The following is a 144179-nucleotide window of genomic DNA, read 5'->3' as shown; positions in this document are numbered from 1 at the left end:
CCCTTTAGAACCCAAGGTTTCAGCAGCAAAACAAACCAAATTCAGGTTTGGGGTTGAAAAAATGACCCACCATTGGGTGAAAAACACACTGTTCACACATTCGGACAACCATGAACTCAAACCTCTGGCACATTTGTCTCCAGTTTGGCGTTACATCCAAAAGGTGGCCAGAGAAAAAATAAATGAAGTTTGAGACTCCTTTAACTTAACCATTCCAGCAGCCTCAGCAGGGGTGTAGCTTTGATTGAATGCATGGGTTCCAAGAATGCAGGCCCCCCGAACTCCTGAGGCAGCCCCCAGCTCCACCCCTCCCTCTTTTCTTCATTATCTCCCTCACTCTGAGGGGCTGCCAGAGAGAGGGGTGAACATGGGCCCCCTCTCCATTAGCTACGCCCCTGAGCTTCAGCAACTTATCTCAAGTGCATTCCAAACAATGAGGACTTGAGACAATTAAAAATTACCAAGACGTGGCTGAGTGATCAAGTTGTGAGGGGAGATGTTAGTTAAAATAGTTATATGAAGGTTTTTCCCTCAGGATGAGAGAAATAGCAGAAGCTAAAAAAAATTTCCAGCCAGAGGAAAGGCAAATCCAGAATGAGATCATGTCTCATTCCTGGCTGCTGGGATTATGTGCTTGTCAGGCTGCTTGCTGGGATTATGTGCTTGTCAGGCTGCAAACCTGACAAGGCTTGCAGCCTGACAGAGACAGGTGCCTAGAGCACCTGTCTGACGAGGGAAATCCCCAATGCACCGTGCTCATCACAGGGTGTCATCACAGGGTGCATTGTGGAATTCCCAGAAGCTGGGATGGCCTCTGTCAAGCTATGCAGTAAGGAGGAAATAGTCTGGAGATCAGTGCAGCCTTCCTCCCTCCCACCGCCAGTCCAGCGTCCAGTCATGTAAATAGGCTCATAGATTGTCACATGTATATTTTGTCTCCTTGTTGCTTGTATACATGAGTAGCTACAAATAGTGACTTCCCATCACATGTAGAGCCAATAAAATGAGAATGTGCGTGTGCACGCTTGCATGCACATCCAGTCAGGTTTAATTCACACCTGTGTGAATTACCGGTGGTTCCCAAGATATTCCAACATGAGATTGCTATCCAAGCAGGAAGTTCAACACATCTGAAGTGACCGTTACCCTATGTGGGAAAGGCGAATAGACAAGGCAGCAAAAGGAAAGCTATAGGAATGAAAGCCCTACAGAACACCGAATGACAAACATATTGGCCAGGATACCAAAGCCATGCAACTGGTTCCATGAATCTAGGGGACCTTTAGACTTCCTTTCCTCCAACAGCAGTCCTTGCATGCCACACGGCACATTGCTTTTGAAACAGAGAAATTTCAAAATACCTTCAATCTTGGTGACACTATGGAGGGGGAAGGTCTCCTATTCAAAGCAGGGCAAAGTTAAATACACCACTGGACACACACAGGCTCTTGGCAGGCTAAAATAGCTTACTGGATATTGGCCATTCATTTTAAAAATTCTCTAGACATTGACTTTTCTTTGTCCACTGCAGTCTAGCATTTCCTACTTCTTTCTTTGACTGTGTTCTTTTGTTAGCATGTTCTCTTTCCTGACTTTGGCTCCCCCATCTCTCCCCTCATTCCCCATTACCAGACCCTAGGGGGATTCCCCCCCAAAGCAAAATCAATCTTCAACAAAGATTTTGAAGCTGAAGCTATAATTTTATTCACTACATTAACATTCAGAACTATTAAAGATGATGAAACAGAAAACTGTGCTTGTTTGATTTTCCTACTTCAAAACTAATTAAAATTGTAACCCAGCATCAGTTTAATTAATTTTAACATACCTAACACACTGTGTAAGAAACACTGCAGTAGCCTGAAGCGAGGAGAGGGGGTGAATTTCAGAACATACCTTTTGGCCTAAACTGAGCTAACAAATGACCCAAACAAAAAAAGCCCCTTCAGTCCAATAATTGTAGCTTCATTACCGATATCTCAGTCCAAATATCAATGGAACTGGCTTTCAAATAAGTACCAGAATGCTTAGAATCCTAATAGTAGTGAATAAAAACAATAGTGAAGCTGAACTCCAAAATGGTTTCCTTTGGAATAATGAGACTACTTCATAATTGTTTTGATAGATGCCAACAGGAAAACAGTACCTACATTAGTAAGAACTAGTAAACAGACTAGAAGATCATTTAATCCAAGTAGGGGAGCATCCGTTTGTGCTCCAGTGTTTATCTTAAGTGTTTATTGTGCTCCAGTGTTTATTTAGGAGTTTGTGCTCCTAAATTTATCAAAGGTAAAGTTATCAAACAAAAACAAAACAAAGAAATCCCATTTCTTGTAATGCTTACAAAAACATTCAGTGGTCTCCAATCGCAAAGCAAAGCATAAGTCCAGACCATGCATGAATCACCAGTTCCAAGGTAGGGTTCCAACTACAACAGGAACAACAACAACAAGGAAATCTGTCAATGTATAATATTAGAATCCCACTCTTCCTCCAACAGCCTCAGGGTGATGGCCATGCAATTTGCCTATTTGGATAATCCTAAGATTACTACCCTATGATTGTTGGAATACAAAAATGGAATACATACAACACACTTCCTTATCATTAATGCTGTACTTGCATAAACAGCCTACTTCATACCCATTGACTTTTGTGTTTCTTTTCTCATCACGGTACTTTAGTCCCATTCTCACTCTTTGAATCTTTCATATGGTAAGAACAGGTAGTGACATGGGTAATAGAAGCTGGTTTCCTGTGCTGTGCAACTTTGCCACATTGAGTCACTTGCAGTGTAAACTTGCAACAGTACATTAGGGATGTGCACAAAACAGATTTTGTATTTTGTTTTGAGCTCAAAACAAAAAATGCAGATGGCTGAAACGTTTTGTCAAACATCAGTCAACCCACATGTTTCGACCGAACAAACCTCAAAATGTTTCGAGTGTTTCAGCCATAGGGAACAAACTCAAAACAACCCATTGTTCCCCATGGGTAACTCCTAGGGACACTAAAATGGATTGGGTAGTAGTGCATGTGGAAGAAAACTTCCACATGTATGATGTGTGCTACCTACCACCCAACCCACAAAAGAAATGGGCAAGCAGGCAATTTTAAGCAAATGTTTAACCTTTTCCTCAAAACCCCATAGAATCGCAAGCCAATTGGAAACCAGTGCCAGAAAATCAATCGGCAAGGGAAAAACAGGCCTACAAAATGGCGCTCTAAACATTTCAAATCGAAACAGGGTTGTTTTGTTCCAAGCTCGAAACAGGCTCTTTACTTAAAGGGTTTTTTGTTTTGAGCTCAGACACTCAAAACGGCCCATTTTCGAGTCAAAACATTTCGGCGTTAAAACATTTTGCACATACAAAACATAGAATAGGAAGCTGTCTCATACAGAGTCAGACCATTGGTCCACAGTCTACACTGACTGACAGTGGGCTCTCCAAAATTTCAGGCAGGAGTCTTTCCCAGCTCTACCTGGAGATGCCAGGGATTGAACCTGGGACCTTCAGCATGCAGCGCAGATGCTCTTCCACTGAGCTATGGCTCCATCTCCAGGCTATGATCCCATCCTAGTACAGTATGTGCAGCTGGAACTGGCTACAGTGTTATGTGTCCAGAATTTTTAGCATAGAAGAAGAGCTATCTGGTTTAAACTATTGCAGCTCATATCTTTGTGTTAGGTACACTATCAAACTGGCCTCATGCCTCTGCTTCTACAGCATAGCAACATGCATAACTGCTGAGCAGGACTCTAGCGAAAAATGACTGATTGAGAGCTTGTCTCAGATAGCTTGCTAACTACTCAATAATACTGTACTTGTCTTGATGAATCCATTGGTAACTTGAAGATGATGTTCTTCAAATACAGTTACTAAGAACATAGAAAGCATTTTGTCAGGGCAACGCCAGGCACATGCAATTTTTTTTTTCTGGAGAGAGTTAGCCAAATAAACGATCTCAGCAACTATTGCAACTTGGTGCAAATTCTGCCTTGAGACAAGTTATATTGGGGAGAATTCTGAAACTTTCCAAATAGGATGATAGAAAGCCAGGGGTGAAATGAAAGAAGGGACGCTCCCTTCTAGTTAAGCGAGAGAGGGTGAAGTCTGATATAGGAGAAACCCAAAGTTTCATGGAGTGGTGGCCAAAGATAAGCCACCTTCTACCCCAGTCTCCAAACCTTTTTATCAGGCCAGTTGCTTTGGGGGAGTCAGATATTACAGGAAAGTCTTTTTCTGCAACTGGGTTCAAGCTGGGAGCATTCCTTGCAGACTGCCCTTTACCATGCTAGTTCTTTTCAAACAGCATTCCATTTCTTCCACTCTTTCCCCAACCTTAGGACCCTCTTTGCTTCAAAAGGAGTCATCTTAGCACTCACTCAAAAGAGAATACAAACAAACAATGGTCATAAACATGTAAATGGGACCCATATTGGAGCCTGCATACCCTATATATTTACTGTAATTTCTGCACCACAGGAATTTGCTACTTGTATGCAGGGTAACTCCATGACTTGCATGATCCAAATGTTCATGTAAAATAGGATAGAATTTACCCCCTCTTTGACATTCATTCTGATACATTTTGGGGGTGGAAGTTGCTCTCTTGGAAAATGTTATAAAGATTTCTATCAAGGCTAGTTTTATTCACTTTTTGTGTCAGTGGTCTGGAAAAAAAATATGTAGCAAGGTGATAAAGGAAGGATAATGGCACAAACTGGAGGGGCGAATCATTGTCAATTTAAGAGGCAATGGTAATAAACTTGAAAATGATATGGGCCATGCAGGAGTGGGTTGGTAAATGATTTATGTGGTTCACCAGAGAGAAATGGAAGGTGATGATTTAGGGCTGTAGTGTTTGTCACAAGATTGGTTTAGCAAAAGTCTACTGGTGAAAAGGACAAAAGTTATTACATGTAGTTTTCAAAATGCAGAGATGTAGTCATTTCTTTGCAATCAAATAAATGTGTCTCTCTTGCTTTTTAGTGCAGGCAATAAGTCATAAAAGAGTGTGATCCATAAAGCAGTAGAGCCTCAATGTTTAAGCTTAAGCACGTATACAGCATAAGGTATATGTTCCCTACTGAATGCAGGGATTGTCTGCAGGGCAAGCTTTTCTATCATGCATACATGGAATGAACAGCCACTAACCATGTTGATTGTCCAGTCTATATACCCACAGCAGAATATTCATGCATTGTAATAAACACACAATTTTCCTAAATGGGGAGGCTAACCATGTGGAGAAACTATAAAGTATAAGACAACTCTTAATTCCTGGCTGTAAGCCAGTTTAATTATAAATATATATATATACCAACTCAAGTGGATAACAGCATAATGTTCGGTGTTTATCTGATAAACCATACACAAGGACAAAGGGTCCAATGCAGAACCTTATAAAACCAGTTAAATCAATTGGCATCAGAGTGGATTAAAACACAAAAGTGACCTCAAATACAATAGCATTCAGGTGCCATGCTGGCAGAAGCACTAACACGCACATATAAAGACCCTGTTGAACTTATAAACTCATATTTGTATAAATTTGTTAAGAATGGACTCAAAGTAACAAAAGGTTTTGTTGAAAATTGTGTTTTTTATATTGCTTGGGGAGTTTAGTGAGGTAAGCATAGTAACTGTTGCTAGGTACTGGGATTGCCAACGAGAGTTTCATGGATGTCACAGCCTAGGAAGCAGGGGCAGTTAGAAGTTAACTGCCAAGGAAAACGCTGGGAGAAAAGGACACAGGCTGAATGACCTCAAACTGTAAGTGGTTGTGCTATGAACTCTGTATTCCTTTGAAATGATCAACTTATTTTTATTTAGTGAAACTATACATCCTCTCTATAGTATTTGGATTTTCTATTGAACCAATACCCCATGTCTATAGTGTTCACTGGCTATCAAGGGAAGTTTTATCTGCATTCGTAGAAGTGGCCAGGTAGGACTGTTGAAAGCAAATGGTGGCAGTGGATACAGGAATCATCACAGTGTTGGTGCTCAATACCATTGTAAAAGATAAGCAATACTTTTCAGGAAAACAGTTTCTGCATTATACCTGGACACTTCTACAAATGCAGATAAAATTGAAGGTTTCTGGGGGGGAAACTGCTGAGGAGTCTCAGACAATATAACCGCTCTAGCTGACAGAAGAAGCAAACAGATTTGTTTGAGGTGGTGGTGCTTTTTGTTAGGCCAGCTATAGCAGCATGCTAAGCTTGAGAAGTGGTGCAGAGTCATTCAGCACAAGTCCATTTGTTAGACCATGTACTTCATGCCCAAATACTGCCCCACAGCCATGTCCTAATAATTCATTCAACTCTGAAGAAAATCCTAGATTAGATTGCCTTTCTCATGACAGATGCAAGATTCAAACTGGAAAGTCCCACTTTTCATTGTTCATTATCTTAGCCACTATACTGTGCCAGTTTTTGATATGATAAAGGTATCTTGAAAAAGCCGTGCATGGTGAAGTCACAGAAGTAAGTATGGCCAAGAAGAGGGCCTTCAGTGCCCTGAGAATTCCTTGCTCCTTCTCTTAACAAGCAGTATAAATTATTTAAAATGTGTTAATTTGAATAATATATACATATCACAACTTTTCTTAGAACAGAATTTGAATTATTGCGGAGCAGAATAGTTAAATCTTTTTCCAGTGCAATATATACAGTCTTGATCATATGGCCTGTGAATCAAATTTCATTGCAAAACCTTGCTGGCATTACAAATTCAAAATGTTGTTTTGAATCTAAACAGCAAGGGGTAATAGGGTCAAAATACACTGCAACCACTGGTAATGATAGCTTGAGGCCCCCTCTCCATTGTAAAATACCATCAGGAGGACGTGATCCCTTGCAGACGAGAATAAAAAGGGAAGAAGCAAGTGTTCAACCCGTTTATGAAAAAGTTGCAACAAAAGAAATCATATTATTCATACTAAAACAGTCTATTAAGGAAACTGATGTCAGAATGCTTAATATTTAAAGATATACAGATTAAGAGTGCTATAAGACACTAGAATATCGTACAAGCGATTAGTCAAGTATTATCACCCTAACCCTTATTATGCCAGCAATTTTTATCTGAAACTTCCACCTTTGCTTTTTAATTAATATATTTATATCCAAGTTTTTAAAGAAAAGTTCACAAAGTGATTTATGAAACAACAAACAATACACAAATGATAAAACGCCCAAACTGCAAAATCTAAATAAGATAAGCAATTTAAATTTGTCAGTACAGCAGTAAGAAAGTCTTCTGGAACAAGAATGTCTTAGTCTATAAAGAGGAGTCTATATCTGACAAAGATATAGTCTATATCTGACAAAGTCTATATAGTCTATATCTGACAAAGAGGAAGCCAGCCTGGTCTCCCTGGGGAGGGAGTTCTATGGTGCCACTACCAAAGGGCCCTGTCCATGGTACCCACCAACCATCTACTACAGGCAGGTCACAAGCTAGGCCTCAGCAATTTGTCTCAAGGCTTCGGCAGGCGTCCTGAGATGCAAAGGTAAATGTATGGTCAGCACTTCAAACTGAATGCAGACGCAAACTGATAACACACACAACTTGAGGAAAATGGGTACAATATGCTCTGACCAACAGGCTCCTGCTAATGTTTTAGAAGCCATGATGTTTTGTACTAGCTGAAGCTATCAAGCTATCTTTAAAGACAGCCCACACAGAGAGAACACTGCACAATTCCAACCTGGAAGTTCAACCTTTAGCCCTGCAAGTGTTCCAGACCCACATTTACTTCACACAAACCAGTCTGGACTCTGGAGCCCCACTGGGAGTAGAGGCAGCTGGAGGGGGTTTCAGAAAGAAAGCAGCTGGCAAATATTAAGCACCCCTTCTCCTCCATCCTTCCTCTTGAGAGTACTCTGCAATCAAGAGGGGGCCTGGACTATCATGATTTGTGTCTGCAGTATTCTGTAACTCAGGTAGTATATTGCATCTTGCAGTATTTATTTATATTTATTTTATTTATTGTTAAATGTATATATTGCCTTTCATTAAAACAATCCCAAGGTGGTTTACAGCAAAATTTAAAAATGAGATTGTAAAAAAAAAAAAAAAAGATGATTACAATATTAAGCTAAAAATATAAAACAAACCTGATTAAAAATTTAAAACACAAGCCTAAAAACAGTACTAACGAATGGCGATGGTTCCCACTCCTCTTCTCTCCCTGCTGCATGCACAGCGGCAGCCCTGGCCGAGTAGCCGGGGGAGTAGACAGCCCAGCCCCCATTGCTCATCTGGCCACCACACACGTGTGACAGCCAGCTGAGTGACTGGCACGGCAGTTTGCTGTCATGCCAACCACTCAAATTTTTGGAAGCCGTACCCAGTATGCTGCAACTCAGAGCTGGGGGCAGGGGTTGGCATTTAGGGGCAGCTGTCAGGGCTCACTACTGATCCCCAGGGCCACCTGTGTGCTCATAACCTTTATGCAGTGGCAGCAGCATGTTGACTCTCTCAGGGCCCACTGAGATATGAAGAGGCCTCTGGAGGTAGTTTGCCTAGGTTCCTCTGAAGCTAGCCCTGCTGTAGCTTCCAGTTTACTATTGAACAAGTTTACTATTGCCAGAGGGGATGAGGTATCCTAGAACTGAACACACAAGGCCTACACAAAGCACAATGTTCAAGATGCAGCACAGATCCAGCTTTGTTTTGACCCATGAAGTAGGCACCACATGCTCATAAAAAGTAGCTTCTTTCCATGATCCACATACATTTATGAATAAACATTTTCATTCTTGGCAGGGACACAATTAGTCCAGCCCAATCCAGTCCAGTCCAGCTCACAGTCCAACTACTCAGAACCAGGATGGGGAAAATAAAAAAGGGGGAAGAGGGATAAGGACAGAGTAGAACAATCTGTTTTGCATATCACCAGGGGCAAACCACTGGGCTAATCCTAACCCTCCTCCACCCACCCACCCACACACACCAGAGAGTAAGAAGAGGGCTTCAGTCCCTCCTTTCCTGCTTCGTGGCAGTTTAACTTTCAGTCTCTTCTCTCTCCACCACACACAGAAGTTGCACCCACTGGACAGATGCAAGTGAAAGCCCATTTCTGGGGCAGTGGCAGTGGGGGGTGGGAATGGCCCACTTACCATACAAGTTTCCTTCTGTCCCTCAGTCACATTGTTTTTACTACACATGTTTCAATTGAGAGCTTAAACAAATGTGTGATAACCAATGGCAATACCAGTTGTATGAAATCGTGTCCCAATAGCATTGTGCAATATGTTCTGCACCAGGACCGCTCCTGAAATTATTACAGTTCTATAAGGCAGGGGTTCTCAAACCTCAGTCCCCAGATGATGTTGGACTACAACTCCCATTTTCCCCAGATCCAATGGCCATTGGGGCTGGGGATGATGGGAGTTGTAGTCCAACAACATCTGGGGACCCAGGTTTGAGAACCCCTGCATTACAGAATTGTAAGTGCATTGTAAGTGCGGGGTGGGGGAAACAGACAGAGGCTACAATTTTTAAAAAAATTACTTTGAAACAGTTCAATTCTAAACTGTAGTTCTTTTGGAAATGTTAGTACAAAGTAACAGTAGCCAAATAAGCATAGGGAACAAATAAAATATGAGGAAAAATGCATCCAAACTAACCTGCACCTAATACTGTGCAGGAGTCTTCCTGTACCCAATACTTCCCAGAAATCTTCACTTCTGTTCAGCTTCTACAGTGAACCTGGCTTTCTAAACTTAAGGTGTTGCTCTTTTTATCCAATTCTGGTGGTTCAATTCCAGACTGATCCCTCAGCTGCTTTGAGAGTGATTCAGTTCTTCAGAGAGTTTCAGCTCAACCCACTTGAACTGACTTCAACTCTCCAGCTCCCCCATTTTTCAACAAACTCTCTGCTGCAGGCAAGGCTCCTTTTATTCTCTCCCCCCCCCACTCCAAATTTCTCTAAATCAGCCAATCAGGACAACTCTTCTCTCCATTATTTTAAAACATACCCAATCAAATCAAACCCTCTCTTTCCTCCAAAGGTTAACCAGTAAAAGTCTTTTCTTTCAAAAAAAAAAAAAAAGTGCTAGTTATAACTTACAAAGCCCTAAACGGCTTAGGCCCTGGATACCTAAAAGAGAGTCTTCTTCGTTATGAGCCCTACCACCCATTGAGGTCATCTGAGGAGGTCCATCTCCAGTTACCGCCAACTCATTTGGTGGCGACACAGAGACAGGCCTTTTCGGTCGCCGCCCTGAGATTGTGAAATGCGCTCCCTGCTGAGATACGATCTTCCCCATCTCTGGCAATTTTCAAAAAACACCTGTAAACCCTTTTCACCCAAGCTTTCTCAGCTTCCTAAATTGTAGGGGTTTAAATTTCTGGTTTATTTTAAAATTCAAAATCTGATTTGGGTTTTTTTAAGTCACTGTAATTGTTTAATTGTTGTTTTAAAATGTTTTTAAATTGTTAATTGTTATATTATTTTTAATTTGTTTTAGCTCTTTACTGTTTTAGTGGTGTGTTTTAATTGTAAACCGCCCTGAGCCATTTTGGAGGGGCGGTATACAAATCAAAATCAATCAATCAATAATAAAGTATTTTGCTTCATTTACTTTGGCCTGTTGTACTAGTTGGGTTTAGGGTTTTTTTGTTTTTTTAAGGAAATGGTTAGTCACCTTGGATATTCACAGAACAGCAGTATATAAGGTTTTTGTATAAATAATTTTCTCTCTTGAGAGATATTGCTGCATCTTAAATCTAGGCCCTTAGCCTCCAAACAGCAGCAACATAGCATAGATTGCACATAAAAGAGGAAGATTTTTTTTTCATTAAGCAAACAATTTCAACTAATGACATGTGACAGTATTACCCTCCACGCCCTATTCCAGTAAGGCCCATTTATGAACTGCAACCAAAGAGCAGGTGCCTACACGGTCACTGACAGTGCTGTGCTTGGGTGCCCTCCACTTGAGTCCAATTTCTGACTCACTGTCAATGGAAATCTTTCCAATGTGGCTCACATCTGTACATTACTAGTGAAGCAGAACCACTAGCAACATGGGGTGTCCTGCCTTTTGCATCTCCATGGCAGCTACTGCAACAGAGAAGACATGACAATGATAAATGTGGAAAACTCACCCACTGTAGCACCAGTCTTTCCTTCTCATCTCTCCTCCAGATGCCTTTTTATAGCAATTCAGAGCAAGGAAAGGGTCAGCTTTATATATAATGCCTTGTAGAAAGAGGTTAGTTATTCCTAGTTTTATTTTTAATTTTTAAAAAAGGGTTACATTTTCTTCACAAGGATTTAAATTGGCAGTGTTTTTTATTAATTGCTTGTGGATACCTTTTATTGCATATACATTTTAAAATGCTACTGTGGGAATCTCAGTCTTCCGACAGAGTAGCTATATTCGCACTTGAAATTCTTGATGATCAGCCTGCAGGCATACCACTCATTTTGCTACTTATACCTTCATTATCGGCTGACTCATTAATCATACCCTTCGCTTCTAATGCAATGTGAACGGCCAAAGGCAGCACGGAAGAATAAGGCTAGAAATCTTATTTTGTTTCAATACGGACCACCACTATTTAGGATTTTAGAAAGAAAGAAAGAAAGATTAACAATTCTAAAAACCCGTTGATCTACTAATTTTATGGGCATCATTAAGCCCAATTTTATGTGTACAGGTCTTACAAGTAGGAGGTATCATTAGTAAGCTATTCAAATGGGAGGAAAGGAGGCTTATAAATGATATATTCTGAATTCAAAATAAATGCTGTGAGGAAGTATATGCAGTAGTATCACTCACCCACAAACCTGACAGGCCTATACTGAAGCAGATCCAAAATAATAGCAATTGCCAGTCAATATGAATAAGCACCTTAGAGCTAAAGCAAGCACCTAGATTCTACACCTGTCAACCTAACTTTATTCACATTAATGCAGTGCAAAGCCCTAAAACTTGAATAGTGATGGCACACAGATTGCTGGCTTGCTACAGAAAACTTCTAATAGTCTAGCTCTATGCACATGCACCCCAAAGTAAGTTCCACTGACTTCAATTTACCTCCCAAGTAAGTCTGCATAGGACTGAAGCCTACGATGTATGGGGTTCTAGTAAACAATGTATGTGTGGACTATTTTTAGCCCCAAAAAGCCTTCCATATAATTAAAGAAAAGCTTTAGAATGCCTGAGAATCATGCCCTTACACCTGAAATTATTAATCCGGGGGGGGGGCTTGCAAAAAGAGAACATATTTGCACATGCTCACAGTAGTTCTCTTTCTTAATATTATTCCCCAGCTTCCACTGCTGAACTCTTAATGGATCAAGATTCCAGGAGGAAGCCCCGACTGAAATCAAGATCTGTTTCATAGGCTTTTCCTGAGCTTTCTCAAGACAAACAATGGACAGCTGTTACAGACATAAAAAATAAAATTGAGGTACGGCCATTCACTTTATAGGTTGATCATCAAGTATTTTATTTTATTTTTTTAAATTTCTTTTTACATATTACATGTTACATGTTATATCCTGCTCTTCCTCCAAGGAGCCCAGAGTTCTGTGCATACTGCAAACTTGTATATGATTGCTCAAAATCCCCCACAACGAGTCATAGCAGAGAAATGTGCATTTCGCACTTATGCATGACTACATGGTGCACATTCACAATCTTGAGAAACTCTAGCCCCTGTAGAGAAAAACCTGGACGCATGAAGGCAAGAGTGTGTGTGTGTGTGTGTGTTTAAGACACAGAACATTTTATTCCTTCAACACATGCCCCTGCTAACTGGGCAAAGAGGCACCTTTTACTGTGGTGATTCTCTTTATTTAGCAGGGGGAGAGTAACTGGCCCTATCCATCCCCAGCATAGTACCTCCAGTGACTGTTGCTGGTGTCTATCTTGTTTTTTGTTTTTAGAATGTGAGCCCTTTGGGGACAGGGAGCCATCTTATTTATTTATTATTTCTCTGTGTAAACTGCCCTGAGCCATTTTTGGAAGGGCGGTATAGAAATTGAATTATTATTATTATTATTATTATTAATCAGCCAATTACAGCCAATTACAAAAAGCAGCTTTACTGGGAACAGCCTATATTCTGCAACGATATCTATAACAATTGACAATAAAATTCAGCTATCCCAGGTCCTTGGGAAGGACTCGATGTTTGGATAAAACAAACCAGTCAATAACACCTGTCTGACTGGGTAAACAAGAAATAATAATAACAACAACAAAACAACAACAACAACACAAATGCTGCTTCCAAACTGAACCCACCAGGACATAACTTCAATCTTTAAAAGGTCTGCTAAGATTATTGATGCTGAGGTAGTACAAACATGGAGTCTGGGGAGGCAGATGTGTTACCTTTTTGGTTATACTTATCTCTCAGGATTTGTTTCACAGCTTGTGGCCAAATTCCTTGACAGAGGAATTTGGGATGGGCTGCTTCCTTCTTCTCTTTAAAAAGGTAGAGGCATAGTCTCCAGATGAACACTGGGTAACCCTATTACTCCTGACAAAGGACACATCTTTCTTGCATATGGACTAATGGAACTTTCCAGACATCTTTCCGGCATACAGATTAATGGAACTTTCCCAGACAGCAAGCTTTACCACAGGTTTACTGCAAGGCTTTACTGCGAGTTTGAAGTTGCCCAAAAATACAGACGCAAGAAGTGAATTTTTCTACCCTGGATATAAATTGGGCTACACCCTAACGCACACTGAAAAACCTGAATTGTGTGTGAAGTGCTCCCGGGACTTGGGGGTAGAACTGGCCAATAAATGAACGCATACCTCCTTTCTGGAGGAGATGTGAACTAAAAGCTGGATGTGAAAAACCTCATAGTGGTGAGAGTGGCATTTGGTGAAGTTCTGCCTGTCGGCAGCTCCTAATAGCACAAAGTATTTGTCGGGGGAAACAGTGAAAATAAACTTACCCAGTCTTCATTTGGAGACTTTGCCTCCACCTTTAAGTATTCCAAGGCAACAATAATGGAAGCAGTCACTACACTTCTCACCCCGTCAAGGCTGGCCTTAGCGGTAGATGAGCCCAGTGGTGGTTGCCTGAGGTGACTAACTGAAAGTGCATCAAGCTGATCTTACACGAGCCACACAATCTGGCAATCTTTATTAATTAAAATCATGAGCCTCAGGGAGCACCAAAGGCGTTTATTGCCCTGGGTCCTATTTATCCTAGGGCTAGCCTGGCATCTGTTTTCTCCACTGGGCACTTTGGCTTCAGCCTTGGAAACCAAAACAGAACCTTCATTGCTACAGCATAGGAGAAGCCACCAGAGTTAGAACAAGATGGAGTAGCACAGCAGCCTTTGCGGGGATCAGGATAATTAAAGAATAAGCACCATCTTTAGGGAAATATATGGCTGCCCTTTAAAAAAAGAAATCCTGCCTGAGGATTGCAACCATCAGCATGGTTCCATTCTTCAGGCACCAGAAGTTTCTCTGACTCTCTTGGGAAAGAATACAGTTCCTGTTCAGCCTCTGTCTCCACTTAAAACCTGTTGGAATATCTTCGATTACTAATGATATCTGCTATTGCTATTGATGAAGTGATGCTGCAAGAGACAAAATTAGGTAACCACACAACACTTGCAACTGATCTCAAAATGGCTGCTTCCTTAGATATCTATCAGTTTTCTGTTGGTGTCTCCCAAAGGGCTTTACTCCATGCACAGCATGATTTGGTTCCTGCTATCATTTCAACTGTTAGTAAGGGTGTAAATCCTAGCCAAACGCCAGAACCCTATTGCTTAAAGGCTCTATATGCAGTTTGCTTGATGAGCCTACTGTGGGTTTGCACTCACCTACTTTTGTTCAAACATAGAATCCTCTTCAGAAAATCAAGTTTGAGAGCAACTAGTTCTCCACGTTTCCAGAAAAAACTAGCTGTTGCTACTGCTAATTGGCTGGCTCTTCTGACAATAAGGAAGCCATTCTTCCCCCATAATTCCAGGCAGCTGTTTCAAATGCTACTGATAAACTCTTTTCAGCTCAACTTGAAAGTACTGTTATGTCAACTAATTAGAAGTGGTTAAATTTTTAGAGGGCAGGGAGACTCTGAATTGTAAAGCTGCATACACCACTTGGAGGAATATTTTAGGTTTTAAAAAAAGATAGAGATCAATTTATAGAGGAGGAGTCAAATAAACTTTTGATCAAACAAACATGCCAGGCACCTGAACATTTTTGTTAAGCCTAAAGCTTGCCCAAACCTTGATGTACATCATGTGTGAAAAATCACTGCTAGTTTCTGAACCCAGTACATGATGGCGGGGGGAGAGGAGGAAGAAGAAAGGTGTAGATAAACTTTAGTCACCCTCTAGCAGAAAAAATGCACCAGCTATGGTTTCATTATTGTCAAAAGAGTCAGCGCACTGCCAGCTATTCTTGGAAACCAACTGATTATCTGAGAAAAAATGTAAAGTAAAGTGTGTTGTCGAGTTGTTGTCGACTCTTGGTACATCTGGCTGAAAGAGTGCAGCCCTTCAGCAGGCTCACCATGCAAATTTTGTGCCTCTGTATATAGCTTTTAAGAAGAGTGGTTCTGGAGTTTAGTCAGTAGGCATCTCTGTATGCACTCAAAATGTAGACAAAAAAGAAAGTCTAGTACTCAGCAGCTATACTGACATGCAGTATTGTATATCCTCCAAAAAACTGTTTTAAATTACACCTTTTTTGTTGTTCTTTACATTAAGCTATTACCAATCGCTTTTCTGTTCATTCAAGAAGCCATGCAATGTATATTGCATGAAGGAGTCCTTCCCAAGGACCTGGGATCCCAGAATTTTGTTGTCAATATTGTTGTTGTTATAGGTATCACTGCAAAATGTATGCTGTTGCCAGTTTTTTATTATTGTTGTTTGTTTACACAGTCAGACAGGTGTTATTGACTGGTTTGTTTTATCCAGACATCGAATCCTTCCCAAGGACCTGGGATGGCTGGATTTTATTAGATATCGTCGCAGAGTATAGGCTGTTCCCACTAAAGTTGCTTTTTGTAATTGGCTGATGGTGATTTCTGTGGCCCCTATGGTGTTGAGGTGCTCTTCAAGGTCTTTTGGAACTGCACCCAGGGCGCCAATTACCACTGGGATTATTTTGGTCTTCTTCTGCCACAGCCTTTCAATTTCAATTTGTAGATCTTTGTATTTGGTGATTTTTTCTATTTTTTTTTTCTATTCTGCTATCCCCTGGTATTGCTATGTCGATTATTTTGACTTGTTTTTCTTTCTTCTCGACTACAGTTATATCTGGTGTATTGTGTGGCAGATGTTTGTCTGTTTGTAGTCGGAAGTCCCATAATATTTTTACATCTTCATTTTCTACCACTTTTTCAATTTTATAATCCCACCAATTTTTGGCTACAGGTAGCTTGTATTTTTTGCAGATGTTCCAGTGTACCATCCCTGCTACCTTGTCATGCCTTTGTTTGCAGTCAGTCTGTGCGATCTTTTTACAACAGCTGATGAGGTGGTCCACTGTTTCATCTGCTTCTTTACAAAGGCGGCACTTGCTGTTTGTTGTGGATTTTTCGACTTTTGCTCTTATTGCATTTGTTCTTAGTGCCTGTTCTTGTGCAGCCAGTATTAAACCCTCTGTTTCTTTCTTCAAGTTGCCATTCTTAAGCCATTGCCAGGTCTTGGTGATGTCTGATTTTCCACTTATATTGTGCAAATATTGACCATGTAGTGGCTTATTTTTCCATTTTCCTGCTCGGTTCTTGACTTGTTCTTTCTTGTAGGCCCGCTTTGTTTCATTGGTGTTGAATAGTTTCTCGTTATTGACCATTTGAAGTGCATCTTCTTCACTGTCCTTGATATATTCTTCAAGGCCTCTTTTCTCCTCCTCTGCTGTTTGATGGACTTACAGCATTCTTCTTCCACCTGAGCTGCGAGGGAGGTATAGCCTATCGACATCACTGCGGGGGTGCAGAGCATGATTGATGGTCATTATTTTCCTGGTCTTACAATCTAGTGTCTCTAGCTCTGCCTGGGTCCAGTCTAATATACATATATATATATTTGTTTATATTATTATTATTATTATTATTATTATTATTATTATTATTATTAATTTATCAACACTTAGACAAGGCAGGAAACAAAGCACAAATAGATAGCTTATTGTGAGTTCAAGCAGCAGTTTTTAGATTTTTTAAATCGAGCATACAGCTATAGATGATTCTGAATTAAATTTTAAATCCATTGCTCCTCGTGCATCTATCAGTAACTACACTGAACCAATGAAGTCTCCCAACAGAAACAATCTTTCAGTTTCTGAATCACTTCTCACATGCTAAAATTAATCTAGCTCCCTCCAAGCACATATAATTTTATTTCCAAATCATACCATCTTCCAAAATTATGCTTTATCGTGCCAATTTTCATCAGCCTCTCCTAAAATTACTGCCTTTCCTCTCCGCTTCCACACGTGTCACCTGCAATTTGCAAATTTAACAGTTCTGCTGGGGCAAATGTCTGGATTTAATGAAGTAGCCACCCCTCTCCCCACCATGTATTATTATAGTAGGAAATATGTCAACACATAAAAACTCATATAATGAAGAGACAGGCCACAGAGGAGCAAAGAGTTCATTCCACAAAAGCTGCATTAGTGGCACTCAGCAGGATATGCAGTTATTTAAAAGATTAATATTCACATCCGCAGACAATGAAGTTGTCATTATCATATAGTTTTTTCCAATGGCGTCTCAGTTTCTCTGTTGACTCCATTTCTCAGCTCTTATACATTTTTATTGTTCTGCAGGAAAACACGCATATGCACACACAAGCTCTCTAGTAATCACCACATAAATGGAGGCCATTAAGCTAATCTCCTGCTCATCATGAAATCTTTTCCTGTTGATGGCCATTATTATTACTCCATGATATCATCAGGCAAATTATGTATTTTAATCATATTTGTTGTGTAAATTTTCTTTTTCCAAGTTGGAAAGAAGCGAGAGCACAACACCACAAGTAACTCTGTTTTATAATTTGGTAATTCATCGGATTTTATAAGGATTTTTGGTTTTGGATATTGCATTATGACAAGAGACCCATTTGTTCATGTTGGAGAGCTTGGAGGGGAGATTTCTTTATCTACCGCAGCTACAGCAAAACTGCAAGGGGAAGAGAACACTGCTCAGTAATATTGTCTGGAGACATGGAGTTAAAGTTATAAATAAAGTAGTTTATTCAGGAAATCCATCAGGGAGATAGATAAGCCTAACATGCCTCTCTGCTAGCTACATATAGGAAGAGGGGAAGGGGGAAGTGTTCCCACTAAGGTGTGCGCACATGCATCCACTCACAGATTTTTTGATGTCCGCTCAGTTAATTTTAGATCCTGCTCAGGTTGAATCAGGAAGGCCCCACTCTGAATATACGTGCGCACACACAGCCTTGATACTGCCACCCAGAACAAAATTCGTTGTGAACACAGATGAAAAAAATTAGAGAGAACACGGGAAGGGGGAAGACGGAAGTCTCTCTCTCCAGGTGAGAGAATGAAACCTGAGACTATCAGTCTAACAAAAGGGGGAATCAGAGTAAAGGAAGCATGGTCAGAGAGGGAATGCCCTTACTGGCCATCTCTACCCCTAATGCCCCTAGTAGTCAATAGGGTTTCTGGTGCGAAGAGTTGATACCATCAGGAGCTGCATCTCCAAGAGTTCATTCATTTGAAAAATGAGGATGCAAGCCCTGTTCCCCACACTGACACGGTAACCCTGCCTGCGTGCTGTCCACGAGCACACCACTTGTCTGAAGAGACCAACACTGTGCTTGAGTAGAGATTCTCCCTGTGATGTGGAATGGTGGGAGCCCATGTGTCCAATCATCATGTTAATCTCTTTCCGAATACAGTGTGTGCCTCCTCAGATCCATGGTATAGCATGGACAGTGGGCAGCGGGGTGGGGGGTGCTTGCTGGCACACTCTCATGGATGCAGCACCTGGATATAGTGTCCATGCTTTAAAAAAAAAAAAATCCCACGCACATTGGGCAAGGCAATGAGTACATGTTATCCCTTTGTTTTACAGTGCCGAATTCCTCCCTGGTTGTCCTGACCATGTGCAATAGCCAAGGCTCCTAAGCCTTGAACAGCTGGATGGCAGGTAGAAAACCAAAAGGTGACATCTAAGGACACTTCACCTCTTCAACCTCTGGTTACCATGCAGCTATTAAAAAGTAAAGGAGCCTTAAAAGAAAGGGGAAACACTGATTTCACTAGCCATTACAAGCCTGTCTACCTAAGGTGACTGTGTTTGAAACAGAATTAATCTTTTGGCCCTTTAAGGTAAGTGACAGATGGTCCACAGCTACTGTTTTTTCTATTATGATCGGGAAAGCTGCACCTTCTTGCCAGGTCTCCATTGAAAACAGGCGGCAGGATAACTCCCTGCCGCCCCTTTGCCGGCTTGGCTGCAAATGGCTTCTAAGAAGGGGTTATCCTGCCGCCCGTTTTCAATGGAGACCTGGCAAGAAGGGGGCGGCAGGGGGATTGGGTGCAGCAGGGGGCTTGAAGGGGGCAGCCGCCAGCCAAGCGGGGTTTTTGAAGGGGGCGGCAGGGAGGTATCCTGCCGCCCGATTCTTAATTCTTAAGGAGCCAAGCGGGGATTGAAGCGGGCGGCAGGGAGGTATCCTGCTGCCCGATAGCTCAACGAAATACGGCGCCTTTGTTGGGAGGGGTAAGTAAAGCCCCCCCTTCCTTATTGGAACCCCCCCACCCGAATCTTGCCGGACCAGACCGCCCTGTGTCCGGACCGGTCCGGAGGCCTATAGAATGGCCTCCGAACCGGTCCGTGCACATCCCTAAAAAACAATAGTCCCTAAGGAATGAAGAAGTGATTCTGTCACCGTTTGTTCCAAATATTATGTGAGCTTGTGGTTTATTACATCACCTGGAATGTTTTCAATTCTGTTTGCCTTTTTTTTTTTTTAAACACCCTCCCAGCATGAGAACCATTAAGTAAGTCATTTTACACTCTTCAGCTTTATACGACATAATGATGTTCAGCATTCAGTGTGGCCAGTTGTTATACACTATAGACTCTTTGGGATAGAATATGGCACTACAGAGGCATAATCTTGTTCCCAGCAACAGAAAGCATTTCCAAGAGATTGGGGATTTATTTATTTATTTATTTATTTTATTTCTATATTGCCCACCCAAAAATGGCTCAGGGCAGTTTACATTGAGAAATAATAAATAAGATAAGGATTGCAGTGCAATATTATCACAGTCTTGCTGCTGTTGTTCTTCATGGATGAGCAGTGGATCATCAAGTTAGGTGCCCAAGAGTGCCAATTTTCAGCATCCACAGGGAGAAAAACAAGTCAGGTCTAGGTGCTCTTGAGCCACAGAATAAAACAAGATAGGATACAGAAGCTCCACCCTCAGCTGTTCTGCTGTCATTAGTTCTTTCTTCTAAGTACCAAACCACAGATGCTTACCGGAGAACAGCAGGTATCAGCTGCATTAAAGTGTGCAACACATCCAAATAATATTTGAGGATTTTCTCATGGGGTCTTTTAGGAGGTGACACACATTCAAAATAAGCTCTTTATGACACAAACCAAAAAACAAACTTTATCCTACACACTGATTTGCAGCCTCAGGAGGTCTATTGTAATGGAGTCTGAGGCGCCTTGTGACCTTTATTTTAGCAGAAACACTACTAACATCCCGATCGTTGAGGAGCTAAAAAGAAGGCCATACTACTGGAAGCATCCAGCTATACAACTTCCTGGAACCACCAAATGCTCAAGACCAGAATGTCACCATAACTTTCCTCAGACAGTTCAGTACTCAGAGTGCAGTTCTGTCAGTGGTTACTAGACAAGATGGCTGTCAGCTACCTTGAGATGAAGTGGCAGCATGAGAAGCAACACTAGGAGGCTTATTTGCTCTATTATAGCTCTGACTACAACATGGGCCAGATTTCTAATTTTTTTGCCATTCATGCTAACTGAGCAAAGTGGCGCTTTTAAAAAGTGGTGATTCTCTTTATTTAGCATGGGGAGAGCAACTGGCCCTATCCATCCCCAGCACAGCATCCCTCCAGTGGCTGTTGCTGATGTCTATCTTAAGTTTGTTTTTTTTAGATTGTGAGCTCTCAGGGGACAGGGAGCCATTTTATTTATTTATATCAATGTAAACAGCTTTGGGAACTTTTGTTGAAAAGCAGTATATAAATATTCATTGTTGTGTCATCGTGTACTTTTCTCTTCCTTTGGGGCAACTATATGCAAAGACAGACAAGGGTCTTGTATTTTATTTTAAATAGAAGAGGACATTTTGACAGATATAACTTGTAATTCAGGACTAGAGAAGTCACAACTACCAAAATCCTTCCCCCCTCTAAATAACTATTATTTTTTTAGTAGAATTTCTTTATCCCACCCATCCTCGAGAGAGAGCTCAGAGCAATATACATTGTTCCCCTGCTCAATTGATCCTCACAGCCACCCTGTGAGGAAGACTGAGATGTAGTGATTAGTCCAAGGTCACTAGAGAGCTTATGACTGAATGGGAATTTGAACACAGGTCTACCAAATCCACTCCATCCTACTGGCTTTCACTTTTGTATCTTTTTCCCCTCCCCAAAGAAAAGCTCATGACAAAAATAACCGTGGAGCCACCAGAACAGCTTACCTTAGACTGGGGCATGACCCACTGACTAAAGAATAGTTTAAAGCAAAAGCAAGCCTGGCAACCATTACTGCATGTGCAACAGAGCTGGCCTGTTGAGAGGAGCTTGTCTCTCCTTAGCGAATATTTCCCTTGAACGTGTTGTGACATCATACCCGTCTGAAGCCAAATCTGCTAATAGGTCCTTCACATGGGCCCAATTCACTTTGCTTCTTTTGACATTAAAATTTAGCTACCCAGTTTACATACATTTCAAAGACAAGGCAAAAAGAAATGAGTCACAATACACATACAAAGAGCAGCAAAAATGCCTATCAGACTTGACTCCTCAGAGTTTCTACAAGATGGCAGCTATATGCCTCTCTATATAGACAATAGTTTTCTTCTCTGCCGGTACGTGCTGGCTGTTTTCTTATCGGAGGGCCCCACACATTTAAAGCGAACTCATTTCCTTCCTACTGCAGAGGTGCTTGCTTGAAAAGACAATATGAGCATGGGCAAAAGGCACTGAAGAGAAGGTACTGGTTCATTTGTTCATTTCAGTATCCTGTGCTCTAGTTATGGGGCAGAATAGTTGGCAGCAAGGCTTTTGTCCCAGCTTAGCCAACAGAAATACTGCGAATTCTTGAGTAGCTTCTACACCTTTCTGCACAGTTCTACAAGGTGCTTCTCATGTAATGCATGCCTTAAGTTAACTAAATATCTGGCATCCTAACCAGCTGGGGGAAACATACAAAAAGGAATTAGTCTATGTGAACATGATAATTCTAGTGCACACCACTGTTATTATACTAACCCACAATTAGAAGAGAGTGTTCAGATTTCTGCAACTATGGGAAGGTATTTTGAGAAAAGCTTTTAATCACAGCAGCTGCTCTTCATTGTATTCTTCCATTGGGCTGTAGTGACATCCAGTGTCCACTTTTAGACGGCACTTCCCAAGGCTAAATCATCTCCTTATTTTAGCACCAAGCTTTCTTTTGCTGTCACTAATATTTCCAGAAAGTTAGAGGGATCATCATTGGAGTAATAATATTCTCCGAGTTTAAGATTGATTGCATTCTAATTGAGTGATGTGGAGCATTAATTCATCTGCTCTAGGTTCTAACTGCTACATCCCCTCATAACTAGAATATTCATTAGACGCAAAATACACAAATGTGACAGAGCAGACGATTTGTGGACATATGGGGAAAACCAAGATGAATTGGGGAACTGTACAGTGCCTCTTCTGTGAAGATCTGTACAAATATTAACTTCCAAACTGAAAATAATGATAGCTGTTATGGAGCAAACTTACCTGCCATTCCATACTGCATGCGATAGGATAGTCGACGTTACCACTTTTTCATCTTTTGCTTTGCGTATTTTTCAGGTTTCTGGATTAATGTATGCTATAGACAATGTAATGTAGGTTGGCCTGAAGCAGCTGGTATCTGAGTAAACATCAGATAAGTAGCATAGCTAAAGAAAATTGTGGCACAGTCCAGCCAAAGACAGGCACTTTTCAATGAGAGTGTTAGGAATACATTTACATTTCTCCCACTGAATTCAATACATCTTAACACCGCTTTACTTTGCCTGGATCACATGCATTGGATTTGTATATTTGCTTGGATCACATGCATTGGATAGGTAAAACTTGAAAAATAGAATCATGATCAGATATTGGGGGCGGGGCACTCCTTTGCATTTAGAGAAAGACAAATTAAATGCATTTTGTGATAGATAATAGGTTAGTGTTCACCTTTTCGTTGTTCACTCATTTCATCATCTAGCAGGAGAAAGAAAGGGGTTTTACACCCAAGAGTAAGAACACAACAGCCGTGCTGGATCAGGCCCAAGTCCCATTCAGTCCAGCATCCTATTTCACACTAGCCCACCAGATGGCTCTGAGAAGCCCACAGGTGGGGGTGGGGGCATGCCCTCTCTTCTACTGTTGCTCGCCCTGCAACTGGTATTTATAGGCATCTTGCTTCTGAGGCTGGAGGTGGCCTAAAGCCACCAGACTAGTAGTATATGCTCACTTCCACTGCCTGGACTTACCTTTCTCCAAGTCTGCTTTTGATCCCCTGAAATCTGGTTTCCAACCCCAGCGTGCCTCTGAAACTGCTCTCTCAAAAGTCACCCATGATCTCTTCATTGCCAAAGCACAAAATCTGTTTTTATCTTTCTAGACCTCTCTGCTGCTCAGGTGATTCCACAGGGGAATTCTTTCTCCTTCTGTCCACTGGGGTCTTTCTCTGTCCTTGGCCCCTTATTATTCTCCCTGGGTGACCTCATCAAGCCACACGGTACCTCAATACCATCTATAGGCAGAGACATAGCATTACTTCTCTCCCTAGAGCCTTTCCCCTCCATCCAATCCCATCTCTTTTGTGTGACTGGACTGCAGCTGCTTTGACCCCCTCCCCCACCCCCATTGCAGCTTCCTTGTTGAAAGTTACGAGCAAGACAATGTCAATATTCCATAATCCAGGGAGCGTCCAACTGAGGCCCTCCAGCAGCTCTTGGCCTACACCCCCCATCATTCGCAGTCACAGTGGCCAATCCAGGGATGATGGGAGTTCTAGGACAACAGCGGAAGGACTGCAGCTTGATTGACACCCCTGCGTGTTCAAAAATAGCATATTTTGCTAAGTTTTTGTGAATGTTTTAGCCAGATAGTTCTGTTCCCCCCCCTAAGCTAATATCCTGTACCAGAGGCCAGCAATTAATGTTTAGCTTGGGATATGTTTTAATAAGCAGTTATCCAATTATCTGTGACTTGCATGTGCAGTTAATATTAACTGTTCTGGATATTGTATAAATAGGACCCGACAAGGGTGGAACGACATACAATGAAACACACATGGATGCTTCCTTAGGTGGGAGAAGTCAGAGCATACCATCACCTTATTGCGCTTTACCAGGAGAGAGGATTGCTGCTTGTGATTTATTTGAAAAGGGTCCTTTATGTGAACAAAGGGGGGAAAGGGCTGGGTTTGAGTGAGGAGAAGAGAGAGAGTAACACTACAAACGAACTAAAGTTTTTAAAAGCCTTCTATCTAGGCTTCACTTCCAGTTCTATGGCCTACTCCACAAGTTCCAGATCACCATTGAGCCTGGAACATAAGAACAGTCCTGCTAGATCAGGCCCAAGGCCCATCTAGTTCAGCATCCTGTTTCACACAGTAGCTCACCAGATCCCACTGGAAGCCTACAGGCAGGAGTTGAGGGCATGCCCTCCCTCTTACTCCCCCACAACTGGTACTCAGAGACATCCTGCCTTTGAGGCTGGAGGTGGCCTATAGCCATTTGACTATTAGCTGTTGATAGACCTCTCCTCCATGAAGCCCCTCTTAAAGCCATCCAGGTTGTTGGCTGTCACCACATCTCGTGGCAGAGAATTCCACAAGTTGATTATTCGTTGTGTGAAAGAGTGCTTCCATTTATTGGTCCTAGATTTCCCAGCAATCAATTTTATGGGATGACCGCTGATTCTAGTGTTAAGGGAGAGGTCTTTTATGTCCAGGCAAACTAATTTTTTCAGTTTGATTTCCCTGCGACACAGGGAAAATCTGCTGAGCAGAGCTAAGCCAATCATTGCAAAGCTGTGCAAGGCAGCCAAGACTTTGCTTGCAACTTTCTCACTGAACACAAATGGGAGCTGCAAAGCACTAGGGATGTGCACGAATAGAGCACTGATTTGAAACACAGTTTGCGCACGTTTAAAAGTGAAAAGAGCAGGTTTGTACCTGCTTCTCCGCCACTCCATGCAGTTTTCTGTGGCAGTAGCAAGCACTGCCACCCCAGCACCTTTCATGTGGCGGCAGCAGCACGCACCCAGCCGCTGTCCATGTGCGGAGGCCATGAGTGCGCTGCCACCACGCACCACCATAGCAGGAAACTGCATGGAGTGGTGGAGGAACAGGTACAGACCTGCCCTCTTCACTTTTAAAAAGGTACCCAAACTGTGCTTCAAATCATGAATCTATTCATGCACATCCCTACAAAACATACATATGAACCAGAGCTCTACACTCTGGGAATACAAGGACTTCATTACACTGCTGGTTTGGGCAGCAAACCTGTACATTATCTATAGGAAACTCATTCAGCTGGAGTAGAGGTCTCTTTGCTTAGTTTAAGTCCTATCCACACAGGTCAGTGTAAAATTACAAAGGATTACGACCTGGAGCATCTGCTGGCTCAAGCTTGTGTTCCTTCCTTCAGGTAGCTTGTTCATCTAAAACTCACAGAAGCATTCTTCTGAATGTTACACTGCTCATTTGAGTGAAGGGGAGATGTGGAACTCTGAAGATCAACATCAGTGGGCAACTACATTAATCTGTAGTATTCCTCTACCTACCTGAAATTGCATCCATATGGCAGCACCAGGAAAAGTGGCAGTAGCTTATGTAATTGCGACTGGATGGCTGCTTGCCTACAAAGAACAGCCGTCTGTAAATAGTTTCAGGGGGTCTCCATTAAATAAGTGGGTCTTCATCATAGTAAACTATAATGAATGTTTCAACAAGTCCCCCCCCCCCGCACTTGCCCATAGTAGTATCCAGAGTGGTATGTACCATAGCCCAAACCTCAATGTTTTGTTTTTTAAATAGTCTCCCCAGGGGCCCAGCTGCTTGGAGAAACCTCCTCAATGGCAACACACAGCTTATGGATATCAGAAATAAGGACCCAATTTCATGGATAAAGGAATATAATCAGGGTTACTGATTATGTTCATAATCAAGCTGCATCATGAAAAAAAGTTTCCCATGGCACAATTTAATTTCTTGTAATTCCAAGTTTAGTGACAGGATTAGAATAACTACAACAACAGTTTTATTTGCTCAACTTTATTCAACCAGATGTGAATGTGCTGGAGAACCGATATGGCCTCTTGTTGACAAAGTAATATTTTTATGGAGTCTAATTCTAAGCTTTGCTGCTGAAAGGATAAAGAATTGAGAATTGCATCATGAGCCAGTTGGTCCCACAGAAGTAACCAGCAATTAAAAGGAGCCAACAAATGGATGTCATGTGCAGTGTGATCCAAAAATATAATTAAGGCTGCAATCCTATGCACACTTATTTGGAAGTAAGTCCCCTTGAACAAAGTGGTCCTTACTGATGAGTTAACATGCTTAGGACTGGGCTGTAAACCTACTTAAAATATTAGTACTGAATTAATTGGCATGTGGACTGCAGCTACATTTAGTCATTTCATCTTGGTCTATTTTTTTAAAAAAATCTGTCTCCAAGGTGAACTCTTACAATCTTCAGTTAGTCTTAAAACATATTTTATACAATGTATTTACAAACTGAGTTTCTTAAACTTTATTTCTGCTATACAGGAAAATAAAATAATTTATATCTCATTTAAAAAGAAGAATTACTGAATTTGTATGCCAACACTATTTCTCAACCACTATATGTTTTGAGCAACAGAATATTCTATAGACATTATAATTATTATAGGGTGACAGATCATCCTTGCACTGTTGTAATACACCTGTAAGTAGCATGACAGTGCAATAATTTAAGAATCAGAATTTAAAATAATTTCAAATTTGAACCAACTTTTAAGATTACACAGCATTAGTGTATCAATTTGTCCTATCCGTTGACAAAAAATACAGCTGGCTTTTGGAGAAATGCAACTGCTTAAATTGGTAAGCTTCCTAAATAATTGAACATCAAAAATCCTTGGTGTACAAATAGTGCAAAAATAAAAATAAAAAATACTTCAGTTTTCACTGCTTGGTTGTGCAATGCTACCCAGTGTCACAGTTATAAATAAAAAAGGATCCAGTAAAACTACTACATTAGGTTTACTCTTAACATGCAAAATTAAAATAGTCAGCAGCTAATTCAGACACCTTAAAAGATTGGGGTATAGTGAATAGCTTCATTTCAGATTTCCTGTATAATTACAGAATTACACTAACATATTTCCAAGTACACCTGTAAGTAAAGATTTTCGCTGCAGTTCAGAGGAGCATGCCCACCTGAATGCCTCTTTTCAAAAGTTAACCACACGGAACTCCTCAAACTGCCTTTGAAGTTTTGCCGTGTTCAAAAAGCAGGGTGGAGATCTGCTATAAGATCAATTTAAAAGAAAATACCACATGTACTCCAGTGGCAGCTCCCTTTATTCTTGTACCACATTATTAAAAATGTAAGATTGCATTTGTGGGGAGACCTTCTGAAGATTAAAGTCTATAAATGATTTGGGTGTACATGTAATATAATAATAATGTAGAACATTGTGAGCATATTAAAGTCCTTTGGATACAGCTTTTAGGTTTGGGGTTTACGTTCCCAACTTGTGGAAGGTCATCTTATCTTAGCCGAACAATCCACCTTTTTGGAAATCTAAGATATTGGATCTATAATTGCCCAGCAGTTTCATCAGAGTATTTGTAGAACTAGGCTACCAATTTTAGTCCTCAAAGCAGCATTCCAAGGAAACTAAAAAATTAATAGAGAAGACAACCAAACCTAGTACCATTGTTAGATGTGCTTTAACATTTGTTTCAGAATTCTGCTCAGACACACAATTTCAGTGCACTGTGAGCTGAACAAAAGGCCAAACCAACCAAGGCAAACAAAATATTTCAATTAATTTTTTTAAAATCCATCCATTTAGGGTGCTATTAGTCACAGATAAAACAGCCCACTGCCAATTAAGAATGAATTGTGCAGCATCCTTTTAATAAGTTCAAGAGAAACCAAATAAGTTTTCTTCTATTTTTTTCATGAAAAGAAACATACAAGCCACCATTCACAAATGGCTGATGAGAACTGGGCCCGTGGTGTAAAGATTAGACACTAATCATAATACCACCAAAATAGAAGTACATCCAAGAACTCTAGAATTATCTTACAAAAATAGCTACATTAAAATTTGTTGGCTCTAAAGCTATATAGTCAAGCCCTATAAAAAGGCAATCTTTTAAAGGATCTGGCTCAGAATCGGCTCTGTACAAATATTAAAAATGCACACCCAATGTAAGATATTTTGAAAGCGCTTTAAGGGGCTATTGCAGCTGGTTTGTTGTGTAGCAATTATTAATATTGCATAGCTGAAAAATGAGGTCACTTAACTTGCATTAACCCTGCAAGTTTACACACGGAAGGAGTGATATATACCATTTGCTAGAAATAAGTGGCTCTATGCTGAGAACAAAGCCATTTATAAGGGTCCTGACTGTTCATATTTTCACACACACACACACACACACACGTACGTGATTTTTCCAGATGTTATACAGAAACAGGTGCGATTTGAGAACTGCTTCAAAAATTATCACTATAGTAGTTCATAGGGCATAGACATAGCTCAAAAATATACTGCTTGTTGATGCTGAAATACAACTGGCACAACAGAATAAACAGCTCATTCATTTTCAGTGCATGTGCATCCATGACAACATCTGAATCATTAAATGAGGGAGTATGGCCTCAAGTGTTTAATCAGTCTCAAGGGTACTGATATTGGAGGCAAGTTCTTACTGGTTGACATATTGTACAGTGAGCTGTCCATTCAAGAGGGATGTGGGTTTGTTGTTTCCAAGTCAGCCAAGAGCCCATCCCCGCAACTTCTGGATATGAAGCTGTGTGACATTGCTGCTGCACTGCTACTGCCATGGGAAATAATGGCAGTAGTGGAGCGTCAGCAATGACTCACAGCTTCAAGGGCACGGAGCAGCCTCCGATTTGGGAAGCTGCATGAACAGGCTTTGGCTAGTGCGGAAGCAAACCTCTAGGTTGAGCAACTTGCTGTACAATATGTCAGCCACTGTATTTAGTGGACCTGAGCAATGGTGTACATATTGGATTATACCAAACTTGGCCAAGAGATCTTCCCTACTGCAGTCCCCTAAGCTCCCCACCACCACATACTCCAAGGCTGCTTAGGGTCAGTGGATTCTAGGTGATGGTGTGGCATGTGGTGGTGCGAGGGCTGCAGCCAGAAGTGGGAATTCCTGGAAACCAGGCAGAAGCACCTTTTGCGAATAGACTAGGAGGTACCTCTGCCTAGTTTCTACCGATTCCCCTTTTCCACGTGAGCTCCCTGCATCACATGCCATGCTGTTCCCAAGGGCCCATCAATCCTTGGGAGGGTTTTTAGAAAGGCTCAAAAAGCTGCAGCAGGGAAGAGGAAACAAGGAAGATTCCTTGAACAAACTTGGTTCCACTTAACACAAGTTTGGATTCAGCTCCTCATATTCTCCACATGGAGAACCCTGGAAGCATCTACCAAGTATTTAGTTGTCCACATCCACAACTGTGAGATCTAGAGTGGCTGACCACATGAATTATTGCCACCACAAAAGGTATCTTCATTCACACACGATTCTAGCAGCAGTGGGGTGGCTATTCTCCACATGAGGGCACTATTAAATGGCTGTAGACATAGCTTCAGTGTGGAATTCCCTACACAGAGATGGGAGGCTATTTATAGCAGCCTCTGTACTAGGAAGTATAATGCATAAACTGGACCTTAGATGAGAGATTCCTCTGATCCCAGGAAGCAAGTCTTTAGCAGCAGGCCACACTGGCAGAAAATATGAAGGGTGAACATGTAGCAATCACCATGTTTTCTCTTAGGAATACAGAAGTGATGAACAGTCTCCTGCTCACATGTGTTTTAAAGAGCAATTGTCAATTCTATAGGTGCATTCTTCAAGTATATTTTGAACTATAGTATCTGTGCCAGACTACGAGTGTCATAAGATGTAACTGCTTTTTAAAAACTAATCAATGAATGAAAGCCCTTGTTAAAAAAAATAGTCAGGTCTACAACAGACTAACTGAACTAACTATCTGATTGACTGAATGATGGACCCTGCTCCATCATTCAGTTAGAACTATATTCTGTACAGTACAGAATATAATTTGAACAGAAAAGGGGGGCACACAAAGGTTTGTTTTTAAAAAGCTCCCCTATCAATGTAAACAGTATTTTTTTAAAGGGGGTGGGGCACTTCCTATTCATTTTCCACTGGAATTTTTGTCGGCATTATATATGCCACAAGAGGAGGAAGGTAGAAGAATAAAAGCTGTTGAGGAACAAAATGATTTTCAGTTTGATAATGTTAGGAGCCGCAAGATGCTTTTTAGACACATCAAGCCATTTTGTTGAATTTGGGATTCCTTTTTTATCTGTTTACCTGAAATAATGTTTAAAACTTCAAAAAAATTTTTTTTTACAGTTAATACTATGAACATAGAAAATATTTGCAGGGGGAGCTACAAAGAATAGTTGGAAGAATTAAACATCTATATGGTGGAAGCATATCTTGGGAACGGTAGTGGTGGTTTTTACCCATTCCTATGTACTTCGCAGGCATTTGTCCCAAAGAGTGAAAAGTACGTAGGATGGTTAAATCCAGTCAGTTCCAATTTAAGCTGAGTTTAGATTTACTTCTTTCTAGATAATCTGTTGCTCATTTAATTTATTTAGTTTGCCTACACATCTCTTCTCTCTTATGCACAATGATGTGAACATCAATGCATGGTAAAAAACCTAGTGGCCCCTGTGTCTGTGGAAGCCCAAATCTGTCACTGGATTCCAGAAGTTTCTGGCATTTGGTGACAACCATAGCTGATTATCTTTAAGTGCACTCTCATGGTACCTCACACCCTTACAAGATAGGAGGGCTGGGATTTTTCTGAAGTGTTGGCAATAGCTAAGAAACACAGGATCATGCTCTAGTTCTTGAAAAGGTCAGCTTTGAGCAGAATTCATCCTGAAATGTCATTAAAGCTCTGCCAGATTTGGTGAACCAGACCCTGCATTTCAGTAGGGTTACTGGACTTTGGGCAGCTGAAGTATTCTTTCACCCCAAAGAAATGCACTTCCTGGCTCATCAAATCCTTTATACAGAATAGATTTGATGGATGCTCTTCTGTGACGAGGATGCAAGTCACACAAGGTACACCTCCAGTGTCCAAAGTAACACATATGCAGTAGTCAACTATATATATGTACACAGGTCAGAGACGATATACTGTATGAGCTAGAGCTCCCAGTCTATTTCTTCTGGCCGGTTTTCAGGCCAAGTTCTTTTGATGGATATTTTAAAAAATCCAGCCTCAGTAGTAAATTCATCTAGCAGGTGTACTAAGGAAATGGGAAACAGCTTCTAGAACATACAGTTTATATGCAACTTCATTAGTGAAGCATTCCAATAGGCCATTTCTCCCACTCGCTTGTTAGAGAATCATTTTCCTTTAACTTGCAAAACAGTTCAAACTCAGTTTGGTGCCTGGCTGTACATAAAACAGCTGATTGAGCCAAGGAAACAAGCAACATCTTATTTCTGGAACATGTTCACACCAGGGTTTTCACATTTCTGTAGTGCCCATCACCGAGTAGAGGTTGGTAGTCTTAGCATATACTTGTCATGCTAGAAGTGCAACACCAATGGGGCAGATAGAAGTCAGATATCAGCTCTCTTTCCAAACCCACCATGCTAGATTGACATTATTTCTTATCTTTGCATTCACTTGAAGGTGTGTCACAATGGTTTATGGATCACAGCTACACCTGAAAGTGAAGAGAGTAAATGCACATTCAATAAATTGGAGCAAAATGAGTTTGAAGATAACCTGTTGTCTGCACAGTGACTTATAGAATGCCTTGCTGATTCTTGGCTTGCTGATTCATTTGCTAGCAAAGCTTCCTTTACCTGTAATAGACAGGAATCTAACAGATATACCATCTGCTACTATGGACTTCAGGTGGGGGAACCGCACCTGTTGAATTTCTGCCTGTTGCAGGAATAGGATTATTTCTACAAGTACTATTTAAGCACTACTTTTTCATCCTAAGTTTAAAAATAGTTTATACAGAAAATAAGTAAGATGGTTCCCTATCCCAAGGGGACTCGTAATCCAAAGAGAAACATTCGGGAGATACCAGCAACAAACACTGGAAGAATGCAGTGCTGGGGTTCGATGGGCACCCTTGCTTCCCCCCCCCCCCCGCTTCCCTCCACCTATTTAGAAGGTGGCTCTTTTCTCAATTAGCAAGGGTAACTCATTTCATGAGTGACCTAACAGGATCTGTGCAAGCGGGAAAGAGCTGGCAAATTCATTGAGAGCCACAACAGAAATCTGAGGACAATTCTATTGTGCTGTTAATGCTGTGTTTTGTATACTCCTTTTAGTTACGATGTATTGTAGATCTAGCTGGTCAAAGACCATAATAAAGTATTGTGCCTGTTGCACAACTTTAAGTTGTCACTTGGCCCATCATTCTGTTCCCACCTGGTTCAACTTGCTACTTACCTGCATAACTTCTCCCAGTGCTCATATTGGTTGGTAATAATGTCCATTTATCAGTGACAGGATTATAGTATTCTACAGATGCCAAGTTGCAAGAACCATCATCTCCTCCAATCACATAGAGAAGCCCATTCACTGCACAAACCCCTTTGGATGAAAAAAAAAAGTGTGACATTAATATATACTGGTGCTATATGCAACTCTAAAATTCAAATTGGATGTGCATTCAAGTAGTTCTTCAGCCCACCCCCAAATGCAAAATATTTATGCAAAACACTTAAGATAATTTAAAATACATCATTTATTTATTTTCAGAAGTTTTCTTAGGGCAAGATTTGAGGTGGGATTTTTGTGTGCAGAATTTAGAATGCTTGGGCTGAAGGCTGAAGGACAGAGAGCAGGAGCCATGCATGAGTACAAATGTCTCAGCCTCATAGGAATCTGCCGGTACAAGTGTCCTCATAGGAATCTGCCAACTTTGTTCATCATTTGAGGCCCTGCTCCATGTTCCCCTACCTTCAGAAGTCCATTTGGGAGACAACACAAGACAGGATGTTTTTTGGTCACAGCACTGAGATAGTGGAATTCCCTTGAGGTCTAAATGGCCCTCTTGCTGTTGATTTTTTGGCAAAAATTTTCACAATAATTTTTGTTTCACCAAGCTTTTTAATATAGTTGATTCCCATGGTCCAGTTAAGCTTTGGTCTCTTACTTTTTTCTTAGGCTTTTAAGTCCTTTTCAGTTTTTGCTCTTTAAGTTCTCTTTATTAGGTTTCCAGTTCTTGCAAACTGCCTCGGGGATCCTTTTGAGAGCCTAAAGATGGGACAGAAATGCCCTAACTAAATAAAATAAGAACTCTGACTACAAAACAAAACCCCTTTGGTTTCTAAGCTTCCTGCAGACAGTGTCTGTCCCACATTCAGATGTTTTCCGTGCAGTCACAAGAGCTGAAATATAGGAGTGTGCATGAACACCACCAATCAGATCAGACCATGATCTGAATGCATTGGTTCACCAAAGCACACAGGCAACCCACATCAAACTGGTCTGATCGTGCCGACAGCATTAGATCAGTTTGATGCATTGGGCCAGAGAAGTGTGGGGAGCAGGGAACAGGAGAGTCTTGCCTGGAAGCAGCACAGTCTCTCTCTCTCTCTCTCTCTCTTCTCTTACTGAAGAAACTATGCTGCTTCTAAGTGCCGCTTTTATCCCCAGCCGCCAACCCATAATGCTCCAAGGATGGAAGCATGTTGCTGCATCCTTTCCCCACCACATTACTAGGGACACACACAGGGGTGGCCATTTTTGTGCATTACTGAGGCGATTGCCAGCTCCCACTCCCCCACTGGTAAAGGCAGTCATGTTCTTCCCAGTAACACACCAAGCAGGAAGATGCAACATCATGGCTTTGCTTCCTTCCTCAGGGCATTAAGGGGCAGCTGCTGAGGAAAACAGCAACACCACTGCAGCAGCCCACAGAGGCGGCAGCTTTTCTTCAGTTAAAAAAAATAAGTTAAATTAAAAAGTCAAGTCATCAATACAATGCAATTCAAGGTCTGAACCTTACATCAGATCAGATTTAATTGGTCCTCACTGTCAAACTCAAACCAATGCAAAATTGGCTAATAGGCCTTGCATCCATTCGGATTTGATTGCATCAATTCGATGCACAGCACTACCAAACACTCTTTTTAAAAGAAAGAAAACAGATTCCCAGAAAATCTCATTCCATGCTAGATTCCAGACTGCTTGCTGAACAGGTAACAAGATGCAGGCAACTCATGGGACTGTTTGCTATCCAGAAACGTAACTTCAAACCACATCTGTTTTCATTTTAATGTTTTCCCCTGCTAACTGAGCAAAGAGGCACCTTTTAAAAGTGGCATTTCCCTTTATTTATCAGGGGGAGAGCAACTGGCCCTATCCATCCCCATCACAGCATCCCTCCAGTGGCTGTTGCTGGGGTCTATCTTAGGTTTCTTTTTTTAGATTTTGAGCCTTTGGGGACAGAGCAGCCTTTTATTTTATTTTATTATTTTATTATTTGTGAACCACTTTGGGGACTTCTGTTGAAAAGTGGTATATAAATATTTGTCATATTCATAATCATATTCCTAATGTATGTGAATCTAAAGAGCAAGACAAAATGAAGACATGAATGGCAATTACCCGCATTTCTTCTGCACATATTCATATCTGCCACTTGTTTCCAAGTATTTGTCCCAGGATCATATACTTCCACGCTTTTCCTCACCAAAGGACCATCATGTCCTCCTGTAGCATATAACTGTCCACCAAGGACGCCAACACCTGCAAAGTAGAGGGCAGCTTCTATCAAACCTTTGCAGTACTGGCTACTCTTGCAGAAGCAGTTTCAGACAATGCCTATAGCGTAAGTTTCAGCTACATATTCAAAAGAGAAATCTCTCTTAGCCCAAATGTATAAGCCATGGTCTTCATGCAGCAACTCACAGGATGCACAAACAAAAATAGAAAGCAATTCATACCAATACTGGGGTGCTTATTAGTCTAGAATTTTGAAAACGTTAGCACACCACTATACCTCTTATTTTTTTAACAGCAGGAAAAAATAGTGTTACGACGAATCAGGCAGAATGGCTATTCAGCAAGCACAGCCACTTTGGCAGTGCATCTCAATGCATGCACCACTGAAGCCAACACAAATCAGTAGCACCGGGCTACTTGAAAATGACTTTGGACATCATAATCTCACAAACCTGGTTAATGCATAGCCACTCTTACGTTTGGCTGGCACTAAAGGTTTATCATGTCCAAAAGGGAATTTGTGAAAGAAGGTTCCACAGACTGTGGCTGCAAATACATCTGTGCAACTTCCTCCTTCAGATGTTGATAGCCGGATCACCAGGTGAATACAGACGTGGCCACACATTCAGTAGACTGTGTGGGATTGCTACATTTAAAGCCATTCTGAGACAACTCTCTCCATGTCTATAACCATGACAGATTCAATGGAAAACTGACATTTTATTTCGTACCTTCTTACTCTTTAAAGTTATTTTCAAATTTCTCTTGTAATATGTCTTGTCATATTGGTCTAATCCTAGTACTTATACACTACCTATGTTGGGCTGCATTATTAGTCACCTGATTCCAAGATGAGCTGAAACCTGTTTACATACTTAGCCTAAACCTGCAGAAGGCAGGGAAGCCGGAAGAAACAAACAGGAGTACACCAACTAGCCATGCCTCCCACAGTGACATGCTGAGTGGTCATACCTCTGAAAATGTCACTTTGTTCAATGCCTATCTGCAATGGAAAGTGGTGAAACCAAAGAGCTCCTGCTTGTAGAAACTCAACCATGGAGAGGAACTGCCCCCACATACAAAAACGGATTGCAGAGACATTCCAGGACACAGCAATAGAGTATGCTGGTGTGGGGTGTGTGGCTAGCAGAAAGTCTCTGACAACTCCTGTTCAGACTGAATGTGGGGATAATGTATGCAAATAGATCTGAGGTTGGTGCCATTAGGCTCACCACATCAGTGGTTTCTGCAAGAGCAGTACCAGCAAAGCGACAACATGAAGAGAAATATTTTCAAGAGGACCTGAAGTCTGCAGACTCTGCAAGTTTCCTTCTGCAAAGGAAGTTTAAGGACCTGTTCAGAGATTTGGCTATCTGAATAAATGCACATGGGAAAAAGCACACGCGCACATGCCCCACCTACAAACAACAACATCTTGAATACCTGCACCACTGCGCCGAGTACTCATATCTGACACGTAGGACCACTCATTTGCAGCTGGATTATACTGCTCCACAGTACTAAGGCACTGCCGTGATGCTCCATCATAACCACCAACAGCATACAGTTTACCTAGAAGAAGGGAACATGCACCACCAGCACATCAATAGAAGCCATTAGAATGGGTGTGGAGAAGCAACAGCAATATTTTGCAACCAATGTTTCATCACTAATTTATATCATATAATTTACACAATCCTGTTGTGAAAGCCTGTGTGACAAGATCAATAGATATCAGTATATATAATATGCTTCAACTGGCCCTCAACATATGGAAAAGCTTATACACCAGATGCACAGATCAATGAACAGCAGAAAGGTTCTTCCTAAGTGAGAGCCTAAAAAGCTCCAAGGGAAATAGTTGCTTTTGTTTTTGCCCCCAAACGGAAATGCATTTTTTGCCACTCTAATGAAATACTCTTGTTCGCATAGGATCTTCCCTGTATGCATTAAACAAAACACAAAACTAGGAACAGTCATCATGGAATAGTTATGGTGAAATCTGAAGAACTCAACTTGGGCCAAATTTACCAAAGGATATTTCACAGAATTTCTTACAGACACAAACATATGGGATTTTACAGTACAGAATAAAGAGGCCCAGATTACTGATGCAGGGGCAGCTTACACATCTTTCCATTTGGGAAGAAGTGAAAACAAATATTTTACCCTCGATGGAGATATGAAACCACAGGAAAGCAAACTATTTGTGTTGCCTGTTCTCTGCATGTTATTGCAGTATCCAAAACTAGTCACTGACTCTGCTTTGCTAAGTAAAAACAATTCATGATTCATATCAACAGACATCAGTGCATCCACTGTTGAAGGCCTAGGCAATGCTCTCTGTGTAAACCGCCCTGAGCCATTTTTGGAAGGGCGGTATAGAAATCAAATTAGTAATAATAATAATAATAATGCTGAGAACAGGGAACATTTATGGTTTATGTTCCTGAAACACTCCTATGATAGTGTTTTCCATAAATATCCTTTTGTTTAGAATTCAGATTTTAGTGGTTTATTGGGTAGTGTGCATTATTACCCTAGAATTATTAGTTAGCAATTGCAGTTCACTAGGTGATTCAGATTAGCCTATCTAAGGTTTGACCTTACACCAGTATCAGGTGAAATGTAAGTGGAATTTCTTAGTACAACAACAAAACATATACCTAGAAGGCAGGCTGTAGAAGACATGTCTCAGCGACTACTGTGTTTAGCCTGCTTCAGTTGAAAGTGTGGATTTATTTATGGAACATCCAGTGTCAAATTAAAATTTTAACTAGCTGAATTTCATTTTTATACTTTAATTAGAATTTTACATTTAAAAGGTCCTGTGGTGGAAACAACAGTATGTTGTTCTTACCCTCCACAACTCCAACTCCAACGCTGCTTCTCCTTGTGTTCATAGGAGCCACAAAAAACCACTCATTGATTTTATAGTTATATGCCTCCACCGATGCCAGACCTATTTTGAAAAGATTAAAAGGATTTTCTAGTTCAACAGCTTAGCAGAGTACAGTGCCTCCTTTGTCATAGGTGCCATTTTGTCTTAATAGTTATTTCCCTTCCAGACAAAATGGGAAAACGAGACCGAGGCTACCCAAGCAGTCAATAAGCTTCCTGTCTGGCCAAAGCCACACTAGCCTGGCCAGTTGCCGCTGCTAACACCACTAGCAATGAAAGCCCACATGGCAGACCACCTCCCATTTCTCTTCTAACTCTTCAACAACAGATTTTAAAAGTCATGAAAAAAAGTTTAAACTGCATTCTTGTGGAATGCTAATCACTGATTTCTAAAAGTAACTGTGTCTGTGTGCTTATCTCCTTGCTTCTTGGTTGGCTTATTATACAAATCAAGTGTTGTCATGGGCAACTGTGCCTCCATTGGCTATGGGGAGAGGGGGAGGACACAAAAGGAGGGAATTTCAAAATGTATTCCTAGAGAGTGGGAGGCAAAGAGACTAGATCCCTTATGTCTCTCTTGAAGAGAATACATCAGGAGTGGAGGAAGGTAAGTGTGATTTTGTGGTTTTCTTTTCTCAGCACTGAGTATAATATGATGTGCTACTGCTGCTACAACTATCTGGTTTTGCTGGATCTCAGACTGGCAAAAGCTCTATGTCTGGCCTTGAGACTAACTTGTGCTTCACTCACCGCTCTGCAATCTGCACTGCAAGGTGTACTCAGTCAAAATGTGGCTGGACTTGCTCCAGTTAAGCTTATGGCTATGCTTGCTGCTGAGAGTGTTGCTGTGCCAGCTGTTGCAATGCTAGGAAGTAAGGAATCATAATTTTTTGCGTGAGAGCAACTTGTGCCAATGATTTTACTACAAGGCAGGCACCTGGCTGGCAGATTCTGGGTTAGCGATTCCTTTTTGGCCATTTGGACTGTGTTTGAAATGTGTGTTCTGTGTTAGGACAGAGAGGTTCCCTTTTACTGTGTGCTTTTGCAGTGCTGTAAAATGCTTTGCATTCTGTGAGTGCAGCTTGTTCCAGCCATAAGGAACAATGGGGAAACTCGAAATACCCCATTGATCCCCATGGGTAACTCCGAGGAAGAACCAAAGTGGGTTGTCTGGTAGGTCATGATGGATGCTACCTATCACCCAACCCACAATAAGAAATGGGCACGTGGGAGATTTTTAACCTTTCCCCCAACCCCCATAGTATCCTATGGTTTGAGAGAAAGGTTAAAAAATCTCCCACTTGCCCACTTATTTTGTGGGTTGGGTGGAAGGTAGCACACACTGTGCTCTACTACACAACCCACTTTGGTCTCCCTAGGAGCCACCCATGGGGAACAATGGGGTGTTTCGAGTTTTCCCATTATTCCTTATGACCAAAACATTCTAAACATTTTGAGGTGTGTTCTGTAGAAACAGCGAGGGTTGACCGCTGTTTAGATTAAATGTTTTGGTCATCTGAGTTTCATTTTGAGCTCAAAACAGAATGCAAAATCCATTTCCTGCACATCCCTATTAAGGAGGTTGGGCAAAGTGTCAAATGTTGCTTCACAAAACGGAAGCTTAACATCCAGTAGTATGAGCTTGAGATCTTTTGTCCTTGCAATGGTACTCTGAGGAGAGAAGACATGAACATCAGTCACAAAGTGGTGTTGGCTTTTGTTAAGCAACTTACCTGTGCTTCCATCAAATCCACCAACAGCATACAGAAGTTCATTTAACACAGCTGCTCCTAAAGTGCTTCGCCTTTCTTGCATGCTGGCTATTGATGTCCACTGATCTTTCACTCCATCATATACATCTACTGTTCGAACTCTTAAAGAGCCATTAAAACCTCCCACAGCGTAGACTTTGCCTGCCATGAATACCACCCCTGACAAAATCAAGTGGAGGGGAGGGGGAGGGGGGGAGAGAGAAAGAGACACTGAGACTGACGGCAAGTCATGCCTACTGCAAAAGCCTGGAAAAACACAAGAACATCCCTACTGGATCAGACAGAAGGCCTATCTAGACCAGCATCCAGATGCTGTAGCCTTGCTCATAAGGAAGGTGCTCCAGGCCCCTGGGTCATTTTGGTTACCCTCTTCTGCACCTTTTCCAGTTCTACAATGTCCTCAAGATTCGGTGACCAGAACTGTGCACAGTACTCAAAATGTGGCCGCACCGTAGATCAAGACATTACAATATTTGCATTTTTAATTTCAACCCCCCTCCTAATGATCCCTAGCACAGAATTTGCCTTTTTTCATAGCTGCCATGCACTCTTTCAATGAGTTGTCCACCACAACTCCAAGATCTCCCTCCTGGTCAGTCACCAACAACTCAAACTCCATCAGTGTATATGTGAAGTTGGAGTTTTTTGCCCCAATATGCATAAGTTTACACTTGCTTACACTGAACCACATCTGCCATTTTGTCACCCACAGACCCAAGTTTGGAGAGATCCTTTTGGAGCTCCTCACAATAAGTTTTGGATTAAATTACCCTAAATAGTTTAGTGCCATCTGCAAATTTGGTCAATTTGCTGCTTAGCTCAACTTCTAGATCAAGTTAAAGAGCAATGGTCCCAGTACACATCTTTGGGGGACCCCACATCTTACTTCTCTCATTGTGAAAACTGTCCATTTATTCCTACCCTATTTTTCCTGTCCTTCAAACAGTTACCAGTCCACACTTGAACCTTTCTCCTTATCCCACGACTGCCAAGTTTCCTCAAGAGCCTTTGGTGGGGAACTTTGACAAAAGCTTTTTGGAAATCCAAGTATACTATGTCAACTGGATCACTTTTGTCCACTTGACTGTGGACAGGCATGTGGAAGTCTGTCAGATTAATTTAGGGTGGCTTCATATTATATAAGCCACCTAATGGCACAGCGGGGAGGCAACCTGCCTATAGAGCAGGAGGCTGTTGGTTAGAATCTCTTCTGGTATGTTTCCCAGAATATGAGGAACTGTAATGTTTGAATGCTGCATACAATATGCATCAGATCTACTATCAGGGGAGTTGAGATGCTGGCACTATAGATTCCTGGTGTCTGTTGGCATTGATAGAGTACCAACCAACCAACAGGACTAATCTATTAAAGCACATTTTAAAATTTTACAGACTTCACATGTAGTAGCAGAGGTCATGCAGAAGTACTTCACAGCAGCCTCTATTGGTCATTTCACTCATTACACAAAGAAAAGACCAGGTTTGCCACCAAGTTTACATTCCACAGGCAGCTGTACTCCGTCAATATTCCCTGGTGAGTTCACACCAGTATGGTACACAAGTTTGTGGAATCATGTGTTTGTGTGCTGCACTACACATTGTTCATATCTATAAAAGTAACATAAGAACAGCCCTGCTGGATCAGGCCCAAGGCCCATCTAGTCCAGCATCCTGTTTCGCACAGTGGCCTACCAGATGCTGCTGGAAGCCACAGGCAGGAGTTGCCCTCTCTCCTGCTGTTACTCCCCTACAACTGGAATTCAGAGGCACCCTGCCTCTGAGGCTAGAGGTGGCCTATAGCCCTCCAACTAGTAGCCATTGATAGGCCTCTCCTCCATGAAGTTATCCAAACCCCTCTTAAAACCATCCAGGTTGTTGGGTCACCACATCTTGTGGCAGAGAATTCCCCAAGTTGATTATGCACTGTGTGAAAAAGTACTTCCATTTGTTGATCTTAAATTTCCTGGCAATCAATTTCATGGGATGATCGCTGGTTCTAGTGTTATGTGAGAGGGAGAAGAATTTCCCTCTACCCACCTTCTCCACACCATGCATGATTTTATAAACCTCTATCATGTCTTCCCACAGTCATCTTTTTTCTAAACTAAATAACCCCAGGTGTTGTAGCCTTGCCTCATAAGGAAGGTGATCTAGGCCCCTGATCATCTTGGTTGCCCTCTTCTGCACCTTTTCCAGTTCTACAATGTCCTTTTTTAGATGTGGTGACCAGAATTGTACACAGTATTCCAGGTGTGGCTGCATCATAGTTTTGCATAAGGGTATTATAATATTAGTAGTTTTATTTTCAATCCCCTTTCTAATGATCCTAGCATGGAATTGGCCTTTTTCACAGCTGCTGCACATTGAGTCGACACTTTCAACAAGCTGTCCTCCACAACCCCAAGATCCCTCTCCTGGTCAGTCACTGACAGCTCAGATCCCTATCAGCGTATCCTTGAAGCTGAGGTTTTTCGTCCCAATGTGCATCACTTTACACTTGCCAACATTGGAGCGTATTTTCCACTTTGTCGCCCACTCCCCCAGTTTGGAGAGATCCTTTTGGAGTTCCTCACAATCTGTTTTGGATTTCACTACCTGAAAGAATTTGGTATCATCTGCAAATTTGGCCACCTCGCTGCTTCTAGATCATTTATTAATAAATTAAAAAGCACTGGTCCCAGTACAGATCCCTGGGGGACTCCACTTCTTATTTCCCTCCATTGTGAAAACTCTCCATTTATCCCTACCCTCTGTTTCCTGTCTTTCAACCAGTTAGCAATCCACACATGTACTTGTCCCCTTATCCCATAACTGCTAAGTTTCTTCAGGAGTCTTTGATGAGGAACTTTTTTGAAAGCTTTTTGGAAGTCCAGGTATACTATGTCAACTGGATCACCTTGATCCACACACTTGTTGACACTCTCAAAGAACTCCAAAAGATTTGTGAGGCAAGATTTACCTTTACAGATGCCATGCTGGTTCTATCCCAGCAGGGCCTGTTCTTCTATGTGCTTATTTTATTTAGTTAGTTCGTTAGTTAGATTTATATACTGCCCTTCCAAAATGGCTCAGGGTGCTTTACAATTTTATCCTCGAGGATGCTTTCTATCAATTTGCCTGGAATGGACGTTAAGATAACTGGCCTGTAATTTCCCGGATCACCCCTAAATCCCTTTTTGAAAATCGTTTTTACATTTGCTACTTTCCCGTCCTCCGGTACAGAGCCTGATTGCAGGGATAAGTTATATATTTTGGCAAGGAGTGTGGCAATTTCACATTTGAGTTCTTTGAGGACTCTTGGGTGGATGTCGCCCGGCCCCGGCAATTTGCTAGTTTTCCGTTTTTCCAGACAGTTTAGAACATCATCTCTTGTCACTTCTATCTGATTCAGTTTTTTAGCCTCCATCCCTGAAAAGCCTGGTTCAGGAACAGGTATGTGCTTAGTATATTCTGCTGTGAAGACGGACGCAAAGTAAGGTGTGAAGTGGTCCTCGGTGATTGTTAAAAATATACGAAGTGGACAGTAGAAGCTTTTGTTAGATCAACAATCATCTCCAGTGTTTTGCATAATGCAGTCTACACAATGATTTAGGAACGTCTAAAATGCACCACAAATAGTATTTGGGATTCTGATTGATGCCATAAAAATATTTACCTGCTCTACATCTCCGAGAAGGAAGTTCAGCAATTTGATCCCATCGTTCCTCCTCAAAATCATAACACTCTACACTTCGAATGGCTTTGGGGGCTTGTCCACCCACTACGATCATTACCTTGGTAGGAGAAAAACAAGTTGGATAAAGAAATCCTATGTGATCGGGGTACTTCTAACAGCACACAGAAATTTGGAAAATAAAACCCTTCATCTCATTTGAGACATCGTGGCTAGCAGATAACACTCGGAACAATAAGAACGCTACCAAGCAACAAACACACTTTTCTTCCCAAACATGGGAAGTTGGCATCTGCAGAATATTAAACTGGGAATATAGCCAAGAAGTTCTTGATAACATAGTGATCATAGCCTTTGGGCAAAGCCTGTGCACTCTTAGCTTTCACAGGTTATCTAACTTTCTCTACAAAAGGTAATTAGTTCAGCTCCCCGAAGAGCTACATTTTAATAAAATGTGATAAAGGACTAGAGGTATATGGAAGCCCTAACAATACATACACATTGGTGGTGCTTAATATCAGGAGAGACTTGTTCTAACATGGGAAGATTAGAATGAAACTGAGATAAAGGGGAGAAAGGTTAATTCAAGAAGCTAATGAGTCTATTCATTTGTTTTCCTTTTCATGAATGCACAAACCTACCTGCCTTCAAAATGGCAGGCCTTTAAAAACCTATGCACATGCCCTTTAAATTTTGGTTGCTCTAGGCTCACAATGAATCAAGATTCCAAAGATTATCTCCACTACAAGTAGTCAGGAAGATATCCAGCATCTTCAGGCAGGGAAAAAGCAGAAAATACAAATATTAGTGACAGGCTATAGAGTCTGTCACCCCTACCCCTGCCTTTTCATCTTCCTTGCACCATTCATTCACACAATACCTTAGCTGGTATTTACACCATACCATTCAGTGGTATGGCCAAGGAAAATTCTTAACACAGAGAATGTCTTCAATGGATTATCAATCAGCACTAACAGTTTTGATGGAAAAGGATTAGGTGCCAGAGTAGTTCCAGAATTTGTCCAGTCGGCAATAAGTTATACCGGTAATGTTGTATCACAATAATTCATCTTAGGAACATAGGAAGATGCCATATACTGAGTCTGACTATTGGTCTATCTAGCTCAGTATTGTCTTCACAGACTGGCAGCAGCTTCTCCAAGGTTGCAGGCGGGAATCTCTCTCAGCCCTATCTTGGAGAAGCCAGGGAGGGAACCTGAAACCTTCTGCTCTTCCCACAGCGGCTCCATCCCCTGAGGGGAATATCTGACAGTGCTCACACTTCTAGTCTTCCATTCATGTGCAACCAGGGCAGACCCTGCTTAGCTAAGGGGATAAGTCACGCTTGCTACCACAAGACCAGCTCTCCTCCTTGAAAAGTGAGAAGAAAGTCATAACTTCATAATCTTCTGTGGGCTGTTTCATACATTCAACATGCACTTGTCCATTACTACCACCTCCAGACTGTCATGGCTCATACACTTCCTCAGACCAGAAGTCCCATCCCCATGGTAGAGCAGGGCATCTCCCTAACATACTTGTAACAACTATATGGATGGTCTACACAGAAACCATTATGTGCTGAGGGTCAAATCACATTATTTCCTCACCAACCTTACACTAGTTCTTCGGAGGGGGTAAGGTTAATCATGAGAATTTCTCCACATACAGGCAACCACAGGAAGCATCCACAACATATAATGAGCATCATGGCAGGATGCATGTACACTTCCTCTACGACAGGAACAGGTTATTCAGCCCAGGTAAGAATCTTAAACCAGGTGATAGCATATGATTTAGGTAGAAAGGTTGTACATGTATGTTCAATACCTCCAGACCTTTCACCTTAAAACAAGGACAGAAGAGTCAGGACCACTATACAACCAGCACATAATGCTGAGAATATTTTGTGTATGTGATGGTGTGCTTGCATGTAGCCAGCATTCCACTGAACCTCTATGAGTTCTTTACCAACAAATGTGTGAATTGTGCCCAAGTTTTCCTTTTTCAGCAAGACAATTTAGCTTACCTTTGGCAGACTGACTGGTGTTCTTGGCTTAGTTCTAGGATTCTTTATCAGTTGTCTTTGATCCAGAGGGAGTAAATGATATTTCATGGCCTCAATAAGGAAGTCCTTACATGTATTATTATTCTTGATTAACGCTTCTTCTTCAACTGTCTGAAAGTGCCAAAGAAGATTAGTACAAAGGTTGTATTTTGCTAGAGAAAAACATAGATAGAAGGGTGATGGTCACTGGGAGTTTTCCTTATCTGTCATTAATGATTTTGGTGTGGCAGTACTAATAGCTGTAAGAACTTTTGGTCTGGCTTCATTGTGCCATTTCTATATCTCACCCATTATATTATCTAGTTCAACCAGGTAGTGATGTTGTATGTGTTAAGTTATGCTACCCTAGTCTAAATATTTTACATTGTGCAAATATGGCAATCCTGCATTAATACCTGGCCCTTGGACATGATCTGAGGGCATGTAATGCAGCCACCCTGCTGAAGCTAAGGAGGGTTGGTCTGGTCAAGGCCTTGATGGGTGACAATCAGAACTATGTATGCTACCTTGAGCTTCATGATGGAAGCAAGGAGGAGAGAGATACTTTTAAAAAAATGCTAACAAGATTAGCAACATAGGAAGGTGCCATATACTGAGTCAGACCATTGGTCTATCTAGCTCAGTACTGTCTTCACAGACTGGCAGCAGCTTCTCCAAGGTTGCAGCAGGCATCTCTCTCAGCCCTATCTTGGAGAAGCCAGGGAGGGAACTTGAAACCTTCTGCTCTTCTCAAGAGTGGCTCCATCCCCTAAAGGGAATATCTTACAGTGCTCACACGTCTAGTCTCCCATTCATATGCAACTAGGGCAGGCCCTGCTTAGCTAAGGGGACAAGTCATGCTTGCTACCACAAGACCAGCTCTCCTCTTAACACAGGGTTCAAAATACATACAATAAGGAAGTGGTACTGTACTTTACAGTTTGGGAAGGTCAAAGGTTCTGGGGATGTTATATTCATATATGTTTAGTGCATACGTGTATCAGCCCCAAGTCTATGCTAGGGCTGCAATCCAAACTTGAATGTGTGAGGCTTCAATCACGAGCTATGCAAACCGAGCTGGTCAAATGCAGATGACTTTCTTTCTTTCCAGGGCTTTCCCTTCAACAAAGGGAAAGCCCAGGTTTTGTACATGCAGCAGTCCACTTAAACTGCGACTAAACTGAACTTTAGCTGGCAGATCAAGATGCTGGCTCCAGGCTAACATACTGACTCCTGAAAATATGTCCCTGATGGTTATGTGACCCTCAGAGACATATTTTCAAAAGTCATAGTCACCTTCAGAGGGAAAGTGAGATTGACTAAAATAGCCCATTTCTGTATATGAATATGCAGCATTTCTGCCTGCATGCTGAATTAGTCTGGATGTTGGTCATTGTATTTTGTGGAGTTAAACTATTCATGCCTTTCAAAAGCAGCAGCCATGAAGGGGATGTGAGCATTTGTTTCTGTGAAAAAGAAACAAGTTTCTGTGTTTCCCTTAGAGAAGCCCCAACACTAATTCCCCACCCTCACATTCTTTTTTTAGTGCTGGAGATCTGGTATAGGAGTTGGAAAGGAACACATAAAAAGGATTAACACAAGATTATGACCAACTTTCATAAACTGGAAGGAATTTTTTTCATTGCTTACCCCCTAAATCTGTTAGCTTCCTATTGTGACAGCTGACCCCCGTTCTACCCAGCTGAACCTTCCAGTAAAGAGAAGATTCAATGTGCCTAATTGGTGAGATAGAGTACACCGACAAGAAGTATCCACTGTTCAGCCCATGGTCTTAGAAGGATGGCAAGCCACAGCCAAGAGAAACAGCAATCCAAGATTATTATGAAACTGTATACAGTCTTAACAGTTTACATGGTGTGGAATTTAGCACAGCCACCTGAATTTGCAGATTCCACACTTTTTTTAGAGCATGAGTGAAAACTGTAAGCACCTTAACTCTCATCTTAAATGGTTTTTTAAAAAAATATTTCAAATTATATAAAATTTAATCCTATGATCAGATGTGTACTTACCTGTACAAGGTAATCTCTGGGCAAGAGAGGGAGTCGGACATGCTCCATCAACTTTGCCATGTGTTCCAAACGAGACTCTTTTTCATAATTTATCCATGAAATGACAGCTTCAAACACCTGAACAGAATGAAAGCACAACACTGAATGAACACTGTCAAATTCTAGTTCACAAGCAGAAGTCTGATGCAGTGAGCAACAGGTATGTAGAAATCAAAGGAGGAGATTTTTAAAGGTGTGTTGGATGCAAATACACTATATTAATCAAGTAAGTCATTGCCCTGAGGCTTTTTACAGACTATGCAAACAAGTACACAAGTAAAATAAATGTAAAATAAATGTAAAGTAGTAAAATAAATGTAAAATAGTAATCATGGGGTTTAGCAACTGGAGCTGCTAAAAAGACTACAACCAAAACAGTCCGCCCTGGTTCTATCAGAACAAGTCATGTAAATTGGATGCATTTGCATGAAAATAGTTTTAGTACTGTTCCTTTGCAGTTTGGAAAATGTTCATGCAGTAGAAGAGATATGTGGCATGTAGGAATGTTGGTGCATTTGTGGAACAGCATTTGTGGCTGTTCAAATTGCCCACTACTGTACAGTATATGGAGGCAGGGAGCAAACAACAAAAGGTCATGGAAGAATCCCACAGTTGTGTGAAATGAAGACAGGGTCATGTTGGCCAGTCAAAACCTTGCCTACAACCTATTAGGCCATTCCCCTCCCCTCCAAAAAAAGCAGGAGGTAGAATACAGGAGGCCCTCGCTATCTGTGGTTTTCCGTATTTGTGATTGAGTCTTAGAGACCCGGACTCCTTATCCACAGGTAGTAAAGTTTTGAAGAGACTGTTACTCTTCGAAATCTGAGCTTAAGTATGGTGTCCCTCAAGACTCCGTACTTCCTCCAGTGCTTTTTAACATCTACATGAAACCGCTGAGAGAGATCATCAGGGGATTTGGAGCTGGGTGTTACAAGTATGCTGATGACACCCAGATCTACTTCTCCATGTCAACTTCTTCAGGAGCTGGTATATCCTCCCTAAATGCCTGCCTGGAAGCAGTAATGGGCTGGATGAAGGAGAATAAACTGAAGCTGAATCCAGATAAGACGAAGGTACTTATTGTGTGAGGTCAGAACTCTAAAGACGATTTTGATCTGCCTGCTCTAGATGGGGTCACACTTCCCCAAAAGGAACAGGTTCGCAGTCTGGGAGTACTTCTGGATTCACACCTCTCCCTGGTTTCTCAGGTTGAGGCGGTGGCCAGGGGTTCTTTCTATCAGCTCCGGCTGATACGCCAGCTGCGCTCGTTTCTCGAGATCAATGGCCTCAAAACAGTGGTACATCGGTTGGTAACCTCCAGAATGGACTTCTGTAATGCGCTCTATGTGGAGCTGCCTTTGTACATAGTCCGGAAACTTCAGTTGGTTCAGAATGCGGCAAGCAGGTTGGTCTCTGGTTCATCTCGGAGAGACCGTGTTACTCCTTTACTGATGGAGTTACACTGGCTGCCAATAGGTTTCTGGACAAAATACAAAGTGCTAGTTATAAAAAGCCCTACATGGTCAGGCCCTGGGTATTTAAGAGAGAGTCTTCTTCGCTATAAGCCCCACTGCCCACTGAGGTCATCTGACGAGATCCATCTCCAGTTACCACCAACTCGTCTGGTGGCTACACAGAGATGGGCCTTCTCAGTCGCTGCCCCGAGATTGTGGAATGCGCTCCCTGCTGAGAAATGATCCTCCCCATCTCTGACAATTTTCAAAAAACACCTGAAAACCCTTCTTTTCACCCAAGCTTTCTCAGCTTCCTAAATTGTGGGGGGTTTAATTTCTGGTTTATTTTAAAATTCAAAACCCGATTTCAGGGTTTTTAATCATTGTAATTGTTGTTTTAAATGTTTTTAAATTGTTAACTGTTATGTTGTTTTTAAATTTGTTTTAGCTCTTTACTGTTTTAGTGGTGTGTTTTAATTGTAAACCACCCTGAGCCATTTTGGAGGGGCAGTATACAAATCAAATCAATCAATAAATAATAAAATAGGCAGTTTTCACCTATCTGTTGTTCCTGGGCCATCAGAAGTGACTTCTGTTGCAGGGGCGTATCTACGGGAAATAGTGCCTAGGGCAAGCACTGAAATTGTGACACACACCCTCCCCCCGTAGAAACACCTGACATCCATCTTTCAATGGAAGGTAAAATGCTTGTATTGTGTTAAAGAGTAAATATTTATCAGGCATGAGTACATCCATTCAAAAAAAATATTTGATTTCTGTTCACTATTATATGGCTTCTCTTTCACTGAAGGTGAAACTGAATATTTCTTTTGCAAACGAACAGTCAGTATCCCCATCCATGTTGAAGCAGATCAACTGATACAGTTGAAATTTTTTTTCTTTTAATATACCCAAGAGCAGGGGGGGAGGGTGGTTGAGGAAAACGGTTGCGTGTAGTGGTTAGAGGGTTGGACTAGGGCTGGGGAGACCCAAGTTCAGACGCCCAATCAAGCCATGAAACTTACAGGTGACTGTGTCAGCCACTTATCTCTCAGCCTAACCTCTCTCATGGGGTTGTTGCAAGGATAAACATAACCATGCAGTCCTCTGAGCTTCCTGGAATAAGAGTAGGTTATAAATGGGAAAACCCAACACATTAGGTGCTTGCTCCAGCACCCGATTGCCTAATCCACACCTGATTGCCCAATCCACACACACACCTCGCCCAGTGAGCACTTGCCGTTTACTTCAGGCAGCGTTTGCTGCCTGAAAGCATCTATTCCCCTTTCTCTCCCTCTCTGGGGGGAGATAAAGGAGAATAGATGCTTTACGGCAGCAAACACTGCCTGAAGTAAACGGCAAGTGCTCACTGGGGGTGGGGTGGGGGCAGGGTGCCTCTCCGGACCGCAGTTAGGGCCGGGGGCGGGGCATGGCAGGCACTTTGCGCCCCCTGTAATGGCACCCAGGGCATGTGCCCTGCCTGACCCACCCTCGTTACACTCCTGTTCTGGTGTCATTTACAGTCTGGAAGCAATGCCAAGCCGTTTGGTGGCTCTGTAAAAAAAATCATGATTGGGGGGGATAAAAACAGGAGATTTGGAGGGTTAGGGGGCATTGCTGGAGACCTGGAGAACAAGGTACAGTGCTTTATTCCTCTTATTTCTGCCCCACCCCGCTTTTTGGGTCAGGAACCTAACTTCTGGATCACCATGCAGTAAGATTTCTTTATTTGTTGTTTCCATATTCACGGAACCCTTGTGAATAAAGAGGACCTACTGTATGCCTTCTTGTACAACTTGAATAAGAGATCTGATAGCTCCTTCAGAATACAGAAGACTCATAACACGTTCTACAGCATAATCCTGGCCACACAAAATATGAGCAATGCCTATCTTAAGCATCAATTTCTGCCGAGAAGCCCAAATGCCGAGCAACTAGAAATTTCTTTCAAGTTGGAGGGATCATGATATGTACAAAATTCCATACTGCAAACATTTATATCATCCTCCAAGTGCATGAGAAGGATTTTTCAAGTGAAAAAATGTTCTGGTGATTGAGCATGCAATGGAATGCAGAAGTCATCAGGGACTTTAAACTAAACAGTGGTGCAGTTTGTGTACATAAATGTGCTGATGGTTTTTAAAACCATATCATTTGACCAGTGTGAATTAGTGATGGGACATTAAATTTAAAGTGGTGGTAATTGCCTTCTACTTAGCTTGCTGTACTTTCTACAAAAGGTTAATTAATTGCTTATTTAATTATGTTTTAAAATGATGAACTTCAACCGTCTACCTTCTCATCTTCCTACTTAATTAGTGACTGTTAAGGTGCATTCCCCGCTATGCCTGTTACTTAGATGTTGTGTTCTTTAATTTATATTAAATATTACTAAAATACAATTGTCAAAAGCCTGGACTGCTAGAGACCAGATTAGTCTCTCTTACACTTTGGTCTTTCAAGCAATCCCACTTCTGTTCTTGATAACATGACATGGAAGATTGTAAATTTCAAAGATGCAAGAAATAAAGCTAATATTATGGGATGTCATTGATTTAGAAAGAATGTTTATTAAAGTATGGTGTTACCTCCGTTTTAAACTGTTCTATTTTAATGCATCATACTTGTACCAAAGTTGTACTAAAAGGCGTGTGGCACAGTTCTGCTGCTGAAAATTCTGGTCCCATAACCTGCCTAGTTGAGAGACAGTCTGGGAACCACATGAAAGCCACTCAGAATTCTTTGAAAGAAGAGCAGCACAAGTGTAATAAATAAAATAAATGACAGCATTTGAAAAGGTTTCAAAATCATTAGCAATCAACTTGCTGGGAGAAATGACTTGTATAGTCATGACACTGAAGCTTAGCCAGCAATGTAGTATATTAACACAATATAGTATCAGCAGTTGCCCCAGGGCTATGGAACATGCTTCCTATCCAAGTTTGAACTGCACCATCTCCAATGGCCTTCAGAAGACCTACTTACTCAGTCAGGCTTTTCATTGATTTTTTAAATTTATTATATAAAATTAAAATCTGATTTTAATTGTTTTAACTCTTTATTTTAGTGTTATAGTTATTTTAATCATTTTTAAACTACCTTGAGACCTAGTTACAGGCAGCATATAAATACGTTAAATAAATACAGATTACTACTAGACAAGGCCCGTGGTTGACCAAGCACAGTCCTTTTGCATAGAATACACTTCTAGGCAAATTCCGGAAATTGAATATATGTATAATAGAGTGTTTTATTAGTGTGCTTGCAAAAGCAAAGTCAAAGAACAGTTTGAAATTTGTAGGATTTTAACTTCAAGCATTATAAATAAATGAATAATGACCAGATATGGTAAAAATGAATCATAGTAAATTTGAATCTGAAAAAAATCTTCTGCTTTTCTGGGGCATGATGTCATTTTCAAAGTACTGATCTAATAAAAATCCTGTTGGAAAGAGCTAAACTATTATGGCTAATTCAGAATTTCTGCTAAAAAAAATTATGTGTCCAAGCATTTTCCGATATAAAAAGGTAGTGCATTCTGGTAACTGAAGTGGTCAGAGTGCTCATGCAAAATTTGCTATCTGTAGGTCATCAAGAAGTATGAATTTTTCACACAAATTCTTCAAAATATGTAATAGATTGTAACGAATTTATGTTGGGCATCTGTGAAGACCATTACTTGCATATCCATCTTGGGACTCATTTCTGCTGTGCTGAATGCACAACATACACTTTACTTTCAGTTTTTAGATTTAGTCATGCATGCTCCAATTCAAGACCGAAGAGTTTCCTTGAAGTTTGTTTTCGAACATTCAAGTAGAAGTTTTGGTTTCAGTTCTGTAATTCTAACAGGTTTCATTAAATAATAGCATTTGCACAAGTAAACTGCAATCATATGAACATTTACTTGAGAGTAATCCTTCTGAAAGCAGCAGGACTAATGTTTAAATATACATACTTAAGATTGGGCTGCACATCAATATGGGCTGATGTATTTGCCAACATGTATAGTCAGAAATAGGTAAGTTTAGGCCCTGTAACCAGATCCATGAGCTCCTGCTCCTTGGACAAATTTAGTTTTTTTTAAAAAAGTTTGTTTTGCAAGGCATTTTTTAAAAAATCTGTTTTTACATTACAGATTGTACATCAGACTGTACCTTTTCCTCTGATGAAACTGTAAGCTTGTCACTAGATATCAAGCTGCAAACCTGATCCAGACTAAGGCTAAGAAATTCTTCACCAACCATCACTTCAGGAAAATGCTGCTCTGTTCAAAACAAATCAGATGTTGAGAAAGGAAGATTAGAATAAAATCCATGATTTTTAATGTAAAAATAGAAGCATTAGTAACAGTCCGTCACAGCCATGGATAGCACCAACCCATGATATTTTGCTGACCAAAGCACAGCGCTAAATGGCAACCCTCCCACACTTATCTTCCTCTTTTTCTATTAAAATCACAGCCCTAATTCCTTCCTCCTCTCAAAATATCCTCCTTTCCCCCTTTTTCTATTAAAAAGAGAAAAAGTAGTACGGGCTCATTTTGCCTTTCTTCTTCTGCAGTCCATAAGTTTGGGTGGGGAGCTCACATGCTGGCCCTGAAAAGCGTCTACTTTACTCTGCTTCGTGATAAAGTGAAACTGGTTGTGGAACCATCAAATCACTAAATAAAAAGAAGAGAGTCCAACTGGCAGACAGGGATGCCTACACTGGAGAAGGAGGGCAGCTCATTGGACACAGAACTCTGAATTTCACAAAAGCATGGCCGAACCAATCAGAATGGTTTATTCCCCTATGCCAACCTCCATAACAACCTGGACATTGGTACATGGAAATCCTGTTTCTATTTGTACAATACAACCCAGTAAATTATTGCATCTGTCTAAAGGTTGTGGAACTGGGTCTTTCAAAACGGGGAAGTTTCCCTATAGTTTATTTTTCTCCTAGAAAATTTTCCATTTCTAAAATTTCACTGGCCAACATCCAGATTAATGAAGAACTTGTGCTAATGCTCTACTAGTGGCAGGAGGGAAGGACAATTTTCAACTATCTCTTCCCTCTGAAGTCCATCAAGACTCCCAAAAATGTGCACCCAAGGGTCGCACAGCCCTCGGGAGCATATTTTTGTAAGACATAGTAGACTTTAGCAGCAAGGGTAAATAGATGAAAATCACCCCTCCCCCAATGCATTAGTGCAGCATTAGCAGCACCAGTGCCTAATTAATCTGGATGTCAACCACAATCTCAAAATATCTTAGTAGCAGTAAATGGATACTAATGCAATATTAGGCAAGCTCAGCAAGTTGTAATTAATGTTCTTCGATTATCTTTAGGAAATGTGTGAGCAAGTATGTATTTGTTCTATTAATCTGTAAACTGAAGAATAGTGTGGTGTGGTGGGGATTGCGTTTTTTTTTTTTAAATATCAATAGATCAAATAAAATATCAAACTAAACCAATCTCTGTAAGGCATTAGGAAAGTTTGCACAGGAAATATTTATGCAAATGAGAAAAAAATTGCATGGGAAATATTCCTGAAACATTTCCAGACGTTTTTCTAATTTGAAATCCGCCCCCCCCCAAACCACACAATTACATCTATCTTGTTTTTCTAGCTAAGAAGCACCATGTTGGTGCTGTGATCACCACAATACATACAAGCAGAGATATGATTTTGCCCTACACTGTGTTTCCAACATCACTTTGTTTTTATTATGTAGTGAAGGGCTACAGTTTTTCAACTAGCTCTTGGCAATGTTATACCTATGCTTGCCAGCAGATGGCATTCTCAAATAGGCCCAGATCTCAGCCAAATCTCACACAATATAATGGCCTACTCATCACCCAGTTTAACAAGTCTTTATTTACATGAAAAATGTATATTTGTGCAAATAAGTGTGTTCCTATACAAATACTCATAGTTGTACAAAGTCAGAAGCTTTTGTTCTTATGTTAACATGTCATTTGTTTTAAGGCAATTTTCAAAGAGGAATTTATTGTCAGTTGACCTCTTATGCACCTTTGGTTCTCCCTTTCATTCACTTAACATGCAGATATTTGGCTCAACAGGGTTAATATACAGTCAAAGAATTCTGATAGCATTTCTTGAATGCATTTCATTAACAGTACATAGGATGTTGTACCAAAAAGGGCCTCATGAAGGGCAATAAAACAACAGAAGCAGCACTTGTTAATTACCCAACAGCCAAATAGAAACTGAATGCAATACCAGGTGGGTTAAAGATTAAACAGTTCTAAAAATCAAACAGTTCTAAAAATCCCTTTAAGAGGGAGCCATTTGTCCCAGACCAAGTTCTCCTTTGCTGGCTGCACACCAAACAAGTGACTGAAAAGGCTTTATCTGGATTTGTACATAATTTGGCTCATAACTAGCATTTTCTGCCAGATTGCCTATTCACTGTGTTTGTAGGTTCAACTGTAAATATTATCGTCGAGGTCAAAGAACTAGCATATTGGGAATGGGTCCAGTGTCTCAAAGAATACAAACATTTGCTTCACTGTATTTTCAGTACAAGCTCAGAGACTACTGTACCTCAGGACATGTCAATTATAACAGAAACCCCAGTGACAATGCTAGGTTCCCCATCCCTATCTTGCCCACCTGATATAGAGGCAATTCAGGCAAAAATCATATTTTGCCCATCTTACACAGAGCCTTCCCAGAACTGCACTACATTGGATTATAGGTAGTAGAACAATTTACATTTCCTGTGGCAGAAAACCTTCCTGCCCATGAAAAGTTAGCTTGTGAGAGGCAGAGCTAGATTACAGTCTCACAGACATGCTAGCTAGCTTTTAATGCAAGAGCCAGAGACAACCAATATATTTTTATGTCTGAGACAGAAAAGCCAGATAGCACCCCCATGGTGCTGATGTAGATATAGATATATGGGGAGCAGGACAACTATATAATCCACCCACATTCTGAAGTGGTATAATTTCAAGAAGACTATAGCATGTGTTTTGTTGCATGTTTGTCAGTTCCTAGGTTACAACCCCCTAGAAAGAAGCCATACAGTTCTACACGGCTTGGGGTCCGGGTACCTATCAAACCATATTCGCCCATATGAACTTCCCAGGGCCTTCCGTTCATCTCATGCCCTGCTCATGGCCCACTAATGGAGATCCAGTTGGCGGGGACTAGACCACCTTTTCAGTTGTGGTCCCTCGGCTTTGGAATGACCTCCCTGAAGAGCTTCACCGTGCTCTCTCCCTCAGTGTTTTTAAAAAACACAACTAAACACACATCTATTTAAAGAAGCTTTTTAATGTTCCATCTTTGGTTAAAACTGGCAGGTTCTTTAGTTTTTATATTTCTAAATTTTTAGCTTTTAAAATAACTTTTAATTTGAAACATTTTTGATTGTTTTAAAAGCCTGACTTTTAGCTTGTTTACTTAATTTGGTTGATTTTATTGCTTTTATTTTACATTGTATCTATTTTATTGTTGTGAGCTGCCCTGAGCAGTAGTGTACTGGAGGAGCGGGGTATAAATTTTTAAAATAAAAAAATCAATAAATTATAGAGCATCTGTGTTCTGCCTTGTGCCTAACCCACTCTGGCACTATTCAAAGCTTAAATGCTGCTCACTGCCTCAGCTCTATCCATACCCAAAAGTGAAATTATATTTTAGTTCAGTTATCTTCACTATTTAAGTGGGGACTCATCCTCCTTCAATGTGAGAACCATTTCCCAACTTGTTCTGCTTTTCTCTGTGCCGGGGCCCGGGAAAGCCCTTTGAGAGAGATGGAGCCCTCTTCCAAGAGCTCTAAGGGATACACTTCCCAGCATTTTGTGTGGACCTTCCGAGATGGTGCAGGAGCTCAGTTTCCCTTGAAGGAGCCACACTAGCACTGGGCAAAGTGCAACACTGTACAAAGAGAACTGTCACCTTCACATGGTGTCAGGGGAACTTTGGCCAGGGCTTTGCACAGGCCCAATAAACCATTAGTTAGGAAGCCAAACTTAGGGTTAATGGGACCTACCTTTGACCCAATCTTCTATTCATTCTTCCCTGTGGAATAACCCTCAAAAAAAATTTGAAGGGATGGGTAGGTAAGCTAATGTATGGATTCCTCTATCAATCAACATGGTGGGTAATTTTAATACATTTAGAAAGATAGAGCAAGAATATAATTTCCTTGTGGAAGCATTTTGGATAATAAATCCAATTCCTCTGTTGCCTTGCATCAAATTTTGGCATATTGCACTTGGATGCTTTTAACAGGTTCTGCACTCACATTAAAATAAGCCTAAATGGTCAGAGGCCAAACATGTAACACAGAATCAAGCATGGTACTACAACCAAAGCAACATCACCAGCACCGAAATCCATGAAAAAAAGAAAACCAACCTGAAGCATCTATTTTGGCTTAGCCCTCAAATTATGCATGAAGAAGAAAAAATGATTAATCTGGTTCCATCAGCATAAGTTCCTGTTTCAACCATCTAATATTAAGACTATATCCTGAAGCTTGAGCCTTCTCATATTATGGTGAATAGTTTTCTAGAACTGCTTTAGTGATTAAGTGTATAGTTTTACAACTCTGGAAATCTAAGGAAGCTCCAAAAAAAACCACAATATAAAATCTGAGAAAAGAAAAGGAAATGGGGCACATAACAACAGGTAAACTGAAAGCAATGTGTAGCAGGCCCACTTAATTTTCATCAAGTTACCTCCAAAAGTATGAACAGACCTGTAACAATGTTTCTTTGAGTGGTCTTCTGTGCATCCCATATGTGGGATTCACACCTGTGCAGAGGCCAGCTTCGAAACCTTCTAGAAATAGAGGTAACATTTTTGACGGTAGCCCTACCCACTTATGTATCTACTCCAGGCCATCCTGTCTATCTCCTGTTGTGGCCACCACCGCAGTACCTGAAGAGAAAGAGGTTGTGGCAGGGAAATGGGAGGGTCGTGTGAATGCACAGAAGACCACTTGAAGATAATTGCTTCTTCTTCGTCGTCTCTGTGCATCACATGTGTGGGAGATAGCGAGAGGCTTGCCTGGCAATGGGACAGCCTAGAGAGCACCCGTAACTGCAGAGGTTCCTGGCAAAGGAAGCATCATTTCTTGCCCATTGGTCCAAGGTGTAGAGCTGGATGAACGTGGAGGTCTGACACCAGGTGGTGTCCCTATAGACTGTGTCCAGTGGAATGCCAGCAAGGAAAGCAGTAGAAGATCCAGCTGAGTGCGTAGCAGGTAATGGTTTATTCACTAGTCGGTAACAAAGCTCAATGGTACAGCATATCCAAGAGGAGAGCCTTTTGGAGGAAACTTGGAGACCCCGATCGGCTCCCCGTAGCATATAAAAAGTGTGTTAGCTGTGACATTCCTAAGTTCTATGTACATTGGATTGTCTGGGCTTGGTGGCTGCAGGTGTTCTTGTGGTGAACTGGTTAGTGGGTTTATGAAAGGAATGCTACTTGTTAGTATAGTAGGAGTCTGAAGATGCTGGATAAGGTCTAGTAGAGGCCGTCTGTCAATTCCGCTGGATCTTGTTGGCCTAAATGGTTGAACAAGCCATTGATTTCAGCATTTGGACATGTTCAAGAGTGTTGTCAGTCTTGTCCTCTAACAGGCGTTCATCAAATGGTAAATCCTCAATTCTGGATTTGGTTTCAGGGGTCAGAGAGGTGGATCTAAGCCATGTGTGTCTGTGCAAGGCAATTAAGGCAGAGATGGTGCGAGAGACACAGTCCGCATTGTGACATACAGAATATAGTAGCTGCTTCGCAACTTTCTGTCCCTCCGTAAGTATAGTACAAGCTGTCTCCTTCTGGTAGAGTTGGATAATCTGGCCCATGAGCAGGGAAATTTTTTCAAAGAGCATGTGAGCATATTGCACCATATAGGCTTGGTCATTGGCAATGCACAAGTGCAAGCCATAGAATAGTTCCATTTTCTGATTGTGTACAATGTACGTCTGTTTTTGTCCACTGGTGTTGACAGTGGCTTTTTATAGTGCTCACAACTGGGATATTTCCTTGACCACTGAGTCTGATATCAGGTGTGAACAGAAAACTGGAGTCCACGGGCTGTGTACAGTACATATGTTCCAGTCATTTTGCTGTTGGGGAGGACATAACTGGTTTTTCCCATGCACACTTAACTTCCAAGATTGTAGGAATGAGTGGCAAAGAAAATGGGGCCCTTGCATCCGACTCAATGAGGTTAAATATAGAGTCGGGTGCCACTGTGGTGTTTGGATGTGCTTCACCCCCAAGAGTCTTGGCCATATGTTCTGTTTGTCCTGAATATATGAACAGTTCCTCAGTGGGAGAGTCTGGATTTGTATCAGGTTCTACAACATCATATGACAAGTCAAGTGGGGGGTCTGATAGGGTTTCGAGTGGGGTAAGCAGCGAGGAGGCCAAATTTGCAGATGACACCAAACTATTTAGGGTAGTGAAATCCAAAACAGATTGTGAGGAGCTCCAAAAGGATCTCTAACTGGGGGAGTGGGTGACAAAATGGCAAATGTGGTTCAAAGTTGGCAAGTACAAAGTGATACACATTGGGATGAAAAACCCCTTCCTCTTTGGCTGAATTAGCAATCCCCTTAAGCAAGGAGGGTTGGACTGAAAGAGCTCTCTCCCAGAGGGAGGAGCGGAGACGCAAGGCTTGGTTGTGACATGCTTGATACATGAAGCCTTGGCAGATAAGACCTGTGTCTCAACCCTGTGTCCTTCTCCCAAACAAAGCAAGCACTTTATTTAACAAATTTATATTCTACCCAAAACTAACTTGTCTGGGCACTACCTACATCTGATAAGCATGTGATTTGGCCATGCAGGAGACACAATGTTTGAGAAAGATCATACTAGCCATAAACTAGGCAAACAAGGAGGAAAGAAAGGGGCAGGGGGACTGGTTGGAAATAAAAATGCTAACCCAAGCAGGAAAGAAGAGGATAGAAAGACAGAACAAGAGTGACTACTTTCCTGCAATTGATCTCTAAAGGGTTTTTTGTGTGTTTGTGTTTTTTAAAGGTTCGAAGCAGTACAATCTCTGCAGCAGTTGGTGAACAACTGAGAGCATAGATGGGATGGCCAGGAGTAGATGGCCGAAAAAGGGGTGGGGCTACTGCCAAAAATGTTATCTCTATCTCTAGAAGGTTCTGAAGTTGGTCTGTGCAGGCATGAATCCCACACGTGTGATGCACAGAGACCACAAAGAAAATCGTGTAAAATCCAGCATTTAGACAAATTTAAGACTATTGCTGAAGGAAAATGGCAAACTTATCATTGCATCACTATAGTTAGAACGGGCAGTTTATTTTAAAACCTCAATTATTTAAATTGTTTCTATTCTTTTTTTAAAAAATCAGTAGTCTGCAACGTTATGTAACTTCTATTCTTTCACCTCCCACATTCTTTGCTTATGTCAAAGCTTGAAATTATCTCTACAGGCATCCATCTCTTTACATTTTGGAACAAGACATCTCTAGGACTGCTGTGATCACCTGCATAGGCGTTGGCCTGTTGCAATAGTTCAGTGCAAGTATGCACATCTGCAAAGGCGCGAATTCCAAGGCAATTTGTGGGATGAAGCTGAGCCTGAAGGAAGTCGCAGCAGTTTTGCCGAACATCCATTAACTGTAATAGGCTGGCTGCTGGCAACAAAACCTGGGAGGACAGAGAAAGAAAGCAGGAGTCAACAAAAGTGCTAGACCGCCTTTTGGATAAATAACTCATTGAAACTTGTTCAGTACCTCTTTAGAGAGAGATAGTTAATGGGCAAAGCTATTGCAGATTTACAAGTGTCTGTCAGTACATATGACAAAAAACCTCAAGAGTCCCCGACAAGCAGTCATCCATGAGATATTTGTTCCCTACTTTGTCATCAAAGAGAATGAATATGCCTTGAGTAACAGTATTGCCTATGTACAATAGGGTACACACACCTAAATCCCTCAATTTCCCACATAGATTATTGTACAGAATCGTGGATATTCTCAAGGAAGCACAGTAGCATTCCATTTTCATTTCTGCATTTGACTTTTCTTCACCAAAGAACAAAACAAATGCTCATTACTTCATCATCCACAGCCTTTTGATTTCATCACTATGCTTGACTCATCTTTCCCATTTGTTATTACTTATGCCATGTCAGCAATGTACGTGACACCTTGCAAAATATAGCTTCATTTTTTAGCTTTGTTTTACTTTTAGATAAAGCAAATACATTCTTATATTTGCCTGCCAGCCATTATGCTCAAACATAAAGTGACAGAATCATGGTAATGGCATACAATTTAAACATGCAAAGTAGGTCCCTCTTGTTCATGGCATTCATAAGAACATAAGAACAGCCCTGCTGGATCAGGCCCAAGGCCCATCTAGTCCAGCATCCTGTTTCGCACAGTGGCCCACCAGATTTGAATGTGGTTCTCATGGACAAACAAGCTGGGCATGCCAAAATCTTTTCCACTAGTGATACAACTCTAAACAGTTACAATGCACAATAATTAAAATGAGTCTTACCACTAAACTTCAGTAAATGTTTAAACAACCTAGTCCATTCTTTCACATTGTCTTGCCACTTACTGCCTGAAACTGCTTTGAGAAAGCGATTGGTCGTTTTCAAAAGCCACAGTAACCTACATGTTGCTAACACTATCGGAACACAATGTAATTTCCATAGCATTGGTGGGAGTGCTCCACTCATTTTTAATGTACACATTAGGCATTATAAACATTTTATTTACATCAGAGCTGCAGGAGCCCACCCCCACCCCCCGCATTGGGAAGATGGCAGGTTGTGAATTTTGTTTTGTTTCTAAGTTGGAGGACCATGTTATCGGTTAACCAAATAAATGATTTCCCTAATTTCCACAGAAATACTCATCTTAATGAGCTCCATTGATACAACAAAAATGCAGTAACCCTATTGCACCCACTGGCCAATTTCACACCAAATTGTTTTCATTACAGACAGCAAACAGTTCACATTTCCAAAGCTAGAATCATATCTGCATGAAGCCGAGAAAATCAGCTGGGGCTCTTAGATTTGTTCTTCTCCTCTCAATTTCTTTCATTCCAACATCATAAAAGGCAAACACTGATTAAAACTATGAACCTAATCAGTATACCTTTACTATTTCCAGTACTTAAGTTATTATTCTCTTAGAATGAAGAACACTAGTAAGTGTGTCTCCAAGACATCGAGAGGAACACGGACAAAAATGGTTAAAAAGACTTACTTTGCTATAACATTGTGAGGGCAAGAGCAGAACTGCATTCATCCAGTGCCTTAGTTCACTTCATCCCAAGAGAACAGTAGTAAAACTGCATCGTGCCCTTAGGTGCATTCACTGTACTATTACAACAAGAAAAATCTAACCCAACTGGAGCACACAGGAATATTACAAATCAGTAACTTTTCAGAGAGCACTCTAACCCCAGCAGGCAACAATAGAACACAAAAATCAATTAGCTATAGGTCTCCAGGCCCTACTACTCTGATTCCTAGAACAGATTAACTTAAACCAGCAAAGAGAAACTAATGATGTATGGCTTTTAAATACACTTTTCTAGGAATTGCTTTAACCTCTTAATATGCTACTAAAATGAAGTTCCAAATTTAATTGCAACTAACACAACTGTTTCCAGTAAAGAGAAAATCCATATCTACATTAAATCTCAGTGGTTAATTATCGGCATCTGTGTACCATGTGTTATTTCTTAGCAATTAAGAAACTGAGCTATCAACTCAGCAATTCCCTTGTTTGAAACTTGCTTTTCCTATAAACGGAGTAGACAGTCTGTAGGTGAGCCGTTTCAGACATCATGGCCAAGACATACTTTGGCCACACCTTAGACTTATGCACACATCTGTTCATGCACTTTGATTCCTTCCCTCACTTCTTGTTCAGCATAGTTTCAGCTTGCTATGACATCTGAATAAGGCAAACTATGGTTATTGAAAGCAGTAGTTTGCCTGTAAGCCAATATCAGCAACCATGGCTTGAACTGCAATTCCAGTATTAATCTGAAGGAAAATGATGTTTTGCAGTAACCATAGTTTGTGCAATTTGAATGTAAACAGCAAACTGTGGCTTTCACCCACCAGTTAGTGAGGGAAATAAAGCATGTGAGCTTTAGGCACAGCCAAGCCATGATTTAGCTGTGATGTCTGAACCAGACCTGTTTTCAGTCTCACTCACTCACTCACACAAACACACATTACAACCTCCTTTAAAGATTTGCTGAACAGATTAGATTACATATGAAGCATTTCAAAAACTAAAAATACCAAGTGTGGTTATTTTATGTTTTAATGGTTATGGCTCTAACATACTGATGTTCAGCAGTAACAATTTTAAAACTATGTTGAGAACAATCATGTTGGGACAAAGTGACATTGTCCTGTCTCATATTTCCATTAACAGCCCTCAAAAAACAGGCAATACTGTATTGCTATATATTGTCTGCCCATAAAGTAAAGGTAAAGTGTGCCATCAATATCGACTCCTGGCAACCACAGAGCCCTGTGGTTGTCCTTGGTAGAATACAGGAGGGGTTGACCATTGCCATCTCCCGCGCAGTATGAGATGGTGCCTTTCAGCATCTTCCTATATCGCTGCTGCCCAATATAGGTGTTTCCCATAGTCTGGGACACATACCAGAGGGAATTTGAACCGGCAACCTCTTGCTCCCTAGGCAAGTTATTTCCCCACTGCACCATTAAGTGACTCCGTCTGCCTATAGAACCTTTCAATTATGCACCTATCCATTAAAATAGAGGGGGAAACACACTGCTCGGGATATCTGTTAAGCAGAAGTCCATTTCCTTCAACAACATCAGGAAACTACTCAACCCGATGACATGAGGGCCAAATCCTAATTCTATTGCAATACCGAGGAAATTCCTGTCATGTATTCATATGCAAATTATTTGACGTTGGGTTACATTCTAGCCCTTGAAGATCATTCAGAGACAAGTTTGTTTGATTTCCAATGGACCACCTACACATCTATTATTCTTTTCTCTAATCTTCTATGTTTCTATTTTCAGATAAAAGCTTTTATGGTATTTTGCTGTATTGTAGTTTAAACACTGTGTTTTTATTATAGGAAACTCAGAGCAACCAGTTTTGAACATATGAAGCTACCTTACACTGAGTTAAACCACTGGACCATCTTGCTCAGAGCTGACTCTATAGTGACTGAGCCTCTCCAGGGTACAGATGGGGTCATTCCAGCCCTCTCTGGAGATGGAACCTGGAACCTTCTTCATTTAAAGCAGGTGATTTACTGATAAGCTATAGCCCCTCCCCAATTCTGAAGTGGAAAGATGTGTTTATTTATGCAATGTATAACTCATGTTGCACACATCTCTAACAGAATCCTGCCATGGAGAAGCAAGTTTGGGGAAGAGGGCAGTTTCTGCGAGGACAGCAATGGGTGAGGAAATGCCTTCCCTCTGCAGCTTCCGTGTTCCATATTTCCCACTCCTGAAGTGACTGCTCCTTAGGGGGAAATCACCATGATGTGTTTTTAATACATGGTGCAGCAGGGAAGCAACCTGCCTCGAGAACAGAAGGCTGTTGGTTTGAATCCCCGCTGGGGGCAGCAGCAATCTAGGAAGGTGCAAGGCATCATCTCATACTGTGCGGGAGGAGACAATGGTAAACTTCTGCTGTATTCTACCAAGAAAACCACATGGCTCTATGGTAGCCAGGAGCCAACACCAAATCGACAGCACAACCTTTCCTTTCCTTTATACTTTCAACACATAGCTCCAGTTTAGGATTAACACAGGAAGCTCCTTATATCAAGTCAGACCACTGGTACATCTAGTTCAGCCTTGTCGACACTAGTAGCAATGGCTACTCCAAGGTTTCAGACAGGAGTCTTTTCCCAGCCCCACCTGGAGAGGCCAGGGATTGAACCTGGGACCTTGTGCATGCCAAGCAGATGCTCTGTTAGTGAGCTACAGCCCCACCCTGGTATGTGTAGCTGTAACAGAGTTAAAACCAGCTGAACAGTTCTGGAGCCTTTTAATAAAAAGGACACATGCTGTGGGTCCTTATTTTACTCACTCACATCTACTCCTTTATTAGATGACTCAAACCCTGATTTACTTGAAGTTTCAGAGCATCTGCTCACTTCATACTGTTTTCCAGTCAATTTCATTAAATTATTGTAGAGAAAAATACAGCACGTTCTGTAAGTCATTTGCACCAAAAAAAGTTCCTTCCAGAAGAAACCCTGTACAAGTCACTATCAAACTATAGCATTTAAGAACTTTTATCAAACTAAACACCAGAAAAAGAAAAAGCAGAATCATTTAATCAGGAATAGTTCCAACCAGGTTTCAAAACTGTATGCAATCCTTGATGCCCAGTTTACTGAAAAATGCATCTGTACATCATTACTTTGGCCACTTATGTCCTTCATGGGAAGCATTCTTGTGAGCTCAGTAATAACAGGGGAGAAAAGCTCCAAGATCTTATCTGCTTTTAACTCTGTGTCTCTAAAATGTGCCATCAAGACGGCAGTATTATATAAGTAACTGTCTTGAAGTTTGTCAAAACATCAGTCTATCTAGTCCTGTACCGTCTACTCCAACTGGCAGCAGCGCCAGTATCAGAGTCAGATGTACTTCCTAGCTCTGGCAGAGATTCTTTACCCAAAAGATGCCAGGACTAACCTGGGACTTTATGCACGCAAATTATGTCCTCTGTGCAGTGGTTAAGAGCTAAAAGTCCCTGCTTCTCCTACTGTTTTATTCAGAGGTGTAGACAACTCCCATGAGTGCTATAACCTGTCAAGTAAAATCTGAACCAGGCCACAGAATGTTATATTTTTAAAATAGCTGTAGCCTTGAAGATTAATTTGAATTCTGTTGCTGTAATCCCTCCTAATCTCTGTCAAACTCTACCAATAGACTAAACCAAAGAGTCATTTCATTTTCATTCAAGTTTTACATTTTACACTTCTAAAATGTATGGGAATACATTAAATTGGTTGGGAAAGCCTATTTTATTGCTTATTTTAGAGTACTGAAATGGCAACTGACAAATCCCTATATGAACTGGAGAGATGGGGAGTTACCATATGTATGTTCTAAACCTAGTAAGTTCAGCAACATCAGGAGGCTCCCAGTTTGGGAACCACTGGGCTAAGGCATGGCCCCAATGGTCAAAGCATGTCTCGGCCATGATGTCTGAAACAGCTCACCTACAGACTGTCTACTGAGTTTATAGGAAAAGCAAGTCTCAAACAAGGGAATTGCTGAGTTGATAAAACTTTAAAAATTTCTATGGAATCTACACCTTTACTATACTTTCACTAAGTGTGAAATAAAACGGAAATCAAATGATAAGCTTCACATTCAACAGACCTGACCAGAATCTACAACAGATATTCAAATGCTGCTTTTCAACAACAAAAGTTCTCAAAACAGTTTACATAGAGAAAAATGATGCCCTGTCCCAAAGAGCTCACAACCTAAAAAGAAACTCAAGGTAGACTGTAGTCTCTGCCTTCAACAGAGGAATGCAAGTCTTGAGGCAGGAAAAACAATCCATGATTGGCCCTATGGTAGCCTCACTTCAAGAAAGACAGATCCACTTTGCAGTACCTACTCAGTCTCACCAGCGCAACACCAAAGAAGGCATTTACCAGTTTACGTTCTCAAACCATATCCTCGGTATATCTTGAAGGTAGATTTTGCAAAGTTCCTGTGGAACAGTACTTCTGCCCAATGACAGGAGAAAGTGGAGGACATTAAACATTACATCCTACACTGCACTCCTTTTATGGAACAGTAAGAGAAAAAAACACGGGGTCAGATTATTGATCAATTCATGGGTTCTGAAACAGAATGTGTTAATTACTGGCTGGTGGATACTTTTCCTTATGTTAGTTACAAAGTGGCCATTTTTGCTTTATTGGCTTTTAAAACTTGGAATAAAAGTGTATCTGCTAGCCCTGCTACACATTTGGCTAAGTTGTAGTTCCAGGACTAGCTCTCTTATTCAAGTTGTACCCCTTAGAGTTGTAACTACCAGTAGGTATTTAAGATTCCATCTTTTTATTTTCATGCATATTGTTTAGTTACTGTATTGTGTTTTTATGTCTTGTCTGTTTTTCTTTAAGTATGATGATGTATTAGCTATTCTGTTTTAGTATGTGTTATGACCTGAGGTTACAACAACCAACTACCTTACTTTACAAGGTAGACATCAGCAAAAATGTTATGACAGAGCTGGATAGGTACAATTGTTCTACCCCTGCTAAATATAAGGGAATATGGGGCGTAGCATCCATTCGACAAGGGGGAACAATTATCCCCAGGCCCAAAGGATCAGGGGCCCCAACAAGGCTCTCCCTGGCTCATGGTGCACCCTGCCACCACTGCCCTTTCCACCAGGCGCTGGTGCCCTACAGCTGGGGAGTGTGTGATGGGAAGAAGCATTGCTTTGAGCCGAACCAACTCCCCGATGGGAACAGTGGTGGAGGATCGGGCAGGGGCGTAACTACTATTAGGCAAGGGGAGGCGGCTGCCTGGGGGCCCCCACGCCTCAAGGGGCCCCCCAGAGGCAAGTCACATGTGAAGTGTGTGTGTGTGTGTGTGTGTGTGTGTGTGTGTGTATCAGCGAGGGGCCCATTTTAAAATTTTGTCTCTGGGCCCAACTCCAGCCTTGTTACGCCCCTGGGATCGGGTGTTTACATGCTTCCACCTCTTGCTGCAGCTGCCACTACCACTCCACTCTCACCTTCCAAACCCTTCTGGTAGTTATTCCAGCTAACTTGCTAGCGAAGCTAGGTGGGGATTTACTGGACTGCTTCCTGGATTCCCTTCCTCCCTGGGAAGAATAAGCCCAACTCTTTTCTCTTGGGTACTCCATTTCCAGCACAAGGTACACAAATTTCCTTCTCTGCCTTTTCCAACCACCACCACCACCACCAAACCCTGAACTGGAAAACGCCATGCATGAAACTAGATTTCTCTCTTTCTCCCCTCTCCCTCCACCCCCGGTGTCTGGAAATGCAAAAAAAAAGGATTTGCATTTGGTTCTAACCCAAGACTCTAGGATTAGCATTTTGGTTGGAGATTGTAAGTTAGTCTGTGGCTTCAAAAGATCATACTTCCCTCCTACCCAATTTTTTTCTTTTTCAAGTCATTTCTCTCTCTCCGCGCCACCCCCAACCCCTTTTTTCATCAATCTGGATTCCTTTTGGTTCTCAGTATGAACTGGGAGTAAGGTAGGGCTGTGTGTGTGTGTGTGTGTGTGTGTGTGTGTGTGTGTGTGTAATTCTGCTGTCCAGAGCCACACACCTACGGTTTGGAGAAAGTGGGGATGGTGCATCTTTGCGGGGAGATGTGGGATGAGGGGGTGGTACATGTATATGCGTTAGAACTGCTGACCATTCTTCCTCTTGTTTCTTGCCGGTGCCTTAAAATCTAGCAACCCCCCACCCCTTCTTTCTCCTTGATTCTTGACTTGGATCCAGACGCCCCCTTTCCAGTGTTCTCGCTAATTTGTTTCATCTGTGTGCAGAATGAGTTTTGTTTTGGGCAGCAGTATCAAGGCAGTATGTGCACACATGCGCTCAGAGTGGGGCCTTCCTGATTCAACCTGAGTGGGATCTAAAATTTACCGAGTGGACGTCCAAAAACTTATGAGTGCGTGCACACCTTAGAGGGAACACTGCCCCTTTCTCCTCCAATCATGAATCCTTTACTATAGTTTCACATCGGAGTGGAGGCAGCAGTGCAATCCTTGCCTCTCTAGCAAGGAAATGCAATCCTTGCCTCTCTAGACTGGCCTGCCTCTAATTGCCCCGCCCCCTTGAGTCTGACATCGGGCATGGGTTGGGGCGCAGCTTGGGGCGCATACACACTTCATGAGCACAATGAAAAAACAGGGAGGCCCACTGGCTGCACTTTGTCCCCTGGCTTCCAGGGAGCTCACTATGCCACTGAAGGGAGTCATCAAAAGTGTCTCTTTGCCCAGTTAGCACGGAATTGGCCAAAAGTATTTAGAATATACATATACTAGCATCAGAGACCCCTATAGTGACCAGGCTGAAGATACTGTCCACAAGAAAAGATATTCTACATGCAGAAGCCTGATTTGATAGTCAGAACACCAGCTTTTTGTTTAAGTCCCTTTGGTTAGTGTTTAGATACTACAAGTTTTCTGAAAGTTTTCCATATGAAACAATAATTTCGAAGTGTGAACATTTATTTTAACAAAACTTCTGAAATCCAAAGATGCTTCCCTGCAAATGAAGTGAGAGGATGTGTGTGTCCCACTCACAGAAAGGTATCACCTTTTGAATTATTATATGAATAATCAGTGGGGCTTTATCAGTGACCAAATACATCCTTAAAGTAATTCCATGAGGCATACACAAAGCTAACTAGCTGATTGACAATACAAACAAGACTGTGTGTAATTAACGGTAACAATTCTTTGAACATGAAGAGTACATGCTTTCCATACAGAAGAAACCAGTTCAACCTCTAGCAACTCCACTTAAACATCAGGTGATGACAAGGGCCAAGCTCCAGGTCAGAGCATGGGCTTTACATGCAGAAGGTACCAGTTTCAATCTCCAGTTAAAACTAAGATACTTAGGGAGGGAAATACTTCACCCATCACCCTGAAGAGCCAGCATCTGAGTTTTTAAAAGGTAGCTGAATATGTTCAGACATGTGTCCCTCACCACAGATACAAGATAATTCATAACATGGGTCATATACATATAGATCATACAGACACAAATCTATTTTGTACAATCTTTCACCCATTTTATGTCAGGGAAGGCCAGCACTATGATTACACACGCATCAAATTTGTAAAGTAAAGTAAAGTTGTGCCATTGAGTTGGCGTCGACTCCTGGCGACCACAGAGCCATGTGGTTTTCTTTGGTAGAATAGGAGGAGGGGTTTAGCAGGTGGGCACATATACATGTGTCTCACCACTTAGAACCTGTGGGCAATAAATATTTGAACTGGCCCTCAGATAATAGTATTAATACAAGCGCTCAATTTTCTCTCATTCTTGAATTACACTAATGTAACATCACTGACTCCAGTAAGTTCCATCCTGATTTTACATCAGACACAACTATAACTGTCTGGTTGAGTGCTGTTTTTTTTTTTAAAAAAAAATGTCTAAACTACAGCAAGTAGTATGTCTAAACAATCAAAGCACAACCAACAGACTGGGTGGGGACTAGGAGTTCTGACTTTTAACATCAAGCTTGTTATTGGTTTACAATGTGCTTGAAGGCTACCCAAAGGAGGGTAGTATATTTTAAACACTTTTTCTATATGTAGCAGTTAAGTAATGGAGATTACATTCCAGGCAAATCCATATTCTCTACTTTTGATTGCTAGGTAAGCCTTTAAGCACTCCTTACCTGAACATTCTCTTCTGTGACCTCTATCTCAGCCGTGTAGATGTAATCAATTAGCTTACTTAATGTTAGCCCGTCAACATCTTTGATTTCAATCTTCTTTGCTTTGCTTTCCGTCATATCTCCTGAAAAAATGTTTAAAACTTAGTATGATTGCACTTCTCCACATGCTCCTTACCTCTCCACATGCTCAATAAATACTGCCTTTCAATTTAAAAAAAGGTGCAAAGCAGTTTACTAAAGCAAAAGGAATCAGAAGATGGCTCCTCATTCCAAAGGAGTCATCACCACCAACCACTGTGAAGGACGCCATGTTGGGATGAATGGGCAGTTGCTCTCCCTGGCTAAATACAGGTTTTGAAGAGTGCCTTTTGCCATGTTAGCATGGGTGATTTCACCCATCCCTCTTTTAAACAAAAACAATCACTCATCTTTGGAACATGAGTTTATTTTCTCCAAGTCTAAGCAAGAGTCCCCAAAGTCTGTCACTGCTACATTTAAAGCTACTTTTAAAAGTCTGAAGCTTCTCTCCTGTAGGCTGCAAGAACCACTTACAACTCAGAGAACTGAATAGGAAATGTTTCAACAGTATGTTTGATAACAGTTGACATTATGTATTTAATCTTTTTCCAGGAAGAGAAGTGGAAGAGCACCTTGTTCCTTTTTCCATAGCTTTAAGAAGGAGCAGAAGTGAAGAGGTGGCTACAACTCATACTCTCTGAACAGGATCTCTCTTCCTTTGAATAAAACTTCAGCACAAGGAAAAGGAATCAATAACTCTGCTTATATTAAGTTCCCGTGCATACATCTCATGCCAACATGTTCCAACTGAAATTCTTTTGTGTTTTGCATTTGATATAACGGCCCAGACCAGATGGAACGATAAACTGTAGTGCAGTGCTACATGAGTGAACCTAAGGAAGCTGTGGGCTCACACACTCCTCTGTTGTACACAAGAGGAGGAGAGTGAAAGCCTTCACTTTTTACTTTAACAAATATGTTCTGCATTACATATGAATAGGAAACTGTGGTTTGCTACAAGAGTTAGAACAAGACAGACTATCAAACTAAACTTTGAGATTTATTATTTATTTAACGTATTTTTATACTGCCCAACCCAAGGTCTCAGGGCAGTTCACAACAAACAAAAACAAAACATTAAAATCAATTAAATACTAAAAACAGTTTAAAACAAATCGATAAACAATCAAAAATTTGAAAATTTAAAAAGTTAAAAAGCTAAAAGGCCTGGGTAAAAAGATGTGTCTTTAGACACTTTTTAAAAGCCGCTAGAGATGGGGAGACTCTTATTTCCACGGGAAGCGCGTTCCAAAGTCTTGGGGCAACAACAGAGAAGGCCCATCCCTGGGTGGCCACCAGATGACATGAAGGTAGCCACAGACAAGCCTCTCCTGATGTACGCAGTGGACGGTGGGGATCATGCAGAAGACGATGTTCTCTTAAGTACCGTGGGCTTAAGCTGTTTAGGGCTTTATAGGTTATAACCAGCACTTTGTATTTTGCCCGGAAACTTATTGGCAGCCAGTGCAACTCCAGTAATATAGGAGTAATATGGTCTCTGAGATGACCCGGAGACCAACCTGGCTGCCGCATTTTGTACTAATTGTAGTTTCTGGACTACATACAAAAGCAGCCCCACATAGAGCGCATTACAGTAATCAAGCCAGAGATCCTGGCTTATTTTAACTCTAGTTAATTCAACTGCAGTTCTCAGAGTTTGTGTATAATGTGGAACTGCAGCTTTCACTTTAGAACAAACAGCAGGGGATAATGCACAAATCTGCAGCTCCCTTAGACTTGTTCATGTGGTTTAATGAACAGGGTAGCAGCCTCCAAAATAAGAGCCCTAAATATAGGACACACCAAAGGTCATGCATGCAATGTGAATTGTACAGAATTTCCAGTATCACAACAGTGCAGGAGACCCTTGTTATCCATAGTTTCCGGCCACCATTTTGAAGCACAGAGCCATTTTGTTATTTTAAACATTTAAATGAAAAATAAGAGGATTTGGGGGGCATTTATGGAGACCTGGAGAACAAGGTACTATGCTTTTCTACCCTTATTTCTGCTCCTTCCTGCTTTGACTTTTTTCTTTCTTTCTTTCTTTCTCTTTCTTTAGAGTAAGATACCTAACCCCTGGATTCCCAAAGGAGTAATGTTTCCTTATTCACGGTTTCCTTATTCACACTAATTGGTGGGAACGGGAACCCACAAGCAACAAGGGCCACCTGTATATATTTTTTGAAGGTTTTTCCTCTACAAGTTAAAGAAGATGATGTGGTGACAATGGCAAAGTCAATTAATAGAGTTTTCTTTTATAAGTTCCATCAGAAACTCATCAAGCACTTCATAAAGTATTGAGCTTTACCCAATCTATTTGAAGAATATTCTACAGAAGCCATTTTGGAGGAAAGCAGATTGCATACTTGCATGTGCCCCACCCAAACCCCTCATGTGTTCATATTTAATCTTCAAACCTTTCTCCAATAACAAGGCTTGTGTGTGTGCATCTTTGTTTTCCTGTACTCTGCAGAACAGAATATTTTTCTAATGGCAGACACCTCGCTTCCCCTCTCAAAACACTGGAAGTCCAATCCATTAATTTTTGAGCCTTAAAAAATGCTGCCTGCATATTTTCCAAATGTCTACCTGGAACCACACAAAAAAGAAGAAACTTGCCCGCATACTGAAAAGAGGTGTAGCTTGTAGAACTGAATAGGGTTGTAGTTTGTATTCGTTTCATAATGCTGTTATATGTTAGTTTCATCACTGTGTTATATACTTGTACTTGAGCACACATGTCCCATTATTGAAATTTCAGTTAAATTCTTCATGCAACCCATGTTAGGAGAAGAGAGCTGGTCTTGTGGTAGCAAGCATGACTTGTCCCCATAGCTAAGCAGGGTGTGCCCTAGTTGCATATGAATGGGAGACTTGATGTGTCTTGATGTGCTTCTCCAAGATAGGGCTGAGAGAGATTCCTGCCTGCAACCTTGGAGAAGCCGCTGCTAGTCTGTGAAGACAATACTGAGCTAGATAGACCAATGGTCTGACTCAGTATATGGCAGTTTCCTATGTTTCCTATGTAGTTAGTCTCAAAGCATCTGTAACACACCAATCTCCCTGAACATATGATTATCAAGACATTTCTGGATATCTCCTAGGCATTTTGAACTAACCAGACATTGCTCGGTTTATAGCCACCTACCACCATCTTGCCACCCCAAATTTTCTAGATACTCCTGAATGCCTTTTGTTTTACACACATGAAGTTCTATGTTACGTTGGACGTAACAGCAGAGGTAAATGATAATTCAGAAATCTGCATTCTGTACAAGTTATGTAAATATGTCTTTTGCAAAATTTATTCTTTTCAGTACCTGGTAGTTCTAATAGCATGCAGGGCACAGAAGTCCCACACCCTGACTGATTTCCTGCTCCACCCATCCCTAGCTCCTGTGCTTTTCTCAGTAGGGACTGACCACACAATTCCAATCTTACCTTTGGGAAAGTGAGAGAGAAAATGCTGAGACACAGAAGCTAATGAATTCTGGCCCACTGCCAGTTTTGGTACCATGTGAGTGCATAATTGTGGGATACACACTATAACCCTGGATACAGGGGTCTGTGGACTGCAGCTCAGCAGCTGCAACTAGCTGTCTTACTGAGAGGAACATTTTGCAATCTTAATCATTGCACAAGCTGCTGATCCATGGAGGGAGCAGCTTGAGGGTGGGCGTCTCAACTCACACAGCACTTATTTTTGCTGGCTCTTCTGCCTAAACGCTGCAGAGAGGAGAGAGAAATGATATCGGGCCAGGTTCTTTGAGCTATTTGTGTATCTGAGGCATTCCTACAATAGCAAAATAGCTAAACTTTGGATAAATTGTGCTTGAAACCTTCCTAGTTTCCATGATGATGATCTTCAACTTCCTCTGTTATAGGATGTAGCTTATATCACAGATCAGCAACTATGTGGGCACTGAATTGGCCCACTGGCCAAAATACTAAATTGAGGGACTCCCCCTAGATTCTCATCCCTTCTGAGTGGAGGTGGTGGTTGGGAAAGCTCTGCTCTTGCCATCTTAGACTAAGGCATTGCAGAACCTCTTCACTTTCTGGAGACATGCGTGCCAACTTGGATTAGTGAGAAATAAACTGCAACAGGAGGCAGGAGATAGGGGCAGAAATAGAAACAATCACTTGTATTATTGCTTGGCAACCACACAAGCATCTCTTAATGCTTCCTGTTAACCCAGAATCAATCAAGGGCACTTGTATGGTTGCACAACAACCAGAGACATTATTTCCATTCACCTCCCTTTCTAGCATAATGTTGGAAACTTAAGTGGTTGCCACTGCAGGATTAGTTTCCAAACTCCTCAACCCTCACCCAAGGGCCAGAACCTTGCCATGAGCAACACCAATTTCTGGGCCTTAATATAGGCCACAGCATATATTTTATCTTCATTGAGATTTAACTGGGTGACTAGTATAAGCAGCAAAACTGTTAAAATACATGTCAAAATAGCATCTCCTTCTGTTTAAGGGTTAGTTCACATGGAAGAAAGTCGTTTCCTTGTTAAAAAATACTGCATGCATCTCACATGTAGTTTGTCACATGTGATGACTGCACATGTCTATTCTGCCATGTGTGAGCATCTTTCCACTTACCTAAGCCAAGAGAAAAACAGCATGACTAGCAACAGTAATAGTTACTCTGCCTGCAGAAAAAGTAGTCTCTTACCAGGAGGACAAACTATCAGTTGAGAAATATATTATTGATGCGATATCTCCACAATTAAGATTAAAGAACCATGGTCTGTGTTATGCCCTATGCAGTTTCTTTTTCAGTGTAATGCATGAAAGCCTGTTTATATGTTACTGAAGCCACACGGAGGGGTGGTGGAGCAAGATAGGAAAGGGCAAGCCAGAGACCAAAGTGAAGAGAGTCTTTTGCAGGGACCAGTAGCAGAACTACCCTAGTGCTCAGAGCATGAGCTGACCTTCCTGTACAAGTCTGGCAGTATCACATGACCCATTCTGACCATTTGCTGCCAAGAGGCTTTTCCTGGTGACTTCCATGCAATGTCTTTCATTTTTCAGAAATTGGTGGTGGAGCACATGCTGAATCTCCAATATATTCCTCTGATCCCAGTTTCAGGAGCCACTGTGAATGTGAGTGGCAGCCTTAATATGAATCTCCAAACATCCTGTGGATGTGAGGGGCAGCCTCCAAACCTTCATTATGAGTATGCCTATTTTTGGAGGTATATCATCAGTGTGTTCAGACTAAGGGCACAATGACCCTGGAAATGTTCATTAACATCCACTCATATGCTTCACATGGTTTTCTCTTCCAGCAGAATGCTTTTATCCAGACACAGGCCTATACTCCAACAGTAAAGGCAGGTTTCTCACCTGTAACTTCCAGTTCTTCAAGTTGTCTTCTGTGCATCACACATGGGATTTGCGCCTGCGCAGATCCACCATCCGGAAACTTCTAAAGCTTTTCCTTATTAGGAAAAAAGAGCGAGAAAACCGGCTCCCCCTATCTGAGAGCTTGCCTCATTCTCTCAGTCTAGAGAGCGCCACAGCTCCAAACCTAAGCAAAAAAAAACACAACAATACGCTGCAGCAGGGAAGATGAGTGGGTCGTGTGAATGCACAGAAGACCACTCGAAGAAATACATTTACAGGTGAGAAACCTGCCTTTCTTCTTTGTGGTCTCTGTGCATCACACATGGGATAACAACAAGCTACCGTACCAAGATGGAGGGTGCAGCCCAGGCGAAAACACACAACAAAGCAACTTAAATGAAAAAAACTTTATTTCTCAATGGAAGCAGAGTGGAGAACAGAGCCACCAAACATTGCCTGAGACCTGGAGTGGACGTCCAAAGCACAGTGTCAGATGAAGGTAGTTGGACGCGACCATGTAGCGGCCTTACAAATGTCAGACATAGAGACACCAAAGCCACCGAGGTAGCCCTTGCCCACATGGAGTGTGCCCTAATCGGGGCAGGTAAGGGTTCTGAGGCCAGTTGATATGCTAAGGAGACAAGCCTCCTTGACCCAAGTAGCAATCCTCTGTGATGAGACAGGTAATCCCTTTGATGGGTCTGCATACAAAACGATCAAGGATGTATACTTGCAGGACGATTGTGTCCCGTCTATATAGAAAGCAAGAGCTCTTCTAACATCAAGACAATGATATGCACGCTCTTCATCTGTGGCAGGTGTGGGGAGAAAAGTAGGCAAAGAAATATCTTGTGACAGGTGAAATTCAGAAACAACCTTAGGCAAAAGGAAAAATCAGGCCTTAATACAACTATCTTTATGGAACACCAAATAAGGAGCATCAGAGCGCAACGCTTTCATCTCACTCACTCTTTAAGCTGAAGTAATAGCAATGAGAAACACTGTTTTAAAGGACAACAATTTAAGGTTACATGTAGCCAGGGGATCAAAAGGAGCTTTCATTAACTGTCTCAGAACCAGTAATAAATTCCAAGTTGGGGCACATTTGGGAGCAGGGGGAAACAAATGGAGCATCTCTTTTTAAAAAAAAAATACAATTTCTGAGCAAACCAACCAGGTATAGAACGCCTATCAGCTACTGCAGCTAAAAGAACCCTTAAGGAAGAAAAAGACAACTCATTGTCTTTCACAAACAACAAATAGTCAAAAATTAACGACAAAGGAGCTTCAGTTGCAGAAGAACCCTTGTCAGCCATAAACCTAGAGAAATGAGTCCATTTGGCTGCATAGGATTTTAAGGTGGAAGGCTTCCTTTCCGCCGTTAAAAATGCCTGCACCAGGTCACTGAAAAAAGTCACACTTCTATCCACCAGGCAGTCAAATGTAGAGACTCCACTTCTGGGTGGAAACAACAGCGCCCATCCCCCGTCAGTAGGTATGGCACCAATTGAAGATGCTGGGACGTTCTTTGCTACAGCTGAAGTGTGGTGAACCAGGGTTGCCTGGGTGATCAGAATACATACAGCCTTGCCATCGATAATTTTCTGTAGGACTCTTGGTATCAAAGGAAAGGGGGGAAACATATACAGGAGCTGGCTGCCCCAGTGCAGGAAAAACGCATTCCCCTCCGACTCAGAGTCCCTTCCCGCTCTGCTGCAGAACCTCACACACTGAGAATTCTGGGCCAACGCAAATACATTAAAACATGGAGTTCCCCACTGCCGGAAGATCACACAGTACAACCCAATTCAGGTGCCATTCGTGAGAGAGGATATTTTTGGTGAATCAGTGCATCTGCTAGGGTGTTGACCTTCCCCTGGATGTGTACCTTCAATCCAGGCACCACAGCCAGAGTTGCACTGCCAGACTGAGCAGAGAACGGGATGCTGTTCCCTCCCTGCCTGTTCAGGTAAAACCTGGCTATAGTATTGTCTGTGAGAAGGAGTACAGAGGATACTTCTATCCAAGGATGGTAAGCCTTGAGTGCATTGCCATGAGCTTGAGATAATTGATGTGATGGCACCATTCTTCCTTTGACCAAGTTCCAGCGACCACTAGGTCTTCAAAATGCGCTCCCCGACCCAGTATTGGAAGCATCTGTGGTTATCATAAGGGTGGGTACTGGCATTCAAAACAGAGTCCCTCGAGTGAGGTTGGACATTGTTGCCCGCCAGGAAACCACCGTCTGCACTCTGCAAGGCTCAACAAGGATCCTTCACTGAGAGTGTATTTGTGGGCGAAACTTGCGCAGAAACCAAGCCTGTAAAGTCCTCAGGCAGAGACGGGCCTGGGGCAATGCCACAATGGACAATGCCATCAGACCGAGCAAGCGTTGGACAAACCTCGCCTTGTGTGTCCGCTGTGTGTTGAAAACGTGAGCCGTTTGCCAGATCGACTGGATGCTCTGCTGGGGTAGAGTGGCCAGCGACGTTTTGGAGTTCAAAATGATGCCCAGGAACACTATGGATTGCACTGGCGTTAATTTTGACTTTAAAAAATTTACTCATAGGCCTAGACAACGAAGAAGATGAAGAGAAAGCTCTATGTCTTTCACAAGTTGGGTTCTTGTGGAGGCGACGAGGAGCCAGTCATCTATGGAAAGACGGTGATGCCCCAGAGTCGTAGGTACGCCGCCGCCATCACCATGCATTTGTTAAACACACGCGGAGCGGACGCTAGCCCAAACAGAAGGACAGAGTACTTGTAAGTCGTGGAATCCATGCGGAATCTCACATATTTGCGATGGTATGGCACAATGGAAATAGCTGTCCTTCAAGTCTACGGATGCAATCCACGCACCTGGAAAGAAGACAGAGGATGGCAGGATTGTCACCATCCAGAATGTCTTGTACGTAACATAGTGATTTACCCTCCTTAGGTCGAGAATCAGCCACAGTCTCCCATCTTGTTTGGGGATGGTCAAGTATCTTGAATAGAAACCCATATGTTGGTTGTCGCAAACCCTTTGAATAGCTCCTTTTCAGAGAAGGGATTCTACTTCTGCCACGAGATAATGAGACGGGGCGTGGTGCAGATTCCCCAAAAAGGGGCAAAGAGACAAATTCTATCCTGTATCCATTCCTCACAATGGCAAGGACCCAGGATCTGATGTTATTTTTCTCCATGCCTGGTAAAACTCCAATAGCAGCTGCTGCACAGAGGTGTCATTGTAACTTGGGGTAAGATGCTTTCAGCCTGATGGCTGATTGGGGCTTAAAGTTAGAGCAAGAACTGAAGGGCCTGTGGTGCTAGAAGTGTTGCTGCTGGCAAAAGGAATCTCCTGTGCAGGAGAAGGACTGTCTAGGCTGAGTAGCACTGCCATGGCTTCCGCTTCGCAGTGTTGGAAGTGGATGTGGAAGACTGGGAGAAAGCCCATTGATCTTGCCATAGCGTGTAGCTTCTGAACTCTTTCGAGTGTGTCATCGGTCTTAACTCCGAGCAAAGCCTCCCCAACAAAGGGCAAGTCTTCTATGCATGGTCTGGTTTCTAGTGATAGGAAAGAAGACTGCAGCCATGCATGTCTCAGGGCAACTGCAGACACCACAGAACGCAAACCACAATTGGTACAATGCCTAGAGGAGTGTAGCTGCTGCTTAGCTACACGGAGGCCCTCATTCAGGACAACTAGGGCAGCATCAATTTGGTCTTGTTGGAGAAAGGGTGCTAGCTTCTCCAGGATAAAATGCTGGTAAGGCTCTCAACAAGCCTGGTGGTTAGCAACTTGCACTAGGAGACCAGACGTAGAGCACAATTTTTCCCCCTAAAGAGTCCAACTTCTTGCCCTCCCTGTCCACAGAAGTACTGAGTAATTGATGTTTGTTGTGCGACTGAGCTGAGTCTATGACCACTGAATTTGGAACAGGATGCTTCATTAGAAAAACCACGTCCTTTGGCTGAATCGTATACATATTTTCCAGTTTTTTGAAGTTGCAGAGATAGAGGCAGGCTTCTCCCATGACATCTTGACCACCTGGGCAAGAGTGGGAATGAGAGGGAGGGCCACTGGGACATGGGACTCCATCTGAATTAATTGAAAAATGGGATCCTCGGGCTGAGAAGACTGTTGGTGAAGTACTACGCCCAAAGAAGTCGCTATACAGATCAACTGTTCTGCATAGCGCTTTGATTCCTCTGGTGAAGTGCCTTCCACCAACTCCTGCGCACTGTCTTCAGTGACAGGAGTGGGCACTCTACCTTTGGACTCCTCTGAGTCTGATGGAGCCGAACTGGTATCTGAGGATCGATCCAAGTCCTCTGTGTAGGATTCTGTGGTGGAGGCTGAGAAGGTAACGGCTGTTCTAGAGCTACAGGTAGCCTGGGGGCTGGACCAACAGACTGTGGAACCAGCATAGGTAGCAGGACCACAGGTACCAGGACTGGCACTGGCACATCATTACGCACTGGAGGCTTTTGCCCAAATCTCCCCAATCAGGCGGCATGCATGGGGACCTAGAGCAGGATCTAGGTCTAGGTGGGGAACCAGAGGCAGACCTTGACCTGGACCAACGCCATCTTTTCGATCCACGAAATCGTTCATGATGATAGCGAGCGTCACAACAAGCATCTTTCGCATACCCACAGTGTGACAGAATAAAATAAGGGGTAGCGATGATCCGGTGTGTAACTATCCTAGTATGCCATGTAGCGTTTACTAGGGGCACGAAGTTGGTCAACATAATAGTAATCTGGGTCCTCTCCCCTCTGAGATGAGTCATCAGGGGAGGAAGAGTGCCTATGACTCTTTGAAGCTGGGTGCCTTTTTGGGGAGTACAAACTGTCCCACAAGTAACTTCTGCACCTTTTATGCCTAGATCTCTTAGAGGAGATGCTTAGACTCCTACTCCGAATACCACATGACCTGGTGCTTGAATTGTCGCTGAGAGGGTCAGCTTTAGATAACACATACTCTGGCTCTGACCGTTCGGTTTCAGGTGAGGCAGAAGGCAGAATTGGGACAGGCATTGAAAGCATGGGTGTCAAATGCTTAGTTTTCCTTTTCTTCTTGCCCTACTTTTGTTCCTGAGGCAGTGCTGCAGGAACTGCAACTTTCACTTTCTTCTTTTTCTTCCACTTCAATACCGATGAAGCTTCCATCAGTACCAAGCCTGAAGACTGTGCTGGGATTGAGCAGGGAGCAGCAAATCCCCCTTCGCTGTCTTGCTTGGCTCCCCTGTCGAGCCCGATTTAGACTCCACCCCCTTTTTCGATTTCGTGAGACCTTCCCCACCTGGAAAGAAGATGGCTCCTTGCTCGGGCTGGGAAACAGCAGACCAGTAACGAAGACAGGAGGAAGAGGAGCAGCCGGGGCTGACAACTCAGGCTGAGGTATAAGCAGCATGTTTGGTCCCGGCAGCACTGGAATGGAGGAGGTGGGCAGCACGGCAGCCGAGGAAAATGCCAGGGGCATGGGCATGCGAGGTGGTAAGCCGGGGGCAGCCTGCATATTCAAATCGGACCAAGGTCCTTCCATAGAGGGGAGAGAACACAGAGCAGGAACCAAACTTTTCGAAACCCCCTTGATCGAAGAGCTCGCTAAGAGAGCTCTTTCCCACGGCAACGCCTGAAGGAGAGCAGTCCAATTACGGTGGGTCTGCTTTGTAAAGTCCCGGCAGACCAAGCAGAGATCCATGCGGTGTGTTTCCCCCAAGCAGGCTAAGCACAGGGAGTGGCCGTCTGACGAAGGAAGCTTGGAGGCACACTGCAAGCATTTTTTACAACTGATTTTTGTGGCCATAAGTGGTCCAGCGAAGGAGCGCAGGGAGCACGATATAATCAAAAAAAGCAAAATGCGAAAGGCAGAAATGAACAGAAGGATTGGTAGGAAATAAAAACACAACAAAATAGAAGGGGGGAAATTTTTCTACTAATACGAACAAACACTGTGTAGACCCAGACAGCAAAGCAGAAGACAGCCAGAGGTGTTGTAGCTGCAGCAGTCAACAAAAGACTGAGGGAATGACGCAAGCTGTCAAAGAGGGGGAGCCAGTTTTCCCGCTCTTTAAAGCTTTAGAAGTTTCCGGATGGTGGATATGTGCAGGCGTAAATCCTATGTGTGATGCACAGAGACCACAAAGAAGAATGGATGTTACCTAGAACAGAATTCACCTGCGTCTTGAAATTTGCATCCTGAGATACAAATCCCAAGTAGCAGCACCCAGCATACCTTTGGTTCTAAATATACACTAAGGAGTAATGGTTCTTTGCTTAGAAGCACAAAGTCACCTGTAAACATTGCACAGAAATATGGACTGCAGGCTGCCAGCACAATACGATGGGCTTCAATCTCAACATCTTCAGCAACGATCACCACATCACAGAGAAGGCACTTACTGTGGAAACACCAAAAATAAGAGTTTGAGAACATATACCCACACTGTGTTTTCTACATGCACACTGAAAACAATCATGTTTCCTTTGACAACTCTTCTGCAGCTGGATAAAATATCCAGATTGTTCTATCTGTGGAGGATAGCTGGTCTTGTGGTGGCAAGCATGACTTGTCCCCTTAGCTAAGTAGAGTCTGCCCCAATTGCATATGAATAGGAGACTACATGTGTGAGAACTGTAAGATATTCCCCTTAAGGGATGGAGCCGTGCTGGGAGGAACATACAAGGTTCCAAGTTCCTTCCCTAGCATCTCCAAGATAGGGCTGAGAGAGATTCCTGCCTGCAACCTTGGAGAAGCTGCTGCCAGTCTGTGAAGACAATACTGAGCTAGATGGACCAAAGGTCTGATTTAGTATATGGCAGCTTCCTATGTTCCTATCTGGATAAAAGATCCAGATTGTTTAAGCTTCAATAGTAATCAGAAGGGGAGGAGCAGGAAGTCTACATAATAAACTTGGCAAATTTTCTGCTCCTCATACCATTGTAACAAATGGTATGAGAAGCAGAAAAGGCTGAATCCTCTGTATCTAGGTTGCCAGTTCTCCCCTGTGTCAAAAAGAAATTTGTTCAGATCACTAAAGTCACAGAACACAGTCCTCTTTTTATTATTTCAAGATTGTAACTTTATAGACACCAGCATGGTTAGTTAAATTTGGTATATTAGGAGCGGAGACTAAAATCTGCAGAATATGAACACATGTATACACAGTCATGGCTAGTTTGAGCAAATCGGATTCCCTCCAGCTCTCACCACAGACTTGTAAATGATCCTGATGGGTGAAAGTACTTATACTGCCAGATGGCTTCTGTCTTCCTTTACAGTTCATTTAGCTGTGTGGCTTTGGGCACAATTCCATTAATCTGCACCAGTTCCTCCATGTAAATAATCAGTTCCATTTCCTACTTCACAGGTGGCCTAGGTGCCAATACCCAGGCTATGCTTTCAAGGCACAACGGTTATCAGTTATCCAAAGGGAGCATGCAAGATAAATAGGAGCTAGGTCCTGCCGCCCTAACGCCCCCACCATGCAAGTTAACAGAGCCTCGCAGAGAGGACACACACCATATTTAAATAATTGGAACCTTTGGAAAGTAAGGGACAGGTATAAACTTAAACAGCAGTTCCATCACATTCAATATAGCAATTTTATCATTTCTAAATCTGAAAACATTACACAGAGCAAGGTTCTTGGAGAATACAGCATGGGAGAAGAGGAGTGGGAATAGAATGAAGTGCCACCAGGTATCCACTGGGTTCAGATGGCCATAAAAATTGGAAGTGAGGAGACAGGGAAGGAAAGCTTACACACACACACACACGACTATCAAATGTTTGCTTTAATAAAAGCTTCAACTCAGTGGGGGCTAAATGTAGCATTACATGCTATTCTGTAAACATTAATTCAAGAGGAGCAAATTCTGGAGTGTAAACAAACTTGATAGTTTCTGAATATTATTTCAACCAAGGGTAAGTTTAAGATGCAAAACAGCAGACACATTTTTTAAAAAGTAGCCCATTTGATGGGTACTGAGCTGAAGATATTTATATCTACAGCTTCTCTAAAACCCAAAAGAATTGTCCTCTGTAATTATGTGTAGGTGTCTCAATTCCAGAAATATTCCATTATTAGTTTTTAAATAAAATTGGAATGGAGGGCCTGCAATTTTGTTTCCTTTGCACAATAGCCACGGCTTGGTGGCATAGCAGGGAGACTGGCTCTGTGGACTCCTTTAGCCTGCCCTCCCCTGAACCTCTGGACATACAAGTTAGCCTCAAGCTTCCTGGAATGTGCTCAAAAGAAGAGGCTAGACCACATGTATTGATAATGGAGATGTTGGGGAGGAAGAGAGCCAACCATGTTGCACTGGGAGAAAAAGATGCCTTGCAACCTGCTTCCACCATAGCCACAGAACTCCTTGGTTGCTTTGCTCACTGCCTCCATGCAAGGGGACAGCAAAAAGATTGGGTGGGCAGGTGCAGAAGCCCCATTGGGCATCACTTAAAGCCCTCTGGGCATCCATTGCATGAAGGCACTGAACAAAAAGGAACCTGACACTGTCATTCTGCCTGACACATCCCAGACTGAGTAGCAGTAGAGACAGGCTAGAGTAAGAGCAGAATTACAGCAGGAATCAGTCCACTGTGGGCGGGGGCAATGTGGTGTACAGCGAGACCCAATATCCTCTCGCAGACAGTACGGAAGCCTGAACAAATGCACAAGTCTCAAGCCGCTGAGGTGTTCCCTGCAGCCGAGTCTAGTACATGTATACTATGTACATGTACCCGTTAGGCTGAGACACCGCAGAAGCCTGCTGTCTGTTCTCCACTAAAAAGGCCACCAAGCATTGCCCCTAGGCAAACCACCCGAACCACTCGAAGGAGGGACACCTGGCCAGGGGTCCAACTCCCCATGAGTGGGAAAACAAAAGGAAACAACCACCACTACTGTCAGTAACGAACCCAGCCCAAGGACTCCAGGCCAAGTAGACAAGGAGCAGCACCTGCATTTATAAATATATGCAGTGCCTACAACCATATACTGTACATTTGGTGGGGAAATAAGTGGGCCATGTCCAAAGTCTTACCATCAAAAAAGGGCCCATGGCCACGTCACCTCTATGAAAGATGCCCAGTACCCACAGACTAATTTACTGGAGGCATTCAAAGGGAGGGGTGGGGGAAGTAAAGAAGAGTGCCCAACAATGCTAAGTTCTCACTGGTCCCCACTCGCTCTGCATGCAATATTGCCATGGAAATCAGCCTTTCTTTAAAAAAAATTTTAAAAAGCAATTCAAGGCATTCAAGCAAATGCCACAATTTAGTTTTAACAGCAGCAGCGGGGAACTGAAAGCAAAATCTGGCAATAAGCATGCAAGGGGAGTGTGGGGGGAGAGAGACAGACACACCAGAGGCTTGAGGGCAGCTGTAGTCTTGTATGTTTAGAAGAACACCATGCACAGCACAAGCCATTAGCTTCTACTAAGCGAAGTGCTGTCACTCTCTCACCCATTATTCCCTTCTGCACTCAAGTTACAAAAGGAATAATCTATCTATCATCATCTCAGTGAATCCCTACAAAATTCAGGCAGCCAAGTGCTCAGGCACACAAACAACCATACTCTAGTCCCCTCAGGTTCTTTACCAGCAGAGGTGAAAGCATTTACAGTTCCAAGAGAACAAGGAACTTCTCATTTCCCTACATAATTCTGGTGCTTGTTTGTTTTGCTTTTGCATTACTTGGGCAACAACAGTATGGGAGCCACTTTTTCCTGGGTGTTCGTTCCATAGCACTGCAGAATGTTTCAAGGCCCACTGCCATATGGGCAGTGGGTTACTAGCAGGCAATCTTGCCCAGTGAGCCAAAATGGTGGAAAGCCTTTAAACATGACAGCAGTACCACAGAACAAGACGATGGCAAAGTGGCTTCCATACTGCTGCCAGAACCTCAAAAGGGCACCCTGACTGAGCTAGCCAAGGAGCAATACTGCAGCTACCTCTAAAGAATACTATACTCTGGCCACAGTCCACATTTTTTCCCTTAAGCTGCCACAAGTCACAATCGGAAATATTATAGTGCAAACTACTGTGTTTAACCATACATATGCAGCCCCTTGCATTTTAGTGTGGTCTTATTTTTAGTCTCTCGAGCCATAGGACAGGCAGCAGCCTAGTGTGACACAGGCAGGCCAAAGAGTAGCCCTTCCTTTGTTTGCATAGCTGACACATATAACTTCCCGCTCAAGAATGGCACAAAGCCTCACCACCTGGGCCACAGGTGGACCACCCATCCTATAAATCCTCTATTTTCCTGTCTTGCTCTTCAGCTTAAAAACCTCCCAGGGCAGCTTACAATAATTACACAAATTAAAACAGAGCCCACGGCATACAGCAGTGTAAAACCAGTTGAAGCAATCGAAGAGGCCTGGGCAAATAAGGTCTTTACCTGGCACTGGAAAGAAAACAAACTTTATGCCAGGTGGAGTGCCCTAGGCAGAGAATTCCCTAGGTGGGGCACTACCACAGAGAAAACCGTCTCAATTTCCCACCCACTGCACCCGGAGGGGGACCCTAAAGCTGATCTCAACATCCATTGACATGGGTCAAGTGTCAACAGATGTCAAGATCAACTGGAGTCCCTCTCTAGGTCTAAGCCAGGTAATAATCCATACCTTGACTTAGGTCTGGAAAGACACAGCGAGTCAGTGAAGTTGTTTCGGCTCTGGGGAGATATACTGCACACACCCATTCAGTAAACCCAACTTTGTTTTGAATTCGTTTCCTAATCAATCCTAATCAAGTGCAGCGCCACATACAGCACATTATAACACTCCAACTGGGATGTTAATCAGAGTGTGGATCGTTGTACCCAGGCTCTCTGCCCAGGAGAGCTCACAGTCAGCATACCACCCAAAGCTGGTAAGAAGTGCTTCATTCCAATGAAGCCACTTGGGTCTCCACTAACATTGCCAGATTTGAGACCTGTAAACTAGAGACCTGGTTTTTCAAGGAGAGTGCAACCCCATCGAAAACAGGCCAATGCCCAAACAGCCCAGATGAACCACCCACCAACAGCATTTCCATCTTGTCAGAATTCAGCTTCAGTTTACTGATCCCAGGGATCCCATAATTGATCCAAGGTAGCAACCCGGTACTTCCACAGGTTCACCCAAGTTCAGGCCTGCTCAACTTTGACCCCCCCCAGCTGTTTTTAGACTACAGCTCCCATAATCCCCAGCAACAGTGGACAATAGCCAAGGATTATGGGAGTTGTAGACCAACATCTGCAGGAGGATCAAAGCTGAGCACACTCGCCCAAGTTAGATGAAAAGAAGAAACAGAGCTGGTGTCATCAGTGTACTGACAATACCACACCCAAACACCTGGTAACCTCACTCAGCAGGATGTTTATACAGCATGGGCAACAGAATAGATCTCTTCAGCAGACTGTAGCATAGTTGCCATAGCAAAGAGCAACAGTTCCCCAGCACTATCTTCTGGAAATAACTACCCACATTGGAATGGAAAGCTCCTCCGTCATATCTACCCTAGACAGCTGACCCAGGAGTATATCATGGTCAATCATGGAGAATCTGAACAGCAGAAACACTACTGAGAGATCATCTCCCACTGCCTTTCTCCCAGCTTAGGTCATCTGTTGTTGAGGCCAAAGCTGTTTTAGTGTGAAACTGAAATTGATCCAGATAATCAGTATCATCCCAGAGTGACTAGAGTTGAATGGCAACCACCTGCTCAGGCACTTTGCCCCAAAAGGGTATATTTATATACCCATGTAATTGGAATGATCTTAAGGCTTCAGGGAGGCCTTCAAAAAAAAAAAGATGGCGGGGGAGAAGAGGTCTTGCAGCTACTTCTCAACATGGCCAGGACCACTCTCTCCTCTTTGGAAGTTATTTATCACTTCCTGGACCTCTGAATGGAAGCAGCCACATGTCACCAGGTCAACAAGATAGTTACATGGCAACCTTCCACAAACTGGACCACAATCCTCCTGCCCTTATGAACACAGCAGTGTAGCCTATAACACGTTAGGCCAATGACACACTGAAACAACACTATGATTGTCATGGCAGCCACAAATTCCTGAGCTACCCCAACAAGGCTGCTTTGGCATCGATCAGGTTCTCCAGGACTACCTCTTAGGAACGACCACACATAAGACTAAAATAATCACTAAAGTAAGGATTATGACAAAACATTGGAGCAAAGAGTGGTTTGCTTCAACTTGTTTGCATAAACAAATGTTTTAAATGCACTAAGAGTTACCCAACTGATTCATGGGCACATTCACAAGCTTAAGACACACACTGGCATATAATTTTAAGGAGACATACACTTCAATAAATGTTCCCTTTCATATAAAAAGTAAAACAGGTATTGAATGAAAAAGCACACAGAATTTTCCCTAAAGCGTTACAGATCCTTGATTCATATTTCACATGGAATGCTCATAGGCAGATATGAATAATAATATGCATTATGAACCAGACAGATGGGCACACACATACATGCACTTCTGTTCCTTGTGTGTGCGTAAGAAATTGCATCTCATCACATGACAAGGAATGGATGTCCTATTTACAATTTTTAATGCGCTTTCATACATCACCATATCTTGCCAATATTGGCCCAGAGGTGTTATGGATTAATTTGCAACACTGCTAAAAATATACATTGACAGATGTGCAGATTTTGCTCTGAAATAGATCACACATGAACATAGCAACTCACATATAAAGATTAATTTCTAAAGTGATTATTAACAGAGCTGTTTATAATCACCACCACCCTGCTGCAGTGTACAATGTGCTGGGTCAAAATTGGACTGGACAAGATTTTGCAATATCTAAAAACAGAACACATTTAGCATTTACCTTTGAATACTAGAAAAAACACAACCTAAACATGCATGCACATTTGGAAGAGGGCACAGCCAAGAGTTCTCTCTGCTAACGTGAAAATTTTAATTAGAACGTAGGAGGGTTGGCAGTCAAACAGAACTCAAGTAGCACACTAGCATTTTTTCCTGTACAATTAGATGTAGGTGTCTTAATACCTGTAATAATGCATTACTGATTTTAAAATACTTTTCTTTCATAAATTTGTGCCAAGTAAAAGTGTGCATTGAAGTCACCCTCTGTTTAAAGAAAGATTATTTTACTCAGGAAATATTTTGAAGATGCTGGTAGGAATAGGACTTTTTTGTTTTTAAGCAAAGGAGCAGTAGCTATACGTGCATGAAGGACAAAAAGAAGCAAAGGTCTGCAAACGTATTAAATATAATTGTTTGCTTCTGCTGAATAATCTGTGAGCTGTTTTGACTCTTACTGAAGGAGAATTCCAGCCCAGTTCAAATATTTGGATCAAGGGGTCATTTGGCTCATATAAGTACTTTCCACACCAGCATCCATTTTTGTTTAACTGATTTTAATATGATTTTATGGGGCTTTATTGTTTTAATTTTTGTACAATGTCTTGGGATTTCTTATGAAAGGTGGCACAGAAATTGAATGAACGAACGAATAAATGAATAATCCCAATGAAGGGGCAATGCTGGTGTGGGAAGTACCCAACTCACAAAAATGTGGAACTTCAAACATTACTTATTAGACCTTGCCTCAAAAGGCAATAGGCCTCTTTCTACATTTTAAAAGTAGAATTGTAGCTTAGATGTCAACCAGTTCCAACTAACCAGTGTGATAATTGCAAGATGCAAACACAAAAAAATACCTCCTTAATTCATTCATGACTTTGAATGCCTTTCCCATGTGACATGGATTGAAGGTTACTGTTCGCTGGTCCTTATCTGCATCTGCCTCAGGTGGCTGAGGGGACCGCTTGCTGCTGAAGAGAAAAAGAAAGAAAGAAAGAAAGAAAGTTAACACTTATCCCTTTTATTTATGATCAAGATCCAAGACAAAAGTGACCGAATAAGCTACACAAAATCCTTATCTCAATCATTAGCATCTTTCACGACAAGGTTACAAGATTTTATCTGGCATGTCCAGCTGTCCATTCTATGTGTGTGAAGTGTAACTGGAGTAGGCTTTTGAAAGATCTCAGTTATGCTGAAGTGAATGCCTTTTATGTAACTATGTGAAATATGTGCCAGGAAGACATGCACACGTTCTTTGCCAAGACCAGTATTTCTGAACACTGGAGATGGGCTTTAAAGTCTCCAATGAGACACCCACATAACTCTACCCACTTCTAAAAAAATGTTGAGAGAATAAAATATATCACCTTATAACAGACACAAGTCATACTGGATTCACAACTGATTTGCAGCAGCTAATATACTTTGTTAAACCAGGATAAGCCAGCGAATGACACACAGCAGGAATGGAGGATACACAAATGAATCAGGCTTCCTCTAGGTTTCCAAGTATTGTCCAAATGCATAATTCCACCACAAAAGTCACTAACACATCCTCTATCTCTACCATGTGACGTACAAAGCAACCCAAAGAATGCTTTTAGTAAGTCTTAAGGTCAATTCATGCTACCTTAAAAGTGGTTTAACATGTGAGAACACAGTCAGATGCCTTCTCTTCACCACACATCCAAATACTAATTTTACAATAGCTGCACATATTTCTGAAAGTTTTATGATGGCACAGTAAGCCATTGTTATGCACTGAAAACAACAGGACACAGCCACCCCGCTGCATGCACCAAAATCAGCCATTTAGCTTTCAGTTAAAAGTTATGGTTAAGTCAAGTGAAATGGACCTTGAATAAGGCCGCCAGACTCATTTCATTGGAAATGCCTGAACTTATTTGAGTAGAAGCGGTAGTGTTTTTTTAAATCCAAAGGACTGATTACAAATCTAAAGGCAATGCTTTTCTTCCACTTAACCTAGAAACAAAAACAAAAAAACCCTTGCCAAACCAGTTTCTTTTCTAAACAAAAAATACATTCATTGACAGCACTGCCCATATATCTGTATGTAAACACTTCCTCAAAGGAGAAAGCTAACTGAACCATTCTCTCAAGAGAGAGGCCTATGTAAGTGTACAGTGGGCAAGCAAGAAGTTACCCGTGCAGCCTTCCACATAGAGAGCTCCATGTTTTAAACTAAGCACTCAGCTACTGCACATGGCAGGCCATGGATCCCTGCTGTGATAACACTGCCAGCACAGACAAGGCAATCCAGTTTAAGCAAAGCATGGGGTATGTGGAATACCACATTGGTCAACTTTGATTACATGCTGGGTATCATGTTTAAATTAGGCCAGATATTTCCTCAAAAATATTTGCTAGTATCCTTCCTGTCACTCCATTACTCTTTACTAAAGGAAAAGTGTGCCGTCAAGTCGGTGTCAACTCCTGGCTACACACCAGCAAAATGCCCATGAGATGAGGGGACTAGGGTAAAAGTAGGGTCCCAACCCCTTGCCCCATCTCTTTCCACTCCAGCTTTCCTATCCTATTCCTCCTCGGAAATATTTCTCGGGCTGTTTCCCTCTCAAATACCCTTTGGTTACAGGCTCTCACTCTTCCTCCACAACTAGTCACTTACTCTCACCCACCAGCCAGAACCCTTGACTCCACACTTAACACACACAAACACACCATACAGCTATTTTCTTTTCTCATAGGAATGGATGGCAGCCAGTCACTTATGTAGGAGAAAGTTAAGAGATGGACTGAGGGGACCGAATCTGTTTGCTGTCCTCATGTTATCAGCTTTGAGAATCAAGCTTGCTGCTCCCAGCTGCATGGTTGGTTCTTGGCCACTCTAAAGCAAGATAGTCGAATATAAGGCTTAGGGGCCTTTGGAATCCCCAGTGGTCATCACAGAAGTTACTGCACCATCTTCAAGCTTTATTTAATAAATGGTGGGGGGAGGATTTGGCCTTTCAAGAACTACTATTCCTATGTTTTAAAATGAGTGCACACACCCCGCCCTCATCCTTCCATTTAAATTAGCAGTTCACCCCTTAAGGAATATGAAATTTGTCAACATTTGCTGCTAAGCAGGGGGTGTGGAATGTGGGGGGAGAAACTTTCTCTGGTGAGTGAAAAAGACAGCTTAGATGACAAGAATGTTCCTGATGGCGAGACTAGGACAGCTATTTTGGCATGTGAAAGGATTTTGAAGGGTGGCACGTAGCAAAATAGTGGTGTGCAGAGGGCCATAGGTGGTGTGCAGAATTGGGATGGGTGGGAAAGATGCTGACAGTTGATGTACCCCAGCAATAATGCTGCTGAAGGGATTTTGGCAAGCAAGTGATTTGTTTACAACCCCCTCTCTTTTCCAACAGAAAAACTCAAGGCTTCAACAAAATATGCAATACAAACAGGCAGAGGAAAGAAACTCTCCGCTCCTGCAAAATGGCTGGTTACTCTTGGAGGCCAAGAGGAAAAGGGCCTCAATTGCAGCAGGCAGGTCGATGGAAAGGCCTCACATTTGACCATTCTAATTTATAAAGGGTTCCCAAACAGACATGAATGATTCAGTAGACATACCATGTACATAAGCTGAGACTTTCGAAATTGAAGCATAGACCCACTCTTTCAAAAACCAATCATTTAAGGGATTGAGTGCTGGACTAGGACCGGGGAGAACCGAGTTCAAATCCCCATTCAGCCATGATACTAGCTGGATGACTCCGGGCCAGTCACTTCTCTCTCAGCCTAACCTACTTCACAGGGTTGTTGTGAGAAGAAACTCAAGTATATAGTACACTGCTCTGGGATCCTTGGAGGAAGAGCGGGATATAAATGTAATAAATAAATAAATAATCCTAGCCGCTGTAATCATATATAAACACAACTCGTTTGATTTGGCAGGAATATACGGTTTTATCATACTTTTTAAAAAATTTCTGGAAGAAAGGGAATCTTAACTTCTAAGATTTGTTCAATTTTCATATGAATTTGTTTCCAGAACCGTTGAGCTTTACCGCAACTCCACCACATATGGTAAAATGAACCTAAATGTGAGTTACATTTCCAACATTTCTTAGAGAAAGAATCATCTATTTTATTAGTAGTCAAAGGAGTTATATACCATCTGAAGAACATCTTATACCAATTTTCCCTTAGATTGGTACACAAAGTAAATTTCACATTCTTTTTCCATTGGTATTCCCAATCAGAGAGATAGATCGATCTATTAAAAGTTCTGCATCCATTTTATCATACATCCTTTTATCTGCTCAGTCTCTGCTTCATACTTCAGTAATAGTTTATAAATTCTGCCTAATAAATGATCAGTGTTTCGGGTGATTAATTCTTCAAATTCAGTCAGATCTCTGAGTTTCCCACCCTGTAACTGTAACTCTTTCTGAACTATTGAGCTGATCTGAGCTTGTTGGAACCAGGATGCTTGTTGAGTTGTTTGCCTAGAAGAAACTGATTTGTCCAGAGCTAAATACTGGGCCAAACTTTGTAAGGAGTATAGACCGCCTCGCCAAAAATTATTCTTAGAAGAAAATTCTTCTTCATGGAAATAAACATTCAGTATAGAGGCCAAAGGTGATAATCTAGGACTTATTCTTTTCTGATATTTATCCCAGACATAAAAAAGACTATGTCAGATAGTATGTTGTTGTATCTCCAAATCTTTCCTCAAACCAGAAATCCATACGTAATTATGTAATCTTAAGACCAAGTTCCTCCATTTGAGTAAAACTTCCATAAGGTGATAAAATCCAATTCAAAATCCAAGTAAAGTTTCTAGTGTGATAATAAAGTTTCAAGTCAGAAACTCCAAGACCACCTCTTTCTTTGGAATCTTGCATCACCTTAAATCGAATCCTTGGTTTTTTTATAATTCCAAATGAATGAATTAAGCCGATTCTGCCATTTATTCAATATCTTGTTGTCTATCTTTATAGGGATCATTTGAAAAATAAAGTTCATCTTAGGTAATACATTCATTTTTACTGCAGAGATTCTTCCAAGCCAAGCTAGAGTCAGCCTTTTCCATCTATCCAGATCAGCCATAATTGATTTCCAAATTGGAGCATAATTATTCTTATATATAGATCTTTCTTGCTCCTCTTAAGATTAATCCCCAAATATTTTATTGGCTTCTTCATTACTCGTAATCTTAAAACTTTAGAGAAATATTCTATCTCTGCTTCTGAGAGATTCCATGTCATGATCTGAGTTTTATCTCTGTTAATCTTACAGCCAGAAACTGAACCGTACTGATGTATCTATGTCATGAATGTATCCAAGGAGTCTTTGACTTGCATGACAGTAAGCAATACATCATCGGCATATAGTTTTATTTTATGTTCACAATCACCTATTTTGATACCTTGAATCCACTGCTCTTGCCTAATTTTAGCTGCCAAAGGTTCAGAAGCAAGTATAAACAGCAAAAGAGAAAGCGGACATCTTTGTCTAGTACCTTTATTGATGATACAATTTGAAGACAAGGATCCATTGACAATAATTTTTGCTGATTGCTGTTGGTATATACTACGAATTCAGGATAAAAAAAATTAGGGCCACAATTCATTTCTTCCAACACTGAGAACAGGAAGGGCCATTCCAAATTGTCAAAGGCTTTTTCAGCATCTAGGAAAATCATAGCTGCTTTTGTATGTGTCGTGGTTACTTTATCAATTGCATTCAAAACATATATTATCTTTCATTAGTCTTTTCGGGATGAAACCAGATTGGTCAGACTATTTCAGACAGGAAATTTCTTAATCTTGCCGCCAAGATTGAAGTAAAAATTTTGTAATCCACATTTAAAAGGGATATAGGTCTATATGATTCTGGTCGTGTTGGGTCTTTCCCTTTATGAATTAAGAAAATGAATGCTTCTTGCCAAGAAACCAGTAAGGTGTGATGAGATAATATTGCATTCATTACTTCTGTTAAAGTTCCAATTAATTTGTGTCCAATTAATTTGTCCTGAAACTTTTTGTAGTACAATGAAGATAATCCATCCGAACCCGGAGAATTATTTTTAAGATTTTTTTTCATTGCCGCCCTGGTTTCATCCCTGGAAATAGGTTTATTTAAACAGCTCCTCTGTTCTTCTGAAAATGACTTCAACTGTACTTCCTCTAAGAATTATTTGATTTTCTCCAGATCTTTCTTATCTTTGTATAGTTTAGAATAATACTGTACAAATTGTTCAGACATTTCATGATTTGACAAATTCCTTGCCATTCCAAACCGATGTTATCATTCTTTTTTCCTGTTCTTTTCTTAACTGATATGCTAACTCCTCATCTGGTTTATTACCGTTCTCAAAATATCTCTGTTTCACGTAAGTCATGTGCCTAAATGTCTCTTTGGATTCTATAAGATCCATTTGCTTACGAAGTTCTCTAATATTTTGCCAAATATCTTGGGAAAGATTAGTCTTGTGAAGAGCTTCTAAATAGGATAATTCATTAAATATCCGGTCTTTTTGTATTTGTAATTCTTTCTTCCTTTTGGAAGATTCAGAAATGAATATTCCTCTCATAAAAGCCTTGCTGGAGTCCCAAACGGAAAAAATAGAAACATTAGGTGGCTAATTTCTTTGGAAAAAATGTAACAGTTCATCATTGCATTTCAGAAGAATTTTCTCTTGTAGCAAAAGAAAGTTATTCAATCTCCATCTCTTTTGTCCAGTTTCCAAGTATTGGAATTTTACTATCAATGGATTATGGTCAGCATATGGTTGAGGGTACAATTTCAACGTCATATATTCTAGATAGCAATGACTTGGTTTCACATACACATGTCAATTCTAGAGTATGTTTGATGAGGTTGAGGGGGGAAAGTAAAATCTCTCTCCAGTGGGTGTTTATTTCTCCATGCATCTTCAATTGATAAAATTCTCATATATTCCAATACATTCTTAGGCAGCTTTCCGGAATTCTGCTTATATTGACCCAATTTGTCCATTAATGGGGAGAGAACAGCATTCCAATCACCTGAGATTAACAGTTCACCTTCTGCAGTATCCAACAAAAGCTGAAAGTATTTGATAAAATTGGACTTTATTATCATTTGGAGCATAAATAGAGGCAATGGTAATTTTATTTTGCTGGGTAGTTCAAAATTTTAATATAATAAACCGACCACAATCATCTTGTATTTGTTTCTCCAGAGACCAGTTCAAATTTTTGATATAAATTGCCACACCATTTTTCTTCTTAGAACCAGAGGCAACAAAACATTGGCCCAATGCTTTACAAGTCAATAAATTGGCATTGCTTGTCTTAATGTGTGTATCCTGAAGACAGGTTATGTCCACTCTTTCTTCAATTTTAAGAAAATCTTTTGTTTAGATGTGGAATTTAAGCCATTAATGTTTATGGAAATCAATTTCCTAGGAAAATCCACCATGTCCAAAGGCTACTGTTAAACAATATGCGGTAGATCATCAGCCGATTGGTTCGAAGCTGTCATATCCGGAATGTGTAAGGATTCTAAAAAATGTGTGGCATCTGAAGGAGTGAAAATCTGTGCTTCCCCATGATCCAAGAATACTTCTAAACAGAAGGGAATACGCCACCTATAATTTATTTTATTTTCTTGAAGGACAGTTGTAAGAAATTTCAGTTCACGCCATTTACATAGAATATCAATAGGAACATCCAGAAGGATTTGTAGACGGGTATTATGGTATTCCAAAGGAGACCTTCGTTGCACCTGAAGAATTGCTTCTCTGGTATTTTTACTTAAGAATTTAACCAACTATCTCTGGGAACTTTCCTCTCCCGAGAGTATCTTGAATTCAATCTGTAAACTTAAATGTCCAAGGGGCTTTCAGAGTCCAGGTATTCCTGAAGCAAAGTTTTAACAGCAGCTCGAAGGTCCCCTTTCCCAAATTCCTCTGTTAGCCCACGAATTTTTGTATTAGATAATCACTGCTGGGATTCCAGGATTTCAATTTGATTCTCTAATCGCCTAAAGTCTGCTTCTCAGATATTTTCTCAGCTGTTATTTCCTCTTGTATTTTGGCAACTTCAGAGGAAAGATAATCATGTTCTGTGAGGTTTTGAGTAACCTCATCAAATCTTGAAGTGACCTCCATCCGGAAACTATCAAATTTGGCGTCTAGGCCTTGTATCCGGGATGAAACACTCTGCAGTTCCTTAAGAAATGTCTCTTTAAATTTAGAAAAAGAGACTGTTCCCATTTTCTGGATTTGACTTCTAGTGTTTTCGATATGTAACTCACAAGAAGCTGACCAGATTAGAATTTATAATTTTAAGAGTCTGAATTTTTTTTTTGCTTTATCTTGTTCTTGATATTTTCTCTTTACTGAGGTAATTAATTAGAAAAATGAGGTTTTCTATTATGAATAACGATTGGTTTTATATTGTCTTTAAGGTGATTTGTCTCTGTCTTCTTTGGTTTACTTCTTAATAAAAGTTCTTATTAAAAAGGAAAGGCCTCACGTTCTCGCTCTCTCTTCTCCCACAAAGTATGAAAAGGTAATATATTTGGGTCGGGTTGCAAATCAAAACCAGCAATGTTTTGGTGTGCAAAATTATAGTCCCTAGGCATCTGCTAGATGCCAAGTTTGGCCCTCCAATCCATTTGAGCTTGATATTACTACTTTAAAGTGCAATGGAATGTTGGAAGAGTGGAACAGAATGCTGGCAAGTGTCCACATGCATATGTGAGAAAGGGAACTGCTTTCCCACCATTCTAAAACAGGTTGCTGACCTGTAACTTTGGCTCTTCTAGTGGTCATCTGTGCTCTTACACGAGTGGGCTCTGCACCTGGCACAGAGACCACATTGAAATCTCTCCAAGTTTCTCTCTCCCCCTCGAGGTCTTTTAGAGGTTGCCCCACCCCTACTGATGATAGGTGTCTGCACCAGCTTTCCCTCCTTCAGTCCCCAACTCCACTGATATGGTGAACTATTGAAGAGAGGATGGAGGGCATGCAAGAGCACAGATGACCACTAGACGAACCAAAGTTACAGGTAAGCAACCTGTTCTTTGATGTTGTCTGTGCTTTTCATAATTAGGCACATAGCAAGCTATACCCAGAGGTGGGTGTTCATGCGAAGAGTGCTTGTAAGACTGCTGTGCTGAAGGATGCATCCCTACAAACCCATACATCCAGGGCATAGTGCTGCATGAATGAATAAGAAATGGACCAAGTCACAGCTTGGCAGATGACATCCAAGGGTACTGCCCTGTCAAAGGTGGCCAACATTGCGACCACTCTAGTGGAGTGTGCCCAATCTCTCGCAGGCAGTGGCTCTCATAATATCGTAACAGGTGGACAGTGTTGACTAGCCAGTGGGACAGCATGTGGGCAGAGCCTGACTTCTGTGTCAGGGGCCTACATAGGTGACAAACAGCAAGTGAGATTATCACCACTGAGCCATGCAGTGGACACAGAAGACCAAGGCACGTCTGACATATAGAAAATGTTGGCAGCAATGTGCTGAGTCCTTGGGGCCTGGGAAGAAAATGAGTAATATGAGCAGTGAAACAAGACCACCTTGGGAAGAAAGGCGATGCCGTGACGTAATACCACTCTGTCTCTGTGGAAGGTGAGGTAAGGGGGGGGGGGCGGTCCAGTGCTGGCAGTTCACTGATGCTTCATGCTGACATGATGGCTACAAGGAAGGTGACCTTCCAAGATACTAGAATGTAGTCTGCTGTAGCCAAGGGTTTAAGAGGGGGTGCCATCAAGCAGGAGAGCGCTAGTGACAAGTGCCATGCAGACACCACGATGGGGTCATTCAGGTACAGATGCATCAGTCCTTTCAGGAATTGTCTTATGGTGGGGTCCTGAAATCATGAGGGCCACCACATGGAGTGGGGGGATGGGCCATTATGGCTGCTAGGTAGACCCTCAGGGAAGACACTTTTAAACCAGATTCTTTGAGGAGCAACAGGTAAGAGGATCTCTCTTTTGAGGTCAAGTTAGCCAAGGTCAAGCTGTTCACCTGTAGGAATCTTAGAAAGCATTTCCATTTGTGATTATATGATTTCATTGTTACAGGTTTTCTAGCCACTGTGAGGATTCATCGAAGCTCCTGCAGAAAGGAGTCTGAATTCCCCACACCTTGAAGTGTGTGTATGTCCGAATGAAGGAGTCTCCGACGCTTGGGTGAGAAGGCGAGCATACAGAGGCAGTGTGGAGTGGCAGCCCACTTACAGCAGAAGGCGGGTGAACCACAGTCTTCTCGGCCACCATGGCGTTATCAAAATGCAATCAGGTTCCTCTTGTATTTTGAGGAGGACCCAAGGTATTAGTGGAATTGGCAGGAACAGATATGTGAACAGTCCCTTACAACCACTGGAGAAGGTGTCTGCCAGAGAATGTTTGCCCCTACCTGGTCTTGAGCAGAATTTGTGGCACTGATGATTCTGGGGTGAGGTGAAGAGATCCATGTCCAGGATACCCCAGTTGTGGAATAGGGATTGGAGCACAGAGGTGTACAGTTGCCATTCGTGGGATTCTGATTGTGCTCTGCTGAAGGGATCTGCTTTTGTGTTGGCAGCGCCTTGGATGTGCACCACTGTGAGGGTGATGTCTTGGGCTCTGCAGCAGTGCCAGATGTCTATTGCGAGAAATAATAATGTGGAGCTGGTACCCTGTTTAATTAGGCTTTGGATGTGGTTTTGTCAGCCCATTCACCCTGTCACCCCGAGGGTGGGGGGTACCTAGGAAAACATGTATTTATTTATTAATTTTTAATATCTTTCTATACTGCCCAAAACGCAAGTTCTCTGGGCAGTTTACAAAACACAAAATGTAGAACACAACAGAATACCAAAGCAAAGAAAGTGGAGCAAAAGCGAAAGAGAGGGAGAGAAGCGAGTAACTATATGGGGAATTGAATTGGAAGCTCAGAGCGATCCCAAATGGTGTAGATCCCAAATGGACGAAAACAGACTGAAGGAGAGAAAGCCGGCGCAGGTGCATATCATCGGTAGGGGCAAGGCCACTGCCAAAAGACCTTGAGGGAGAGAAGTAAGCTTAGAGATATTATGATGAGGTCTCTGCACAGGCACAAAGCCCAATCGTGTAAAGCACAGAGACCACGTCGAAGAACCAAGCCTTCATTCAGCACTTGTCATGCTTTGAGAAAAGCTTATATTTTCTTAGTGTGTTTTTCTTGCTGCCATCAATCTGATTATTCATTGCACCTTCATAAATGCTGAGGGTACCTCCCTTGCAATTACATTAGAACTTCACTAAAACCAATGAACAAATTTTTTCTTCTTGATCCCATCTTCCTACTAGACTCATTGGCTGGTATATTCAAGAGTAACAAATTTGAATACCAACATGCTGTGTTCAGTTTGTACACTGCTAGCATACAAGTGTGCGGGTTTCAAAGGCCTGACTCTCTGCACACAATAAAACACAACCCAGCCAGGCCTGTTTCCATCATTGGTCAATGCAGAGACACAGACCGGAATGTGGCAAGATCTGAGCAGCAACTCATGCAGATTCAGCAGTATGTATCCTTTTGTAGGCTAGGTTTTAGCTAATGGGATTTTAAAATTTTATTTCTCACAGCCTACTAGCAATTTTGAAAAGACAGAATTGTGTCTTAGCACAGTTTAGTAATTATTGCAGTATTGCTAGAAAATTTTGAGTATAACTGCTATGTTTTGAGTTTAATTGCCTCTTCAGCAGTGTGATCACACAACAAGCACATGTTCTCTAGGTTTGTAGATTCTTTTATCTCCAAACCCACTGATTCTGTGCAGTGCTTGTTACTAATTTACATGCCTGCTCCATTTCATAGTTTGTCAACAATTCACCTCCTTTCAGCAGAAGGCTTAACAGCAATGACAGAAAAGCTGTTAAGGTGAGAAAGCGCTTGTTTTACTTCCTAGTAAAAGCATGAAATTTTGCATCAAAATGCTACAGTTCCCATATCCTACTGTACAGGGGCCAACAACTTTTGGCTTGGCTTAATAATCAAACCCATTCATGCTTGCCACTGATCTCTCCCTTCCCTGAGTCCTGTAGCATGTGCAGAGAATTTGGGGGACAAAGGAGTGCTTAGCCTTGTGCTAGGCTCTTACAGAAGTTGCAAGCAGTGCCTTACTGCTACCTCCCACAAAAGCTCAACAGGAAGGAAAAGAAATTGCCCCTCCTTTCCTCTAGAAAGAAGCAATGCCTCCCTGCTGTCTCCGGCAAAAGCCTGAAGGGAAGACCTGCCTGACTGCCAGCAAGCTAACTCTCACTGAAGAAAAAAGCAGTCAGTTCTTTGCCTCCCCACTGGGACTTTACAGATGCTTGCGGCAGCAGCAGCAAGGTACTGGCACTTTCTGCCAAGAGCCCAATTTGCAGGACAGAAATCCCTTCTACCGCACGCTCTGTGATAGAAAAGGGTGATTTTGCTCCCACATATTGGACAATTACATGTTGGTATTGAAAGGACTATCTCTTCTTTCCTCCATAGAGAAGAAATTGTACATGCAGGAAGCAGCAGTGAAGCTGCTGTTTGTTTGTTTTAAGCCCAACTTGTAGGAGAAAAGTTCTCTTTTCCTCCACAGGTGAGAAATTAGAGGAAGTGCCTCTCCCACAAGCAGAACACTTGCTCAAAGCACATGGTCACTTGCAAGCGGTTAAACGATATGTGTTGCTGGTGAGGGTGTTTATGGAATCCTACTACTGTAATTAAGCCCAAGAATGTATAACTGAAGCATACTCTTGCTGTCCTCTGACACCCACACACACACCCCCGCCCAGCACCCTGTGTTGAATTTTAGATTTTAAGCTCCTTGGGACAAGGACCTATAAATAAAAATAGGACTGTTACTAAATCTTACACAAATTGACTTTTGGAACTTATGGTTGGGGTATATTTTGACTTAAATATTCAGATAAATATAATGCTTGTATGGTTGAGTGGAAACATTAAAGTAATAAGTATAATTTCATAAAACTGACCACTTTGAATTGCCAACCATCAAAATATACAGGGTTAAAATACAGTCAGTTATCTGGAGCAGGAAGTTTTTCACCTCAAAAAATGTTTTGTTTTTTTTAAATTAGTTCACAATAATGGACACAGTGCCAGTCAACCTGGACAGTTTCAAAGTTGTATCTAGTTGAGGGGCTATCCCTAGGAAACACACACACACACAATGAATATAAATGCCCAGCTTCCAGCATGCTAACATTAGCATGTTTTTAGAGCCTTCATTATTTTTATTGAAATTTAAACAATGTGAAAGTAGGCTATGGAGTTTATTTCTTAAGGTATTAAATATTCCAACAAACTTTCCGAAATAAAGCTTTGAATTTGTTTGAATAAATTTAAACCACATGACGTGGACTTCATTGAGTTTTCTTCCTAATGAAATATTCCAGTTCAAGTATTTTTTATTACTGGAAAAATGTTTAAGAATTTTATACAAGATGTAATGGCATAATTTTGCATGTTTACTTACATGCAAGTTAAACATGCTGGATCACATCCCAGTTACCTTAGGGCAATGGAAAATTTTCACATCAAAATTTTCCAGAAAACTCACATTGTTTGATACAGCACTTCAAATGAAGCATTTAGAATCTGGATCAAATGCAACATTGTGTCTCATGGTAACATATTGACTTATGGCCAGTTCTAGTTCTGAACAGCTTTGGTGCTGCCGCCACCACAACGGTGTGAAAGGTGAATTGACTTTGAAGAACTGGGCAATCCTTTTTCTAGGGGCACAGAACAGATACCTTTTAGAGAACATAGTGCAGAAGGGCAGAGAGGCAGTCAGATGTACGTACAAAATTGGATGCCACAGTTTAAAATATTTTGGCATCAATATTTGATGGCTGAAAGACATAATTGATCATCTCCAGAAATTTTTTCCAGGGGGGCAGGGAGAGAATCAGTGCTGCTTCTAAACAGAAGTAACAGATTGCTGCTATGAAGTTATTTGAATCTATTCTGAGACTATCACTTGCCACTCATGAAGACTATATCTTTCCCTGGCTGCCATCTGTTTCTGAGAGAATTTGATCTGGTGCAGGTACAAAGCCTGGCATAGTGAAGTATCTCTTGTTTCTTGAAGAAACAGTTAACAAATCAGTCTGACATAGATGGCATATAGTTCTGCTTTTGTGAATGTGTTCCATGGTGGCTGCTCACACATTTCAGGAGTTCTTTTTCTTGCCACATATAGTGAACCAGGCTCAATCAATTGAGCTGATGTGTGGAGTGTGCATCACAGATATGCTCTAGAGAAGTGTGTAACCCTAAAGCAACTCTCAGCACAGCTGCTTACCAGCTGGCAAGAGCTGATGGGGAAGACCGAACGGTTCAACTTTGATTTCAGGTTATGATTGCATAGTGCAGACACCTCCAGAGAGCACTTACAGAGTGCTAGTCATTTCTAATACTATTTTGACATAAGTGTTGCTGCTTCAGGCAGTCATGAAGAAGGTGGGGCTTGAAAATGGGATCTCCAAATGCGATCCATATAGCTTCCTCATTTTTAAAAATGCTTAAAATCTTCACAAAGTGTTGAAAATGTTGTTTGAGATCTTGACTAGCTACTATGCCCAGTTGGATTGCCCTTTTTCATTGTTTGGTTTGAATTTCATTACTTTGTATTACTTTATGGATATTTTTATTGTTTTGATTTGTGAACTACTGATGTAGAATTTTTGGGTGTGCAGTGGTATGTAAATAGCCTTACATAAATAAAAAACACAAAAATGGGTCACATGCGATGTGCTGCTGCTACCACCATGATGGTTGTTCAATAATTTGATTGAGTATTGTCAGTCCTGATACTATAGCCTTCACTTACATTGTATGTTAACTAATTTTTAAAATCTTATTTGCTGACCTTTTGTTCTGGTCGGTGACCGTAACAATTAAGACTGACTGACTGACATAGCCTTCACCGATTCATTCTTTCTGCCAATTCCCACTGTACAACTGTATCTATGTTTTGATACCAAGATGACATATAGATGTGCTGAGCAGAAATGAAGTGCAAGTCTTATACAAATATTTATCAGAATCTAAGCCCCCGCCTCCTTCAGTGGTACATAGAAGTTACTGTGAAAATGCTGAGAAAATGTTTGATTCTTGGAGTTATCTGGCTAGGATCAACTGGCTAGGATCACACAAAGAGGAAAGTAGAAAGAGAGTCACTGAAGCAGTAGCAGGGGAAGGAAAGCAGGATGTAAGTGGCTGGAAAGAGTTGTGAACAGTCACACAAAAAACCAATCGTTTCAGGATTAGAGAACACGGTTATTTTCACTATTTTCAAGGCCAAAGTCGAATCTGGAGAATATCTGGCTCACTGCTTTAGAGACACAGCTGCGTACGATACTGTCATCAAGCTTGCCAAATAGAAGACCAAGGCATTGCCTCCTATGATGCATTCCCTGGGTGTGACACACTGCAATTTCCCCTTTTCTGGCAAATGACAACTGTGTGGGACATATAGTTTTCCAAGATTTTACAGACATTCCATTCACTGTCAGTGTCAAAAGGCAAGGAACTTCAGCAGCATTTAGGAAATTTGGAACAGTACTCTACACGTATCAAAACAGTGAATGCATTTCAGGAAATGAAGAGGTAGGAATGTTGCTTCCAGAGGATAGATCAAACACATTCTACTGATGGATGATGCAGTGTGACACATGCCATCTACCAGGCTGATCATGTGCAAGGACAATCACTGGTGAACACAGATATTTCCACCTCAGTTAGCATGAGATTGTGATCAGAGTAACAAAGTTAAAGACACACTAAATTGCTCCTCTCCAGACTCAGGAATCCTGCCACAAACTAATTTACTACAAATACAAGACAGCCTGTTACAGAAACTATCCCTATCAAAAGAATGAACTGCAATATACATGTATATTTGCACAGAAGAAATTGTTATGTGCCCCCAGTGAATGGCTCATTGCAAGGCAGGTATGAAGAGAACACAATGTGCTCCATCATTGGCATCCTCATTCAACATGCAATACAACAAAGCAGTTCCCAACAGGGTGAATCTAAAGCTAGACGCTAAGAATCTAAAGCTAGAAGGCAGTTGCCCAGGCTTTCTGATATTTTATGAATTGTCTGAGAGATTGAAGTGTCTTGCTCCTGTGTTTCAGGTAAAGGAGCAAGAAAGATCTAGCATGTTGCCATTAGTATAGGGTATTTATGAGACTAAGGTTGCAGTCTTACATGTTTACTAAGGAAGGAATTTCACTTGAACTCAGTGGGACTTGTGAATAATGGTTAATCCCTGATAACCTTTTCTCCCCATCCTTTCACTCCTATTGTTTTCGCCAATGTCAAATTCAGACTGTATGCTCATCAGGGCAGGAGTGTCTTTTTCTCCATCCAAAAATTAAAAGTAGGACCTTGGCTATGCATCTGAGGTGCAAAATAGGAATCCCGTGTGTTGACTCTAGCCTCTGCCATGAACCCACTATGAAGTCTAAGGCAAAAAGAGAGATATGGCTTATCTAAAATCCTCCATCACTTGTGATTTTGAGGATAACTATACCTATTCAACCCAGCACAGTTCCTCCTAGTGACTGTTGCTGGTATCTCCCTTGTTTTTTCGTAGGCTGTCAGACTGCTTGGGACAGAAAACCACCTTATTCATTTTGCTATGTAAACTGCTTTGTTAATTTCTTCATTGAAAAGCAGTAGTACTGTATAATAATCATCCTCAGGCTATTGCAGGGGTAACAAAATAATGTATGGGAGTTTGAAGTTGAACCCTCTAAGAGCTAAACAAATGTTTAGAATAATACACATTATTGGCAACTAATTGTCTACAGAAAGTATTCATTCCTGGTTTCACACAACTAAGCTCAACTCTGCTAACTTAAGAGACACCTTTCAAAGTGGCGATTCTCTTATATTTAGCAGATAAGCAACTGGCCCTATGCAGGCCTAGCACTGCAGCAGCCCTCCAGTGGATGTTGCTGGTGTATACATTATGTTTCTTTTTTAGATTGTGAGCCCTTTAGAACAGGGAGCCATCTTATTTATTTTTCTCTTCTTCTATGTAAACGACTTTGAGAAGTTCTGTTAAAAATGGTATATAAATATTCGTAGTAACTCAACTACTTTAGCAAAATTAAGATGCTTAGAGTTATGTAGTTTGTAAAACTTCTTTGCCTCCCAGTTACTGCAAGAAAAATAAATACAGCATTCATACAATCAACCCTTCCCACTCCTTTTCTAAGTGTTTTCCTGCCTCAAATGTGAGGCATATCCCTCAAGATGAAACTGGGGGGAGGGGTTGGGGTTCGCTGACATGTAACTGAAACCTGTGTGTGCTATTCAGAAGTCCCACTGAGTTCAAGTGAGCTTCCTTCCTTAGTAAATGTGTAAGACTGCAACCTTAGTCTCATAAATACCCTATACTAAAGCCAACATGCTAGATCTTTCTTATTCCTTTACTTGAAACTTTTTGGGAGCCAGTGTGGTGTCGTGGTTAGAATGCTGGACTAAGACCGGGGAGACCTGAGTTCAAATCCCCATTCAGCCATGAAATTAGCTGGGTGACTCTGGGCCAGTCACTTCTCTCTCAGCCTAACCTACTTCACAGGGTTGTTGTGAAAGAGAAACTCAAGTATATAGTACACCGCTCTGGGCTCCTTGGAGGAAGAGCAGGATATAAATGTAAAAACAACAACAACAACAACACAGGAGCAAGACACTTCAGTCTCTCAGACAATTCATGATAGCAGAAAGCCTGGACAACTGCCTTGGCAACCAGAAATTCTCAACCTATTTAAATCTTAATGCTTTAATTCTTCAGAGGTTTATCTTCCCCTCTCACAGCACTTTTTAGTGTCACCTTTCAAAGAAAATCCCTATTTATTCACTCAATTTATACACCACCCTTCCTAAAGTGGCTCAGGGTGGTTTACATTAATCAAACACACACAAAACAATTAAAATCAACACACATTAAAACTAGATTAAAACTCATTAAAATTAAAACTAGGTATCATTAAAAGCCAAGCTAAAAAAGATGGGTCTTTATTGCTACTGGATTGTAAGTGGAAAGTGTTGTCCATTAAAATGTGGTCATCTGTGATCCAGAAAGCCCAGACACATAAGAATTAACAAGGTTCTTTCACTCTCAAGGACTTTTCTTATCGTGAACAATGCAGAAGTCAAATCCTCAATTCCTCAAAGACACTAAACTCCTAGCAACTCCAGTAGGAGTCCAAAGCAAACAAAGAATCCCAGAACAAGCATGTAAATCAATACCACTAGTACAAGAGAGTGAAGCTGAACTATTGAAGGCATAGAATTGGGACACCCCAGCAAACCACATTTTTTTCACTAAGAGCATATCTTTCCCAGCAGACTGTGAGTAGACAAACCTTTGCTGGTATGATTTTGCAATAGGCGCCATAGAAAAGCTGCTCCCTCCACATCAAAGCTTTCACACTCCAGCCAGTGAGCACTAAGGAAAACAAAGACCATTTTGCCAACCTCATAACACTCATTTTCCTCCTCCCCCTGGCTCTACAACCGAGCTGAGGAGCTTTTAGGCCATGGTACAATCCCACATGCTTACAAAATGCACATGCATACTTCAACCAGGTGGGAGAACAATGACTGTGCGTGAAAGACCTATGCAATTAGCTCCACCGTGTAGTAGCAGCTCTCGTATGGGTGTGGGTCAGAGACAGTGTTCCCTCTAAGGTGTGCGCACATGCATCCGCTCACAGATTTTTTTTATGTCCACTCAGTTAATTTTAGAGCCCGCTCAGGTTGAATAAGGAAGTTCCCACTCTGAATATACGTGTACGCACACTGCCTTGATACTGCTGCCCAGAAATTCATTCTGCACACAGATGAAAAAAAAAGAGAGAACACTGGTCAGAGGGGATGTCCCAGAGTTCAACTGGCTTACTCCCAAGTAAACCAGGTAATGTATACTGAGATCTATACACAAGGTGAATACAAAATAAGCAGATCCAACCATTCTGTTTTGTTCTAAGTATGTTAAATGAAATAACTACAACAGTGGATAAGTTGATCTTTTAAATACATTTTTAGGATAAACTATTTTCCACATCCTATTTGGAAGTTCTGAGATTATACTTTCATCAACAAGCTTCAGTTTTTAGAAAGATTTATTCCATCATAATCTACACTGTTCCACTTAAAGATCAGAATTTGAAATTGAGGTCACTGGGTCACCACAGTGGACTTTTCAATATATGTGGACTTTGTGTGGACATTGCAGCACAAGTGCACTTAATACTAAGTGGATTTTTTTTTTGGTTAGTCATAACCATTGTACATAATAGAATATTAAATGTGTTTTGAACATAGTTGGGATCTGTTTATTTTGTATTACTCCCAAGTAAAATATGCACTAGATCCAACCTGCTTAGCCCCTGCTTACTGGGCAAAGAGGCACCTTTTAACATGGTGATTCTCTTTATTTAGCAGGGGGAGAGTAACTTGCCCTATCCACGCCCAGCACAGTACCTCCAGTGACTGTTGCCGGTGTCTTTCTCATGTTTCTTTTTAGATTGTGAGCCCTTTGGGGACAGGGGTCTATCTTATTTATTTATTTATTTCTCTGTGTAAACTGCCCTGAGCCATTTTTGGAATGGCGGTATAGAAATCGAACAAACAAACAAATCAACAAACCTTGCAGTGTGATCTACATGTTAATTCAGAAGTCTCACTATGTCCAATGGGACTTACTCCCAGGTAAGTGTGCACAGGATGTCAGCCTAAAAGCAGCATCCAAGGCTGCATTCTTTACAAACTGACAGCAGACAATTGTCAAACACAATGCAATGGATCTGCATCTCATGTTTCTATTTCATCTATGCGCAGCTGAATCCTGGGAGTTCTCTAAAGTATTCCTGTTCCCAATGTGAAAAGGAAGTGCAGTACTTATCCTGTTTTTCAAGAAACTTTTTTTTAAAAATGGCCATTGTTTCAGATACCTTGGATCCTGTCACAATTAAGTCAGAGTCATTCAAAGGAAAACATATTTGTACTTTGTCTACTGTAAAACACTCCCACTGTGTTCCATATATTTAGATGACAGAGTTTTGTCAACTTAGTTCAACACTACAGATATTGTAAGTGAACAACACTATGTCTCAATACTGTCACTAGCATTGTTTGCCTCTTCATACGCCAGAAGCTTCACGTCACTGGCTGCTGTGTTTATTTGCTTTGAAGGATGCACATACAGTATCTTCAAAACAGATCTGTAAATGTTCTACACTGCCTAGAAAAGTGTCAGAATAGCACAATTAAGCTTTAAAAAATCTGAATTAAACCACCAGAAGTGGAGGGGGATGAGAGTTGGGATAAATTATTTTGGCACACACTAATCACTACTGAAAGCAGATTCACTCTCCACACTTATTTCCTTACATAATTAACCATAATCTCCCTTTATGGTAAAGGTGTATCATGTGACCAAGGTATACCATGTGATTAATCACTATAATGAGCCGATCATACCAAGACCTACCATATGATCAAAGTGTTCGAGTGAACATCAAGAAATGACAGGTGGAACACATGCAGCTGCTTTCTGCACAGTTGCGCATGCACCTCTTGTCCCAAAAGCTTCTGATTGCATTCTATCCCCATAAGAATTGCAGAGCACAAGGATAGCTGCTTTCCCACATTAAGAAAGCACATTGTGTATATCAATCCTGTGTTACTTTACTAAAATTCTAGCATTTCTTTCTAGCAACTGTTGAGACTGCCCTTTCCTCCAATCATACCTCCTGCACTTTTGTGTTTCATTAAACCCAAACAAGTTAACCTTTTGCATATATACTTACAATGCCAGGAACCAAGCAGACATGTTTTTGTGGAGCACAGTGAATTCCAAAATGACAGTGGAAGTGAAGGGGCGGGGCGGGGAGGGGGGAGAGAGGACAGAAGCAAAGTTCATATACTACAGTCAGCAGTCCTGAATTTAACCGCGGCTCTTGCATTCTAACGCCTGCTCAGCCACTGCCCTGGTGCTGCTCACACACATCGCACTTCGCCTCATCATCTTCCTGGTGAGCTTATGACTCTCTAAATAAGGTTTTCGGAAGTTAAAACCTGCCCAGAGGAGAACGTGGTTCCACATGAGGCTGCCTTTTCCAAAGAAGATTCTTTTAAATTGCACAACTAAAGGGCGCCCCGGGTCAGACGCTTGCAAAGGGATTTTCAAACCTAAACACACGCACACAGAGAAGCGGAAGGAGGGAGAGACTTTTAAACAGGGGCCATCGAAGACAGGAAGTGGCGGGGGGAGGATCTGTAAAAGTGATGAAGGGAATCCCGTGATGAATGAGCCCTTGAAACCCGCACTGTGTTAGCATCACCCCCTCCAAAAAGAAGATTGACAGCCCTCGAACGAGTCCGGCTGAACGGTGGGAGCCGATCTGCGACCATGACAAATAAATTCAGGCAAATAAATCGCCGTCGCCTGATTACGAACCAACTTTGGAGTGATGCTAATGAAGCAGGCGAACTGTCTCCCTTCCGAATCGATCGGCCAGCAGAAAGCTCGGAATGCCGGGCCATCCCCTCTACGCAAACACAAAGGCGCCTGCACTCCTTCAGTCGTGGACAAACACACACACACAGAGAACAGCACAAACCTTTCGTCGTCCATTGTGCGCAGTCGGAGTGGAGCTTGAACTCTGCATGCACCCCCGTCCCCAGTCCTCGGGCAATGCCGCGTCTCCCACCGTTGTCCGCGATCCGGGTGCAGGCAGCCGCAAGCTGGGAAAATCAGCGCCTGTGATTCAGCATGGCTGCAATCGGATCCCCCTCCTCCTTCGGCTCCGCTTCCTTTCACTCCTAAAGCAACAGCAGCAGCTTAACGTAGCGGTGGCGGCGGCAGCAGCAGCCGCCACCGAACACTCCTTACCCAGAGCTCCCCGCTGCTACTGCTTTTGCTCCAGCCTCGGCAGCCCACTCCCTTCTGTCTCTCCTCCTTCCCCTCCGAGCTTGCTACTCTGTCTCCTGGCAACAGCAGCTGTGGGCATAGGTACGTTGCACCGCCCCAGCTGCTGCATTTACACAGTGCATCCTCCAGGCTATTTAACACACATGCAATCTCTCTCCCCCCTAACGGGGATTTTATGGGGGAGGGAGGGGGGAGAGAGCAAAGCCAGAGAAATAGCCTACTTTTTCTTGATCTGTTAATTACCTTTTTGCTCCCAGAATCAACACACTTTTCTAAGGATTTTGTGCACCACTTACCTGGTTGTATTTATATCCTATTCTATTCCAAAGGCTCTGGGCAAGAAGCAATATTTACACATATTGTAAATATTTACAATCAGATATAGGCAAGCAACCACATATTTAAACACTTGATGAAAAGGAAGTATTTTCAAATATGAAGCAGTTCCTACCAGACATTAGGGCGAAGAAAACGCTAAGAACGCTCTATGGTGGTGCAGCAAAGACAAATTTGAGGGGCTTGCCCACTTTACAAAGACACTTGCCCACCCATGCCTTTTCTGAAGCCCCGGCTAGTCTGGCTAGATACTCCCCTTTTCAGCTTAACTGCGACCACTGAAAGCATCTTTGAAGCCTGGAATGCATCCCTAGACATACCCACTAGGAAACCCACCCACTGAACTCGGCGAGGCTTGCAAGAAAGCATGTCTAAAGATTGGGCTCTCAGTGGAATGTGGCTTACTCCCAAATGCCAGTGCCAACAGCCCCAAAGCCAAATTTGGGAGTCAAAGCTAAGCCTTGGAATCCATTTTGAGTATTGGGGATCAAACCAGAAAACGGCTGAGAAGAGTGCATTTGCAAGGGGCAGACTCTGCTTGAAAACAATCTGAAAAGCCACATTCAACTTTCAAACATTTTCACTCCTGTTCTACAATGATATATTAGAACATATAATAGGAACTCTACAGGTTTCTCCCTCAAAGCTGATGCAGTGGAATGGCCAAGAGCATGAGTTGTGAAGTTTCTGTCAAATCAAAACTTCAGCCATGTATTCATGAAGTCTGTGTTCTTCATTGCAAAGCCTGGGAGCCAATGACAGCTCTCATCAACCCTAAGAGTGGCTCCCTATTAGATCGGTATGAAGCTTTGGCCAAAGCTGAATGCTCGCTCCACACAGAGGCAACCATGCCCACCATGCAGTGGTGTGCATTGTCTAACACCAGTGGGAATCCATTAAAGGAAAGAGAAGCCCAGTGCCATCTTGGAAGGTGTGTGTGTGCACAGCGCACAAGCAAGTGTAGACCTTCCCAGAGCTTTCCAAGATGGTCCTGGAGCTCAATAAAGCTCAATTTCTCTTAAAGGGGCCCTCCCTACACTAGGAAAAGTGCAGCACTACATGGTGGTCAGCACACTGAAAAGCCAGTTTTATGCCAAGAGTGGATTTTTATTTTATTTTTTGTGCTAGAGTGGCCCTTGTTTGAAAAATAGTAAAGATCACTGCACAAAGAAGTCTTCTGCAAGCCACTCTTTCAGCCTTCGTTTCCCACCAGAAACACAGGGACATTCCACTCAGAATATATATATATATATATATATATATATATATATATATATATATGAAACACACAAACATATATATACACACACACCACTGTTCTGTGCTTTTCTCAATATTGTCGTTGACTTCTCTATTGCTGTCTGTATGAAGCAGTTCAGCAATATGGGTTCAGCCATATTCCCCCCCCCCCCTTTTTTTTTTGCTCTGCTACATTCCACCTATATAGCATAATGAAAGACTATTCCGGAGAAATGCACAGTCTATTTAAGCATTGATCTTAATACTGGCTGCTGTTACATTTTTCCAAGCTTCTGTTCAAAATGCAAGGCAAACATAACCATTGCATACTAACCGACGAAAGTCTTAGCATGCATTTATTGAACCTCCACGTCGCAGAACAGGCCCTCTGTGTGTGCCTATGTTGGGCTGATCCAATACCACTTCAGGGAACTATGAAAGTACCCTTTGTGTAGCCCCCAAACTCCCTTGATGAAATCTTAACCAGCGGGAAGTTGCTTTTGCTAGAATGCCCATGTGTGCTGCCCTTCCATATTAATGATGCAAGATTTGAACAACAATCCTAAACAGACTTGCTTGGAAGTTAATCTGTTTAAATCAATGGGATTGACTTCCAATTATTTTAGGACTGGCATTTTAGGTGGGCAAAATAGCTTGACAATGTGTTTTGAGAAGACAAGGTGGCTCAGAAAAGCAGACCACCACTTGTAAACTATTTACATTGCTTAAGCCCCCTGTGGAGGTTTAATGATAGACAAAACAGAGCAAACAAGACATTTCCGAGAACAGAAATACAGTGATAGCAAAAACTGAACTTGCCTGTTAAGAGCATTGGAGCACTCCAGAAAAGAAGGGCGCATACATGACATTTAGCAGGGATAGCAAAAAAATCAAAGTTTTTCCACTTACTCCTCAAAATATGAGGTATGAATAATGCCAGGTTCTGTTAATTCTTCCTTGCCCCATGAGACATAATGGCAGTTCATAAATTCTTATGTTTAACTGATTGCAGCCAAAAGTGTTTGCTGTATTTTGGACTGAATCAAAATTCTTCTCCAAGCAGATAGAATACTTAATACCATATGGAACCTAGAATGGAAGGAGAACCAAAGATTGTCTAAGTATTTATGGTAATGTGCATGTTATGGTTATGTCTTAAATGTATAGATCAATTCCAAGTGCAGCTGCTGAGGAGAAAACTTAGTCCTAAAGATAGTAGAGAAAGTTATATCAAATACATTTCCCCATCACAATGATACTGTGATAGTAAAAGCCATACTTGGCGCGCACGCACACACACACACACACACACACACACAATCAATCCTTCAGTGCAGCTCTTCAAAGTATAGGAAGCCTGTCAGGCTCTCTGTTTGGCAACCATACGACAATACAAAATATTTTAGTCTTCAGAAATAATTTCACAGTGAGAATATGACTCCCTCTGCCACCCCTAGAACCTCCATCTTCCTAGGTCTGACAATGTGCATTTAAAAAAAACCAACCATCCAAATCTTCAGACTTCTTGTACTAGCAAAAAAATAGTTAGGTGGTGCACAATCTATCAGGCTAGCTCAGCTGTATCTGTCTAGGGAGAGTAAGCTGCTAATTCTACTTTAAGAAGCGAAGCATCCTAGTGTTTCTTGCTTATTCTGCCACTACATGCATGTTTGGGGCTTTACATCTTTTCTTTTCTGAATTTCACAGATTCAGCACTAAACTAAATTTACAATAAGCTTCTTCACTTGGGGGGCACCCTTCATAAAAGCATATGTAACTTTCCTCCAGTCTATTTAGATTACAAATAATTCTTCCACACCCAAAATGAACACTGGGATAAACGGCCAAATTTTATAGACTAAAATACAGCAAATTACACTCTGGCGCTTCTTCTTGGGTCTCTGTCAGATAGTATATATGGGCCTGCACACATGCACCCTTCAGCAATGTAGTATTCTGGAATACTTAACAGAACAGACTACACTTCTGCCCCATTCCCAGTTATGGCCCAAGACCTTTGTGCACCTGAAGCAAGGTGACAAATGCCTCCTCTTGTGCACACCCTCCTCCCTTTCCCTTTTTTAAAAGTGGGGGCTAAAGGCCATCTTATTGTCTTGCTACTAGTCCCCCAATAATCTGCTGCTTGAGGCAACTGTCTCAACTTGCCTCATGGAGCCTTGGCCCATTCCTTAGCAAATTTTCTGACTAATAGCCAGGTCCCAAGGGGCAAGGTAAACACTTTCCACTCTCTCTTCTGATCCCCAGCAGCAGCTGCAAGAACTGTCTTTTCTCCATTAGTAGTAAGTTACTTTGCAGAATACATTATCTTTTCTCTATTTCAGTAGTGCCATTAATTAGATCTACATAAGCAACTTCCATTCTTCCTCCAACTAACTCAGCATATATGTGGTCATCCCATTTTACTGAGGCCATCCTGCAAGGTTGGTTAGATTAGTCCAAAATTGGCCCAAACCCAGATAGCAAAGCTTCATAGCACAAGAAAAAGTTGCAACTAGCTTTTAAAACATCCTGACCATAGCGCTACAGTCAATTGAGTCACTTAGGCAGGCAGCACCAGTTTAGAGTCTCATTGAGATTAAAGCCCATTTCCCACCTCTATGCCTATGACTCAGCACAGCAGATTACTTTCAAGAGGTTTTTGGGCTTCAGAAGACGATCCCCAGATCTGACAAGTAAAGGCCTCATCTTTTCAAACAACAGATAGCAGCTCCTTGCCAGACATTTACTGAGCAAGTCCATAGGAACATCTCTCAATATACAGCCATTCTGTGAAAGGAAGTCCTGGTAGCTGCAGAAGCAGGCTTGCCAGAACTGATGGTTTTTAAAGCAGGCTTCACTCCTCTGTGCTACCACCAGATCAACTGGACTCGGACTCAAGGTATTTAACAGTTGGTAACCCACTATACTATAAGTCAGCAGAACTTGCTCCAAGGCGTCCAGATACTCCATCAGGGCTGTTTCTAGGTAGCCAGCGTTTGAAAGGAGTCTCCAAGCATGGCTCATGCTCTCAAAGACTATGCTTTGGGTACGAAAGTCAGGAAGGAAATGAACAGAAAGGTGTTTGCCTCGCTACATTCTGCCCAATACATAGAGTTCTTCTAGCCACACTTTTTCCCTTGCTGTGCTCCCATGTTTTTAACTAATGTGAAGAAATTAAGTTGGCAAAGTCCTCCACCCCTTCATTTCACTTGTTTAATTTCTGTATGCCATGTGCTGTTAAAGGCTCAGTCACAACACAGGTAGCAGAAATGTCCTTGGATTCAGAATATACAGCATGAGCACACACATTCTTATCGGTCCAGGAGCCTGGCTTTAAACCCGTTAATTCAGTTCATCTTAAAACCATTCATTTCTGGGCTCAATATCCAGGCCTACATATCCCACCCCCAAAAAACCTATATAGCTGCTCAAGGCTAACGTCTCCAACATGCGAATGGTCCTCCCACAGCCAATTCAAACTGTTCTTTCCTATCAAAACAGTTTGTTCTGACTAAAACCAGACCCTGTCTGGTAAAAGTGGGCAAAACCAAAGAGTTAGCATCACATTCCCATTGTCTTAAATTGTGTTTTTGGTGTTGTAAAGTTTAATGCTTTGACAGAAACGTAGTCTATAAGTTTTCGCTGATAGCAGGACTAAGTTACTCATGAGTAGTCTCACTGGAATTAAAGGGACTAGTCATGACTAACTTGTCCCATTAATTTCAGTGGGACTGCTCATGAGTAATTTATTCTGGATGTCAACCACTGTAAATATTTATTTATTTATTCCTGCTTAACTATGGATTCTCCAGTGGTGGCAGGCAGGGTTACCAAGTTTTGCAGCTTCAGTTTCTCCATTAAAACAGAGGAATATTAGTGACCTACTTTTCAGGACTACTGTAGCAGGACAAATACAGCAAACTACATGAACTAAAAATGAACAAATTGTGATAAAACTACATTGTAAGGAAGTACGAAACAACCCTTCAAAGAATTCATCACCAACTGAATACTGTATTTTTTATCAGTCACACGGAAGAACATAGGAAGCTACGTTATATAGAGTCAGACCATTTGGTCCATCTAGCTCAGTATTGTCTACCCAGACTGACAGTGGCTTCTCCAAGGTTGCAGGAGAGAGTCTCCCTCAGCCCTATCTGGGAGACGCCAAGGAACTTGGAACATCTTACAGTGCTCTTCCCAGAGCGGCCCCATCCCGAGGGGGAATATCTTACAGTGCTCACATGTAGTCTCCCATTCAAATGCAAACCAGAGTGGACCCTGCTTAGCAAATGGAACAATTCATGATTTATCACAAGACCAGCTCTCCTCCCAAGGCTACCATCACCAACAACAACAGCCCCATGCATAGTTAAACAAAGGTCTCTTTTCCAAAGCATGGTCTAAAAAGCAACCCCAATATCTTCCTTATTACTGACAGTTTAACGGCGTAATGTTGTTTACAATACTCACAAGTGCCCCAATCCAGAAATCAGTATGCATAAACAGACTTCCTCTCACATATTTGTTGGATTAGGAGCTGTGCGAGTAAATCAGATGCATGTAAAAGAGCAAATGCACTCCATTGCTATAGCATCTGCATAGTATCTCCACTCCATTCCTTTGAGAAGTATGTGCATGTGGACATGCCTTACATTTTGGCACTATCATACAGTTAGTCTAGCCACTAACAGAGTGTTAGAAGACCTAAGGAGGTAGTCTTCTCCTTAGACCTCTCTCCCTCAGGGAGACACTGCCCACGTAAATGCGTGAAGTTACCCAAGATTTTAACATCACTGTGACTGGACAGCACTTTGGCTCCCCCACGCTATAACAAGTATCAGCAAAGAGCAATTTCTGCTTTAACTTGGGTCTTATTTCATATGGAATTTATTGTGTTTTTCAACATTTAAGAGCAAGAAAACTGCACGCAACTCAACATGTGCTTTCGACATGCTGGATTTGGGCTCAAAAGGGATCCAAGGCAGCAATTTAAATAAATTTTGCTGTAGCCCATGGAGAGTTTTGTATGAGAATTTTTGACTTGAAATCTAAACCAGCATCAGCCTGCACCTCCTACCAGCAATATGGGGGGAAACAGACCGTTTTAGATTTTGCATTAGCAGAGCTACTTTTCAAGTGTTGTAATTTTAAAACACTTCATATTTTTCATATAAAATAAGACCCAAGCAAGCATGAGCAGGAGCTCAGGTACCTTTTGTTTGGGGGGGGGGGGGGAGGAGAGGGAATACTGCTATCTAATCATAGCTTTTGTAAAGTCCTGAATTTCTCCATAGGTTTCTATGAGCAACTCTCAGATTTGAAAATGAGAAAATGCTCATGAGAAAATCCAAACATTCCTTTAACTGATTATGTGCATCATTCTGGACTTTGTATATCCATGGATGCTACTAGTCACATGAAAACTCTACCCGTCCCATTTTAGTAGTGCTGGATGGGGCTTACTTTTTAGTACTTGAGAGTAAGACACACCTGTTGAATCCAGGGTTTATGGTACTTTCCAACTAGTGTAGGAGTGCTGCAACCTACAGCAAGATTTGCATAGCTAGACGTTCAACTGTGTGTTCTGCCTATACAAGACAAACATAAGGAAATAGAAGCATGAATACACACACGTTTTACAGTATATATTTTGAAGGATTTGTTGGTTGGTGCAAAATAAAGTCATAGTTCCCGATTACCTGCAAATACCAAGTTTTGCATATACAATCCTGCTGCTGAAATTAATGAACGCACAACTTTTTACACTGGAATATGCTCACTGGATGACTTAAATAATTGTGGGTTTAAAAAAAAACTGTTCTTATATTTTAACTGTTATTGTTCTCAGATTTGTAACAATCAAATCAATAATTCCAGAACTACATCATGCCAAAGAGAAGATCTTTCTCAGATTCAAATTTACTATATATGGTAATTAGTCAATAAAATGAACGTTTGAAGTTGAAATCCTAAAAATTTCAAGGTGCTCTTTTACTTCCCACATTAATAAAAGTTCTATGACATATACAGATAGCCCTCACATAGCAGTTTTGCCCATTCGGGAGCTATCTCCCTGTACACCAGTTTAGTTATTGTGGTGAGTCGTTTTAGTTATTTGCAGTTTTCTCCCAAATAAATTGGTATACTGTTTAAATAGCTACTCTCCCAGCTTCTCAGCTGGCGTGTGGAGAGGTTTGACATTTAAGTAGTGACTACAGATGTGCAAATCGATTCAGGTACAAATCAGTTTGTACCTGAATCTAGCTGATTCAGGTGATTTGGAGACAAAACAAATCACCCCTGCGGTCCATTGGCTGGATTCGGGTACAAATTGAATTGCGCCAGCCGCCAGATTCAATTTGAATTGATTCAAGATTCAGATTCCTCCTGTGAATTTCCCCAGATTCCCAGCTTTCATTTTTAAAAAAAGCTAAGTTCTAGCCCTTATAGAAGTGGAGTTGTGGAGCAAAATGTGTGGTCACCATTTTTCAAGTGTTTGGATTCTTTGGTGTATAAAAACTTTTCCTCAATGAATCCCTATGAGGATTCATTACACACCTTCATTTCTTCTATTCATTTTGACTGTCTTTGGACAGTGCCAACTGTCAACTGTCATGTGCCAACTACAACCCATCCACCCCGCACACGGGGGTACTCAGTTTATGTTCTAGGATTTTTTTTTCAAGTGTTTAGACTCTTTGGTGTCTAATTTTGCCTTATAATTTATTTATTTATTATTTATTTATTTTAAAATTCTTGTATACCACCTCCTCCAAAGATTCTAGGCAGTGAACCACAATACCAATAACATTTTTTTTAAAAAAAAATTAAAATTAAAATTAAAGGGCAAAAGCCTGACCAAAAAGGTAGGTCTTAAGAAGGGCCTTAAAAGCAACTAAGGAAAGGGCTGAATGAATCGGGGGCCGGGGGGAGTGCTCCAAAGAAGAGGGGTGGCCACAGAGAAGGCCCGCCTACAGGCCCAGGCACCACACATTACTCCATGGCCTGGGACACTAAGGAGAGCCAGCTGAGAAGATCTCACAGGACAGGATACAACCACCCGAGAGGCAAGCCCAGAGATATACAGGTGCTAAGTCCATAAGGGTTTTGTAGGTGAGAACCAGCACATTGAATTGGACCCGGAAGTGAACAGGCAACCAGTGCAGCGAACATAAAAAAAGTGTGACACTATCAAATCTATGGCCACCCATAAGGAGGTGGGCCGCTACGTTCTGAAGCTTCTAGAACGCTTCCAGAATTCTGAAGCTTCCGAATTGTTTTCAAAGGAAACCCCAGGTAGAGTGTATTACAATAATCCAAACAAGAGGTAACAAAGGCACAGGTTACTGTTGCCAAGGAAAGGCCATAAATGGCAAACCAGTCAAAGCTGGGCAAAGGCGCCCCTGGCCATGGCCCCCACCTGCTGTTTAAGAACCCCCAGAGCATGAACAGTCTCTCTCAAGGGAAGCATAACCCCATCAAGTCAAACTCACGCACAGCAATCGGCCAGATCGCAAACTGAACAAGAGCAACTTGGTCTTGGAGAGATTAAGCCTGAGCTTGTTCTGGCCCATCCAGGTCCTGACAGCCTCCAGGCACTGAGCCAGCACATCGACGGCATCACCTGTTGATAATTAATTTTAATGAGGATTCATTACACACCAGAGTCTAAACACCTCATAAATCCCTAAAATAGAAACTGAATAACCAGTGGCTTGTGGGTTGGGGGGTAGTTGGCAAATGGGATGCCACTAATTCCCCACCCCCAAAGCAGTGGGGTCAAAATGAACAGAAGAAATGAAGGTGTGTAATGAAAACAACAAAGAATCTAAACACTTCAAAAATCCCTAAAAAAAAACCTGAGTACGCCAGTGTGTGTGGCGGGGGGCAGTAAAGTTGACACATGGCAATTGACATTTGGCACTGTCCAATGACAGTCAAAATGAAAAGAAGAAATGAAGGTGTGCAATGAATCCTCATAGGGATTCATTGAGGAAAAGTTATTATACACTGAATCCAAACACATAAAAAATAGTGGCCACACATTTTGCTCCATAACTTCACTTCTACAAGGGCTAGAGCTTCGTTTCAAAAAAAGAGAAAGAATTCAAGCTGGGGGTCCATGTTAGCATTAGGATAAGGCAGCTTCAAATCCCCATTATTTCCTATGACTGAAATATACAAAACCAGTAAAAACTAAAAAATAAAATCATTAAAAATAAACCAAGTGCCCCACAGTCTTGAAATTTGAGTGGCAAGTGGCACCTATGGGGCCCTACCCACCACCCTAATTTGGCGCCCCAAGGACCTTTATAAGTGGGCCAAAACGATCAGAATCGAATCAAAATACAATCTGAGTTGATTTGGGGGGACAGATTTCACCACAAGAATCAGGGGTGATTTGATTCAGGCACAAATCGAATGGAAAAAATGATTTGTGCACATCCCTAGTCGTTACTGCCTCTACACAGGCTGCTCCATCCACTCTCACTGCAAGAGTGCATTGTTTAGCTAAGGAACCTAACCCCCTTTTTTGGTTAGCTTAAGCACTCCAATATCATGGTTTCTGCAAACATTACCCCCATATTAGAGGGCCTCCTGAGTTTCATTTCTTCAACTTACCTAGCAACTTGACCCATCGACCCACCCACCCTTTGACCCAGCGACCTACCCACCCTTTGACCAGTCAACAAGCGTCAGTTACTAGTACTTAGGTGTGTACACACAAACACACCCCTCTCAAACTCATTCACTTCCTATTTGCATTTTGAATATGTATTGTCACTCCCTAGACTAGAGGATACTGCAACAATCTTCCCTGTTTCACAATCTTCACTGTTTCAAACACCAAACAAAGCATTGAAGGGTTCTGTTGCATTGAGATAATTGTCATGCATTTATAAGGCAGTAGAAATGTCTAAGTCTTGTTAAACTATGGAGCAACTCAGAATTAATGTCATTATCCTAACACGCTCCTAGGACCAAAAGTATTATGCCTACTTTATGTCAGTAACTGTGCCTTGCTGTTGCTATGGTCCTTTAAAGAAAACAGTTGCTTCTATGCTACACATGCATGGTCAAGCTTCTTTTCACTTGCATGTCTAAGCCCAACAGGTGAGCCTTCTCTGTAGTTGCCCCAGAGCTGTGAAATCCTCTTCTTGCTGAGATTAGAGCTGCTCCATACCTGTTGACCTTTAGGAAACAACTAAAGACACATCTCTTCAGCCAAGCTTTTTAGCTTGGTGGTTTTTTAGCTATTTTAATTTGAATGTTTATATGTTTAATTTTTGAAATTTTGTTTTATTTTAATGTTGTAAACCACCTAGAAACTTCAGTAGTGGACGGTATATAAATAAGCTAGCTAGCTAGCTAAATAAATATAACACAAATTACATCAATAGCATGGGTACCACTGTAGTTCTGAGTAAAGGGGGAACCTTTTCAGGCAGTTACCTGTCTAACCATTATTTCAAAGTTTCTGTAAGTTGAAGCTCTTCCTCCTCTTTTCCTCTATTCTTGGGATTTGCTGTTTTTATTCTGTCCCTGGGCTGACCTCATCAAATCCCATGGTTTCTAGTATCATCTGTACACTGACAAAACCCAGCTCTACCTCTATCCCAGAACTCTCTATCATCCAGTCCTGCATCTCCAGCTGCCCAATCAGCATTGCAACCTTAATGCGTCATCTTTGTCTCAATATGTCCAAATCTAAACTGATCTTTCCTCCTAAGCCTTATCCATTATCACCACCAACCCTGTGGAACAGGCCACAAATAGGGCTTTTAACTTTGCCTCCTCTATCTCCATTACTCCCACATATTCATGTCACCAAATCATGCTATTTACAATACAATACAGGCCTTTCTCTCTGCCCCTTCAGCAAAAGCTCTGATTCATGCCCTGCTCATTTCTCACTTGGACTACTGCAACTTTCTCCCTGACTTCTATCGCCTTATGTGTCCCTCACTTCCATCAAGCACTCTGCTGCTAAAATAATTTGCTTCCTCCCTCGCCCCAGCCACATCTCACTGGCATAAGCTCCTTGTCCTTACCTTCAACATCCTCCCTGGCCTTGCCCTCCCTACCTCTCACTGTTACACTATTACCTGTGACCTGCACTCCTGTGTTTGAAACTACCTTCAGCAACACCTGATTGATGCCCCTTCTGTCTTTTAAATCCCCTTCTAAAAACTCCCGTTCTGTGAAGACTTTGGCACAATGCCATAGTACTCATTCCCTACTGTAACTAAGTGCAGGTACATGCAATACTCACAAATTCTACCCTGCCTTCATGTTTCTTCCCTTCTGTTTCTCTACATTCTAACCACATCAAGCAGAGACCTGTCTCATTCTTTGTACTGAACTACACACATGGATGGTGCAATAATTGTACAAAGAGGTCCAGCATAACAGACCAGTTACTAGTCTCTTACTCAAAGTTATTAATTTCTTAGCAGTATTATGTTGGAGCCACATGGATACATGTTCATACAAACCAAGTACATGAAGAGGCATCCATGCATTTTGTCATGCAACAGAAACACTGTCAACATTCAACCTGAGTCACAGTCTCCAGAGTCATGAAAATTGCACAATTAGATACTGTTAATGAAACTAAGAAAAGTGACACATTTACGTGGGTAGGAGGCAATAGCAGCTTTAGGTTCAGATCTACTTATCTATTAAGCTCATCAACTTGTCTTGATGGGTCATGGCTCATTCGCAAATGCAAGTCTACAAGTGAATATGCATGTGTAAATCACAACCAGATTGAAATATGTACCAGTGAACAAAAAGAGGAAAGTTAGTTGCTTTCATAACCATTTGCCTTTCTAAGCACACACTACGTGATGCAGGTGATTCTGCATACTTCATGGCAACATTGAATGGAGTAAGAGTCAAATGCTCAGAGGAGCTATTAGCCACATGATTTAGTTTCAGCTAAAAGGTTCACCATTTGTTTAGATGTATGGATCATTTCTAGATATATCAGTTCACTCCAAGAGTAGACTAAAAGTCATACCTTCCTTTCACAGTAGTCATAACTCAAGGTGTATAAGATGACATCATCTTGAAGGAGGTTGTCAACAACCCAGATTGTGACACAAACCTTTTCTGCATATCCATCCATTGGCAAACTCGAGTCTCTAGACATTCATGCAACTCACACAAATGAAACTTCAGGACTAAATTAAAGAGAACACATTCACTTGGGATTTGCAGGTAAATCATCTACCAACATGCAAGAGTCAAAGCTGCAGAGTCAGATTATCTGTGCAGCAGACTACTTAACATTTTTAAGATTAAATGTTTTCATGGTAATATATTTACACACAAACATGAACTGTTGGAAGACGATCTTCACAAACTTAGTTGTGCCGGTAGTGTACAGACATTCCTGTTCATATAGATCTTTGTACCACGGGGGGGGGGAAGAGGGGGGCAAAGAAAACAAATCTCTTTACAGATGTTCCTAATTGACCAGGTAACAAGCAGACTGACATGAGACAAAAAAGCATGGAGCACAAGTAGTGAAAATAATTGGTTTCTAGAAACCATTTGTTTAATCAGATTAATCTCCCTTTAGATCTATTATTCAAACTTATGACAAAGAACTAATCTTCCAGCTCTCATGTCAATTAATGCTGCAGGTATGTTCTGCTCACTAAAAGTGCAATCTTTAAGACACAAAAATAAGTTAATTCCTCATTACTTTCAAATGATGGTAAACAAGCAGCCCTTGGATTTTGCGAGCATCTTTTTATACTCCAGCAGGCTGTGATCCATTCATAAATATATCAGCAAGTTAAGCTACTACAATTTACCACATTAGTAAGTTTAAACTACCACATTTCCATCCTGAAAAGTTCCATACCCCATTCTCAGTGCTCTGGACAGGTATCACAGATCACTACAGGATAAAGAAAGTCAAGGTAACCTTATTTCATTTACCCAAAATGAATGTGGTATCAGCTATCACATTTGGCTGGTTTTATGATAAAAATCAACTAAGTACTGGTGAAAGCCATGCATGCAAGATACACATATAGCAGTTAAAAGTTGCCTTAGACAGTTATTTTTAAAATAGTGCATTTCATTCCATTAATTTTTGCACTAAACTGAAGAGCAAGATACAACATATGTAGCTGGCATACAGCTTAGCTTCTGTTCTGTGACTCTGCCAAAAAAACCTCTCTGCCTTAAAAAAAAACTGAACTAGGGGGAAATATATTGGTCTGAAAACAGCATTGAATTATAAGAGGACTAAATCACATACAGGTGGACCTTGCTATACACAGTTCCGCTAACCACGGTTCTGCAGTCCACAAAGAGGCAACCAATCTCATTATCCACGGATACGAAATGGTTAAAACCCATGTATCTGTGGTTCCTAGAAGGCCGGAAATGACCACAGAGGTCATTTCTGACCGCAGGAGCCATTTTGTGGCTCATTTTGTCAGAAAAAAAATTGTCAGGGAAAAACCCATGATTTCCTCACATTTGGAGGGGTATTGCTGGACACCAGCAGCACAGTATGCCAGGAACACAGTAGGGCACTTTATTTGGCCCATTTTCACCCACTTTTTTTTAGATCTGGGAACTTAACCCTCACAATCCCATAAACTTCAACAATTATCTAGTTTCATTACCAATGACAATCTGCAGGAACAGAACCCATATGGATAATGAGGTACACTTGTATCTTTCGCCATACACAGAAGTGCTTTAGAGTTCCAGGACTCACAAGAATTACCTGCTAACAACCAATTCTTTGAGATAAAAACTGAAAACATCTTTATACTGAGCCCAAATTTTCAGGGTGTAATTGTGGCACAATCTCGCAATAGATTTGCAAGTTCACATGGTATTTAAAACAATTTTAAATCTTTGGTATCACCTTTTGGTTTTCTTTACTAATACAAGTGGTCCTCATTAACCATGGGAGTTCCAATTCCAGCCTATAACCATGGATAATGAAACCATGAGGTCTTGAGTCTATGGAAATTGGGTTAGGATTCCCCCCCCCCGGCCCCAAGCAGAAATAAAGGGAACAGAGCACAGTATCTTGCTCTCCAGGCCTCCAGAAAGCACTCCACCAAAACCCACAAATCCTCCAAATTTCTGAGAATTTTTAAGAATTCTCAGAAAGAAAGAAAGAAAACTAAGAGCCACAAAATGGCTTCAAGCTGCAAAATGGTGGTGGGAAATGACACCAGAAGTCATTTCAGGCCACTAAGGAACTTGATGAATTTTACTTATTTTTTTAACCATGGAAAATGAGGTCAGGCCTATAATGCCTGATCATGGATATGCAAAACCACAAGCGCCAGGACCATGGATAACGAGGGCCAACTGTAGTGGCATATAAAATCTTCCCTTGTTGGCCAAATATTCATAATTACATAGCCAACTGTTACAACTAGAATTTCAAACTGTGGTGGACAAAAAAAATACTGCTATAAAGGTCTGCTGCACATACTAGCATTAGAAGACTTATATCATACATAAAGTTATTACTATAAATGGTGATGCCAGCTATTTGATATTAATACTTGCAGTGGACAGTTCACAACCAATACCATTAATTATCAGAAGCTGTTATATCAGTTATTCCTCCAGACATACATGAGTATTACCTTAGTACTGGAGATATTTGATTGGTAAATAGAAATATTTGACGAACTGGTGCTCAGAATCCCATCTTGCCACCAAGTGCACTTAGCCCAAGTTTTTCTGCACAGTATGACCCAACTAGAAGTCCTTAATTCGGGGATGTTTTTCATAATGCTTTAGAAAAGCACAAGCGCACGCACACGCACACACAGAGGAAATACTGCATGAAGTACATGAAACTTGCATACAACAATTCAGTTGGGGTGTTATGCTTTTTTTAAAAAAAACACAAGTGCTTTTTAGGCAAGGACAGAACAAACATGCTGCAAACCAACCTTAAGACTCTAAACTAAATTGCTGCCCCCCTCATTCTAATCTGGTACTTTTTTGTAATATTTTACCCAAAAACAGTCGATAATTTTTGTAACACACTGGATTGATTCACATACTTGTGTGCTTCTCTTATGCATTCAAACAAGACAAAGTCAATCCAATTTATTGTCGCACAATCGTAGAGTCTAATTCTAAAGCAAACTTCTCCAAATTTGTTTGATTACACCATGTAAAGAACTGTGTTTAGTTCAGTAGCTAGTAGATTTACATGAAACCCCATTAAAACCTATTACAAAATTACTGACCAACTATACCTTGCATTTACTTTTTTACTGAAAACCTGATGAGTCAGACATTTTCAAAGATCATCAAACCTAAGTTTTAGGACCTAAATCCTATGTAAAACAGTTTATCCAGCAATTTAGGTGAAGCAGAAACGACTCATAACACTGCCCCATGAAAGCAGCTCAGTTGAAGTCTGAAAATTTTAAAACCAGCAACGTTTTAGCAGTTTCATACATACTCACTGAAGCATGTGAAGAATTGAATTCTTTATTTGCAATATCCATAACTATTCTATTTCTATTGAGGAAGGCAGTTTCTCGCTAGAACATTTTAACAGAACAAACAAACTATAATTCTACTGTGTGAAAGGGCTACAAATACATCAAGCAGACTACAGAGATTTTTATTTACAACTGGCACCTAGGTTACTGGCTTATTTATAAATCACCTACCACAAAATTGGGAATTTTATATTTAATCAAGAAAAGTTCTTGTGGAATTTCAGATATGTATCATTTGTGCCAATGTTCAGGTATTTTGACCACACATTTTGACTTTTTCCTAATAGTCTTTATATGTTTGAAGGCCAATTTTGTCTGTTGTAAAGATTACAGCAGTGGTCTGCTATTTTGCCAGCAGATGGTGCTCTAAGGATTCTTGGGTTCTTTAGCAAGAACAGTTTAGATAGTGAAGTCATTTCAACTGGATACTATGCAAACAGAGTATTTAATAAAAGGAAACCTCCCCTAACTGTTTACAGGCAAGCCAATAAATAACACAAGGTGAAACTGAGCAATCTGTAATTTTGAACACTTATATGAAAAAGCACATGCTTTAAATGAGTTAGAACTACATATACTGATGGGGAACTCCATATACAAAAAAAAAATCAGACCAACTGCGTCAGCAAGGCAAAGTGCCCAATTACAAAATGGTGGCTACACAATAATGTATTTTAACTGACTTCATCCACCAATGGGAATTTCAAAAATGTGTCTATAACTCTTTAGCAGTAATAAATCCAATATATAGCAGGGCAACATAAAGGTTAATTGAGGCCTTTACCAGAAATAATAATTTTATTTGAAACGTAGAAATTTGAGAAGTAACTTCTGTTTCAGACTCAAAAAGCCTTTGCTTGAACTGTATGGAATGAACTCTAGGAAAAAAAGACATGTAAAGGTCAATGAACACAATGATTTATTTAAAAAATAAAAATGTAAAAACGATTTCTCCCCCTTTACAGCCATGGGATCAGAGTAGATTTTGTAGAAAAAAATGTGTAGGTATCCAAGTCCTTACAAAGTTAATTCCCCTTTCCCTCCCAAGTTTTTACTCCAGAATCAGCCCAACTTTCCCTCCCGACCCCAAATAAACCAAAAATTAGAACAATATATTGTTCCTAGTATAAAAACGACCAATGTCCAAGCAATAAAAAAATAGAGTCCATCAATGACTAACACAAAATTGTTGTGTGAGAGGCCCAGTCCATCTTCGGAAAGAGAGAAGTGGCACAGGCAGCAGAGCGACCCCAGCAGGGACATTCGAGAGAGGCTCCGCATCGTGGGAGCCTTCTATATGGAGGTGCCCTTAGGCGAAAAGTAGGGGAACTATTGAAAACCTGGCCCGGTACAAACGGAGGGCATACTCCATGCAGACAAAACTGACATCCCCAACACGAGCACGGGCGAATTCCCGCTTAGAAAGAGCCGCCTCCGTAACCTCCCCCGCCATAACCGCCTCTGTATGGTCCACTGTTACTGCGGGCCCCCCAGCTGCCGCCCCCGCCGCCCCCCGCGCCTCCGCTCTTCATGGGGCCGTAGGAGGACTGGTGCTGGCTGTAGCTGCCGAAGCCGCCGTACCCGTTGCCATAATCGCCGCCGCCGGCGCCTCCTCCGTAGGAGCCCCCACCGTAGGACCCGTAGCCCCCACTGCCTCCGCCGTAGCCTCCGTAACTGTTATAACCGCCGCCGCCGCCGCCTCCTCCTTTGGAGAGCCCGTTATGGTCCCGGTTGCCGGCTCCACCGCCTCTTCCCCGCCCCCGGCCGCCCCAGCTAGACCGGGAAGAGCCGCCGCCGCCGCCGCCCGCCTGGATGTCTTCCTTGGGCACGGCCTTCTTGACCTCCACGCGGTGGCCCTGGATGGGGTGGAACTTGACCACGGCGGCCTTGTCGGCGGCGTCGTGGTTCTGGAAGTAGACGAAGCCGAAGCCCCGCTTCTTGCCGCTCTGCTTGTTGGAGATGATCTCGGCCTTCTCCACCGGGCCGAACTGGCTGAAGTGCTCCACCAGGTCGTTCTCGCCCAGGTCCCCCTTGAGGCCTCCCACGAAGAGCTTCTTCACTTTCGCGTGGGCCCCCGGCCGGGCAGAGTCCTCGCGGGAGACGGCCCGCTTCAGCTCCACCGCGTTGCCGTCCACGGCGTGCGGAGAGGCGGCCATGGCAGCGTCGGCCTCCTCCACGGCCGAGTAGGTGACGAAGCCGAAGCATCGGGAGCGCTTGGTCTGTGGGTTGAGCACGACCACGCAGTCGGTCAGGGTCCCGTAGGCCGCGAAGTGCTCTCGGAGCCCAGCCTCCGTCGTCTGCACGTTCAGGCCGCCAATGAACAGCTTACACAGCTGGGAGTTCTCCATGCCGGAGCCGCGACCGCCAAACCCCTCCTCACCTCCGCCTCCTTTCGGCTGCCGCCAGTAGGGGGCACCTGCGGCCGAGCAGAAACCGACGGCGCTGAGGCTGGTGTTCGTCCGGGGGGCGGCCGGGCCCAGCAGCTTTACCGGCAGAGAACGGGGAAGGGGGTGGGGAAGAGGAAGCGCACACGCACAAAATGGCGGCTTCTACTCCTCCTCAGGCGCGCTCGCAGCAGCCGGCGACTGGTGCCCACACACAAAGGAAACGCTTCGTGTCCCGCCCACCGTGGAAACGCGGGACATACACACCCCCTTCCTAAGTGCCCAAAGAGCCAGAGAGCGTGCGCCGTCGCTTTTTGTGTCAGACGTTAACCCGCTGTTGAGCGATAGCTCTGAAAGCCAATCATTTTTCTTTCTCGCTCAAAGGGGGGGGCTTAAGAAGTAAGTGACATTCGAAAGAGCCTATCAAGTTCTCCCTCAGACCGCCGCGAACCAAGAAGGCGGACACACAAGTTGAGCAGTTAAACTATGGTTGGGAAAAGGTAAAGGGTACGCGGATACGTCAGCGCTTGAAAGCACCGGCCAATAGGCATTCTGTTTTCAAGAGCGCGCGTTTTCTTAGGGGGTCGGGCGACTCGGGGCGGAGGAGGGAATAGAAGGCACAGGGGTGACACAACGAGGTTCATTTGAAAAGTTCAGGGAGCGATGTGACCGTTACGCGGCGTTCTCGTGCCGCCGCCCTCCTCCTCCTAGTTCGTCTTGGGCGGCCCTACGCCGATGTGCGTCTGTGTGCGCTTCTGTAGGAAGTCTGTGGGACGTATCTGCGCACACCTCGTGTGTGCCTTGCGCCGTAATTCTAACCATGCTTGTTCTAGAATAAGATCCACTAATTTCGGTGAGATTTCCTTCTAAGTGAACATGTTTAGGATTCTCGTCTTCGCATATCCATCCCGGCACAGCATTCTTCCATTGACTGTTGCTGGCGGTTCTTATGGTTTCTTTTTAGATTGTGAACCCTTTGGGGATGCATCATATTTCTCTATATATGCTGCTTTGGGAACTTTTGTTGAAAAGCGATATATAAGTTGTATATCTTTCTACAGCGAATCTACATAGCGAATCTTTCAGATACTGAGACGTTTTAGGTAGCCTACCATCAAGACCCAGATAACCCCATGGTGGGGGGGGGGGGAGAGACATGAACTCACAGTAAGAAACATCTGATCAAGTGATTTTTATTTTTTAAATTATACCACATCCCTCCAATTAATATAAATTAATAGATTTTTAAAAGCAGGAAGACCAGGCTAACACCACAATTAAAATGACAAATTTTAAAAAAAATGTAAATAAAAGTTAAAAAGCTAAACACCAAGAAACGTAGATATAAGCAGCAAATAAAATATTTAAAAGCCTCTAAAGAGATGTCTTCATTTGTGGTTTTTTTTAAAGAACACTGAGGGAGGATGTTCATCTTGGGCCTCCCCACCACATTCTCTCTTAACCAAAGGAGAACAATTATTTTCCACTTGCAAAACAATGTGTATCGCATTTCTTTGATCAAGAGGGACACTTCCTTATTAATTTCAATATTTCAGATATTACGATACTGAAAATTCATTCATTATTTACAATGCAAATTCTAGTGTTCCTTAAGAAACACAAAAGTTACTAATTCATCCTAATTTAATGATGCATTGAATTCCATACTTTTTGCAACATCATAGATGTCCTTGTATGATTTGAGCCTTACGGTGCCTGCCATTATCAGTGTAACAGCAACTAAGAAATTTAAAAATTAACATGATTGTACTGAAAGTATGATTGGCAAAATGCAAAACAAAACCAGAAAGAGGAAGAAATGCCTGGGTCAAGCATTGGACTTCCAGCAGATATCTCCGGATTCATGCAGCCACGACTACTAGAAGCACCCAGCTGCTCATAGTTTCAGGGGCTGAGGAAGAAGATGTGTGACTTTGCTCCTCTTCTTTTTACACCAAAAGCATTGCTGGGGTTGATCTTGGACTTGATGGATACAGTAAGCTGCACTCTGCTCTGAACCCAAGTCCTGCAGCGGCATTCCGCTTTGAGGGCACTCTTGCTTTCCTCTTCATCTGCCAAAAGCTATTGCAAAGGGCTGTACTAGGTTGGGGATGGGAACTAACTTCAAATGATGCATGATTAAAGGAACAAAGGCCTCTGGAACATCATACCTTCTCCCACCCAGGAAGACCACCATAGCATGGTGAAACAGCCTGGCCCCAGCAGAGGCATAGTGAGACCCCTGGGGACCAGGGAACAAAGTCTTCTTGGGGGCTCCCCATCACGCATGCCCCCCGTACCCTAAGCCACATTCCCTGCATCTGACATCAGACGCAAGGGGTGGGGCATCAAGCATCTTCCCGCCACCATCTCTGCCCACCAGCATCTCCCCGCCACTGCTACTTAACTGTTGGTAGCAGTTAAGTACTTAACTGTCAGTTTAGATGGGTAGGTGGTATCCTGAACAACTGCATGGTTTCCAAGCTGACAAAGTAAATACCCCAAATACAGATTCTTCCCCAGATTCAACTGGCTTGAAGTGGCAGTTGTTCTCAGTTTTTAGCCATTCATTCAGGATAGTCTGACTAGCAATGATTGAGAACATGGCTACCAGTGGGACAACTTCCCAGATCTTCTTGGTGCTGTTCTTACCTGACAGTTAAGTAGCAAGAACAGCACCAAGAAGATCTGGGAAGTTGCCCACTTGTAGCCATGTTCTCAATCATTGCTAGTCAGACTATCCTGAATAAATGGCTAAAAACTGAGATGAGCCGAGCGGCAGCTGCCTGGTGGGCCTTTCCTCTTCTCTCTGGCTGGCTGAACTGTGTGCCTGTGCAGTTTGAATAGGGGGCCCATGGGCCCCAGCAACTGTCGGAAACTTCTTTCCCACTCTCTGGCAGAACGAACTGTTCCAGATGCCACTTCAAGTCATCTTGAAGTGCTAGTTCCCCACCCCATCCCCTTTAGCCTCCAGGCTGAGAAGAAGTAAGCTTTAGGCCACTTGCTTCCCTTCAGCAAAACTCCCAGTTCTGGCTGACAGAGCTCATGCACTGCTCTCTCCTGCAAACACCCTGAGGCAGCATCAGGGCAGTGTACATTTGCAGACCTCAGCTAGTTTGGGGTGGAGGTGGGAGATCATTTCAAAAACCCACAGTTTCCCTGCATATTATAGAATCTCTTCAAATCAAATGCACATCTTGCATCAGTTGTGAATGGTACATGGATGTTTACATTGCTCCTTCTTGCAAAATCCACAGAAGTGCAGTCCCAATTATCTTCTGATTATTGCTAACAAGAATTTTGATGGGGAAAATATTTATATACAGCACCATCCTATGCCTTGTTACAAAGAGAGCTTGTTTGGGGGCTCCCCCAAGGAGCACCCCTCTACATTTGAAACTACAAGTCTGTAGTTACCACTGTCTGCACTCTGGATTCCATGGGACCATGAGATCCCCATTTTGTTCCACCTGTAGCTAACTCAAAGGGCATGTCACTTGGGCACATAGCCTGGGAGGAGGAACTTTTAGGTCAGGTTCAAAGCACAGGACTGCAGGAGGACCTCCCTGCGCTGTCACCCCCTGATTACTTACAGGTGAGAAGCTGGAATAGACATGATTTAAATCAAGAGCTACTCTTTTAAAGAATCAGCCAAGCATTCTCCCTATGTTGGCACAGCAGATCAGGTCAAGATAGCATCTCCTCAGGAAGGAATGATAAGAGAGTAACAGGTAATCTCCTTTGCTAACGGCTGGCTCAGGGCGAGGGAAGCTAGCTTGTTTACATTTTAGCCACCCCCAGATATTCTAAAAGACATGGTCTTTGCCAAAAGGCCCAAGATCCGTTCTTTGTCTATAGATGGGCACAAGATTGAACAGGTTCCCTGCTTTAAATACCTGGGGGTAGTCCTTTACTCCACCAACACTAGGAAGACACATAGGGACTATGTTGCTTTAAATGCACAGAGGAGTACTTCTGCCATCCTCAAGTTTCTCCGGACAAGAAGTGGCAGGCAGTTATATACCTGTAGCGCTCAAACTGCTTGAGGCCAAGTTGCTAACACAGCTTGTCTATGGTGCCCAGCTGGGTCCCTTCTCCAACTTCACCCCATTGGAACTTGTGCAAGCAAAGTTCTTAAGAGCAGCCCTTCAAGTTCCAAGATGTGTCCGCCGCCCTGTGACTGGAGACACGCTTGATGAAAGTGGAGGCCAGAGTCTGGATTGCCATAATTAACTATTGGCTTGAGGGACGATATAGGAAGATCCCACTCTCAGAACGTCAATGTCCTTGCGACTCTAGGAAGTAGAAACAACAGAGCACATCCTCCTTCAGTGCTCATATTACAGAGCTATTCGCTCCACCTTCATTCTACTGTTATTACATAAGTATTCAGATCATACAGACCAATTTTACACTTCTCTGCTGCTTTCTGATACGAAGCCCACTACCACTTACAGTGTTGCCAGGTTTTGCATGGCAGCAATTAAAATGCTGCGGATGATGACCTCTAGCTTATGCCCAGCGCCCAACTTTATGGACTAACTTCAGCATGCCCTCAGCCTGCTGCCTCAATTCGCTCTTACAGTTTTACAGTCCTACAGCTTCTTGGCTTCTTACCTTGCCTTAAATCAGCAAAACTCTTTTTATACCCTTTTATGATTTTATAAGCCTTGTTATGCCTTTTATATAAATTTTTAATTTATTTTTGCTTTTATGCCTTTATGTCCTCTTATATTTTTTATGCTTTTTATAAACTTTATATTAACATTTGTAACCCACTTTTTACTAGGAGTGTGCACGGTTCGGTCGGGCACAATAGGTGGGCATGGAACTGTTTCTTTAAGCGGGGGTGGTGGTGGTGGTAGTAGATAGATAGATAGATAGATAGATAGATAGATAGATAGATAGATAGATAGATAGATAAATCTTTATTGTCATTGTCCTGTGCAGAACAACGAGATTGAAAAGAATCTACAACCACTACTACAGGACCTAACAAGAATAATCTAAACATATACCCATACGCCCCCCCTCCCATCAACCCACTAAAAACCCACTAAAAAACTAAATACAAAAAACCCCTCAGAAGCTGTGTTTTGCTGCGTTCAAAGCTGAGACTGCTTTTGGGTAGAAACTACTCCTCAAGCGGCTGGTCCTGGTCTTTAAGACCCTATACCTCCTTCTCGAAGGCAGAAGCTGAAAAAGATCATTTCCAGGGTGCGTGGGATCCTGCGCTATCTCTACAGCTTTATTATAACACCTGGTGGCATAAATTTGATCTAAGGTAGGAAGAGTACACCCAATTATTTTCTCCGCAGTCTTAACAACCTTGGACAGCAGTGTTCTTTCTCTGGCTGTACAACTCCCAAACCACACACAGATCCCATAAGTCAACACACTCTCTATAGCACAGCGATAAAACACCAACAATAGATTACTTGAGAGATTAGTCCTCCAGAGAACTCTCAAGAAGTATAATCTCTGCTGTGCTCTCTTCACCAGATCTTTGGTGTTTGCTCCCCATGTCATGTCATCTCTCAGCTCTATTCCCAGAAATCTAAACACCGAAACCCGTTCCACACAAATCCCTTCAATAATGAGTGGCTGGAAATCCAATTTGCATTTCCTGAAATCCACAATGATCTCCTTTGTTTTCTTTAAATCGAGGAATAAGTTATTCTCCCTACACCACTCTGTCAGCCTCTCCACCTCCTTCCTATAGGCCGACTCCCCTTCTCCAGCAGTAATCAGACCAACCACAGTTGTGTCGTCTGCAAACTTAATAATCCTATTGCTGAGGTAATTGGGAACACAATCGTATGTGTAAAGCGTGTACAAAAGTGGACTCAACACGCACCCCTGCGGCGTCCCTGTATTTATACTGAGATCCGTCGAGACATGAGAGCCCATCCTGACCCGTTGAGAACGATCTGATAGAAAATTCAGTATCCACCTGCATAAGCACGGTGGAAGCCCCAGGTCCAATAATTTTGGCACCAATCTATATGGGAGAATAGTATTAAATGCAGAGCTAAAGTCTACAAAAAGCAGTCTTGCATAATTCCCTTGTTTCTCCAAATGGGTCAGGACAGTATGTAAGGCCATAGCCACAGCATCCTCCGTGGATCTCTTCTTCTTATATGCAAATTGATAAGAATCAAATCCATCTGGCAAACAAGCCATAATACGATAGTACTTACCCCCCCCCCCCGGCGCTCTTCCCCCTCCGGCACTGGTCCGTTGAAAAATCTTCTTGGGGTGGCAGAGTTCCTCCCTGCCGCTCGTCTCTGACGCTGCCACGTGTGCGCTGTGTATGCGGTGCGCGGCAGCATCAGAGACGAGCACGCACGCCGAGAGGAGGGCACATGTGCGCCGCTAGCGCTCGTCTCTTTTCAGCCTTTACAAACTTTAAAGCCTTTACAAAGTTTTTACAAAGCTCATCTCTTTGAAGCCTAGTACAAACAACGACGGGGGCAGGGGCGGCAGGGAGGAACTCTGCCACCCCAAGAAGATTTGTCAACGGACCAGCGCCGGAGGGGGAAGAGCGCCGGGGAGGGGGGGTAAGTACTACCACCCCCACCCACCCCGCTTAAAGAAACAGTCCCCCCCGTGCCGGACCGGGGGCCCGCCGGACCATGCACACCCCTACTTTTTACCATCATTAACTAATGCTTACAACACCCTTCAGATCTCAGCCACTTAGTTTGTGGTTTTGCTTTTTGTACTAGACAGCCATAGTTCTGATTTTTATAGTCTTTTATAGTTATTATAACAGTTCTGTTCTATTTTATTTTTTTATTACCATATGCTTGTATTGTTTCACTCAACTCTAGGCTTCTAATGTGTCACTTACCATGTTTTATGTCTTTATTGCTCTTATGCTGGTCTGAGACCGAAATAAAGGTGATTGATTCTAAAAGACACGAGAGATCATCTTTGATGCGTCCATTTCACTTCTCTCTACACAGGTCTTTCAGAGCTTCTTTAGCCTTTGTCCAATAAGATGTCCATTCCTCACTTTTGAATAAAACAATCTTGCATCCTATCCTTTGTCCCTATTGTCCACCTTTGCAAGCATATGATTAGCATACTGCCCTCAGGCAAGAATTTTCCTATAAGAAATCAAGATACCATCAATCAGTGTGTCTCCTGGCAGAGGCGTAACTATAGGGGGGGCAGGGGGGGCACGTGCCCCGGGCGCCATCTTTTCTGGTCATGTGGGGGGTGCCACCATGACAAAAAAATTTTTTATTATTTTTTTTAATTTTTTTGTTAATACAAATGTTTCCTGCTCAGTGCAGCAGCGCTGCAGCAGTCAAGGGAGCGCGTCGGCGCCCTCTCCCCCACGAGTGGTCCCTTCCGCGCCGCCCGCGCCCCCCCCCATTGCTTTGCTGGCGCCTGGTGGCCAGTCAGTGGCCTGGCTTGGCGGCGGCGGCGGGCGCTTGTAAGGAAAAACCTAAGTATAATGTAGTATGTTGGGGGGGCGGGGGGGGAGCCATTTCAATGCTTGCCCCGGGCGCCGTTTTCCCTAGTTACGCCTCTGTCTCCTGGACTACGTGTGTCTCCTGGGCCACTTGTGTCCCTACCTCAGATTCATCACGTGGTGCTTCCTCAGATTCACCATCTTTTTCCTACATCTTGGCACAGGCACTTCCATTTTGCCCTGCCTTGACTCTCACTCCTGCTTTACTTCTCACCTCCAGACCAGCCCTTTTCCTAACCCAGTCTGCACAGCACTCCTGGCTGTGAGATTCTGGTCCATTTTTGGATTTTCCCTGGCTCCAGGACCTCTGTCTGGTTCCTGCTTCCAACTTCCTCAGAGGAAAGAAGCATCTCTAACAACCAAGCTGCAAGGGTTCACAGCATTCCTTTGGGGAGGAGCAAGGTAGTATATAACCCCCATTTTCAAAACTCTTCCCTTTTTCCTCATTCCTCCTCCTAAAATCCTAAATTGTCTGTTTCTCTCATCAGCCTTGAGTGAACCTAATTCGGAAACTCAAGCCAAATTGCCTCCTCGTGAGTTGTAACATAGTCCTTTGTAACTTCTTGGTTTTGCTCATCTTGCTAGTTTAATATTGTTGCTCGTTAGCCATTATTTTCTCTTCCTGTACCCCAAGAATCCTTCAATAAATGTTTTTATTTTTGAACTTTAACATCTCTGTTCAGTTCTTTCTGTGGCCAAAGCTTTGAACAAATTTATTCTGATGGTGGGACTGCTCCATTTCAAGCTAGCTAATTCCCCCACACAAGCCTAGAACATAGCTTGGGGTCCCCACCAATTCCCTGGGAGCAGTTCCATTAACAGCCTGTTTCCTAAGACTGGAATTCAATGAGACTTATTTTCAAGCAAGCATATGTATAAACACACCTATGCAATTCAAAACCCACACGGGTCAGGTGGTTTATATGAGTATCAGTACCCAAGTATCACAATCCAGCCATATGCTGGATATCTAATATGGAAGTCCTAGAACAGATTTCCATTGGGCGTCAGAACTCAGCAGATTCTCAAACAGATAATCAAACAGGGTCAGTTTCCAGAAAGAAATGCCGAGGATCCAAATAGTCATCGGCAGAGGATATAGTTGAAGGCAGCTGGTAGTCAGACCCCAGAGTAAGCTAACAGATCTGAGACCAGATGTGAATGACATGTCAAGGACAGAATGGTAGTCAGACCAGGTAAACAAGGCAACATGGCACAGGCATATTTAGCTCCTTTTCCCAAGTTGCCCAGACAGGGGGGCCAAGCCCAGAGATTTCCTATACAGAGCCAGCAGGCGCCCTATTGGGTCTCAAGGCCACCCAAGTTTTCTTGGGATGGCTGCTGCAGTTTTTTGCCCACACCACACTCAGGCGCCGCACTCCTCAAGTATAGGCTGTCAGTGGCACAAGAGGTAAAGTGTCAGAGTTCCACTACTAGACCCATGGTGCAAGCCTACTGGCACCTTATGTTCCAGGACCAGTTCAGATTTACAAAAATAATGGTGCAGGTATTGATGGGCTGTACTACTTCATTCAGAAATGAACAATTGCTTGAGTGTATCTGAGCCATTGGCTATAGCCACTAGAGCCCTACTCAGATGTTATGTTTAAAAAGCTGTACTTGCATACAGCTGATGAAAGGGTTGGGCAGAAATCCCCCCCGCAAAAAAAATGTGTCAGTCTCCCTCATTCCCCCTTCCACAGCACAGTTGTCTGAAGAGACAACTGCTGTGATACCAGGCACTTCCATGATCAGCAACCTGGGAAGATCCAGGCTGCCAACAGTGGTGGCGCCAGGGAAAAAAATGGGAGGGCACAAAAGGGGCAAAGTGCATTCATGAGGGGGCAAGCTGTGTCCCATATATTAGATTTCTGAAACATAAGTGAGGGCAGGTGTGGTGGGGGGGAGGCAAAGTACTTAAGAACATAGGAAGCTGCCATATACTGAGTCAGACCCTTGGCCCATCTAGCTCAGTATTGTCTGCACGGACTGGCAGCTTCTCCAAGGTTGTAGGCAGAAATCTCCCTCAGCCCTATTTTGGAGATGCCAGGGAGGGAACTTGGAACCTTCTGCTCTTCCCAGAGTGGCTCCATCCCCTAAGGGGAATACCTTACAGAATGTCTTATCAAGTCTCCCATTCATATGCAACCAGGGTGGACCCTGCTTAGCTAAGGGGACAGGTCATGCTTGCTACCACAAGACCAGCTCTCCCCCTGCCCCCTAGCTACCTTTGGCTACTAACCACAGAAGCACCCACCATCACACTTAAAGTGGTTGCCTATTCAGACAACCGCTGAAACTGTGACTGTTGCAGAAGAGTGAGTGAGGAAGACTGACTGATACATCGGGCAGGACTTACTTTTTGCTTTTGACAGCTGTACACAAGTACAGCTTTTTAAAATATAATGTCTGCGTAGGGCTTAGGTGGTGGCATACCATCTGAGTGGGGCTTAGGTTGACTCTCCTAGGCCAGGAGAGCCAAGTAACCAATCAGTCAAAGGTCAGGAATGTGCCAGAGGTCAAGCCAAGCAGACAGTCAATTCTCAGGAGACCGTACAGCAGTAGCCAAAGGCCAGGCACACATTAGAGATCAAGGAAGGAAGGACACACCAGCAACAACGAGGCCTTGAAAGTGAGGGAAGACAGAGCTCCTGTCTCCTTCAGAAAGGAGGCCTCTTATACTCTTCCAGGAGCATAGCAAGGTTGGAGTGGGCCCAGAGACAAGATTTTAAAATGCCCCACCCCCACCCCCACTGAAGCTCAGCTCATGAAGTAAAGAAATCTTTAATGAGGCTGAATAGTGGTAACAAAAAGCATAGTAAATTTATTTTTATCTATATCTATATCTATATCTATATCTATATCTATATCTATATCTATATCTATATCTATATCTATATCTATATCTATATCTCCATCCATCCTATGTGCCACAATAGAACATCATCCTAAATTATTTAAAAGGTTTTGTAAATTGTGGACGATGCAAGTCATTTAATGGTATTAGAGAAAGACATGCTGTTCTGGTAGCTCCAGGTCTTAACAGTCACATCGGTTTCGGAGGATGAATACAACTGAAGGAAGCCCAGATAGGCTGGGGGAATCAGTCATGTGACTTGCCTCTGGGGGGGCCTCCCAAGGCAGTGAGCCCCCAGACAACCATCTCCCCTTGCTCTATTATAGTTATGCCCCTGTACTCTTCCTGTCTGCAGGGAAGCCAACAAAAGGCCTCCCATGGCAGGAGCAACATTGGACATGGAGACTCAAAAGCTCCTGTAGTGCAGCAAGTTACCACAAGGGGCAGTGGTAAGCAGAGTCAGCTTTAGGGAACTCTGATAGCTTCCCCATTAAAAGCACCTTTCTCTTCCTATATATTCCTAGAGATACAGGTCATATTTGGATAGACCCCAGAAAACTGGACCCTCACATAATCAGAATACATGGGTAATTAGGGCATTCCTAGTTGTTAAATGGGTGATCCTCAAACACTGTAAAGCCCCACCAAATCATGAGAAATGGACTGAAGAAATGCTAACGCAAGCAACTTTAGAGCAATTCATCTATATGAGGCAAGAAAATCTAGAGAAGTTTGAGGATGTGTGGGGTGAGTTCCTGGAACTATACATGATCTAGATGCCACTTGGATCATGCCAAGAAAGGAAGTCAACTGTGCAACTTCTAGCTATAAATCAGGAGTGTACTATATGTACATTTTCCTTTTTTACTTGGGGTTTTTTGTTTTTACTATTGCTTTATACATACTTATAAGTTGATGACCAAGGAATGGGGTTGGTGAAGGTAAATAGGCAAGGGGACAGGAGGAAAAGGGGAAATGGATCTGTTTATAAAATTAAAAAGAATCTTTCAATAAACTGTTTACAACAACTGCTTCCACATGGAAAGCTAGCATCTTTTACACTACTTGAAGAGTGTTAAACTACCTGGGGAATGAGGACAAACAAATATACAATCCACTTCCTACAGCATTTCATTATAAACTTTTCTGCAATTGGTTTGAGCAGAGGTCTCATAAAAAAAACAACACTAAGCATTTTAAGTCAATGATGTTTGCTTAGAATTAATTAAGGTTTGGTCTTACCAGCTGTTCTCACCCAAAGAAGGCTGTGCCTTATTCCTGGGCTGCTGTTGTGGCTTTTCCAGAAGGTTCTCCTGCTGAAAGCAAGCCGCAGTTGGGTGCCTCTCCTGCAAGACTTTTCCCCTTCAAACCCCACTCCCCACTGAACTTCCTCCCTTTTATGTCTACAGGCAGTGAGGAGGATTTCCTCCAATGCCCTTCCCTTCCTGTCTCCTGCTTCTTCCCCCAGCTTCTGCTATCAGTGATTTGTATGGAGACATGGGTTCAGCTGCTTTGACTTTCTGACAACATGTGAGGGGTGTTCATTGGAATTTCCCCTCTATACATGCTGCAAAAACATGGTTTTGTAGCGCATATGGAGGACCAATTTCAAGGAACACCCCTCACACACAAATATGGGACGTGCCAAGATAGTCTTAGTGATGTCTCACCGCAGCCCCAACATTATTGTGTGTAGCGACCACTGTTCATTTGAACCAGCCCAATGCGATTTAAGAAATATAAATCCTGAGGTTACCATTCTGGGATGAAGTAGTGTGTGTCAATGAGTACTGAGATAAAAGTGAAATGAAATAAGAGTGCTAGTTTTGAATGGTCTGAAAAGGTGCTAGGGGGATTTATTTTAGACTGTGCCCTTTTAAGACAAAGGCATTCTTAAAATAGTTTACATGTCTTTTTACTCTGTAAACCATTTTAAGAATGCTTTTGTTTAAAAGCAGTATCTAAGTATTCTAAATCAATACATATATTAGGTTGAGGAGTGCTGCAAAATCATTTAAGTTAACAAGGTGCTGTATATTTTACAGATAGATACACACACACACACACACACACACACACACACACACACACACCCCTCCCTTCCAAAAATGGCTCAGGACAGTTTACATATATAGTTATATATAAGCTAGCTGAGCACATATTGTAAATGGAAATTAACAAAACAAATTTCAGCTTCTCAGCACAACAGCAGTAGCAGTAAGGTCCTGAGCTGCAACTTGCTACAAGACAAAATTGGATTCCTACATGCTTTTGTAATCCCCAGTTTGGTACTCCCTGACCTTGGAAGTAGTGGATGAGCCATTTGCTGGCAGGGATGGTGATATAGGGAATATTATGGCAAAAACAGATCCTGTTAACCCACAAATCTGTGCTTTAAAAAACAACACCACTTAATTTTGACTGACTATAAAGATATTTTCAGACATAAATGGGACTTTGGTCTCTCTTATTGATGCCATTTAAGTCTCTCCCTGTCAGATTTTTAGAATTTGTAAGCACCTTAGTATCCTTTTGTCACCACATGGTACTAAGTATATGTAGATAGAACTATGCCCCATTGATTGCTATGAAATGTACCTGTACAATAGGTGTGTTTAGAATTACTGTACATTTTGGCTTTGTTCTCTAAACAATACTATTTAGGAACCACATGGTGGCAGAATAACATTAAAAATCAGTGTGAATTCATAAAGACAACAAATGCAAGACCATGTAGCAGCTTCAGGTACCAGAACTCACAGGCTTTCCTTTTCCACATCAATCAAATGTGTATACAACCAGAAATACCAAAAGTTATTTGATAAAGATTTGCAACCTGGTTCTGTTCACTGCAGCACAAAATAGCAACCAAGCTCAGGATCAAGTGCTAGACTCCCCGTAGCAGTGTTTTTTGAAGGTCTTCTATCTATGAGGCATTTGCATGATCATATGCTACACTGGAAGTTCAGGGAATGGATGTACTATCTGGGTAGAGTATATTACCAGGCCTGCCTAAGTTAGGGTGAGGCAGGTGCTCCAGGTGACAGGCTTTGATCGCTATTTCAAGATAATAAAGTGTATACCTTTTTGATTTGCTGCTTTGTTTTCCAAAATGCTTTGAGGGCTGCCACAGGTATAAAATATTTCACTTTAAATGCTTGGAAAGTTCAATGTCCTCACAGAATTAAAACCTTGATTAAATATGTGTTGATTGTATGTATCAAATAACTAGCACATGTGCATTTGTTATACAAACACTGAATCTATGGAAAGTCCTTACATTAATTTCATAAACATCCATAGTATTTCTGGGTGTTGCCTAATTTAGTCCTAACATGCATTTCTCCGGCACCCTTATCGTTCAAAGGGGATTAGATACCAGCAAAACCAGTTTTCACTTGGTTTACTATATGAATAATTGTTTTTTAACACTTTCTCTATGCTTTATCTCTGTGGATTCTGACTACATAACACAATCTTCATGAGATTTTTCTGTTTTCTAACGTGAAAAAGAAGTTGACCAACAAATCCTCCATAAATGGTGCTGAATAAGAAAACCATATTAACAAAAACTTGGGAATTGGGGTTGCCAGTTCCAGATGGTGAGAAAAGAGGATATCCATCACCAAAAAAAAGTGGAAATAGAGGATGCTTTTCACCAAAAAAGGTCTCCAAAAAGTCTCCACTTTGCATACAATTTCCTCTGTCCTCCTCCTGCATGGGTCACCCAACCTGCTCTCCCCAGCCAGGCTGGCAACTTCACCTCACAGCTCAAGGCAGGGCAGTCAGCTAGCTGCCAAGCCAGCCTCTTTGCATGCTGGTGTAGTGATACATGCACAGTCTCCCACTCACTTGCTGTTCACTACAAGTACAAACATTTATAAACAGCTTTTCAACAGCAGGTTTCACAGTGGTTTTCAAATAAAAATAATAAGATCAGTGGTGACTCTTACCTGAGGGCACAGTGGATGGTGCCCACCTGAAAATATCTGAAAATATTTGCCAGCCATTTTACCTCCTCTGTATGTCTTCTCTAACTGGCTCTCTGTCTGTGCCTCTTCTCTGCCTGCAGCCTGGCCCCAGTGTTTACGTGGAGTGGGGTGGACTACAATACCAGAATGTTGCAAACACCAATAGGAACACAGAGAGTTGTTCAAATTTGAATATTAATGTGGCAGGAGCCAATTACAAGGCTTTCCTTTGTTTTCAGAAGGTGGACAGAGCTTAAAATGCCCTGAGCACCAATCAGAAGGCAACATGCTGATTGACTCCTCAGGCAGCCAATCAGAGAGCCAAGAGGGTGAAGAAGACTTTTTCTTTGAACTGCTTGTATTCTGTTCAGTCATCTTTTGCAGTTTGTTTAGACATTTGTCCCAAGGGGGATCTTGTAGAGAGTGTGGAGGAGAAGTCAAGAGGAGAAAGGAGGGAAAGGGAAGGAGAAAATGGAGATGTTGCTGAATAAACCTTTATTTAAATCTACTTAAGATTTTCTTGTGTGTTTGAAGGAAACAGCTATAAAACACTACTCAGAAGAATCGATCACTATTTGGGT

The 144179-nt window shown here is 42.0% G+C and overlaps 2 protein-coding genes across 7 annotated transcripts; both read right to left on the bottom strand.

Moving 5' to 3' along the window:
• Positions 1 to 28168: 28168 nt before the first annotated feature.
• Positions 28169 to 143687, bottom strand: KLHL3 (kelch like family member 3). 6 transcript variants are annotated; one of them, XM_053293703.1, is made up of 16 exons: positions 143581 to 143687; positions 140870 to 140940; positions 89707 to 89820; positions 82293 to 82399; positions 70569 to 70690; positions 60649 to 60811; positions 53319 to 53428; positions 47669 to 47785; positions 45618 to 45767; positions 43571 to 43688; positions 39877 to 40074; positions 38103 to 38204; positions 36686 to 36814; positions 35126 to 35266; positions 32960 to 33103; positions 28169 to 32216 (listed from the first exon to the last, which is right to left on the bottom strand). In XM_053293703.1, the coding sequence occupies exons 1-16, from the start codon at positions 143635 to 143637 to the stop codon at positions 32188 to 32190; spliced, it is 1872 nt and encodes a 623-aa protein (XP_053149678.1). In that variant the 5' UTR covers positions 143638 to 143687; the 3' UTR covers positions 28169 to 32187. The 6 variants fall into 6 exon arrangements, with proteins under 6 accessions (XP_053149678.1, XP_053149682.1, XP_053149684.1 ...); XM_053293707.1 differs by lacking the exons at positions 140870 to 140940; positions 143581 to 143687 and adding exons at positions 110502 to 110703; positions 113297 to 113343; XM_053293709.1 differs by lacking the exons at positions 140870 to 140940; positions 143581 to 143687 and adding an exon at positions 117881 to 117902 and having other exon boundaries at positions 89707 to 89817.
• HNRNPA0 (heterogeneous nuclear ribonucleoprotein A0) lies at positions 126876 to 129629 on the bottom strand. Its single transcript, XM_053293710.1, has one exon. It carries the CDS (start codon positions 129249 to 129251, stop codon positions 128322 to 128324), a length of 930 nt encoding a protein of 309 aa, XP_053149685.1. The 5' UTR covers positions 129252 to 129629; the 3' UTR covers positions 126876 to 128321.
• Positions 143688 to 144179: the final 492 nt, after the last annotated feature.

The sequence above is a fragment of the Hemicordylus capensis genome, chromosome 2 (assembly GCF_027244095.1).
Source record: "Hemicordylus capensis ecotype Gifberg chromosome 2, rHemCap1.1.pri, whole genome shotgun sequence".
Taxonomy (NCBI): Eukaryota; Metazoa; Chordata; class Lepidosauria; order Squamata; family Cordylidae; genus Hemicordylus; species Hemicordylus capensis.
Note: the sequence above shows the minus strand (reverse complement) of the source record. Positions and strands in the feature narration are given on the sequence as shown.

Bases quoted from the DNA above. Each gene is read 5' to 3' on its own strand.
- HNRNPA0 (XM_053293710.1), bottom strand. From the start codon at position 129,251: ATGGAGAACTCCCAGCTGTGTAAGCTGTTCATTGGCGGCCTGAACGTG.
- KLHL3 (XM_053293703.1), bottom strand. From the start codon at position 143,637: ATGGCTGGCAAATATTTTCAGATATTTTCAGGTGGGCACCATCCACTG. The intron at 70,691-82,292 runs GTGACTTTGTGC...ACATTTTTTCAG, and splicing joins TTTCTGTGCAATGTTTACAG to GAGATATGACGGAAAGCAAA. The intron at 35,267-36,685 runs GTATTCAAGATG...TCTACTTTGCAG, and splicing joins TACTCGGCGCAGTGGTGCAG to GTGTTGGCGTCCTTGGTGGA.